General features: G+C 39.6%; 1 protein-coding gene across 1 annotated transcript; it reads right to left on the bottom strand.

The window, feature by feature from the left end:
• Positions 1-13,484: 13,484 nt before the first annotated feature.
• On the bottom strand, positions 13,485-111,516 carry LOC144523677 (uncharacterized). The gene is made up of 5 exons (XM_078259409.1): positions 111,236-111,516; positions 102,573-102,694; positions 96,439-96,486; positions 29,068-29,273; positions 13,485-16,632 (listed from the first exon to the last, which is right to left on the bottom strand). The coding sequence occupies exons 1-5, from the start codon at positions 111,291-111,293 to the stop codon at positions 16,440-16,442; spliced, it is 627 nt and encodes a 208-aa protein (XP_078115535.1). The 5' UTR covers positions 111,294-111,516; the 3' UTR covers positions 13,485-16,439.
• Positions 111,517-144,179: the final 32,663 nt, after the last annotated feature.

Below are 144,179 nucleotides of genomic sequence, written 5' to 3' on the forward strand. Positions count from 1 at the left end.
TCAATAAAGGTACTGCTAACTAACTGAAAACTGTTGTTTTTATGGTAGCTGAAGGTGAAACACATTGTAGGGGTGTTGATATCGTTTCCAGACTGCACGCATGTTGGTTGTTGTCAATTATCAGCTGCCAACTGTTGAAAAAAAGCCCATATTATCAGTGAAATTCCAAGGAATCACCAATTTGGGCAACTTTCCAAAGCACATACCTGTTTACCGGATCATTTTGGTTTATTACAACTTGAGTCTTAATTTCGTAGTTTTGGTCATCATTCCTATAGACCGAATCACTGTGTGAGTGTGAGAAATCACTTCCAGGTAGACAAATGAAGCTAAACGTAAGTTCCTTCAGGAAGACTTGTATGCTTCACAATTCTCTCTCTCTCTCTCTCTCTCTCTCTCTCTCTCTGTGTCTCTCTCCCAACCGAATCAGCTGCATTGTCATCAGCTGAATGTGGGCTTTTACTCTTTCCGTTAAACCAACCAGATTGTGCCACAATTGCATTGTTGCATTCAAACTTTAAATCTGTTCTACTCTTTGCTGCTGTCAATTGTCATTTCAGGCAAAAACGATGCGACATTCCCAACATTTGCTTAATGTTGTCAGACACTTAGAATAATAATCTGAGCCTATCAGTGGCAAAACGAGCACTTTCATAAAGGTAAATACAAGCTGGACAATTGCCCTGTTAACTTACATTGTAGCTTGTTTCGCCACTGCCGACTGCAGCGATCTTGCTTAATACTGGACCAATGTCACTTAGACACAAAAACATAGGAAAATAGGGTCCAGGTTGAAAAAAACAACTTTAAATTGTATTTACGGGACACAGGAGTTTTTTAGCCGGAAGTTACTGACACAGGTATGTGCTTTGTCACAAACAAACATTGTGATTGGGTCTATTGCCAAAAGTTAACTGATGAGATCTGGAAACATGACATCACAAAAAAGACGTCAGAAACATGAGCATTTTTCAAAATGCAACTCAAAGCTGCAGTAACAGTAAGGCAGTGGCATGTTCGCACAACATGTTGTCCGACAGTCAGTACGCCAAAGTGTGTATTGCTGTACTGAATGGCCACAAAGGCCGTCGGTCTAACACAATGCATACACAGGCTGTGTAGCAAAAGCAGCACATTAGCAGAGCAGCTGCTCATCCATAGTCCTCGTGTTCAGGCACAGTATTGAGTGTAGGTCACCAACGTTTTGCCAGGGTTTAGAGCCCAACATACAATCACTGTAATAACGCACAGAAAATGGAAAAAATAGACTCAAAAAATGTGCTTCAAGTAAACACATGTGTAGACAGCTGTTAAAATTAAAATAGACACATATCTATTCAGTCAGACGAACGACGTGTAGACTGTGCAGACATGCAGTCCACGCATGCCCAGCTGGCACAAACTGATTGAGGTAAGAGGTAACGTCAGTCTGCACAGAAGAAAAAAAAAGAAAAAAGAAAACTGGGCAGCCAAGGTTATTTTGAGTGAAAGTGAACCCAAACAGAAGGGGTCAGCTTTCTCTTGTTAGGCTCGTTCGAGATGAGCCAAGCCTGCGTAGAATCATTCACGGGCGATCGCCGCCCAATGCATGCCGGTTAGATTTGAGTCCGACTTGCTCTGACGTCATGCACACGTGGGCAACGATAACCTCACAAGATCAAGGCGGCCGCAGGTTTTAGAGCCAGCCGACGCAGTTGCTCTCCACCGACGGCTCTCAGCTGATCTACTGTAACAGCTCATTGGTTTTTGAATTGGAGGTATTTTAATTGATATTTGTCTGATTTAAAAGGCTTATTCTGTACAGAACACATGTTGTGTGGCTGATAGTGACGTTTAGAAGTCAGAGAGACTAAATCTGTTCAGATTACGGATCATCTACAGTCTGTTGTTTATTAACATCAGCAACAGATCGCATGTAGAGCATTTTAACAGCTACTCTGCCATAATAAAAATAACTGGAGATTGTGTACAAGCTGATATGTGTCTGATAACATTTTATTAAATCGGAATCGGACCAAACAGGATCTGAGTGTTTGTGTGACTTCCTGTTCTCAGACTGCAGCTCACTATTTTCAGGTGACACATGCCTGAACGCCATTGCCGCCAGATGTTCCGCCGGATGTCCTTTTCGGGCCAGATGTACGGCACTTTCCACTTTCTTTGTGTGGGCATTCTAAATTCTGGTGGATTTCTGAGGACTATGGTTAACTGCTCCTCAGATCTCTGCAGGGTAAATCCAGACAGCTAGCTAGACTATCTGTCCAATCTGAGTTTTCTGTTTCACGACTAAAACAACTTTTGAACGTACACGTTCCACAAAAACAAGTTCCTTCCCGAGGCTATTTTGCAGCGGCACCGGGGCTCTGTGCGGCGCATAGCACCACCCAAGACGATTGTGATTGGTTTAAAGAAATGCCAATAAACCAGAGCACGTTTCTCTCCCATCCAGGATTACTGTGTGGACTAGCCAGACCCTCCTCTGTAGCGCTGTGGAGGAAGGTCTGGCAATGCAAGACTTAAGTTCTGCTAGCGTCTGATTGGTTAGTTCAGCTACATGTGATTAAGTAAAATGAGGAAGTGTTGTTGTTGTGGAGCTGATGAAGTGTGAAGAACAGTAAAGTGCTGCTTAACAAAGTTATCCGTCTCCATCCAGCTGATTCATCTTATTTAGAGTGATACAACCACCACATATCGAATCCTCACGTTACATTAGCTATTAAATAGCCTATCCATCAAACTCTGTTCGACCATCTAACAAGAATTTCAGTCAAAGCATACTGGTGCTGTTATTGTAAAATATGAATCTAAAGTCAGCTTGTTACTCAGTGAGTCAGCAGAGGCACCACCAAGGAACAGAACAATGTCAGCTCTGATGTGTGTTTTACAACAGGTGATGTGGGTTGCATTGGATTGAATGCGAATAAATGACATGTTAGTTGTTCAAACTTATTTGAGAAGGTTTGTGTTTCTTGTCCGTCCGACTTCATCATGTTCCCACGTCTCAGCAATTAAATTGGTGAGTACAATTTTATCATAACTAATGAGCCAAAAGTAAGACCCATATTGTAATAAACCAGAATAATCCTTTAAGCTTTTCCCCACTGACTTTAAAAAAAAAAAACACACACACACAGGCAATTTGAAAAAACACACTTTTACAAGTGACATGGCACTTTTCCTTCACACAAAAACATGTAGAGTTCTGTAGCTGTGTTAAGAGGGATTGACCTTTTACTAAAAGGCTGTTAATCTCTCCCCCCCCTCCAACATATCTCACTGTTCGCTTAACTAAACGCTGTCTTTGTGGCAAATGGCTTCAGCTACTTTTCTGTGGCGATGTACTTCTAACATCTGACAGTCTTGGCATACTGATAAAAATAAAACATGATTACAAGGTAACATTTAATACTACTTGGACCTTTAAAGCTGGGATAAGAAGTTTATTTTTGCCGTTGTTGGGCAAGAATTCCATAATAATTTTCATCATATTGTAATTCAATTTATTACACAGCATTCTGTTTGATTCACTCATAGGAGACATCACAAAAGCCTCCAAAATGTAAAGGAGTTTTTGACACAAACAACTGCATCAGTGTAACACTTTGACAACATTGGTACACTGTTTGCTCTATTACAACAGCATCAAGGTATGCTCGGAGTGGATTCCATGTTTCAGAACCTTTTTCCCTTTTGACAGAGTACTTTGTGATGATTTTGTGTTCGGCAAGACATGGAGACAGAAAATCACTGAGATTTCACAAACAGTGATATTGGAAGTGGAATTGAGTGAGTAGTATTACAGTCTACATCCCTGCAGCGGCTTTTAACACATACTAAATTACTCTGCGTCCACGCCCATACTTGATATAAATCCATCAAAGGCGAGACGGAGGGAAAAAAAATGTGTGTGAGAATTGAACACAGCCCTATCTCTTTTCATCCAGTCATTCAAGGCATTTAATGAACTATTTGGAGTGTGTCTCTCCAGTGAGTTGGGATATGCATCCTTTAGTAAGAACAGATTTTGAAGCAGCATGTCCTTCAATCCTGTACCACTGTGGTAAAATATGATAGTACATGTGATCTTTTAAAAGGACAGGTGACCCACGTAGCTCCTAATTAAAAAAAGACTTCTGTCAATCCTAAGTGGGATGGATAAGCACATAAGAAGCTGGGTCCAGACTAGTTTGATGATAACCAGACAGATTATTTTAAGAAGATGGACGAATGAAGGGGTGCCGTCAATCCAGGAGTGGGCTTGTGGGATGGCTAGGGTGAAAAAAATGTCATATAAACGGTTTGCCAGATATACTAGAAAATGGGGGAAAGTACCTGAAGTTTCTGGAGGGCTCCTAGGAAGCTTTGTGCTGTGGAGAGATGTACATGATGGGCTTATGGTGTTGTCATTTATCCATATGTTTATTTGGTTTATTGTCTATTTTGTTATCATTTTTGTTGAATGTTGTAGTTACTGTGTCATCTTTTCTTGATTTTTGTCTGGGTGGGGATGACGGAAGGGGGTGGGGGGGATTTGTTTATGTTGCGAGTTGTATGTTTTGTATTTTGTAAAAAAAAAAAGAAAAAAAAGGTTAATCGCCAAAAAAAGAAGACTTCTAACTCATCTGAGTTTTTGCATTAGATTCTCATTAGATTCAATGAAGGAAAACCATTCCTGGCTCCTTCTGGACCATTTTCACCTATCAGGTAAGGAGGAGCATATGTTCACGCAAATGTCACCTTGTGTGAGTAGTGCTACCCCCATCGACCCTCCCAAAAACCAACAACAGCTGCATATTGTATTCAAGAGCGGGGCAACAGGGCATCCATACGAGCATAATATCACAGAGCAGGCGATTCCGTGCACAGGCCTGTCGAGCATGATGTACGTAGCGGACCGGTATCTTCCCCACCAGAGCTCAGATTGTTTTGATATTTTTATTAACATGTCCTCAATCATAAATCACCCTGGGGAAGTGAGGCCGATCCCTCCTCTCTGCGCTGCATCGGATTACAGGTAGATGACAAAGTTATCGGACACCTTGCCACGTGTCTTGCGTTTAAGCTACAACACTTCTTCCTTAAAGACTTAAATTCAGTTTACATTCAAACGTTAGAATGGAGTGGAATACAATATACATAATATTATGTAAATGGCTGTTCCCACATAGTGGCTAGGATTCAAAAGCAGCCTTCTATCCTTCATCTGTTTTTATCAAAGCTGGAGACAAAACCAGTTGGACAGGCAGTAAGCACTTATTGCAATGTCAGGATTTGATGTTGTATCGCTTTAAATAACCTCAGAGGACATCCTTTTGTTTTATTGTGCATCTTGTGATGTTATCTGCACAAACGGGATGTATTAATGCATTATCTAAGCACAATACTGTGCCAATTTGCATCACAATAAGACTCCATGCTCTTCTTTTTATTTTTTTTACTTCTCAGCAAGCCAACTACTCGGTGCCCCCATGACTTGGGCGAAGCAGCAGCCAAGCCGTTCTGCAGCCATGCACATTTTCATGTCATACTAACTTGCCAGGGTACACACAACTGTCAGACTCTCTTAAAGGCTCTGGATGCTATGTGTAATTCCTTTAACACAAGGCCATGCAGATATTCTTATCATTGTTGTAATGGCGTGCTCATGCCACCCTGCATCCTGCAAGCTCGCACAAGGCAGCTGGTAATTCATTTAATTTATTCAAGTCAACCCGCAGAGGATCAGACCGCACTCGTGCTGCGTTGACGGCCAGAATACATGGCCGGACACTCAGCAGCCTTCGTCCTTCAGAGGTGATCTCGGGGTCCTATGTGATTCTATCACAGGCCAGAAAAAACATCATTCATGACTTCCTATCTGCAGCCAGGGACTCTGGTTTCATGAGGAACACTAGGAGGAGAGAAAAGGCTTGATCAAAACAAAAGGTATGAAAATGATGAATCACAGCTAACACTTATGGAAGAAGTATTCAGATCCTTTACTTAAGTAAAAGTACTAATACCATACTGTAGAAAGTCCTGCATTGAAAATTGTACTTACGTAAAAGTATGTAAGTATCATCAGGAAAATGGACATAAAGTATTCAAAGTAAAAGTACTCAATGCCGGAAAATCCTCACATTTTAGAAACTGGCAACAATCAAAACATTTCTGTTTAATCAGATAATTATTTCACCTGGAGTTGTACCCCCGTGTATCGTTGGGTAGTGTAATTTATAATAAAAAATTGTATTTCATAAACTACATGTGTTTTGTGTGCAAAAATCTCAATTTAAAGTAAAGTAACTAAAGATGTCAGATTATTTGTAGTAAAAAGTACTATATTTCTCTCTGAAATGTAATCTACTTTTAACTACGGCCTCTCTTGACGAAAGCATTTTTTGCCATCATCAGAACAGAGATTGCCTTTGTTTATTTAATATGTAAGCACCATCTGTATTTTGTTTAATCCTCAATAGGTAGCCAACTCTAAAGCAGATCCCCTGTCACTCACAACCTAGGACATTTGACAATCGGACATGCTGATTCAAATGTGCGTGTTGGTGCTTCAAAGCAAATATCTTGTTCACATGTGGTCTGAGGCGCTGCGGGCGTGTTCAACTGGATGAGTCAGCGCAGCGCGGGAGAATTATCTCTTCTGATGGATCTGGCCAGTCATTATGAGGTGGACTCCTCTAATCAGCGCGGATTTCACAAAGGCCTTGGCTTTAGTTCAATCTAATATGAGTGTGGGGGCATTAATGAATTGAGTTTAAGGAGTGAGCTCAATGCAAAATGTTATTTCAAAATGGAATGATTTGATTTTTTTTTATTTGACACTATACTATACATTTGACTTCATCATTTCTAGATACACCTTTTTTTACTGTAACACATACTATATCAAAATGCGGGTATAGTGATGGTTTGATCATTGCTGAAATGAGTGACATGATGTCAATAATATGCAAATGTAAAAGATAGTTTATTTCTGCTTTTTAAACCTTTAAAGGCAGTGTTGGTTAGTGTAAGGGAATAGGTAGTCTATATTGACAACGGTAATTTCCGGGATTGTTCAGGTATGTGTAGGTATGTTCTAGAAGGCGCGGGAACTCTCCAGTCGCCTCTCTGTCAGCTCCGCAACTTTCCCGTCTCGTGCCGACTCTGCTAGCCTAAACGACAAAGAAAAGGCGGAGAAGATGAGCTCAAGCCAGCTAAACCGTCTCTGCGGCCATCTCATGACTATGAGTCACTCATCAGGATCGAAAATCAACTCACCAATCTTTTGCTGACTCTGCTAGCCTGGCCTGTCGAGGTCTTCGAATGTGAAAATCAGAATAAACACAGAGGAAAAGGTGAAGACCTAGCTACGACCTATGGCTACGATCGCGACTACGTGGACAGGCAAGATCATCTCAGCATCCACCTTCATCTCTACATCGGGGGGGGGGGCACCGAGACGAGCGTGGAGAAATTAAACACTGACTGTGACTTCTCTGCTAGGAATTCTGCTAGCCAGTGTGCACAGTGGCGTGTCAGAGGGGTATGCAGCGACAATTTTGGCGCCCCCCCAAAAAAATAAAAAAGTGCCGGACATCATCATGTATGGCCTTTAAATAATAAAGGTTTATTTTAAAGTATATCAGCGACCCCTGGTTGATGTGATTTAAGTGGTGAGTGGCTTTCCATCTCTGTCTACACTGTTGGTCAACAGAACTTCAAACCATACTGGACATTTAGTTTTGTGTGGTCTAATAGAACTCCTACCTGATGTCATCATTGGTCTCATCTCTACATGATGCCATCGCCGACCTCATGTCTGTCTCATTCACTCCTTGCCTGTGTTCTTCTCCACTGAGACATATTGTCAAACATTATGTAATAGATTTTTCATTAGTTTTTCCATATCAATAATATTAAGAAATTAATCTGTTGGTATCAAGTGGCTCCCCCTACACTTCCACCTAATGTTAGACCTACCTGTTGCCTTTCCCTGTCTTTCCTGATCCACCATCCTCACAACTGAATGAAATGAACTCACTATTAAATATAGCAGCCTAAATTCAATTCTTAAATCAGCCTAGTGATAGCATCAGATAAAACAACTATTATGTAGTAAGGTTGTGCTGCTGTTGAAATTACATTCACATTTTGTATTTTAAATATTTTTATATTTCTTTCATATTTATTTATTTTTCTTCTTGTCATTTATTGTGCATGCTACCTTATATTTACCAGTTGACCTTAATAAAATTGAGATATGTCATGCATGTGATTGGTACCATAAGGTTTAACCAAAATCTAAATGTAGCTATCAGCAACATTGGTTTGCATCAAGTTAGCAAACACTAGCCAGTCTGTTAACATGGATATTTTCAAGCCTCCAAGTTTGGCAAATCTATGCATGATTCCATGGTAAACCAGAGTTATAGCATTAGTTATGTTTTCCAGATTATTGTCATTTATTGTACATACTACCTTATATTTATCAGTTTTCAGCTCAGCAACCTTGGTTTTGCATATTGTAAGCTAGCCGTAAACCCCCATTTGACTGCTACATTCCCAGTGTTAGCAAACGCTAGCTAGTCTGTTAACATGAATATTATTTAACTGCTGTTGCATCCCTTGACAGGTCATCTCCTTTTCCCTCTTTCTTTTTCTATTTCTAGCCCCAACAGCTGTTTTGCTTTGCTCTTTTTCCATAGACGGCAACTTACTACTCGTACGCTTGTACCTGCTCACTCAGCGCTCACAGCGGCCCCCTCCCCTTCCCTCTTCTATGTCAACATTTTATGATGGAATCTTATGAGACAGGGCACCTACTCTAGCCTGTTAGTCCTCTAAAATGTTATATAATAACATTGAGGAAATGCAGAAATGATTTAGAAACACACTAACCATCGCTTTGGCGCCCCTCATGGTGCTGCGCCCCTATGCGCCGCATATAGCGCATACCCACTTTTTGTGCCACTGAGTGTGCAGGCGATAGGAGGGTAAGCTGGGTGGCCTCCATGTCTATGTCAGTTTCCAGTGGGATGCCGGAGCCATCCAACCAGGTGTCTTTTTGTCTGTGTGCCGATCTGACGGCCACATTTTGCTTAATGATGAATCATAAGTTTAAAGAGCTGATGGGATAAGAATTTACGATTTCAGGTGACAAATACAATTGATGAATTAATTGATTGATTGATAGGTAGGCCATTAATCATAGGAGTGGTGGCCCAATCCCTGGCTCCTCTTGTCAACATTACAGTGTTCTTTAGAAAGTCACTGTATTCCATTTTGTTCCCAAAGTGTGTATATGGGGAAAAACTTTTTTGGACAAAAGCATCTGCCAAATAAAAGATATATAAAGAACATATCTGACATCTGGAAACAGTAAGCTGTTGCTGTCAGACAGTAAGTTAAGGCCAGAAGTGGATGTTTGCCAGGATTTAGAGAAGCAGAAGTGTTTTGCAGGATCGTCTAGTAACCTTTCAGTCTGCCATTTGCAGCAATGCCCTGTCGGTGGGTATAGATGTAAGAGAGCCCACTGGAGGGGTGCCTTCCCCACAAGCCCACCTGCCTCTCTTACCGCAGTCTGCTGTACCATGTGGAGCCCCAGATGTAGCCGGCAGAATAATCCACACTCATGAAAGTGTCCATCTGGCCCCACGCGCACACATTAAGCCCCAGAACCATACAGGCATAGGGACACTGGGAAGCCTCTGCAGTCCTGTTGTTGTGGCATTAACCAGATACACAGCAGTGTGAGATACAGCTGTACTTTTTCTGTTCTGTCTGTAGAAAGGCCCGAGCTGAGGTGGTGCACAGCTGAGAGTCACTTGGCTGTGACCGAGAGGTGAAACGGAGAGGGACTGAGCAGGATAAGCCTGCAGAGCTCACTTTTAGCAGAGCAGAGCAGAGTGAGGAGGATCTTTTTACATTAGCTGTGCCTCAGGCACATGCAGATAACAGCAAAGCTCCTGCCTAGTAGGAGAGGCACCAACATTACAGCCCTGCATCACAGCTGGCAATGCTTATCCAATCTAAATAAACTACTTTCCTTATTTCAAGGTTTTCTTTGCTGATCTGGAACATATCTTATGTATGTTCCTTTGACTAAATGCAGATAGACCTGAACATTATTCAGTGTAAACATCAGAGGCCTGCCTCCATTTTTATTCATTCCATACAAAAGTATATAGTAGTTCAATAATTGTTTACAATAACACAACTTTCAATTATTTAACATCATTATTTCATGTAAAAGACAGTGTCCTACATTTATAAAGGAGTAATCATTTACAGTACATTTATAGCATGCATTAAAGTTAAAACAGTTGTATAATGTTCTCTGTGGATCTGGGGGAGCAAACAACCCAGATTATGTCATCAGGGTTATTTAGATGATGTCATCAGAGTTATCTCTGTTTGGCCCTATAGACTACAAACTAATAACATAAAGCCTGCAGTACAAACTGGGGGATATGAACATTTACCGAATGGTGTAGTTGATGTTGTCTTCGGGGGGGAAACTCATCCCATACACTGTCCTGCTGCCCCAAATACTTACTAAAGCAGTGGCTCTCAACCAGGAGGTACTTCTGCAGTTGCCACGGGGTACATGGAAATATCGTAGAGTAGTTCAACTAATTTGAAAAAAATAGAAATAATGATTTGATTGGAAAAATATATCCACATATTACCATGAAGTCAACTATAACACCTGAACACTACATGTTGCAGCACTGAAGTTTAGCTAAAAGTAATGAATAAATGTGAGAAATAACTAGCTAGAATTAATGACTAAACAGTTTGAATGATTATGAAGAAACAGTTACCTAAAAGTTAAAATAGTTAGCTAAAGGTTGAAATAGTAAGCTAAAAGTTGAAATAGTTAGCTAACGGTTGAAATAGTTAGCTGGTCAATATATATATATATATATATATATATATATATATATATATATATATATATATATATATATATATATATATATATTGTTGAAACATTCAGCTTCACTCCAAGTAGTGGTAGCCTTATAGTAGTAGGATTGTTGACCAAACCAACCTTATGACATTTCATTGTATAAAAAATTAACAATATTCACTTTTATACAATGAATAGTGTTATACATTTGGTACATACATTGGGAATCGATGACCAAAAAGGTTGGGAACCATTGCACTAGAGCAGTGGCGTTTTTTGGCACGGGCGAATTGGGCAGCCGCCCGGGGCGCATTTTTTTATGACTCATGAGGGGCGGCAGGAGCACTTAAAAAAAAAAAAAATCCTCAAAGCGGTTTTCTACTGTATTATCTATCATTTCACCGTGTGGGGAATTTGGCAAATTTGCGCCCCTGCTTGCTGAGAAGGTACCGTGCACACACTGCACAGAGAAGCGGAAAGGGGAGGGGGGAGCGGGGGACAGTTCACCTCTGGGTCGAACGTGTTGCTGGGCATAGGCGCCGATACCGTTGGTGCTCCGCTAATACTGAGCACCCACGAAGCTGATCGCGGTTATGTATCAGTTAAACTTATCATCTCCAATCCTATCCTGAGTTGAAAGAGCCTACTTTACGGCTTTATTATCGAGTTGATAGGTGTGTGTGTTCGTGTCGGCCGTCTGAAATGCAAACATTTTTTGACTACTTTTTTTTTTTTAAAGGGCGTGCGCCCGTGAGCATTCAATAGGGGAGCAGATTTCATACAATAGCATCATTGATGATTTTGCATCAAGGAAGGCCAGAAAGGTCAGGTTTTAGTTTTAGTTTGTGTTTTCTGTTCTTAGTGCAATAGTGTAACAGTTAGATTCTCTTTAGTGTGTTTTCACATTTGTGGGATGAAAGATTTGTGCTATTTAGAATAGGCCTATTTATTCTATATTTTATTTTTATATTATTCTTAATATTTTATATTATTGTTGCTCTCTGCTATTGTTACAAGTTTTATATATCTGATTGTATAAATTTTTATAAGTGAAAGAGAAAATTATATTTCTCAATTGTACAAATCCTTCATTAGAACATTTGAAAAACACACTTAAGAGAATCCAGTTATTTAACTATTGCAATTACAACAGGAAACACACTTTTTAAGTTGCACAATCTCCACCTCCAACATTTTCAAAAGACAATGAACACAATTCTGCACAAAATACGACAGTATAAGTTATCAGAACTTAAAATAAATATACACTATAATATAGTAATTTTGCTAAATTTTGTGTTTAGTTTTTTTTGGGGGGGGCGCCCAAAGGGGGTCTCACCCTGGGTGTAATTCAATGTAGAACCGCCACTGCACTAGAGCACCAAATGTGTATTAATCGAAAACTGAAAATAGGCCCAAAGAAAGAAAAACGATTTAAGGCCGTTACACACCGGGGACATGACGAATAAACAATACGAAAATGACAATTCAGCTGTGAATATTTTGCATCAAAGCTATTCATACCAGCAGCGATGCAAATTTGCGACAGTTTTCAATAAACGTTTCGAATATTTGCCCCAGCTTATCTACCATGTCAGTGGAACAGTTTTAGTTCCTTCTGGGAAGTGAGAGAGAAAGAGACGGGAGATGCGGTGTGAGAAGACGAGAGAGGGCGATCCGAGCAGTGGAGATAACGTTTTACGGTAAAGATATCAAATGAATGGACAGTAGCTAGAGTCTGCAGTTTGAGCACAAAGAAATGCGGCAGCTCCTCAAAACCATCTGTTTTGTTTCCCCGGCTGCTGAGTGGAGTGACGGGGGTTAACGTTAGCTCCGGAGAATCCAGCCCCGTCTCCCACTGTGCTGTCCAACCACGGTCGGAATGCCAAAGCAGGAAAAGCTAAACCTAAGCTACTGTAAGCTATTTATTGAGTGTCTTTTGAGCAAATTACTCTGAGTGAATTCCCTCTGGTAAACAGTATGCAGTGTAGATTATATGTTTAGGGATTTTATGGAAAATGCGTCTCGTTAAGTTTGAAAGTAGTAATAAAGTTTGCCGTCTAAACAGTCAAGGGTTCGGACAGCAGCCTCTGTTGTTGTATTGCAATCCTCATGAGTATACAATACAACATGATTGGTTGATGTTGCGGTGCGAAAGCTCAGAAAAATCAGCCTTGTTTTGAAAAAGAATTATGTCACTTTGTAATATTCGCATTCTGTGTGAAAGTACAAATGAGAAAAACAATAGCTCGAAAAAATATAATGACGTGAGAATTAATCGCATGAACAAAACATCCCCGGTGTGTAAAGACCTTCAGAGTAATGTTTGCTTTAAAACTAAAGTGCCCAGCTGTTTTGGGAAATTAGTCTTTAAAGTTGTTGTTATTTTTCTAAATACTTTGTATTTGTGACCTTTTTAAAGATGTATTTCTTTAGTATCAATGGGCTTGGTTCTGAGAGCCAGATATTAGAATACAAGTTTACTGTACACCACGGCATTAATGAATAGTGCATTTTAGAAGTCATCAACTACTCCCTAAAAGTCGAATATATATGCAATCTCGCCAATAAACATGAATGTCCACAGATTGCCTGAAGTTTATGAATGATATTTGTTTATTGAAAAACATCAATAGTGGCTGACACAGAGGAATGAGCTGACAAAGATGATTAAAACATTTTCCTCAGATAGCAAGTGTAAACAGAAAATAGGCTTCTAACAGTGCAAACAGAAATTCAAAGCAGCCTACTCACCACAATGAAAACTCTTAATGAAAGCAAAAAAATAGAAAATATACAACATCTGTGTGTGACAGTACTCGCAGTTGCTACAGTTGCCATTTATTATCCTCCTTTTGCACTCCTGGATAGCGTTAAAAAAATGGTCTACTGGGTTGTAAGGATCCGTCTTGTGTAAATATGATGCCACATTCTCGTTGTAATCAGAGCGATTTACCATTAAGGAGACCACAAATTAGACAAGAATTAGCTAGCTAGCTAGCGCACCCCGTGGTGCCCCCCGCTGCTGGCGGACTACTTCCCCGGGAGAAGAGCGGAAGGTATCTCTGATCTCCTCCTGTTGAAGTAGTCTTGTAGCGCCGGAGACACCGTTAGATCCAGCGCTGCCACTGGCCACCAGCCTGCTGTTTGGCTTATTTTCTGTAACCTCTTTATTTTCTGTAGCATCAAAGCATGGTGGAATTAGCAAGCCAGCTAGCTAACTAGCCAGCCACTAAATGAGTAAAAGTTAACTTAATGCTTCATTCACACACGTTTGTCACAGCGTTGGAAAGCAGATTGCTATGGCCAAATAAGTGACAACTTCATATTTATACACAAGATGGATGCTTTCACATAATTTGTTGTTATTCACTGATGTTCGAGCAACGATATAACAGTCACTGCAAGGCTGCTGCCAATAGAAACTCTCGCATGAACCTTTGCGAGAGTTTTACACAAATTTACCGCCTTGCACCAACTATGACTTGTTAACCCACACCGCACCTTAAGCATATCTGATGTAATTACATGCATACTGTATCTGGCATTACTTGCCACTACTTCCTTACTGCACCATGTTAAAACCAGAGATGAACGAATATTCGACAATAATGCGCCGCATCGATTAGTAGTTTTGATGGTTGAATATTCAAATAGTCGACGATTCTGTGAAACCCCTATTGTACACCAGACTGACCCAGAGACTGAACATGGGTGAGTTTTTGTGAATCCTAAAGTCCTCAAACTGACAGTCCACAAAAATGTGTTCGTGAAATGAAAATCAATACACAAAATCCAACATGGCTGACTTCCTGTTAGGAGGGGAAACATTTTTTTTTTCAATGTTTCTAAAGATGGGAGCAATGCTCCCACCAAATTTCATGGTTCTCCGGCACGTTTGGGGTCGGGCCCTAATTAAAGCTATGTCATCTTCAATTCATTTGTATACAAGGAGAACAGTACAGGAGAAAGAACACATCCTTCAGGAGCACCTGTACCAACATTTAGCGAGTCAGACATTGTTCCACAGACGGAGACTCTCCGTGGTCTGTTAGAAAGAAGTCACTATTGACCCCAAGATCAGTGAGTCTTTGTAAAAAGACGTGTTTTCATAGTTCAGAGTTAAAAAGCTGAACAAAATCAAATAAAACATATTACGTAGTGATATTTAACATAGCAGTGCATCATCTGTACCACAGAGGAAGTTAGATGACTAGCTAATACTCTTGTTGTACAAAGTAAGGAACTGATGGCGTATATGGTCATTCACCATACACGCATTTTTGGGAACAGACTTAATGATTGATAGTTTTGCACTGTGCATGTACTGGAATAGTACTGGAAGGACATGGTAAAGACTCGTTTTAATTGGGTCTTTAAGGACATGTGCCTGTAGTTCGTCTGGGCCAGTGGCCTTTTTTTGGCTTCACTCAGTCACACACTGGCACCACACAGTCATAACTACTATAATAAACATTTAGCTCATTAGAAAAGGACTGACTGTTTCTTCTTTCAGGCCACCCCCATTAGTGAATTTAAGCCTACTCACACTTATCTCGTACTACCTGTTTAACTTCAATCTTATTTTTCTCTTAGTTGTCTCCTTTTGTCAGAGAATTCCCTGTCAACACTGCAAAAAGCCAGTCACTGCAGGTGAATATACCCCCCACCCCCCAGAAAACAGTGAATTGCCTTTTTCAATGCTTTAGTTTGTTTTGTACAAAGAAGTTATAACAAGTTAATTGGTGATTTTAAGAGGTGGATTCTGTTACCATTTGACCGAGGCAGGTTAGTTTTTTCCCTGTTTCCAGTCTTTGTGCTCAGCTAAGCTAAGCTAAGCTAACCAGCTGCTGGCTGTAGCCTTACAGTATATTTAACAGACAGATATAGTTATATATAGATAGTTATAGCTAATTAAAAGCTGTTATATATAACACAATCCATAGACGATATGAAGGTAATATAACATGAGGGCTACTTGTTAGCACTTTTTCCATCTGTATGATAATTGTTTTATGTTTTAAGAACCACAGTGGTGTCTCACTGGGAAGCTTCACTCTCATTTCTGAAGCAGCAGCAGAACAGACGTTGCTCTCGCCCCCGTCCTCGTCACCACTTCACAGGCTATTCAATTAGCAGAAAAAGCATGGGAGATGGAGCCATAATGGAGCTGATGAGATGCACAAGGACAGGTGACACTAATCAGAGCGGCGCCCCATTGTCTCTGTGTGGACATCATTAAGGAAAGAGAGTGATTCCAGGCTTTCTTTTTCTCTCCCGGAGCCTGAACATGCAAGCTGCGTGCATTAGCTTCCTTATGATCAATTTGCAATATGTGAGAATATACCCACTGAATAAAGAGTGTAAGGGTTTGACACCAGAATATTTGACACTTCGGAAACAGGGTTTAAAGTGTAAGATCTCATTAATGCCACGCTGATAACTGCTGCGATATCTTGAACGGCTAATACCCATAGGATGTACTATGACCCTGTATTCTGTAAACTCATTCTGTTAGTGGTTCAGAAAAAGCTGAGACATTCACTCTTCAACATCCACTTTCCTTGCGTCCATTTGACTGAGTGAGGCCGTCGATAAAAGGGTGGCCTGCCGCCGCTGGGGCCGCAGACCGATCCCAGCGGCCCGGACTCGTTCTGTCCCCGTCGAAGCCTCTGGGCCGGACTATGAAGGAGCTCTGCGCAGCCTGCCGGTAACGACTGCAGATGTAGCTGGACAGACACCTGAGGAAACACCACCCAGTACAAACATTAGGAGAGAACAGACTCAAGGACTCAAGGTCTGATTACTTCATCCCACATATTTCTGTTATGTAAGTCAAATTAGCTACATTCATACTTTGATTCAACCCAAATAATGTTGTTAGTATAATAGTAATTATCAAGTCCCTCTCCCCCTATTAGTAAGTCCTAAGAGCAGGGGTCTTTTTTAGTCCGAGGATCCCTTAGCTGAAAGAGAGACGGAGTACGGACCCCCTACTACTGTACATATAGTGTATAAAATTAAGTTGCATGTTAAAAAACACTGTCCGCGTGTCCACATGATACAAGCCTTCTGTGATTGCGCACGCAAATCACAAATAGGCCAATTTATATTTGCTGTAATATGCTGGATTCATGTTATTGTATATTTTCAGCCATTTGAATTTAAAAAAAAAAAAAACCTTCAAAACACTTTTTTTTTAAGCATTTTTTTTAAACATATTTTGGTTGCCCCCTGCACTAACTCTGAGGACCCCCTGTTTAATATCTCTGCCTTAGCCCAGTGGTTCTCAAACTTTTTCGAGTCGCGACCAAGGTTATAATCGTTAACAAAAAGCGAGCGAAATAACGAAAACTAGGTGGGAAAAAAACATTGTCGTTAACTGAAATAAAAATAAAAACGAGGCATTACAAAAAAATGATAACTAAACTAAAACTGTAATGTCTGTTTGCAAAACTAACTAAAATAAAATAAAATTATCGAGTAAATGTCCTTAGTTTTCATCTTTGTCGATCTTTCATAGAGCAAATAACGTTATATCTCTCCGACCATGACATTTCCCGTAGACATGTATAGTTTCCGATTGGGAATCCAGAAATTCCGACATTCCACGTCAAATTGAACACATGTCCGTGGCCCCTCTCGCCTGGCATCATTGCGGTACCGAAAGTCAGAAGAAAGCGGTAGTCCTATTTGATTATGACTGTGTCAGATAAAAGTGCCTTGCAGTGGAAGGTGGTCAATATGTGGTCAATTTATTACGGTGAAAAATCCCACGAATTTGAAACAAATCTGCAGTGTGTATTTTCTTAGCCTCCCCTTTTCCAATGCAGCATTCAAATTACTAGACAAACAATTATATCCTGAGAAAAGTGGATTTTGAGGGGTGTAGCTCCATAGAGTCCCATTCATTCTGCACTCACCTGTGAGCGCCCCCTATATGGAACCAGAGTGGAACTGCAACCAGTTCAGGAGCCGGAAGTATCCCGAGAGTGGAACTTCTTCCCTTATTTTTACATGTATCTGTATGTATCAAAACCTGCAGCAGTGTAGTCAAAGTATACTTTTTTTTTGTCTTTATGCTAAGCTAAGCTAAACAGCTGCAGCTTCTTTTAAGGGAGAGACATTGTCCTATTTTCTTCAAATTTCAAACCATTCCTTTAAAATATTGGAGGAAAAAAGTCTAATGTCCCCATGTCTTATGCTTCAGTTGCTAGGAGCACCTATGGTAGGAAATAAAATATGTTTAAGGTGAACATTTAAACATTTTGCATTGCCAGTGAACAGTTTGCAGATATGTTCACTGTAATTGTTTCCTCATTACATTGAAAAAACCTACTTTTCACGTAATTACATTTGTTACAAAACATATTTACTAATGTAAATTAGTTGTATATGAATGCATGCTGAGGAGTCAGAGTTGTTACAGTATATCACTGTCTGGTGATTGACCAAGAGGTTACAATAACCTCCACCTATCGTGCTGTGGGCATACATTTTCTTCTGAAAGATCTAAAACGTCAAAGTACTTTACTCTCTCACAGTGTAATCTGCTGCTATTAGACAGGAAAAATATGCATGTTTTAGTCTCGTGGTGATGGTGGGGGAGTGGGGGGGCAAAGTGCTATTATGTTTTGTTCATCTTGGTATATAGGAACTATAACAGCAATGAATGAGTTATCATGAGGTTCATGTGACTGATGTAGGAGCTAATCATGATAGCTTGACTCTGAGTTGGCTGGGCAGCCTCGTACTGTATCATTTCCTACAATCAGTAGCCACTTAATATCAAGACACACACCTTCCAGTACTGCCTACAACCTGATGGAGGACCTGGGGAATCATGCTCATTATTTAACCCAGGCCTGCAAACTAAAGGAGTGGAAAAGGTGACACCCTACGAGACTAAAATCACGTATGTGGGCCCGGGGACATTCTCCATCGGAAGATCATTTTAGTGATTTTAATACGCAAATGGAGCCTTTTAGAGCATTTTGAAAATACAACGAGAAAATAACATATTGTTTTGATAAACAAATATTCTATTGCATTTTGATTCTTTTAATTACAACAGGCAAGATGAGCCACAGGATTCAGTAAAAGTACAAATGTATTAGCATCCTAATATACTTAAAGTACCAAAAGTAAAGGTACTCATTATGCAGAATGGCCTATTTCAGAATAATAAACTATATATTATATTATTGGTTTATAATTACTGATAATGTGTTTATCACTTTAATGTTGCAGCTGGTAAATGTGGAGCTAATTTTTATTTATTCATGTATATTTTATATATTATTTAACATACTGCTTTGTAGTGTGTACATTTCCCCTGGGGAACAATGCAGCCTTATTGATATAATAATACCATTATTTATTTATTGATTATTTTGTAACTAGTAACTAAAGCTGCCAGATGTAATGGAGTTACATCCTCTGAGGTGTAGTATAAAGTACCAGAAAATATAAATATTCAAGTTAAGTACAAGTACCTCAGATTTGTACTGTACTTATGGCGTTTTTCCATTACATGGTAACTGCTTGACTCGCCTAGACTGTATTCGCCTTTTCTGTTTTTCCATTATGAAAAAAAGTACCTGGTACTACCTAACAGGTACTTTTTTTTAGTATCATCTCCGTCGAGGTTCCAAGCGAGCTGAGCGATACCAAAAGGTGACGTGAAAACCTGCAGACTTCTGATTGGTCGGAAAGAATCGTCGCTAATCACTGCGTCATCATTGCTAGCGACAGACGGGCGTGTCCTAAACAAACCCGCCATGTTTAAATAGTTTAGCCAGCGGTGTATTTTTTGCTGCCTCTAGCTTCTTTTTGAAACAAAATTTGTCTTCTGGCTGTGGCAACAGCCACATCCCGAAAGCGTTTTTGTGTGTGTCGAGTTAGGTTACGGAAGTGTTGCTATGACGACCAGCCACACTCTCCTCATGCATGAGGCGGTACTAAATCTGCAATGGAAAATGGAGGACGGGGCACCGCGGTCGAGTCGAGCCGAGCCAAGCAGAACTGGTACTAGCAGTGGGTAAGCACCTTTAGTTACTTTCCACCACTGATAACTGAGTTGAGAAACACGTTCTCACACTCATCTCGTAAAATATGGACGCTTGGTCAGGTGCCTTTGTTGTTCTTATTGATGCTAAAAGTCTCCTTTAGCGCTTTAAGTAAACGCGCTTGGTCGGGACTATTGCCGTCCCTTTAGCGCTATAAGTAAACGCGCTTGGTCGGGACTATTGTCGTCCCTTTTGACGCAGTTATGTTAAGGAAAAGGTCGTGGGTGGGCTTACGGTTCCGTGATATGCGGGAACTACGGGACGGTTGGGTTTAGGAAAGGGTCGTGGGTGGGCGTACGGTTCTGTGACACGTGGGAGGAAAGAAAAAAGCGACTATAGCAAGCGTGACAAGCGGGGACGCGAACCCCGGTCTCCTGGGTGAAAGTCCTGTGTGGGTGGGCGTACGGTTCTGTGACACGTGGGAGGAAAGAAAAAAGCGACTAGGTGAAAGTCCTGTGTTTGACCCATCCACCAACCCAACCAACCTCCTTAAGCGGAAATTTGCCCTTACATACTACTCGCTAAATCCTATCTAACTGCTGCTCTCCCCGATGCGTTACACAAACACGCTGAAAGACGCCTTTTTCGTTGTATCAGACGCTGACAGCCGCTGTCCAAACCTCCTTAATTTACGAGTTCGGAATGAGAATGGTTTGTGTGAGCAAATGCTATCTAATTTAGCCAACATATCAGGAAGGTACAGCCAAACTCTTGCATACCATGGGCAATCATTTTCACTTTAGTGTGAGCAAATACAAGAAAAAAACATAAATTCAGTTTTTTCAAGCCAAGTATAGCTAAACTTGCACTTCCCCATAGCTGTAGAATAAAATCCATTTCATGTCTGTGTTAGCCTACAATCCAAAAGAGACACCACAGAATAAGAAAAATGAGCATAATGAGGTAGCGTTGCATGGACGTAGGAAAATTAAGACATGTTTAAAGTTATTTAAGACCTAGAACACAATACTTTTTAAGACATTTTAAGGCCCTGAAACCCTGACATAAAGTGCCGCACTGTAGCCTCCAAACATGACAAGAGTTATGCATGATTTATGCTTCTGCGATAAATCTACGCTTTCACTACGTACGTAGGTAAGTGAAGACACAGACACTTTGTTTCTTCCACTATGCCTCTAGAGTCGGTACTCACTCTGAAGCTAATCGTCGTCACTCTCTCACTTGCTCTACCACACACTCCCCACACACACACACACACACACATGCCGGCCCTGCTATTCTCTTAAAGAGATTGACGTACACACCAACGCACAAGCATAAACTTCAGGCTACTTACGTAGGCTACGGCGAATGCTCTGCGTGGAGCCTAACTAATACTACACTAGTGGACAATCCAATAAGGTTGATGCTAGCCTGGATCAACGGAATGACGAAATCATCGCAGTCATTCTCTCCTCGCTCACTCAGACACCCCCTCTCCCCACACACGTTAACTATAACAGTTTATGATGCATTTTAATTAAACCGTTTAACACTTTTAAGAACAGTCTGGTACAAAGCAATAGACTGGGCCGCAAACAAACAATCCCTATCCCAGATTGACTGGATGTATAACGTCAGTCCACATAGTAATTGTCTGCTGAAGCAAATCAATGTCTCGGATCAGAATTGAAGCATTCTGCTTGTTTACAACACCTATCATTTGTTGTTATCGAGTGTGATCAGAGCAATTTGCCCTCCCTTAATATAGGTTTGATGGGACGGAAAAAAGCTCAATTCTCGGAGAATTGGAAAACACATTTCTTTTGCTTTGTGGTAACTAAACTGTCAACAGATAAGAGAGTCCATAGTATCAACTCCGGGGTAATTCATCTTACAATTGTGCCGCTGTGTTTTCCTTTTGGAGCAGCTTGGATATTTTAATTTGCTTAAATGTCACTGCAAATGCTTCGTCTGAATGCTCACACAAAGGAAAATGTAAAGCAGAATGCAAAATGTGTAGACGCTAAGCACTGTGCTCTCTCTGTCCCCAAATTCACTTAACTTATGTAGTTGCTACTTAAAAAAAGAAGTACATTTGTACCCTTGTGAACACTTATATCTGCAAAAGGGCGATGAGCTACTCGTCCTCAGGCAGCTCTGCAAACTGCTATAGACAGTAGCGTGAGGTGAGAGAGCAGTGTAGGCCACTTTGTATCATGTCAGTGCTAGCGGTTAGACGCCATCTCCACAGTGTCCCTTGTCACCAATCACATCCTTTTAAACCACCCAGGGAGCTCGACACCCCCCTCCCTCCCCCCACACACACACACACACACACACACACAGACACTCCCTTATCTGTCAATGCTGCTTAAATAATGTAATTAATGACTTAATTAACATTTCCATAATCTATTTTAATAAATCTAACACGGCATAATGAGAGTGTCTAACCTCCAGGCAATGGCATATAAAAATTCACAGTGCAGAGCTGCGTGGTCAGGGCACTGTCTCAGCACCCTGACTCTCGCCTTGACAGTAAAGGAAGGAGAGGGCGCATATTGTCTGACAGCCTTCTGAAAGGCAGTTCAAGCCTGACAAATGTCACGTGACTTTGTGAATGTGTCCAATAACAGACCTGCAGCACAAGGAGGAGGACAAAACGGAATATTTTGGAGGTTTAAAATGTTGAAAGGATGCCAGAGTGCAGTAGATGGAAACGAGAAGCATTCATTTGAAAGAAGTTTGTAAGTAGACTGTGAGGAAGAACAAATGATGCACAATTCAGTGGGTCTCCATTTACATTCATTTGTTGCTTTTAGCACTCTAACCCAAAGCTGCTGTGCTCTTTTCTTTTCCTGCTTCTTCTGTCAAAAAAAGAATTATATCATAATACATAATAACAGGACTTTTCTTTTGAACAAAACAAAGACAGTACTAAAGAGAAACATACCAACTACCATCAATGATTAGTCTGATTTAATTCAATAGTTTTCAACAAGTAAGCCCATTGGTTCCTACGCACAATGTCAATTGTTAGAAATGGGTCAACACTTTCATTTTAAGAAAAAGGCTCAGTAATTTTCTGTAACAGGCACTGTCGTTTTTAACAAACGTCACTGAAACAGAAGGAAATAGTGCATTTGTTGTGGACTATTTTCTGAAGATTAAGATATATTTGGTCCTCTAAGAAGAAATTATAGTAGCAGGACGCTGTATGTGAGATGGAATCAGTATAAAGTGCTGTGTTCATGGTAATGAAGGAACATGTCACCTATGCAAACAATGCCTATTAGTACTTGGATCAATTCACTGTTGGTTGTGGTCTTTTCATGGAGAATATTAGCCTGACAAGCCAGACCCACATCAAGATGTTGGGTCTGGGAACTCACCATTGGCAGGGCTCAATCCGAGTGGCGGGATAAACAGTTGTTTTTCAAATTCTCTCTGCACGCAATAGGATAGCGCTACAACCAACCAGAGCAACGCTAGTTGATAGATTAAACGTATCCAGTCAGCAAAACTCCAAACACATCTTCCTTTTTAAGAATGACTTCAGTGCCGTTCTTTGTTCTTTTCTCAAAGAAAAGCTTAACTCCAAGTCGTCCAGAGTCGCGGCCAAAACCGATTCCAAAGACCGCTGTTCGCCAGCAGCAGCAGCCATCATCTTTGTTTTCAAGTAGCAGGGAATTCACGCGGAACCGTCGAACTCTGCCGTCATTATGTTAAGCCCGCCCACCGACTCTATACACGATGTGATTGGCCCGGTTAGAGTTTGGCTTTTTCAGTTCGCAAGCCAATGGAGAGTTGCTAGACCCCCTGGCTGCAAATTACATTTGCTGCCGATAGGGTGCGTCTAGATTTCTAGGCTAGGAGAATATTGGCAATCTTATCCTTTAAATGAACAGCAGATACAGATTAAACACATTGCACTAATTAACTAAATGACCATAACTTCTCATTATGGCAAAAATATACTTTCTCAACCAACATATTTTGTCAAATCTATTCATAACTAAACTATAACGACACAATTTGACAAACAAATATTTGCGTTAGTTATAGTAACGCAATAGTTGTAGCCAGGGCAACAGACAACACGTAACAGAGACACAGAGGGTTCATTCACTGGGAGGGGGAAGCAAAATGCTTTAGCCCTCCTGCCAATAGACTGGCATTATCACATGTTACCATTTCATCAAGAGTCAGTATGAAAGAACATAAGTACATAACATGGATTCAACACAATAAAAGCTCATTCTGAAGTGTTTGTCTCGTTTCTGTGTCAAAGACAACCAGGCCGCGTGGGCAGTGAGAAAAGAGGGGGTTGCTCCTCATAAGGGCTTCGGCCCTTGGGGTGAAGTCTGACTGAGATGCACCCTGACAGGGGGCAGCAGGAGGCTGGCACATCCCAGGCAGCACAAGCACCATGGGGCACGCATCAGTGAGGCCCACCAATCCTAATAAGGGCAGCCACCAACCTCCCAATTGTACCATTAATAATGTAAGCATCAGTGAACAGAAACCTGTTTAGTGCAGTGGGATACCTCCAGTGTCATAGGTTGCATGTTCAACAGACAGATACATGTACAGTACATAATGATATAACATATCTGAGGAATGGTTTTACTTTATTCGTTTAAAGGCAGGGTTGGTAAGTATTTCCAAAATGCACTTTTTATTATATGTTGTTTGAAATGGTCTTTCATCTGTAGCTGCTGTAATCCTGTAAAAACGCCAACCAATCACTGCCTCGCGGCGCCGCTGGAAGTTCCGCCGAATGTCACTCACATTCTGTTTTCTGTGTTAACTTTAAACTTCTCACATTGAGCAACACTAACTGGAACTTCTGAGCAACATTACAGGATGAAAAATGATGAAAATGGCAAGTTTTAAAGAAAATGTGGACCGTGCAACAAGGCAGGCCTGCATTTTGCACGGTCCATGCTTTGGGGAATGATTTACGAAGAATATGTTTACGGCATTTACTCTCTAACTGGGACATTTTGTGAACGATTGGCGGAGATTTGCTGTGGACAAAATACACACGGTGATACACTGGTAAGAGCAAATGACGTTTAACCATGTATCCACTTAATTTAAATAGCTCACGTTGCTGTATTGTGTGAACAGTTTTGCGGGGTTCAAATGTTCCACCAAAACAAGTTTCATCCTGAGACCATTATGAAGAGCCACCGTTGCTGCATCCCTTGGTGTGTCCGGAGCTTAGCACCGCCCAAGATGTTTGTGATTGGTTTAAAGAAATGCAAATAACTCCTGACGTTTTCTCCAATCCAGGAGTGTATGCTCCTGTTGCAAGACCTTCCTCCGCAGTGCTGTGGAGATAGGTCTGTCAATGCACAAGTCAACTGGAGAAATGAGGAAACAATTTAAGGAAAAAGTTGGCACTGCTGCCATGGTTGCCGTCTTTCTGTTGGACAGGTACGTTATTTAGGGGTAAGAGGGGGTTTTTGGGGATTTGTTGTTTTCAGGAAATGTCTTGTGCCCACCTGTGTGTGGGTGTGAGCCTCGAGGGCAGGGGGAGGGGTTAGACAAAAACCCCCGAGGAGATGCTACTCTCAAACCTTGCTAGCTTTTCAACATTACCAACCCTGCCTTTAAGGCTTTGAAGCTTCAAAATAACATAAAACTGTAATGGCAAGTTATTTTGAAGGATTCATGCACATTAACAAAGTGTTAGTATTTTAACAGTATAACGGTTAGCATGACAACATAGTTGAACCTCTTTCAACTAAAACAATGCGCAAATACCTGCAGCCGAGATCTGCCAAGAATGTAGCTTGTCTGAAGCTGCTGAATGTGTGGTAAACAAACCAATTTCCTGTCATAAAATTACAGCTCATTATGACCGCGGAATAGGGCTTCGACAACATAATGATGCAGAAGCACATAACCAGTGCAACCATATTTATTAATTACCAGTTCACTAGCCACATTCCTCGCAAAGGCACTTAATGGGGAACAAAAGTTACGAGCCTTGTTGAGTTAATTACAAACAGCCTCTCTTATTTTAGTTAAGACAAATACTGGAGGAGGGACAGATGTAGAACACAAAGTTTTAATTCAATTTTACAATGAATTTTATTAAGCAGGGGAGCTTTTTGAAATCCCAGCATTCAGTTTTTTAAGACCAGTCAATATGGCACATTATTTCAAACATACTATCAGGACTATTATTTTTCTTTTTTTTCAAACATAATTATAGTTAATCCAGTAGGTATTCTACAGAAATGTGCAGCCTGATTGGGGTACTGTTTTAGGCAATTACAGATTACATAATCCTGTATTTGTAATCTGATTACAGTAGCCGCCAAATGTTGCTTTCTAATCACAGAGTAGATATTGTTTATGCCAGGAATCTAATGCATTATTTACAAGCTAGATGTTGATAAAAACAGACTGTTCATTTACTAATGGTTTACAGTTCCGCAGGCACCATTCCAATTAACAATATCTAAATGGGAAAAAGGCAGAAGTGAAAACAAGAGAGGTGGGGGTCGGACAACAGCACGTTTTCAGAGATGATTATTTGGATGACACCGAAACTCACTGCTTCTTGCTTTAAAAATCACATAAAAAATGAAATGTTACTTAAAAAATATTGTTTGTATTTAGCAGATGAAAACCAGTGATGGGAATAACGGCGTTAGAAATAACGGCATTACTAACCATGTTACTTTTTTCAGTAAAGAGTAATCTAATTGATTACTCTTCCCATCTTAATAACGCCGTTACTATAATTGAAGCTGTTTTTTTCATCAGACCAACTAGATCTCTGAGCAGAGAGGCAAAGACTTTTTTTCACTGTTCTTCCACAGTGCATGAGACAAGCGCATAAATGCTGACGATTGGCTGGGGTTGAGTACAATTTAATGGTAAGCCTATCAGAGGTAGAGTTGGGCGGGTATTCAAAAGCACGCATAGTCAGACACACAACGAACAACACAAGCGAGTCAGTCAACGAGAGACAAGTACGGCCAAAAGTAAATATCAAAAGTTCCAAAACATCTATTGTGTTATTTGTATCGATCCACTATACAAACATAATATCTACATACATGGCATTTGATTTGAGGCTAGTCTCACTTTGTCCCACAGCAACATTAAAATAGTTTAGATTTTTGTACATTGTTTCTGTTAATAATGTATTGTATTAAGTGTCCATTTCATTATAATATTCAGATTTATCATAAATAATTGAACATGCACATGTATTTTAACCTCCGTTAAAGAGGGGTGGAGGTGGGGTCACATTTGAGCATTTAAAAATGTACTTGAAAGTAACGCAATAGTTACTTTCTGAAGTAACTAGTTACTTTTATAATTTGTAACTGAGTAACTAATTTAGTTACTTTTTGGAAGAAGTAACTAGTAACTGTAACTAATTACTTTTTAAAAGTAACTTGCCCAACACTAATGAAAACACATCACACGCCCATTTCTGCCTAAACTTTTATGCGTGAAAAATCACGATTTATCAAAAACCTACTTTTTTGAATTCCTCCTAGACCGTGCGAATGCCAATAACTCAATGCATTTAAATGGGAAATTTGCAATTGCAATATCTCTGCCACAGTAAATGCAATCAACACGAAACTTGTGATGGTAGTTCAGCACGCCGCTCGGAGGCTCTCCACCAAATCTGGTGAATATCGGCCATTAGGGTGCACTATAATCAACGTAGACGGGTTTTGGCCCTTTTACTCAATGTTAATGGGATATTTGCAATGGAAATGTACCACAGACCTTGCAGCTCACACTTCTCAATATTTACTGGTGTTTCCCTCCTACATAACGTTTTGGTTTTGGTTTTTGGTTTTGTGTGCTCCCCTGGTTTTTTTTACAATAAACAAACTTCTTAACCCACTTGACAAAGTTTCTACAACCTTCAGTGGACAAATCAACTCTTTTCTCTCACTTTTTCAATCCAAAATGAACACCATTCATAGGCGCCGATACCGTGTAATTAAACATTGCAGTTGGTGCTAAGTGGAGCGTCATAGTGTGATTGGTTATGTTGGTGTCATTGATTCTTAATTTCCCACGAAGCACCCACGGAGGAAAACATAGATCGGCGCCTGTGACGCCATTTGCAACAACTTGACCACCTCCCCTGCTCCTTCAACCACCACACCTGCCTCCCCCCCTACACCCTCTCGGTCACTCTCTCATTTCTCTCTGCTGTCCCCCGCGGTCAAGGGGGTTAAGAAGTTTGTTTATTGTAGAGCATTCTTAAATGTAGTCTATATATGCGTGGACGTGAACTGTTGACCGCTACGTTTGCAAAGGGTTCGCGCCTCTCGATATTTACCGACGTTTGCCTCCCCGCCGCCGGGCTTCGGGTTCTGCTTTCGCGCACTTCCCGGGGCGTCGGGGGTGACTGGCGTGGGTGGCTTGGGCCCCGTCATAACTGCTTGCAGTTCTAGTTATCATTGATGTTCTGACTGTTTTTGGCATTATACGAAGTTCAGACCAAGGGCACTTCAAATCTAAAAAGTGCAGATATGAGGGTCAATTCATACTAAAGATTAGTTCAGATACCATTTTTTCCTTCATTCTAGTTTGACTGCCAGCCATAGACTTACATACTTACCAATACCGATGTAGCATTTCAGGCAGTATCGGAGGCATTTCCTATACTGGTATCAGTATCGGAATAGTCTAAATCCTCGACGTTCCACTCCCGGGATTGCTCTGGTGCCGCTGTCAATTCTGCAGGATGTTCGTTACTTTCTGCTTTCTTTGTGTTGGAATTTTAAACTCCGGTGGATTTATGAGGACTATGGTTAACTGTACCTCAGATCTCTGCAGGGTAAATCCAGACAGCTATCTAGACTATCTGTCCAATCTGAGTTTTCTGTTGCATGACTAAAACAACTTTGAACTACACATGTTCCAGCAAAACAAGTTCCTTCCCAAGAATATTTTGCAGAGGCACCGTGGCTCTGTCCGGCGCTTAGCGCTCCCCATGACGATTGTGTTTAAAGAAATGCCAATAAACCAGAGCACGTTTTTCTCCCATCCCGGAATGCTGTGTGGACTAGCCAGACCTTCCTTTGCAGTGCTGCGGAGGAGGGTCTGGCAATGCGAGACTAGTATCAGAACAACTCTATTTCATATGGAGTAAGAAAAATAAATACTCACTTGATTAGGAAGATCTCTGTCAGCAGACCAAAAGAGGCTGCTGCCACTTTAAAGGTGTTGGGAGGAGGAGGATTGGTGAAGATGGTCATCATGCAGTAAACAACATAAGGTACCAGAGCCAGCAGAACACACGCAGAGATCAGCATGAGCCACGTTTGCCACTTTAAGCTCAGCGACCGCCATGGAGAACTCCTCTGGAGCTGGTACTGGACAAGAGAGAAGAAAGCAGGTCTCATGACTTCACCACACAATCACCAAATACATGTCTAATCACTGAAAAAATTATCAAAATGGTTTCAGTTTTAGATGCATAAAAACAATAAAAGATATCAAGCCACAAACACTGTAGAGGGTTTTTAGTAGTATTGCATTGCCAGACCTATCTCCACAGCACTGTGGAGTAAAGCGTGATTTATGCTTCTGCGTTAAATCTACGCCGTGGCTACGTACAGTGGGGAGAACAAGTATTTGATACACTGCCAATTTTGCAGGTTTTCCTACTTACAAAGCATGTAGAGGTCTGTAATTGTTACCATAGGTACACTTCAACTGTGAGAGACGGAATCTAAAACAAAAATCACATTGTATGATTTTTAAATAATTAATTTGCATTTTATTGCATGACATAAGTATTTGATCACCTACCAACCAGTAAGAATTCTGGCTCTCACAGACCTGTTAGTTTTTCTTTAAGAAGCCCTCCTGTTCTCCACTCATTACCTGTATTAACTGAACCTGTTTGAACTTGTTACCTGTATAAAAGACACCTGTCCACACACTCAATCAAACAGACTCCATCCACTCCACAATGTCCAACACCAGAGAGCTGTGTAAGGACATCAGGGATAAAATTGTAGACCTGCACAAGGCTGGGATGGGCTACAGGACAATAGGCAAGCAGCTTGGTGAGAAGGCAACAACTGTTGGCGCAATTATTAGAAAATGGAAGAAGTTGAAGATGACGGTCAATCTCCCTCGGTCTGGGTCACCATGCAAGATCTCACCTCGTGGGGCGTCAATGATCATGAGGAAGGTGAGGGATCAGCCCAAAACTACTCGGCAGGACCTGGTCAATGACCTGAAGAGAGCTGGGACCACAGTCTCAAAGAAAACCACTAGTAACACACTACGCCATCATGGATTAAAATCCTGCAGTGCAGTTTGCCAATGACCATCTGGATGATCCAGAGGAGGAATGGGAGAAGGTCATGTGGTCTGATGAGACAAAAATAGAGCTTTTTGGTCTAAACTCCCCTCGCCGTGTTTGGGGGAAGAAGAAGGATGAGTACAACCCCAAGAACACCATCCCAACCATGAAGCATGGAGGTGGAAACATCATTCTTTGGGGATGCTTTTCTGCAAAGGGGACAGGACAACTGCACAGTATTGAGGGGAGGATGGATGTGGCCATGTATCGCGAGATCTTGGCCAACAACCTCCTTCCCTCAGTAAGAGCATTGAAAATGGGTCGTGGCTGGGTCTTCCTGCATGACAACGACCCGAAACACACAGCCAGGGCAACTAAGGAGTGGCTCCGTAAGAAGCATCTCAAGGTCCTGGAGTGGCCTAGCCAGTCTCCAGACCTGAACCCAATAGAAAATCTTTGGAGGGAGCTGAAAGTCCGTATAGCCCAGCGACAGCCCCGAAACCTGAAGGATCTGGAGAAGGTCTGTATGGAGGAGTGGGCCAAAATCCCTGCTGCAGTGTGTGTAAACCTGGTCAAGAACTACAGGAAACGTATGATCTCTCTAATTGCAAACAAAGGTTTCTGTACCAAAATTAAACGTATGTTTTTCTGATGTATCAAATACTTATGTCAAGCAATAAAATGCAAATTAATGACTTAAAAATCATACAATGTGATTTTCTGGATTTTTGTTTTAGATTCCGTCACTCACAGTTGAAGAGTACCTATGATAAAAATTACAGACTTCTACATGCTTTGTAAGTGGGAAAACCTGCAAAATCGGCAGTGTATCAAATACTTGTTCTCCCCACTGTATGTAGGTACGTGGAGACATGGACCTACACTGGACCCTACGCCGTGGCCTGATGTGCATCTCTCGAAAAATGTAACTACACGTCATGGCGATGCACGTCACTCAGCCATGGCTTGCTAGCGTTGCATTTCTCACTACTCATTTCCTGGTTCTCCTTCTCCATAAGCAACATGAAATCAAGGATAGGGTTAACTTTTCCTGCTACGCCACAACTACATTCTGGTATAGGATGAAAAAATGCTCTGCGTTGTTTGCATTTCTTAACCAAACACAATCGTCTTGGGTGGCGCTAAGCTCCAGATGCAGCGACGGTGGCTCTGCAAAATAGTCTCAGGAAGGGACTTGATTTGATGGGACATTTGCACCCCGCAAAATAAAACGCCACATAAAATATTAAATGAAGTTAACTGTTCACACAATACAGTAACGTGAGCTATTTACCCTATCCAGAGTTTTCATAAAGCTTTGTTTACAGTGACCCAAAACACTATTTGGGTGTGGACGAAAGGCCAAAATGCATAGAAAAGCTACTTAAGTGTGGAGTAGGCCTAAGTCTTGTTAAAATCGTGTAAAAGATTTGGCCTAATTAATGTCATACTAGAAAAATACAAGCATGACACAATGTATTCTAAAGAAGTAAAGAATGGATCACATGGATCACATCCAGATTTTAGTCATTAAATCATATGTCTAAGTCTTTCACCATAAACCTACCATTACAAGAGAATGTGCCCTGACTGTTTATGGTAACACAAACTAGTGTAGTGGCCATTGGGTTTTAAATTGTGTAGTGTGTTTCCAGCTTAAAATAATCTGAGCTACAGTGACAACGAGTAAAACAGGACACAATTTTACCTAAATACAAATCCTAGTAATTGTAATGTGACCCCCATAATGGAGAATGAACAAACCCCTATTGCTGGAATAAACTCAATAATACAACCTCAAACCTGATTCATACATTCAGTCCTTTTTTACCTCTGGCTTGGCACTTCAAAAACTGTATAAAATACTTAAACAGTTAAACAGAAATTAAACATAAAACACAGACACATGCATAAAAAACACTGAAGCATGCATGCAGTCATCAAGCCGGCATGCAAACATTGCCTTAAATCCTCGCCAAATATCGCCTTGCTCTGGAGACAAACCAAACCACTTGAACAGCGTTTGATTAGTGTCTGGAATTCATCTGCAAATGCACACTTGCCTTGTCCTTTTTCATGGCTGCTATTCATTAATTAGATTCTTTGTGCAACTGAGCTATCCTCAATGTTTAAGGTTACATCAGGCCCCAGTAAGTGGTTGCCTGATAACAGAATGCATCCATCTTCATTACTCAGCTCTCTCTGTCTAGGCTTGCTCCTCCACAAGTGAGCTATGTCAGTAGGTTCTAAGGAACTGATACATTTCTTTGCATTCAGATTCTGAACTTTTGCCTCCTTTCATTTTAGTCACTCTGATTAAATTACTGGGTTGTGATTTCCACTCATATCGGGTTCTTTTGTGGTAATTTTTCCTTCTCAAGGTGGAATAGTGGTGCAGCAAAATGAAAACCAAACACCTTTTTGTGTTTTTAGATTATAAACTCTCTCTGTGATGTGCATAGTAAGGATTGTCAGATAAACATTACAGCCAAGGAATTTGTAAATACTGTGTTAATGTCACATTCCATCCTGACTCTACTGGATCCATTGGGTTTGAGCCACTGTAGCCACGCAAGTCAGTAAAGGTGATTCTTTTTCAAATATAGGCTCTATTAAACAAAACTATTTTCAACATCCTGGCTGATTTTTAAAATTGACTTTTAACATGCCAAAGTTGTTGATCAGGTTCACAGTCAGGTCATTACATTTAAAAAAAATAAAAATAAAAATAAAAAAAATAAATATATATATATATATATATATATATATATATATATATATATATATATATATATATATATATATATATTTCAGTTCACTTGGAACATGGCAACTAATAAGATTTCTATCAAATGAATAGTTAATTAATCATACATCAAAAGCTAATGTTGAATTTATAAATTTCGCTTTTGGTTCATAATGAATACCAGTTTTGTCTCTGCACAGGCTATTAGAGAGAAAAAGAAAAAAAAGTAAGCTTATTCCATCCTTTTTGCCAAAGAAAGCCCAGACATTCTGATAAATGTCTTCACAAACCAAACCACGTTTTCAATCTTAGAGGAAATATGAATAGACTCCACTCTCAAGGTAACAACAGAGCCAATGTGTTGCCACACAGAGAAGGCTTTCTTTTGTTATTAAGATATTGAACCTGATAATACAAAGCTATTAAAAAACTTAGTGTAGTGGTCAGTCCTTAAGGTTTGGTTGACACATTTTGGGGACAATCATAAGAGAAGGCACATTTTAATTAAGCTGTTAGCGTCACACCGATCAGTGGGACCTCAGCCTTTAGTCATATCAAGCCTGAGCCAGTTTGAATCCGGTTAAAGCTTTAGTTCATAACTTTTTGATATTAATGAGCGTCCGTTACATTCAAGCCATTATTAAATGAGTTGATACAAAGCTAATTAAGACTATCAGCTCCACACAACTCTCTTTTTCTCTATTTCTCAGTAGCTATGTTTAGAAGATTGTGTCGTCCGGCGACTTTCGCGTGCAGAAACTCGAGTGAAGATAATTACCTCTTCTAAAGAGTCCATCGTGTTTTTATAATCCTCCGTGTCCTCCTTGGCTACTAGCAACAGCATGGAGGAGGGGTGGGGCCGCGTGCGTGATCATGGAAGGCTTGTATCATGTGGACGTGCCGACAGTTTTGTTGTAATTACTTAGAATTCCTCATGGCGGCGACAGAAACTACGCACTATAGCTTTAAAAGCAACTCAATATGTTCATTGTATTCCCTCGGTGTTTACTATCTGTGAAGAAGATGAGTAAAGTAACTGTCAGTAATGTAACGAAGTACAAATGCTTTGTTTCTGTACTACATAAAAAACACTTTTACTTCAGTACATTTCCCCTAAGCATCTTCGTTACTTGCAAAAAATGTTTTCGTATGTTGGAGTGAAAGATTCTTCCTCACAATTTTTTTTTTTAATTCTGTTTCTGTTATTTTCTTTCTTAATGTCAGTCTTTGAATTAGATGTTTAAGTATATGTGGAAACCCTAAATATTATGCTTTATTATAAGGAAGCCACAATAAAGTTCACAATCAAAGTTTTTTTTTACTTTTACTTCTAGAAATGAAGTACATTTAATATCAGAAAATTACTTTAAATACTTAAGTACAGTAAATATCAGATACTTTAAAACTTTTACTCAAGTAATATTGTAAACGGTGACTTTAACTTCTACCAAAGTCATTTTCTGGTAAGATACTTGTACTTTTACTCAAGTATTGCTTTCAAGTACTTTATACAAGACTGGTAACCGTAAGGAGACAGACCATCACATCAGTCTTACGTGACTCTGAATTTAAGCAGTATTTTGGAGGCTAGTGGTTCAGAGTGAAAAGGAGACACAACAGTCCATCTATTCCTTGAAGGAAACTATGATTAAGGACACACTATATGAGGATATGTTTCACAGGCCTGGCAGACCTACCTGCCCCCTTTTTTGGTAATGAACACCAAATTACATTTCCTCTGCACCTAATCTTACATTCAAATAACATGCGGTAATCCACACTAGACTGTGAAACTATAACTTAAAAGTCAACACGCAATGCATTAACCCCTGGTTAAAAAAATCACAGTGTGTTAATTACATCCTGATGTTTTATGACTATGACCTTTAAACACTATACCAATCAATCAATACAGGAGGGAAGCAGCCTATTGGGAATATTTACAGTAGATCCACAGATTCTGAAAGTAGGGCACTATTTATCCAAACACAATCATTATTAATAACCGGACAGTCAACCCAAATACATTTTCTGCATATTTTCCACATTACCCCCTCTCCCTCCAGAAGTACAACCAACACATTGTCCAGCATGGAAATAATTAATTAACCAGATCTGTCACATAGCAAAGGGGACAAAGGCAAAAATACAATATTATCCTTATAAAGTCATGGTCACACATGTTTGACCTGCCATTTAAATGACTGTAACAGTCTCTCTGATATAATATTAAAACAATAATTACATACAAGTTTTAGTGTTGTCAGATGTAACGCTCGGTTGGGAACAAACACCTACAGAGGGAAACGGATGATACGGCATACCATAGTCAGATTAATAAACGATTTATAATTTGATCCCCTTTTGTTACTTTTGCTATGCCTGTCAAGCTTTGAATTAAGATGGCAAATATGCAGTGTACAGTGATAATGGAGGCAGCTTGACCACTCTAAATTCAAAGTAACTTTGGAAACAATGTGTCCTTGATGTCAGACAAAGCAGGCTACATGCTGTTGCGAGATTATATCAGCTGTAACTGGCTAGATAGGCTAATTAACGTTAGCTCTGTGAGTTGAGTAGAAATTGTATCTGTGGCAGACTTTGTATTGTTTTCAGCTGCCTGGTTTAAAAATGAAAACCCTGGAAGAGAGAAGTCTAAAATATGCTTTTGATGGTTAGGTACATTACATAATATCATGCCCACTAAGTGCTGGAATGAGGCTAAAAAAGACTGTTAGCTAAAGCTGACAGGTCCCAGCCAAAAACTCATCAGAAACATTCAACACAGAGGTAAGATGTATGCTTATAGCTTTTGTATTTTCAGACAATACTAGTGCAGTGCATGTTTGAAGCATGTGCCTGTTCGGAACAGGCCGATTGCTTGGTTCCCAGTATTAGTATATAAATAAAAATAAATAACAACTTTATTGTGTATATTCTCTAAACAATGCTCCGCCCCCGCTGCTGGACAGGGGCTTGTACAACAGCGTGCAACGTCTTTTGGACAGGCTTGAAAGACCCACACACATATGCACACATAGAGTCCTCAATTTAAAGTTACATGTAGATGTTTCACTTATACAGTAGAAAAAAAAATCTAAATCATAATAAATAATAATAATAATAATAATAATAATAATAATAATAATAATAAAGAACCAGTACTACTTTAGGCAGGCCCCCAGGAAGTGCGCATATAGCTTTGAAGCAAATTGAACACAGTGGCCAAACAATAGAATTGCAACTCCCAGCCCGTCACATGATGCCCTCACATGATTTTTTTCCAAGGACTTACATGTCTATAAATCAGTGGATATTTTATTTATTTTATTTTGTTATGTGTCACAACCCCCGCTTAATGACTCACGCGATTAAATAATTTAATCTCCATTTAAGTTAGTGGAGCGCTAAACCGGAAGTAGGCCGGCGGAGGTCTCTAGTGTGCCTGCATTATGGTCTGCTGTATCCAGTTCTTATAATACATCCATGAATTTAGCTAGTGAGCTAGGTAGCAAGGCATGCTAACGTTAGCAGCTTTCCGTAAAGCAGACAAACACATCTATTTTTTATAATTTTGCTTTTGTGTTTTGGAAAGATGAAAAAATAAAACCACCAAGACCCTAAAGCTTGGCAGGACAGTTACGGTGGCTAAGCTATGATAATTTAGACATTCATTTTTTCAGGGAGCAGGGTTAGCTAACTGTCAATTCCACCTTCAGATGTCATGTTCGGGGATGTTATGTTCGGGGAATAGTATTGTGTCCTGTGTGGTTTATTAGTTTTGGGATGATTACTGTTTATTCATTCAGCTAAATGAAGAATCATACACCTTTGCCATAAGCCTCTAACATATTTACAAAGGAACTGTACCATGTATACCTGCTGCAGGAGATATCTGGAATTGTTTTTCTGAACACAGTACTTAGTAACCTTTAACTGCCTGTTATCAGCGTATCGACAAACTTTAGTTAGATCTCCTAATTTCAGTTGCAACACAAATTAACTGGGTAATGTGGAAATGCCAAGCAGCACCAGAGACAGTCTCCTGTGTACATGCTGCCTGTTTGCTAACAACAGAGATGAAGTTCTACTTAGCAGGACCAGACAAGAAAGTCCATTAACTTATTGAGATTAAAAGCCTGATGCCTTCCCTCCCACCTGACCCTCCGTGGCCCCTTCCTCCAACCGGCATCACACCTCCAAAGGAGAAAGGTGATTGATGAGAGCCATCAGGCAGCTTGGAATCTCTTCCCTCATTAGACTCCTTATGCATCTAAGCTGTTTCAACCCACACTGGGGAGAGCAGGGCAGGGTAAGGGAGTGAGGAATTGTCCATCCTCTGACTTTTTAGAAGATAAGTACTCACACTAAAATATTTACCTTGTACATTAATCTCTGGGAAATTAATTTGCCTTTATACTTTCTCCCTGAGAAAAAAAGAGACCTTTTTTTTTAACAGAGACGTGTGGTTTTCACCCCCTACTCTTCATGCTCAGTGAGCTCTCTCTCTTTTGACTCTCTCATGGGACTGCTTGGAAATTAATGTCCCTGAGGGAGCGGTATTTGGACAGTCAGGGTGGATCCTATCATCGACCACTGAGGCTCTCTTGGGGAGGGTTAGCTTGAGTGGTGGAAAGGAAAGGAAAGGAAAGGAAAGAATGTTACATATACATATCCCTATAAGCAGACATGCTCAATCACATTAATGCAAGTGCAGCATATTATTATGTACTAATTGCCAATGGAGCGTTACTATAATAACTTCATTGTACCTAAGACAATTATTAAGATAAATAGCCCGATTTAAAGCCCTCTGTGGAAACAATTTAGTTTTTAATTTTCCTGTTCAGTTTATTTTACTCAGTTATATCTCCAACCTGGCCTGGGAACACCTCGGGATCCCCCAGTCGGAGCTGGTTAATGTGGCTCGGGAAAGGGAAGTTTGGGGTCCCCTGCTGGAGCTGCTGCCCCCTCGACCCGATACCGGATAAGCGGACGAAGATGGATGGAGTTTATTTTACACATTTTTTGAGTCAAAACAAAAACATGGGATTGTCCAAATCATAGCAATATAGTCCTTGGATTTCTCCAAATGTTGAAGAGGTGTGGATGGGGCTGTATTCTCTGTATCTAAAGAGTTTGGAATGTGATGTCTTTTTATAGCCTTTTCAAAACCAAAACACAAGAGCAAAGGTATACCCACAGTGTTACTTCCAAGGCCAAGAGTTAGCATATCATTAGCATAATCTAAGACTCCATTTACACCAAGCATTAAAATGTGTTTTTCATGTTTCTTGATCACATGAAAGTATGTGTGTATATGCACCCAAAATGCACTATGAAAGGGTTTGCAAACCAATCGGTCAAACCACCTCTTCCAGTGTCGGTTGTTATTTCTGCCTGCAGAATTGAAGGCCCCTGAGTAGTAGTAATCAGCCTGCTTTTGTATACCTCTGTTCGTTTCAAATATTAGAAGAATTCTGAGAGGTAAATCTACCCCTGTTATCTATCTGTTATTATTAATTAGTAAACTGCATTTGTGCCGTGTGAGAATGGAAAGCTTGACAAGTGCACCGACTGAAACTTGGCTGAAACCTCAAATCTGGCAGTGTGTGTCTTTGTGGGGAAGTATAAGACAGTGTGAGAGGATGTGCGCGAGTGGGAAAGACACAGAATGCATTGTGTAAAAACACTTTGTGTGTCAGAGAGAGAGAGAGAGAGAGAAAGAGAGTTTGTCTGTGAAGGGTGGGGTTTTGGTCATCTGCCATCGGATAAGATATCCTGACAAGGCAATCAGAGAGAAACAAATTCTGCAGCCACACGGGTTCAACTCCCTCGTTCTTCACCCTGATGAGCTTTTGAAAAATGGAGTGCAGTTGAAATTGGTTTTGTATGAGAGGCTTCAGATCTGTCTCTTGTCAGGATTATTGCCACCTGTCTTCATTGGCTGCAAAGGTCTGTTAATTAATCTGCCTCTCCTTCTCAGTGGCCGGAGAGGACGGGGTGAACAGAGTGATGTCTTCCCTCCTCAGCACAGTGTGTCAGAGGTACTATTCCAGATAAATACACATCCGATTTAGGATTAGCCTGCTGTGATGTTAAGCAACATCTCTAATCAGTATCATTAAAACACTACATCATGTCCTTCCTTTCTAATTTTTTAAGTGAAGCTATTTAATTGGATATTTAATCTAATTTAGTTAATGAAAGTCATGGGAAATTTAGTTTGAGGGACAGTAATATCTCTTGTGATCAATGAAGCTGCAAATGGAACTCTTCGGCGATTCTGTCCTGACTGATTGCTACACAATATTAATAAATACAGCAAAAATGCGCTAGTATAGAAATATATGCATGCGCTCTATTCTGTAGGAATGTGATCCCAGGGAAAACATGTCAGCTGATGTCAGTAAATGTAAGAGCACCAGCATGTGATTCAGCATTGATTAATTGGACATGGACAGATGAATATGCCACTGGATACCAATGCCAAGCTCATCAGAGTTAAAGCGTTATTACACAACCATCAGCTGTGATGCTGTAAATGAGCAGGAGAGTGAAAATGGGTTTTCTAAGCCAGGTTACTGCAAGACCGGAGGCAAGGAAAAAAAGCAGCTCAATGGACTTCTTTCTTTTGTTGCAGGAGGCTCAATCACAATCCAACAGGAACTTGTCATTGGCATTGGCCCTGCAAAGTGTCAAATTGATCAAGTGTTAGCTGGGATTGTCTGCTGCTGAGTGTCTGCACCTGTGCATTCCTCTAAGTGTTGAGATCCCAGTGATTCTCAAAGTGAAGTTTGAACTTGGCCTGCTGTTTGCGGCTCAGGCGTACCCAGACTTGCCTGGCTGAGAGCAGCTTGTATTGTACACACACTCCTGTCACTCTCCGCTGTTCCTTTGGAATGTAAACTACCAGTGTCACACCAGTGTGATATGCTGGGGCTGCAGGTTTCTGTTGCAGTGCAGGTGCAGTTTGGGGTGCAGCACTGAAGTACCTGCCATGTTACAGCATGAATATTATTTAAAAGAACAGTTACTTGGACTTAACTGCATGCTCAATAAAAGTTTTTTGTCTTTTGCAAGTCTGAACAAAGAAAATAATTAATGTGCATTACCTCTTTCCCCTCTGAGTGCATGCCACAGTATCCTTAATCAACAGCACTTTTACATATGTTTGATTAAAGTAAAAATGAGCTGTTGTTTCTCCAAGGACATATTTTCATGTGAAGAATACTTTTTCATTTAGCAGACACTTATATGCAGAACAGTGTTGTTGCCGCCCACAGGTATAATCAACCAGAAAATGAATAATCATTCTGCAGGACTACAATAAATCATTACGCTTTGGACAATTAATAATGGAGGCGAAGCTTGGGATGTCTGATTACAATAGTTACAATGCATATCATCAAGATTTAAATCTAACATTTCACAATGGAACTTCAGACACCAGTGCACATTACTGATGTTTAAATTTGGAATTAGGGCGGGTCACGAGGGTTGAGGGATGGTGCGTATCTCCATCTACAACTCTAACCAAACTGCTATTACAAAACTTACAGTGCAGTACTTTTTGTAGATATAAATTTACATGTAATGCACAGTAAGAACAGACTTGACTAGTGAAGGAAAAAAAATATAGAAATAAACTGCTTTATGGAGCATCTTATCTGACACTATAAACACATAATGTTTAGAGATTAGTTGAACTAGTTGAATATCATAACTGATTGTGAATCAGTAAGTCTTCCTATCAGTATTCTCCCGCTGCTTGTCAAGTTAATGAGAAGAGTGCTGTTTCAACTAAGTTCCACATTATTTTTCAATAAAATAAAAAAAATAAATTCAGACTTTTAGCATAAACCATGAGATACTCTTAACAATAATCTGTAAATTATTTTAATATTTCTTAGGTTTTTTTTTAATTGTAATTTTTCTTAATCAAGTATGGTACATTATGGTGTCCCCCAGGGAAGTCCCTTGGTGCCATTATTTTTCTGTATTTCAATTTATCAATTATATGCCAATTGTTTTCAACAAAGCCTTACAATGTTTGCTGATAACACATTAACTTATGAAATGCAATGAAAATGGATTAACATGAAACAGAATGTTGAGAAATTAATTAAATTAGATTTCAATTTAGGTCACCAAAAACTATTTTGTTTTTTAAGTGTTTCTAAAGTCTATTTCAGACCAAAGATTCATTACGAGACAAAACCATTTTTGACCTTTGCAGGGAAAAGTTGGAGTGGTGTGAACCGGCCCGTCTCAACTTGACTCAAGCCAGCTGATGGTGTCGCCTGCAACTCAGCTTGTCAAGTCACTAGTGGCTGGTTTTAGAACATAAGTCACATCACAGCCAATAAGCTCGTAGCAAAGTCAGCTGGTCAAGTTAAGTCCCCTGTTTCAACAGCCAATCAGCTCGTAGCGAAGTCAGCTGGTCCAGTCACGTCCCCTGTTTTAACAGCTAATCAGCTTGTAGTGTCAGTGTCAGCTGGTCAAGTCAGTTACAAGCTAAATGAAAGAACTGCTCCCGGGAATACACGGGAGAAATTATCAGAAGAGGGGAGATACCAACGAGAGAAAATCTCTTTCATTTTCATTTTGTCTTTCATTAACCTCTACAACACTCGTCAGTGAAGCTAAAATGTTGGGGATCACCCTTGATTAAAAACTGTCCTGTGAAAGTCACGTACACAAAATAATTGCACCTTGCAGGTTGTACATACCATGTTATTGTCACTGCAAGTCAAAACAAGAGAGCCTCTCTCCTCTCACTGAGCTCCTCTGTCTTTCCATCTGTGTGCATCCATGTGTTGCCGTGGTCCTGCTCCGCACCCTGCTATGCCCTGCTACACCATGCTACGCTCTGCAGTGCCCTGCTACGTCCTGCTACGCCCTGCTATGTCCTGCTATGCCCTGCAGTGCCCTGATACGCCCTGCTATGCCCTGCAGTGCCCTGCTACGTCTTGCTATGTCTTGCTATGCCCTGCTACACCCTGTAATGCCCTGCAGTGCCCTGCTACGCCATGAACTACTACAACTACTATTTCTAGTCATAGTTCCATTATCTATGCCCTGCAGTATCCTGCTACATCTTGCTATGCCCTGCTACACCCTGTAACGCCCTGCAGTGCCCTGCTATGCCATGAACTACTACTACTATTTCTAGTCATAGTTCCATTATCTTTATTGTGTTCATCACACCCTCAACTGGCACCGTCAGACCTACCAAGAGCCTGGGTCTGTCCGAGGTTTCTCCCTAAAAGGAAGTTTTCCTCACCACCCGAGGTTTCTCCCTAAAAGGGAGTTTTTCCTCCCCACTGTCACACTAAATGCTTCCTCTTGGGAGAATTACTGGAATTGTTGGGTCTTTGTAAATTATAGTGTGGTCTAGACTTCCTCTATCTAAGTGTCTTGAGATAACTCTTATTTTGATTTGATACTAAAAATGTAATTGAATTGAATTGAAAATTGAACAAAAGCAGATAATAAACACATTTCCTGATGATTTTAAAATTTATTTATTTTCAGTTTGACTTCAATATAGACCTCATGTAGGGTATTTCTTGCTAAGGTAACAACTGATGGGGGTCAAAATGAACAATATACAACAAACAATACCAGTTTAAGCTCAATTAATAAAAACTAAAAACTTTAGTTCCAGAGAAAGACTTTGAGGGTATTTTCTCATTTCTTCTTTGACAAAGTAATCACATAAATTATGAAAAAGGCAATATTCTTCTGTTTTCACTGACTAGTTGGCAGTATCAACTGTAAATGAACCATATGTGCACCAAAGCACGACTTCTAAATAAAACTCCCCAAATGTTTTGCCATTATTTTTACAGTGCCCTCATAACCCAGGTGTGCAGACATCTTACACGCTGTGAGGATAACTAACACTGGCTCCACTTAGTTTTGACATCCAGCCTTCAAGAGTCAAAGAAGAAACACTGCAGAGCACTGGGGGTCCAATACCTGAGCGGGGTAGTCGACTCATTGAGTGGACATAAACTTCCTCCACCTGACATGTGGTGGGAAGAGGATTAGTTAAATACACTCAGCCTTGGCTGACTCACAGTTTGTGGAATCACAAAGTAATCTCGAGGCACATTCACTTAGGAGGCAGCTTGATGATCCCAGGCTAGTGATTTATTCATCTTAGGCACGTTGCGAGGCTGTAAGAATTTGTCAAGTTAGAATCCTAATTAAAACTGTTAATCACAGATTCCTGTTTGTTCAGCACTCGAGTGAAATGAAAAATGTGATCAAATTATTCATTGCTCCCTTTCAGACAGGTAAGTCTGCATAGCTGTGAGCGTCAATGTGCCGCAAAAGTTTTTTTGAAGGCTTATGAAGACTTTAAGCCCAGACTTTTTAATTCATTTGATATACATCAAAATTTTAAGTTGACATAAACAATTAAACCACCGGGCCAGTTTGGATGTATCTATTTATGTAGATCAGCAAAATTTGAGACATCTAGAAAATGGTCTCCAGGCAATGAAAAGTATGCAGTGGACTGGATCAAAGTTCATGTTCAGAACTCAAGCAATGTGCTGCTCATATTGAGAGTGAAGCCTGGAGCGATATTACATGAAGCTAAAGCGACTGCTTTATTTTCTCAGCCCTAACATTCCATGCTGTTCACATACATTTTGAGTCTGTAGGTGTCATGCAATCTCCTCCCAGAAACTACAATACTGCCTTATTTTTGGGGGATTCTTTGTATACATTGTTATTAAATTACGCTATTGTTAAGGGTTTTTAAGAACATGCAACAGCCAGAAAAAACAATGATGATTTCAGAATAAATACATCTTAATACCAAATCCACTATCATGCAGTTAGTTCTGCTTAGCTGTGACCTAGACAGGTACGGTACCCCTGATCTAGCGAACTACCTCACATATTTATGTTAATTGTGGTGCCCTCTAGTGGCCATAGTCATTATGGCGGAAGCAAAGCAGAAAGTGATGTGAGAAAGTATAAGAGCGCAGATTGAGGCGGGTTGGGGTGGTGGGTCAATGGGTCAAACAAACAAGATTTCCGACCAGAAGACCGGTGTCTGTGTCCTGTTTGAAAATCGCAGTAAAGGGCAAGATTTTTTTAAGCTAACGTGAAGAAACGTCTGAATTTAACCCAAACCACAGTGTTTTCTAAACTTAAATAAGTCATATTAATGCCTAAACATAACTAAGTAGTTTTTGTGCTTATTAACCTAAGCAAACTGCGCCTGTTGCACAACGTTAACGTGTTAAAAACTGCAACTGTTATGTTCTCTGGTTTAGATATGAGGACAGAAAACACTGCCCGTAGGTTATATTAGAGAGTAGGAATAAACTAGATGGATAATTTGTTCAGACTGTCAAATGTAACCAGATGGCAACGCTTCCTCTGCTTATTATTAGAATGTCAAAACACGTGTTTTAACAGCCCAGTGTCCCCAACCTTAGACATAACTAAATTAGCTAAAAGAAACACGGCAAATACATAGATATTCAGCCTTTTTAGCCAACTGAAGCTTGGCAACAGTGTAGATTGTAAAATGAATTGCATAAGTGGTGTTGATATGTTTTGCTAATGTGAAACATTTAATCAGTGTAAATTCCAGGTGGGACAAAAACTGTAGTACATACTGTATATGACCAATATTCATCACAACATTCTGATGTTTAGTTAAAGTGGATTAGGTTGTATTCTGCTAAAATGGCTAAGGTTAGTTGAGGAAAGGGGTTGTTAACACCCATATCAGTTTTAGTTGTTGACAACATTCAAACTCCAGCATGCCTTAAATCACGACATCAAGATTCTCCTCCACGGAAGTGATTTTGAAACTCACTGGGAACTCTCTAGGGACTCCACTTTGGGAAACTCCTGGTTAGTGAATAATAGTAAAGAATGTGAGAGGGTGGGGAGGGTACTGTAAATTAATTGGTCTTCTTCCTCCAGTGTGACATCCTGCTTCTTTCACCAATGAAACAAAGCAACTGTAAAACTGTACAAGACAGGAAACAGTGGCTCGTCACCACCATGTGTAATGAAACTAAACACATACAGTAAGGGGCATGAGGGGCCTGAGGCTGTACCCTAAGTGCCTTTGATAAGATGGAAAGCATTACATCATGCCACAGTACATCTGTGTGCACTATCATCATATCATGAATGCTAATTTCTATAATTCAACAGCAGTTTCTGATGTCTTCCAACACGGGTAAAAGCTATTCAAGTGAAATAAAAAACTAAAGAAAAGGGCTAGATTGACATATCTAGGGGAGTCTATCTAGGCCATAGTCCTGAAGAGCATGGACATTTAAAACTAAACACACTGGGATGACATCATTATCATTGATATTACTTCCCTTCCTTTAGCTTTGTCTAAAACGATGTTCTGATCAGGACAATCAAGAGGGTTAAAAACTAAAGGCTGTGTTAAAGGGTAACTACCGTTTTTTCAATCTGGACCCTATTTTGCTATGTTTTCGTGTCTAAGTGACTGATGGGAACAACAATCTTTGACATTGGCCCAGTATTACTTGTGATCGCTGCAGTCGTCAGCGGTGAAAACAAGCTACAATGTAAGTTAAAGGTGCTGTAGGTAGGATTGTGAAGATTCAGGACATAGCCAAATAATTTTAATATCGACAACTTCTCAGTCCCTCCCCCCTTTCTGCTAAAGCCCAAACGGTCTTCTAAGCCTTTTTTTGAATTACCTGCTTCATATAGTTCTACTGGAACATAGGGTCAGTTTCAACAAATATGACAGAAAGTTAGTTTTAGTCTTACCTACTGCATCTTTAATAGGGCAATTGTGCAGCTTGTATTTACCTTCACAGGCTCAGATTAATATTCTAAGTGTCTGACAACATTATGGAAAGGATTTCTAAGGAGGTCGACCTTTCTGTTAAAGAGTAAGATCCTTATTTTTTATTTAAAAACATCTGCGAAATTGCGTAAATAAACAGTAAGTTTAGCATCGTAAAATACACTTCATTCAAAGTCGATAGAAACTAAATAAAACTATGAAAACACTTTTCCAACCCTCACAACTCTAGTTTTGGTTGAAATATACCAGTACACACATAGTTTACTGATTTATATGTGAACATATGCTGGCTCTATACACGCTAAAAGTATTGTTTTTTTAAATGGATTCTGGTGGGTGTAGCGCTTGCGACCTCAGAGCTGTTTCTGGTTAAACGGAAAGGTCTTAAATAGGTTTTTAAAAGGCCTACCTCTGTATGGATCCTTTCCATAATGTTGTCAGACACTTAGAATAATAATTTGAGCCTTTCAGTGGCAAAATTAAGCACTTTTAGTGGACCAAATTGATGATGCACATTTGCCCCATAGGATTACATTGCAGCCTGGTCTGGCCGGGTTACAGCATTCACGCAACGTAATACTGCACCAATTTAAAAGATTGTTGTTCCTGTCAGTCACTTAAAGACAAAAACATAGGAAAATAGGGTCCAGGTTGAATATTTTCATTCCTCTTAGGGTCCACTTATTAGATGATTGGATAACATGTGTTCAGTCATTCAGTACATTAACAGCAAACAGCAATAAGCAAACAAATCAGTGATTACCACAAATGATCAGGTAAATTACTATAACATTGCTTCCTTAGCTTTATTTATTGCATGCTACTGTGATAATGTGATGTTAGTGATGCATTTCGGCTTAATGAGCTGAGACAATGGTAAATTAGCAGCTAGTAAATTGATACATTACTGTTCTTTTCACTGATTTTCCCTATGGGAGGCTGCTGCAGATGGGCCCACACTGAGGGTTTATATCATCTATGTATGCCCCTTAGGCTTTTGTGTCACATCCTTGCAAAACAAATGGAGGCAGTTTTTTTTTTCTAATGGGACTTATATATATTGTATTACTAATACTATTCTGTATGTACAATTTGGGCAGTTGTTCCCCCACGTACAGTTTTGTAATGTCTATTTGTCACCCATCATCACTTGTTTAATAAGTGCAGGTCTTGGTTCTTTTTACTACGGGTCCATTACTTCCTAACAATTTCCTGGAAAGAGTTGAGTAGCCTAATTTAGTACAAATTGTATGTAAAATCAAAGTTCTATATTAGTTTAAAGCTATAGTGCGTAGTTTCTGCCCCCCCCCATGAGGAATTCTAAGTAATGACAACAAAACTGTCGGTGCATCCACATGACCCAAGCCTTCCATGACCGCGCACCTCCCCGCCCTTCTCCAAAAAACATGATGGACTCTTCAGAAGAGGTTATTATCTTCACTCGAGTTTCTGTAAAAAGTACCTGTAAAGTCGCTGGACAACACAATCTTCTGAACATATCCATACTGAGAAATAAAGAGGGAGTTTTGTGAAGCTGATAGTCTTAATTAGCTTTGTAGCAGCTTATTTGGCAATGGCTTGAATGTAACGGACGTTCATTAATATCAAAAAGATATGCACTAAAGCTTTAATTGTGTTTAAAGTTTAAAAGCAGTTGATTTCTAGAGAAATTTATTTGGAAGAACTGCTCCACTTAAACCCCAATTAAGTATTAATGTATCATTCATTTAACATTGGAAACCTTATCTCCATATATATTAAATTGTATGCTTGCATGTAGACAAATTGCCAGTTTTTAGATGTATGCTGACACTAGGTTATGTTACCTTAGCATTTCACTGGAATTAATTAATTGGAGCTGTAACAAAACAGTCAATATGTTTACTAAAAATGGAGCCAAATTACATAGTTTTTTAATTTTTTATCTAAAAAAGTAAAATAATGTTGTGTAACATAGCATGTTTTTGTTCTCCTTTTCATATTCCATGAATCACCTCGCCACCCTTCAGATTCCAAAGTTGGGAAGTGCATATTATAAGTCTAATTATATGTCTGTCACTGAGAAGTCAATGACATTTTGAAATAGTCTATGAATCTGAAAAAGTGAATCCAACTCAATCTGATATTCTGAACAAGGCATCTAATTGTCAGAATCATTTAATGGAAGGTGTAGATCAACATGGGTTACATTTATGAATTAGTCAGAGCAGCTGTCACTCAAGTCCTTTTCATCTGTGGCAAATATCCTAGCCCTCAGTCAACTTAAGGTGTTCATTCTACCATGTGACAGCCCCCGTGGGTGAGTGGGCCCCACTCTAAAAGCCCATCCATACATAGATGCGTAGCACTAGTGACCTTTAATTTCATTCAGACTGTGTACAAATGACTTCGGCATAGCCCACTTAGGAAAAAAAAAAGCCTGTGAAAGAAAGTCTTTGCAAGATTGTAGCTACTCTGAGTTTCGGCACACTGGCATTATCTACTCGCTAGCTTTAATGACTTCCAGCCGAGAGGAGCCACGGTGAGAGTCCTGGTAGTCAGTCTAAGAATAGCATTAGACACAAGGTTATCTGGGCATTACACTCACTGTAACATGCAATTAACTCCACTCCTCCATTTTCATTACACAATTATTCATTAATGTCAATTTAATTTTATGCATTGTTCTACATGACCAAAGCCTGATTACGGGGCCCTTGCACTCCAATATCCCAAGTTAACTGGTGCCAGCCTCACTTGCAGGCCGACTAATTGCAATTTAGCCCTAGACAGCACCTCCCTCTTTAGGCTGTCCTTAATGGAGCAACTGATTCACAGACAGGTAACGATTGGAAAGACAGAGTGCTTCTCTCTCTGAATGGAAAACAAATGCACTGCTGCTAAGCTGTTTTCTTTGTGATAGCACTAAGGTCTGCCCTTTGTATTCAGAGAGGGACAAGAGGTAATATGTTTCCTTAAATCCTATTTGTCTTCCAATTCTATCTCCATATAGAAATAAGAAGACCCTATTAAATCTCACAGGAATGTCTATACAGAGGGAGCAATGGAATTTAGTTTATGGACAGATAACAATTTGCATTTGCCATTTCAAGATTAAGGAACCATATGTACGTTTTTCATTATAAACTAGCAAAAACTATTCCAAAATGGTCTAAAGAAATGGGGAAGAATAAAGTTGTATACATGTATTCTCTGTTTGGGCTGTTGCTGTCCCAGCTGTTCAGTTCAGTAATTATTCTAGGTCTAGGTCATAAAAAATTCCTCCCCTATAGCTGGAGCGTCTCCTACTTCTTATAAAAGTTCCGGTTTCACCAGCTTTGAGGTAACAATAGCAATGTATTGTAAAATATGTCAGAAGAATGGTCAGGAAAATATGCCTCACAAACTGCCACTAACAAAGCAAGGTCAAATATAGATGTAGGAAACTTTCACAGGCCAAAGGAATGAGAGCTGTTGAGTTGACCATTTCTCTCACTTACAGAACTACTTGTCATGCCTTGTGTCTCTGTTACTCAGAACTAGTGATAGGGAACGTGTTAGAACCAGCACTAATACTTGTGTTTTCAAGAATACAAAGGCCTAAGAAAGCAACAGTTATGTTTATTGCTATGCTGTATTGCTTAATTTGTAGGAAGCTGCTTTTTTTGAGGGCATGGTCGATTTTAGACCCTTGTTAGGGGGGCTTTGTTTATTAGTTTTTGCAGTGTCTTCATATCAAGATGGAAGATCCAGTCCATCCATGTTGTTGGATGAACAGACCAACATGATAATCCCTAGAGCTGTGTTGGCTGCGTGGCGAAAAAAAGGCTATGACTGACCTTTCAGTTCCATCCATCTGATGGTAATTAGGTGCTGCAATCCCAGTGTTTATGAAGGTATTAACACAACAACTGTTTGGGCTTTTCCAGCCATCCTGTCTTTGTCCTCTGTAATGGCTTTCACAGCAAGCAGTAGGGTTTTGTGCAATAACTAAAGGTTCTGTACTTGACATTCAGAACGTTAATATAGCTCCAAACACATATTTGCTATATAAAGACACTCCCTCTGTGTGTGTTGTAATCTGAGCTTCCCTGATTTATGTTTTGATAGCTGCTCCGGCCGTGCATGCATGTTAAGTGCATGCACCTGTGACAAAACGTCTGTATTTTACGAATTGGGGAACGGTCTGTGAGAGCTGTGTGGAGGCAATCCCAGCCTGCTGGTTTTTTTCAGTGTACCGCCTCTTTAAGGGCAGCAAATTGTTTCACACACTTCTGTCAGGAAATTTGCCTTATGCAATAATGGTAAAAAAAAATTATGAATCACAAGGGAGCATTTTCTTTTAATACACCTGACATCGAACACATGATTAAAGAGTGCAAATTTGAGGGTCACCCCAGGCCAATTGGACCTGTGTTTCATGCACTGATTCACATCAAAGACTCTCAGGCAAGACTCCTCAAGGCATACCGTATGTGATCAAAGCCCATCTCCTCTTTGTAAATTCCATTTTATCCTTGTTGTTCATATTATGTTCCAGAGTAACCATACAAATCTCACACATAATTGGGAGGGTAAAAGACATTTTAATTCTTGCACAGCCATGTTTCATGCACAAAACAAGAAACTGTAATGTGAGATCGTGATTAATATACTTCTTTGTTGATTGACCATTGAAAAGACTACTCTTTTATTCTTCTGTTCAGCAGACTTTGTAAGCAGTAGGGCAGCAATTATTGTTCATTTTCAGACTGGGAATAATCAAGGCCTTCAAAAGAAAATTAGATAATAAGCATATCAAATATGAAAGGAAAGAAACAGCCAACTAGAGTCTTCACTCGGAATAAAAGAAGATGTGATTAGCATGGCCAAAGGTTTACAACAGTTTGTTTGAATATAATAGATATAATTACTTTCGTGTTGAATTGAATTCACTTCATAACAATATATCAGAATGAAATGAAACGTGTCTGGATTAAAAGTGTGATATTTTCTTCTTCCATGTCTTCGCTCGTACTGAGTGTGGATCAGGTTGCAGTCTGTTGTTTTTGTTATTAATTTCATAACCATGGAAAAGTCTTTTAAAAAAGTATGATAATTAGATAAAAATGATTTTTTGCTCTTGCATCAACATACATTATACGAATTGTTAGAGGAAACATGACTTGGGTTCTGCTAAATGATTCAAACTGTATGATGTGTATAACAGCTTTCACTGACCCCACAAGAGCTTCTGAGCTAATCAACAAGAGTGCTCTTCATGATGCTGGACAAATTTGCTTATACTGAATTCCTGTCATACTCACACATGTGGCACCATTTCATTTAAAGGAAACACTTCCAGTGTTTTCCCCTCGGTTTGTAGAAGACCTAGGTGCACGTATTTGGCGGGGGGTCTGGGCGTCCTTCCTTTAAGATAATCTTAAGTTTTTTGAATAAATAAAAATAAAGGCAATTTCCCTTTTCCGTCATTTGTGTTTTCTTTGGGGTTGTTTTGGGTCTCTGTGCTCGGTTTGTGTCCCAGTAAGTAAAGTTTATTTGTATACCACCTATCACAGATATAGTCACAAAGTGCTTCACAGGCAAAATAAATACATACATTAATATGTATGATCAATAGTCATGAAAAGCACAATAAATCGTAGTAAAACATGTAATGCATAAATATCAAATAATACAGTCAGCAATGTGGCTAAATGAACGCCTGACTAAAAAGATGCGTCTTTAGCTGTTTTTTAAAGATTCCAACAGATGCAGTCTTAAAACATGTAGCAAAGCGTTTCACAGTCTAGGAGCGATTGTTTCAAAAGCTCTGTTGTGGTAGTTTTAAAGCTTCAGTGCGTATCTTTTTGATATTAATGAACGTTTGTTACATTCAAGCCATTGCCAAATGAGTTGATAGAAAGCTAATTAGGACTATCAGCTCCACAAAACTTTCTCTGTATTTCTCAGAATGGCTATGTTCAGAAGATTGTGTCGTCCGGTGACTTTCCCTCGCAGAAACTCAAGTGAAGATAATTACCTCTTCTCAAGATCATGGTAGGCTTGCATCATGTGGATGCGCCGACAGTTTTGTTGTCATTACTAGAAACTATGCACCATAGCTTTAATGCATGTTCAAAGTTCTATGTCGAGTGAAGATAATTACCTCTTCTTAAGAGTCCATCATGTTTTTTAATCCTCCGTGTCCTCCTTGGCTACCAGCAACTGCATGCGCGGTTACGGAAGGCTTGTATCATGTGGACACGCCAACAGTTTTGTTGTCATTACTTAGAATTCCTCATGGGAGCGGCAGAAACTACGAACTATTGTTTTAATAATAGTAATACATTTCAATTATGGGCGCCTTTCTGGAAACTCAAGGTCACCTTACAAGACAATAAAATAGTAATAATAATAGTAAAAAGAAACAGAACTAAGTTTTGCGTCTCTTTTTCACAACATTTTGGACCATTATTAATACCATATCGTGTCTAAAAACGTTGGAAAAGCTAGAGCAGATCAAAAATAAATAACACTCAAAAAGCTTAAAGACAAAACTTGTTAAAGAAGTCCACTGAGGTCCAACTACAATCATTATATCTGAGAAAAGTATTTTAGTTACATTCATTCATTCGGCTTAGGTGCTGCCCAAAATGGCTCGGATGCTGCACCTAAACCTTATAATGGCAGGGAAAACCCAAAACATTCTCACTCCCATCGCGTAAAATACGGATGCTTGGTCAGGTGCCTTTATCTAAACGCGCTTGGTCAGCGCTATTGCCGTCACTTTTGATGCAATTAGGTTAAGGAAAAGATTGTTGGTGGGGTTATTAAAGGTACGTTTCCGTGACACACGGGACTAGAATGGGACAGTTTAGTTTAGGAAAAGACGATCGGGACAGTTGGGTTTAGGAAATGAAGGAGGGGGGAGTTGGGTTTAGGAAACGTGACACGCAGGACACAAGCCCCGGCCTCCGGGGTGAAAGTCCTGTCTTGTTTGACCCATCCACCACCCCAACCAGTCTCCCTACGTGGAATTTCGGGGTTTAATACTACTCGCTACCGTTGTCGCTCTTAATACTATGTCATCTTCAAGCACCGCGTAGCTGCTGCTCCACCCGGTGCGTTCTACACACACGCACAGAGTGGTGATGGCGCAGTGGATATGACACATGCCTTTGGTGTGGGAGACCTGGGTTCAAAGCCCACTGTGATACATCAACCAATGTCTCTCTGAGCAAGACACTTAACCCCTAGTTTCTCCAGAGGCGTGCGACCTCTGTCATATATATATATATATAGCAATTGTAAGTCACTTTGGATAAAAGCGTCAGCTAAATGACATGTAGCGCTGAAGGGTGCTTTTTGCGTCGTATCTGACGCTGAGAGGCACTGCCCAAGCGTTCATATTTTACGTGTCCGGAGTGAGAACGGGTTGGAAAACCCTGCACTTTTCCCCGAACTGGGGAGAAGTTATTGTATAACTTAACTTATTGTGTAACTCACACGTTTAAATTATATTCAGGCTTAAAGTTCTGTATAATAAAGGTAATTATGCTTTAAGTGACAGGTGGCTGCCATCACAGGCGAGCATAGACTGTAGGCTTCATTCAGCCCACCTCAGCTCCACCTCTTTGTTTTATTTTGCCACTTCAGAAAACTATGGGTTACATCATGGAGACTATGTCCATTCTTTATGCAGTCTATGGTTATATATTGTTTATTTAGTCCAACTAACTAAAACCAAAGTGTAAAAAAGTTAGCAAAATGCTTCCTTTTCAGATGGTTTAGTGACTAAAAAGCTGGCATGACTCATTAGCTTTCTCAATTATAGTGTTAGCAAAGAGAAAACAATAGCTAGTTGATCAAATAGACGATTACAGATCAAATATGAAATTGTTTTCTATGTTCGAACAGCAGTTGGAATTACAAATTTCAAGCTGTAGTGTCATTCATGATAATGAGAGGATATGTCACCCAGCAATGGTGTGTTTCCAATTATTATTTGTATTATTATTAGTTAAAATCAGAGATGTTCTGATACAGATACCAGTCGGAAAAGCCTCCGATACTGCTTAAAATGCTGGTATCGGAAAGTACTGGAGTTTATGCACCGATCTGATACCACGTAACTTAGCCCTGAAGAAAATCTACTTTAAAGTAGTTTATTCATGTTCTTTTTCCATTATGACTGACTGTCAAACTGCATAGTAAAAGAAAGTTTTATGGCATTCATTTTTTGTGTTTGTTCATGTTACACAAAATACTTTAACCTGAGCCAGGCCATACAACACAGATAGAAATCATGTCACATCCATTCAGGGATAGTAGTATACAGCTGTTTAAACACACTGGTATTGGATCAGTACTCGGTATCGGCCAGTACACAAGTTCAGCTATCGAAATTGGTATTGGGAAGCAAAAAAATGTATCGGACCATCTCTACTTATAATTGAGCTCTATTCCTTATCTGGGAATAAACTACAATATATTATAGTTTGGCTACACTTTTTGAAGAATCTATTCACTGTTGGTTTTGGTCTTTTAATGGAATTTGTTCACAAAAGAAAAATATAAAAAATATCACTTGACTTGTCCTTTAACACTTGTGTTGTCTTTCTGTCGACCATGAACTTGTCCTTCTGGGTCAAAATTGAAAAGTAACTTTTATTGGCGCTTTTTTAACGTTTTTGTCACTTTTTTCAACACTTTTTTAATTCATGGTCAATAAACCTAATTTAAATGAAATTATACTTACTTTTTGCATTTAAAAAAAGCAGAAATTATGAATTATGTTGACTAATAGTTAAGTTCAGAGGATGTTGAGTGACTCACAGTTTATGTCAAAGTTTAGTCGGGAGACTAATTTTGTTTGTTTTGTAGGATTTTTTTTTAATTCAAATGCTATAAAATTGAATAAAAACGCCCAAAATTCAATGGAAGTAATCATTGATTTTACATGCGAAGAATGTTGTATGGCTTTCACACAACGTACATCCATGCGTCCATGTTCAATTTGGTTGAAAGAAACCCATATTTCTGATATAAAAAAACTGTGAAAACGGATCAAATTTGACCCGAGGACAGCACAAGGGTTAACCACATAGCCAACCACTGAAACAATTAACTTTTTACAATAGACATGTTTCCACAGCAGACATTATGACTTATAATAGTAGGAAAATCACAGGTGTTACTATTAACATTAAAGGGTAACTACCGTTTTTTTTCAACCTGGACCCTATTTTCCTATGTTTTAGTGTCTAATTGACTCTTTGACATTGGTCCAGCATTAAGCAAGATCAATGCAGTCGGCAGTGGCGAAACAAGCTACAATGTAAGTTAATAGGGCAATTGTCCAGCTTGTATTTACCTTCACAAAAGTGCTGGATTTGCCACTGACAGGCTCAGATTAATATTCTAAGGGTCGGACAACATTATGGAAAGGATTTCTAAAGAAAGAAACAAAATAAAACAATGAAAAGCCATTTTGGGTCGTCTTTCCACTTTTCCAACCATCCCAACACTAGTGTTGATTGAACTAAACTAGGGCTGTCAAACGATTAAAATGTTTTAATCACGATTAATCGCTGAATGTCTATAGTTAATCACATCAGTTTATCACATCACACTATTATTTTGCATTTCAGAACAGTTTTTAAGTACATATTAACAATGGAAAGCAATTTTTACCAGTGTATCTTGATTGGAAATCAAATGAATGCAAAGAAAGTTACTTTATGAACTTGATTTTAAGATTTGTAATTATTTATTTATTGTAAACAAAAGAAAAATGTGTGAATCTGTCATTATTGCACAAGTACCTAACTAAAAAACAAAAAAATCCCTATCCTTACTAGAGTCAATATAGTGTTTAGTAACTCCTAAATAATGTTGATTACTCACTGACGTCCAGTGATCACCGGTTAATGAGACAGCATTTGCAGCACCTTGCAGCTGTTCCAGTGTGGCTGCTTTCTCCGTGTGGTATGTGTATGGTGAAACTACTGTCTCCCTCAACGGCAACGAGACAGGTCAACCGTAGTACGTCTTTAAGACCCGAGTCCTCTACGATGCTGACAGGTCTGCAATTAGTTGCCACCCGTTTAGCCCGCTAGCGGGTAGCATCGCGTTAACTGTACTACTATGCTTAGCTCCGTAGGTGGTAGCCCAAGCTTGACGTGCTTCGGTGATATTTTAATTCGGCTTTACACAACGTGCATATGGCTTTCGACTTGTCTACGAGCCGTCCGGTAGTTTTGGAAAATAAAAAGCTCCATTCAGATTGTGTTGCTGCTGTCTTTCTCCATCATGCCTGCAGCCTGCAACAGCAGGATGTGTTACGAGGAAGTGGCAGCTTGATTATAAGTAACAGTGCTGCAAAGGGTCAAAATAGTAGCCTGTTAGGCACACGCAAAGCTTAGTGAAGTGTAAAATAAATTAATAAATGCCAGCATGCAATTAATGCGATTAAAAAAAATGAATCGTGTCACGTCGGCCCTTAATCGCATCGCGTTTAACGTGTTAACGCTGACAGCCCTAAAATAAACACATAGTTTACCGATTTCCATGGGAAAATATGTTGGATCTTTACACGCTAAAAGTATTGCTTTTTTTAAATTGAGTCTGGTGGGTTTAGCGCTAGCAACTTCAGAGCTGTTTCTGGTTAAACCGAAAGGTCTCAAAGAGGTTTTAAAGGTCTATCTCTGAAGGGATCCTGTCCATAATATTGTCAGTTAGAATATTAATCTGAGCCTGTCAGTGGCAAAACGAGCACTTTCGTGAAGGTAAATACAAGCTACAAAGGACAAGCTTCTCAGTCCCTCCCCCCTTTCTGCTAAAGCCCAAAACGGTCTCCTAAGCCCCTCACCCCACAAGGGAGAATGAATGCGTGGGCATGAGCAGTGATTGACACGCAGTTAGATAACCCCCCCCATCCCCCATCAGAACAGGGACACACACTACAGGCTGTAGGTGGTGCCAGAGCAGCCGGATTATTTTTTAAATGACCTGCTTCATGTAGTTCTACTCGAATATAGGGTCAGTTTCAGCAAATATGACAGAAAGTTAGTTATATAAGTCTTACCTACTGCACCTTTAATACTAGACCAATGTCAAAAATTGTTGTTCCCATCAGTCACTTAGACACAAAAACATAGGAAAATAGGTTGAAAAAAGGGTAGTTACCCTTTAATAATGGCTCTGTTCTATTCAAGTGTCCCACTTAGCCATAACAGAGTGGAAGTGAGCCAGCATGCACAATACCAGGACTTGAAACTTAGCAGCTAAATGGAATTCAGCCACCATTCATTTTATTATTCACACCTGTGCTTTCCTACCCTCTGACGTGTCAAAATGACCTCCATGAAAAACGCAAACGTTTGACTGTGACCTCAAAGATATCTAATGCAATATGATGAAATGAGTAATAACAAATATAGAGACAGGAGTAATGAAATCACAGATACATTCAAATGTAGCCAGATTGTTAACAGACATCACTTTCCATATTTCTAATTTGTTTTCTTGGGTTAATATTAGTTACAACCAGGGAAACAAATAAGTAGAATGTGATGTGTGGGAGTGAAGTTGGTGTTGGATAACCTACAAAATAGTGAGAATTTAGCAGCCATTCATCCATTCATTCAGCCATTTCATCATGACTGCAAATGTTTATTTAGATCCGTGAGAAAGAAAGAAAGAAAAACCTATCAATCTGTCTTCTCTCTATTCACTTCATTCTATTGACGGTTATTTTGCCGTTATTACCCTGGCTGATTGGTGGGGATTGCTTAACAGCTTTTGCATCCCCCAATTTCTAATTTCTTTTAATTAAAACCCAGTTCACTTCACCTCTGGCTGTATTGTGCAGCAGTATAACAAAACTGAATTAAGTGCAGCTAGCCTAGAGGGGAAGAGCACTCCTCATATGATTATAATTGTCAAAATGAAACTACTAAACAAGCTTCAGCTGTAAGTATCTTGGAGAATGAGACATTTGTAACAGATTGTTTTCCCCCTTCTTTTTCCATAATTCACAAGTGTTTGGACGAGGCAAAACTTTTTTTTTTTTAAATATAGTGTTTGAGAGATGCAACGCTCTTGCAATGCACAGTAGAGTGATTTTCTGGGTAATCAAGACAATAGGATAATTACATCTAGATGAAAACATGCAGCACTTAAAATGCAACATTAGACAGCTCATATGCTGCATATCGGTGGGTCTGTACAATTAAAAGACATATGGGAAAACATCAGCATGAGCACAGGAGGCCCTGAATGTTAATGGAAGACTGAACTCTCTTTGTATTCCGTTCTCCAGTTGGAGTGTTGAGATGGCTCCTCTGATTGTCCACTGAGAGTTGTTTACATTTCTTCAAAAGCTCCATTTAGTTTCCCCTGACAAGTTGGAATAAGTGACTTGGCCATGATGGATGGAGGCACCTGTCCTAATGGTGGCTCAAACTGTGCCCACTAGTGCACGATACATTGATAAATTGACAACAGTTGGGACATGCTCTGCTAGCAGGGAGAATGAGGCTACTAGGACATCCGACTGCTCACCATGTTTCCATGTCAGCGTTATGGAACCTCACAATGGTGGAATGTGGAAGTCCCCAAACAGCTGCGATAGCGGAATGTGCGCTCAGAGGGGTATGTGACGATTAATGTTTGGTCTTTGTCATTGCCAAAGAATAGTACGGAGGAGGACTAGTCAGAATTCTGAGGATAAAGTCAGAATTCTGAGATTAAAGTCAGAATTCTGTCTTTTTTCTCAGAATTCAGACTTTAAACTCAGAACTTAATAAATTTTTTTCAAATGTGGCCCTAATCATCTTCCGTAGAATAGAGACTACGTTTGCAACATTAAAAGTTTAGGTCTACAAATCAGCCATGTAGGTTAACATTTCTAGGTGTTGTTGAATCATTTTTCTGCAAAGGAAAACCAAATTTAAATTTTATATTTAACAAAATTAGATTTGAGAAATTTAGATTAGCTGTTACCTTAGCTGATTTAGCTTTTTTATTTGTGTCTTTGTGGTGACTTTAAAAATGTCTTGTTTAACTCAGAGCCATATATAGAGAGAGTTTGGCCAACTAGGGAATCAAATGTTTTGAGCTATCCTGTTATGCGATTGGTTCCAAGGTGGTCACGTGTTTCGTGGACTCCATGTTGGATATCAACATTCATCTGATTCCCATTGACATAGTGCAGGGAATAGTGGAAACATTTTATAAATGATTAAAAAAAAATGGCATGAATCACTGAAAAATTGCCCTACTGTTGTGCGTTTGGCTGCAATGAAAGACAGAGAAGCGGCAAAAGATTTCACAAGTTCCCCCGTGAACCAAAAAGGCGAAAAGTATGGGAGCTGAAGGTGAAAAGAGCAAACTGGAGGGCAAGTGACTACTCATTATTGTGTGAGGTAAATGTCAATTTTTCTCTTTGACTTATAATAACAAATTACATAGGACAAATATAGTAATACCATTGTTAATGTGTACCATGCTGTCAAAAAAGTTCTGTTAATGAAGTTTGAAGTTAGCCAAGCCTTATGCTAGCGTTAGTTTTTTTCGCTAGCACTCCATGTACCTAAATGCTTAGAAATGCTTGTGATCTTGCCATAGTCATGACTTGAATTTAAGCTAGTCTGACTTCAATTGTCATCTGTAACTCAAATGTAATATACTGTGACCACGCAGGCATGTCATTTATGCTGATTTAGATCACCAAATATTATTAATACATAACTTTGTCTCGGTTACTGCTAAGTTATTATTGCTAGCGTGATAACGTTATGGTCCTGTCCTACTGCGATTTACATCTGACCAAAACACACTTTTTACCCATATGCTGTCAGTCGCATTGTCATTGTACATTGTCTTATTGTTTATTTTGTCAAAAGACTGTGAGTAACTTTGTTAAGAGTTCAGTTGCTAGTCATGACATTTTTCGAAGTACAGAAATCATGTGTTTGTAGCGCAAGTAAGTTATGAATCACATAACGTCTTACGGTAGAGATCCATTTGACCGTGCAACGCTTCTGTCGCGCCGCGCTCCACTCTATTCCTATGGGTGACGTCAAGCGACTTCAACGTGCACGCAAAGCATTCCGGGAAGGCGGCGCGTCCAAAAGCTGGCCGATGCCCATCTTTATGCAAATGAATCCGTTGAACGCGACGCGACTATCCAGTAGAAGTAGACGAAAATCTTTTTAACTGACCTATGTCGATCTGAAATAAAGACAGATTCAGCAACTGTAAGGCCTAGTTCTCGCTTAAAATGTTTTCAGAAACACATTTCGGTGAACTATTTTCGTAAATACTAGATCGTATTCTCAACGAGCCGCCATGACACTCTGTTGAAATTCTCGAGAAGCCAAACCCACGTCAGGCGTTCGTCCAATCAGCTGCCGGTCAAGGTCGTGGAGCATCAACCATGGATGTATGACGTTGCGACACCACGCTTCAGTCGTGTTGGACAAATGAATCTCTACCGTTTAGCTATGATATGGGAAGGGTTTATCAATGTCTGTTAATACTAATAATAATAATAATAATAATAATAATAATAGCCTAACAATGCAGTACATTACAATGCAGCATTAGTTACAGTTACAATTTTCGCCATTGAGTAAGTTTAACCTGTCCTCGGTGATGGATGAACTAGGAAAGGTTACGTCAGGACTTGGGAGACTGAAGAGAAAAAGAAAGGTACTTACTACATCAAGTAAGAAGACATCTGTGTTGCACCAGCTATTTTTTGTTACTTTATACCGTTTTTGTCCTGCCTTGGTTGCACCGCATTGTTGTGGTCTGCAGAAGCGCAGAGAACTTTCTCTTTTTTAAAGGTAAATACTGGTCAGAGACTTATTAGGCGACGTGGTCACTCACTACAATGGGCATTTTTTAGAGGCCCATTTAAGATATAGAAGGTAAATATACACTGGAATATTTCCGTAAGGGCCTTTTACATATTGACAAACGTTGATAATAACATGGAAAAAGCTCTGTACATTTTGTACCTACTATTGTAGCACCAAATGGCAAGCAAAGCTTGTGAACACAGTAGCGCTCTGAGCAGCTAAAAAAACATATATATAAACAATTATTTAATGCATATTTAAAGGATCTTTTCCGAAAACTGTGTGTGATATCACAGGTGCAATGTACATTTATCTGTGTCTACAGTCAGCATCTACAATAACGGCAAAGCTAACTTAAGTAGGAAAAGTTATAATCCAGAATGTTAACAATTCATATTTCATACCTAAACCTCAAACTTGTCATTGCCTTCCAAAAATACTGATGGGAGCAGTTTCTGATCTGGCATTCCTATCAGCAGGAAGACCAGATAATTTGTCAGTGACTACGTTTACATGCACATAATATTCCAGTTTTGCCCTTATTCTGAAAAAGATGATATTCCAAGTAAGCCGTTTACGTGGCTAATGAAAGTGAATATTCCAATAATATTCCCGTTTACGTGTAGCCGTGCAAAATACGATTTTTTCTAAGTTTACCAGCAGTGGCGGACTTGTTGGACCGTGCGAACACACCCTCCCTCTTTCATTCCTTCAACCGGCTTCTTGAAATGGTCAGCGTAGCAATGTGTGCGCATATCCAAAAACCTGTTGATATCCAAGTCTTTGATAATGTTTAAAAGTAGCTGTGTTTCTCATTCTTATGGGATTTGCAGCCTTGCAAACTGTTGGCTGGTTTGTGTACAGCAACCATAGCAACACACAGAGCTGACCATATGCCGGCTGTAAAAACCCAGATTGAGACGCATATTCCGAATGAGCTGTATACATGTCCTGAATAATACCGGAATAGCCCACATGTCTTGATCGGAAAATGCTATATTTGGAAAAAGGCCTTATTCGGTATATTCAACCGGAATATGCTGTTTACATGACCTGTATCAAATTCAGAATATTGTCATATTTGGAATAATAGTGGATTGGTGTGCATGTAAAAATACTCACTGACTTCCAAAAAAAACAAACATATGAGTATTCTCTGTTCTGTCAACTCCATGGTTAAGTTTTGTTTAAGCTTCGACAAATTTCAGGACTTGGTTAACGCTACAAGTTAGTAGTGTTTTGGTGTCGTGTCGGCCTACTTTGGTTTTCCGGCCCGCAACTTTACAGTTTGGTTCACTCTCACCGTTCTAATAAAATCCAAAAGAAAATCCAGCATGTCGCTGTCCACTGCGAAAAAGCTCTGATAAACCATGCACTACCTGCCCAGCGCCAAACAGCAGCTAGTTGTTGAAAGGTAGATATTTCCTTCAGTAAGCGGTGGAGGCTAAAACAGAGCCAAAAGGAGAGTGAATATTTGGAATACATGGTTGGGTGGCCTGCAACAACACTAAAAATGAATCCTGCTGCATGTCCTGCTGCTTACACGTTTCCCACAACAACTTTATAAGTTGATGTGTCAGTGTTGTGTTTACAGCTTGTTTCACTACCCCAAAGTTGCCTCCCCCTAACAAAATAAACAAACAATTATTGCTGCTTTAAGCATTTGAACAAATGACCAATGGTGTGAGTTTTTGGGTGAGGACAGTCTCTTGATTATAGTTTCAGGCCTCCTCGTGGCTTGCGTGATCATGCATTTAAAAGTGTCTCCATACAGAAATTAAATTCCACGAATAATGACTATACAAACTGCAAATGGTTGTTTTAAAGGCTCCAGATAGTTATGTAATCTGTATTGCTATCTCTCACACAACTCATACAGTTTATAATGAGCATCAGTTCAGCTTACCTCAAATGAGACTCTTAAAGCTTCCCTTGGCATCCTCCCTGCTGTCTGTTTTGCCTTTGTGTGATATGGGTTCCATAACAATCAGCACCTCCCTAATTATTTTTGGCACTCAAAACTTGCTCTGAAGGAGAAAAGACCAATTTGAGGCCTTTAAAACACCTTAACCTTCTTTTAAAGAGCCAATTAGCCAGCATATCTACCCATGAAGCCCAGCATTACACCATTTATGTCACTTCTTTGGAGAGAAACCTATTTTACACAATTAATGAGCATGCTTTGCAGCATTTCAAAGTCCAAGCTCTATTGTTGTCTGCGCAAGTTTGTCTTTCAAAATATCCTGTCTGTGTGTCAACGCATATTCTCTACCTCAGTGGTTCTCAACCTTTTTTCCTTGGAGCCCCCCCTACTTATGTCTAAGAAAAGCTGAGCCCCCCCCTCCGAAACCGAAGTTGAGGTAACTCTCGAGATAGAGCCTTACTTTCTTTTTTGATACAGAGGAGTAATCAGCACTTTTACGTTTCTCCGCTATGTTTCATTCATAAAATAGTGATGCCGTGGAGGCAGGAAAAATGAGGATGATAGCAGCTAGCAGCTGACCTGATGACAGCAAGGGTCACAGGTTAAGATGGTTAAGGAGGTTTGGCCTACTAAGTAGCCTGCCTACAATTTTAAGCAAGAACATAAATATATAGTTTTTATACAGACTTGTGTATACATTATATATTCTAGGGTATTATCATAATTTGTTTAACACATTTTTTTTTACCTCAACCTCAAACCAGATAAAGACTTGCGCACCCCCTGTAATCTTTGCCGCCCCCCTGAGGGGTCCCCGGACCCCAGGTTGGGAACCACTGCTCTACCTAACAACCCAGACCCAGTTTTAAAGTGTGTTAAATTAAATTAGAACATGGACATAGAACATTGAACATGCATTAAAGCTATAGTGCGTAGTTTCTAGTAATGACAACAAAACTGTTGGCGCAGCCACATGACGCAAGCCTTCCGTGATCTTAAGAAGAGGTAATTATCTTCACTCAATTTTAAGTTGCCAGACGACACCGGTTTCTGAACATAGCCATACTGAGAAATACAGAGAGAGTTTTGTGGAGCTGATAGTCTTATTTAGCTTTGTATGGCTTGAAGTTAACAGACATTCATTAATATAAAAAAGTTACGCACTAAAGCTTTAATGGTATTTGATAAGTTTTGAATAACATATCCCTTTACAGACTGTGGCAGATCGTGTTGCACTGAGGAGAGGTAGGGAAAAGAGATGACCCATCACCCCTCATATTGACAGAGTAACTTCTGCAAATTTAAATGAAGTTATTTGGTGAGCCAGTCCCTGCAAGTATCTCACATCTGCAATAGTTTACTTGGGTTACTCTTGTGATTAGTCAGACTCCTCAGGCCTTGTGAGATCAAATCCAGATGTTGCCGTTCGTTCACAGCTTTGAGAGCTTAATAGAAAATAACATCTGTGTATTTATCTATGTAACAGAATCTAAAAGATCCCCAAAATTAAGAATAATTTTACACAACAAATTGTGCTAAAATGTACTTGTATAGTGGAAACCATAGCTGGTAAGTGATCTTTTAATATCTGACATCCTCTAGGCTACGATTTATATACACATTTGGAGGCTAAAGTCTATCTATACCACAGTGACTCATGTTTGTTAGTCATTTGTCTCATGGACATAAATGTCATAAATGCTCTCGTTCCATTTTAAGCTGTTGTCTATTGGCTCTGTGCAGGCATGCGCTCAACTTTGTCACACATGCGTCACTGCAACCTGCTGCGTCTTGGAACACTTCAGTTTATACACACTGCATAGTTTACTACCCAGTTTTGGTTTATTATTTCTACATATTATTTAACAGGCTGTGATCTTAAGTAAATTAAATACATTTGTTTTTATTAATTCTATAAACATGTTTCCAACCGAATGTCTCTTATCCTCTTCCTTTGCTCAATATTGAAGGCAGATGATTTTATTTTCATTAATCAAGTGAGCGCCAATGAAACTCACTGGAAATTAATTTCACATCGGTTCCCAAAACAAATGTGATTTACATTTCCAAACTGACCTATAAATAGACATCTAATCTTAAATAGTCTGATTGTATACCCTCTAGTGCTCAGTGAAATAATTACACTGGCAAACATAGCTACAGGTAGGTTAGTCAGAATAAAGACATATCGGTTAAAGTGCTCGTCCACGTCGAGCGACTTCTTCAAGGGTTAGCTCCCTCCTGAGAATTCCACTCGCTGATACAATGTTTAGAGAAGCTGGCACTCATTTCGGTGACTGCATGAAAATGATTAGAAAATGAAATTTTTTGAATAAATGGTTAAAAAGAATTAATCCCTTATTCAGAGGGACACCATACCTACTATCAGTAGTAGGCCGATTAAGGATGCACCTGCTGGTGACATGCGTGTGTGTGTGCGTGAGGGGGATACCTCGACAACAGCAGTGCAATGAGTTTGCAGACATCTTAGTAACAGGTCTCCAACACATCTCAAGATAAAAGATGTGACCTTTACCATTACCTCTTCAGTTTGTTGCAATGGTGAAAATGTGATAAATGGAGAACTGGGTGACACTTTTCACAGGGCTTGATAACTGTAGGCTACTGTATGTTACTAATGCCTACCATACACTAAACGATTCTGAAAAGATTTTAAGACTAAAGTCTGACACCATCTCACATCTATAGAAAATCTGTCATATAATCACTGAGTTTATAGTCACAGACTATAAGATTTTGCAAAGACTGGGGATCTTGCAGGGTCACACTTTGCAAGACTACGACTAGATTTGTTGTGAAAATGTTTAATCAAGCTAGCTAGCTATCACTTGCGTTAGCTGGTAACTTAAGGGAAAGTTTGCAGATGTTCTGTTCTGCCGTACATGCAGATGAATGTCAAAATCTGCAACTTCCCCTTTTTAGCTTACCACGTTGTCATTGCAACCATACACAACACTGGCTCTAGCCCGTTTGTGGATTCCTGTTTGATGCTGGGTGGAGTGCACCCATTGGTTATTGACAAGGTTCAGGGGATTTAACTTTTAAATTTAACTACCAAGACTTACGATAAATCAAACACGTTTGATTTTGTCGGAACATCAAGACGGGAAGAAGACTTACTCGGACTGAGTTTTATGACCACCTTACACCAAATGATTGAGACGAAGGGATTGCGTCCTAACTCTAGCAAGACTCTCATGATTTCATTCATATATTGGAATAGCTTGACAAGAAATTTGGTAAAAGGTCGGCATAAGTCCACTCAGTTACATACAGAAAAGCTGAGAATTTTTGTGGAATGGAAATAGTAGTTGCATACAGGGCTTAATTTGAGCCGGAACACGGTGGAACATGTTCCGGCACCTCCGACGTTGGATTTTTTTTATTGGATCCGGCACCTTGAGTGACAATATGAAAAATGAATCGCCTAAATGAAAAAAATAAATTTGTGTTTGTGTAGTGTTCAATGTTGTTATCTGTCTTGTTAGTCTTTATTCCCCATTGAAGTTCCACCAAAATCTTGTGTTTGCATTTTCGATGCGTTTTGAGGTGAATTTTCAGGGGGGAGAGGGACGGAGGGAGGGTAGGCACTTCAAGTGACACATGTGCTTGTGCTGGTTGAGTTTGCTGTTAGCCTCGTTTCACTCAGGGGAAAAATGTCAAAAAGAGAACAAAATTTGCTTAACTTGTTCAAATCATAGATGTATTAAGAGAACGGTTCAAATACGCTGGCCAGTCAGATCCCAAACAAGCAAAAATCGTTTCCGGGGATCAAGAATGTGGAGACATTATATTTTGTACCCATGCAATGCATGTTCTGAAATTAAAATAAACATTACCCTGATGTACACACAGCGTTGTTTAGTTTTTTTTAGTCAGAGAAGCTACGTAGGCAGTGTAATTAGTTTTTGTTCCGTTACCTCCAACCCCCGTTTTGAGTTGTCGGATCCACCCCCACTCTGCGCTCTGGGACCTCCCACTTTACAAATTAAGCACTGGTTGACCAGCCCAGTCACATCAGACAGTGGAACAGAATCCATCTGCGTGTCGTTGAGGTGCTAGAAGCTTGGCGACGTAGTGAGCATTCACAGGGCTAGTTGGTGAACTACTGCTTGCAGGGTTAACACTAATATGCTAGCTAGCTGGGAACATGCTAGCGCTGTCAGTCACAATGGCTTGAGCTAGCTAGCTTGATAACAGGAAAATATACAATGTATTCAAGAGACATTTGTACCAGTGTCTCTTTTACTCTGGCAGCGGAGGTGAAATAAAAGTGAATGTGCAACACAGCAAATCAGCTATGATAGCCTCCTCTGTTTTTGGACTCTCTGGCTTTCCGTCCTCTCAAAAGCTCAGCACTGTCAAAATGGTTTTCTAGTAGTCCTGCACGTGAATCCACTGATCGCGATGATTCAATTGAAATTACTTGACTTTTAAAAATAAAAAATAAAAATTAAGTTAATTTAATTAAGAGTTATGACTTTCCTATTTACATTTTTTTTACTTCACTTTGGACGTTCTGCTTACCATCCATTTTTCATTTTTTTTAAATGTAATTAATAAACCTGCAATGGTAAATGTAATAATGTAATAATGGTAAAGCAAATTATTGTTATTCTGTTTCAATGAGTGGCTCAGATTACTGGAAGGATGTTCTAATGAGAAACATTTATTGCATTACCTGACAGCAATTTACCACTTACAGCATAATTATTACATTGTCACTTCCACTGTATGTGTTTGTCATGGACGTTTTTAAGTATTATATGTTTAGTATATATATACTTTTACTGTAATCAAAATATGGTGTCAGTTAGGCTTAACATAACTGCATAAGAGTCATCCAATGGAAACTATGTGGTTGTGTATTTCAGGTGTGTGAAATCGAGACTGACAGAGACAAGACATAGAGAGACAGAGTCGAGAGAGACAGAGAGACTGTTGGTGCATTTTGAGGGGGAGGTGTGTGTGTAATGTCAATGTCACACATTTCAGGATTCACCTCCTGTGAGCCTTAAATCATTCATAGACCTATAAGCAGTTTGCTTTGCTTCTACTTGACTTTTGTCATTTTTGTGATGTTGTCATCAGCTTAGCCTTGATGTGGGAATTATTGGAAATTTTTAAAAATGTGACAAGCTTAAAGTAGCACTAATTCATCCTCTGAGCTTATCATACCTTTCACTTTGGTAAAGCCACATAACCTATACGATTATTCAGTGCGTCAAACTCTTTAAGCTTTTGCAATCAAACAGCAAATGCAGAGAGTATCTGACAATAAAACAAACAAAAATGCAGAAATAAGAAACAGCATATGCATGAGCGAGGTGTCTCAGCTTGGTAAACCTGCATTGAATCAATCAAACCAAGAGTAGAGGCGATTGCCTATCTCACTGATAGCTGCAGGCCAAAAGTTGTGTAGCACAGGGCCAGACAAAAACAACACCTAAAGGCTGATCTATTTTCTTGTTTGGAAGTAATATGAGTTCCTACATACCGTCTTGTGATTTAAATCAAGGTCATTAACTGTGATGTGTTGGAGGATGCTGAAACTGGGACATTAATCCTGAGGAAATAGTTATCTGCCTGAAGAGGTGTGATCAGAATGCAAAGGGACTGGATAGTAGTGGATGAAAAATGTGACAACCAGTCTATGTCACCAGACATTATCTTCCACAACTTTTGTACATAACTCCTGAACTATTCAAGATGTCACTGAGGGAGGAAAATCTAGGACCAAACCTCTAGTTCCCATGAGCCTAATATTCACAGCTATTTATTGTGCATTGCTGAAATTCTCCCTCTGTTCTGGGCCTATTTTTCAAGAGGAAAGACATATTAATAACTGGCTTTACTTGCATTTTAGACAAGATTAATGGTAGAATCACAGAAGGATGAAAGCCTTGAAACAGTATTTCTAATTTTCCCTGTTTTATTGTATCATAATTTAGTAAGAAACTTGCTTGCATTTTAATTTGTTGTTGTTGTTAGCTGTTGATGCAAACTTCCACTATGTGTACCTGTTTTCTGAATAAATTCAGCATAGTGTACATTTCCACAGCAATAATTCCATCAGTACAACAACAAAGTCATGTCACACTCATCGTGTTTGTCTTCTCTTTAGCAACAGTCACAGTATGGCTCTAGTGACAAAAGTGTCAGTATGTCAGTCGGTGGGCCCACCACTTTTTTTTTCCGGATGTAACTATCTTAATAACTATTGGATGGATTGCCATCAAATGTTGTACAGATATTCATGTCCCTAGAGCAGTGGTATGTGGTAAGAGGTCCAGTTACTAAAATGTTCTCCCAACAAAGGTCCGCAACTCAAAAGGTCTGAATTGCAATCAATAGCCTACCCCCCTACCGGCCAGGGAGGGTGTGTTTCTTCAGACACGGAACCCCCTCCTTAACTCTGCTTCTCTTCATAGTTGTCAGATTCATCTACCAATATTTGTAGCCTGGCTCAGGTCTGCCTTGGACCAGCTCTTATTTATGCTGCAATAGTTTTAGACTGCCGGGGAACTTCCTTTGACACCCTGAGCTCCTCTCTCTTTCCATCTGTGTGCATTCATGTCCCAGTGATACTTGTTACTAATTTAGCTCCGGGGAGCTTATTCCCCAGAGTCCTTATGTTTTCTCACCTTACAGATTTCCTTGGATTGGGGTGGCACCTAATTCGTGGTTGCAGCTGCTGCTGTGGTCCTGCTCAACGCCCTGCTACACCCTGCACTGCTACTACTATTATTTATAGTCATAGTTCTATTATCTTTATTTTTACTAATTGCCACTGTTCATCATAGCAACTGCTATAATTATTATGAATAATATTTTTGTATATATGTATATCTGCATCACTCTATGTCCCAAACAGCAGCAGCAGATGGCCACCCACCAAGAGTCAGGGTCTGTCCGAGGTTTCTGCCTGTTAAAGGAAGTTTTTTCCTCGCCATTGTCACACCAAATGCTTGCTTTTGGCAGCGGGGGGGATTGTTGGGTCTTATAGAGTGTGGGCTAGACCTTCTCTATCTGTAAAGTGTGCTGAGATAACTCCTGTTATGATTTGACACTATAAATAAAATTGAATTGAACGCCTGTTTCTATCAAATAAAATCAGGACCAAACATTTCTTATCATTTCAACAATATTTATTATCAAAGTAGGATATTTTAGCATAGAAAAAAGAAGGTGTCACATAGCTGCTAGAACAATAACTTGAGGCTTACACTGTAAGTAAAAGAAAACAGGACAAGATTTCTCATTCATTGATCAGAAATTGGTCACAGGTCCGGACAGAACCATCATTTGGTCCGTGGCTGGATCGCGGTCCGCCATTTGGTGATGCCTGCCCTAGAGGATAATTCTAATGACTAACGTAATCCTCTGAATTTACATCTAGTGCCATCAGAAGCTCAACGTTTTAACATATATTCATGGTTCCCAGACAATGAATTTTAAACTTTGGTGATCTTTTGACGTTCCCTTTAGTGCCGCCATGCGGTTGACTTTAGGTATTTATTGAAATATCTCAACAACTATTAAATATCTGTCTGTAGAGCGAGGGAGACATGACCGGAGCGCAGCAGCGTCTACCTACGCGCAGAGAAAAACAAGCAAATACATTTATTGAGCACAGAATAGGTTTTTGTTTACTCAAACTAAATTATTTTTTGCGAGTGTTAATTTTCAAATGCAATGTAATGTGCTTGCAAAATATAGTTCTCTGTGCTCAAAACATACAATTACTCGCTCAGGAATGAGGCACATATATAACGCCATAAAATACTAAATTAAGATGGTGAACATTAAACCTGCTAAGCATGCAAGCATTGTCATTGTGAGCATGTTAGCATGTTAATGTGAACATTAGCTCAACCCACCGCTGTGCTCAGCCACAATCTCACAAAACCGTCAGCATGGCTGTAGACACTAACGCCGGGAACACACCGCAGGCGTAAGTGTCGCGTAGTGTAGATACGTGCCTGATCGTGCGCCTGGCCATTCATACCAGATGCGTATCTCTACGCGCCGGTCACAAAGCGATCCTTCTCCTCTCGGCTCTCTCTCTCTCTCTCTCTCTGTCTCTCTCTCTCTCTCTGTGTTTGGTAGTCATCCAACAACCTACCACCTCCAGCTAGGCCACTCCCACCTGTCTATCCCCCTGTCTGTCTCTCTCTTTGCATGCCTGATCGCCTGTCTCGCTGTAGACACATCTGAGAAGTCAACCAAGACAACCAAAATCACCGTAAACCTGGCTGTTTTATTTTGAAATGTGTTTATTTTGGTAAAACATCCGGCTGCACTGTGGTCTTCCTCTATGTGATTACCTACCTGGCTTGACACATACGCACGCGTATCACGTAAAAAATAGAGGAGATGCTGAAACTATCGCTGCAGCGTGCGGGCATATGCAAACGCTATGCGCCTGGTGTGGCCGGACAGATTGGATAACATGGGCGCCAAAATAAAAATAGCTGCTATACGCGATGCTTACGCCTGCGGTACTTGAGCCCTATACATAAGTAATCCCAATGACCAATTCCTGACAAAAATATGATTAGTCAAATTAAATATGATTAGTCAAATTAAATCCATTTTCTTTTTCTCGAGCTGCTTTTTAAATCACATTGTTCCATGTGTTGACCAGCCGAGATATTCTGTGCATGTATTAATTAGACCAGTGGACCTGCAGCTTGTGGCAGACGTAAATACCTTTGTTGGGACTTGGCAGGTATATAACATGTCTCAGGGCTCATTGTATTTTGTGTAGCTGTCCATGTCATCTTCCTTTGCATATTTTATGGACATTACATTGCATTACATACCATTTTATCCTACCAGTGAAATCTGTCCTGTAGAGTAGAAAACCAGATTAAATCTGTGTAAAAAATTGAATTTCTTTCAACATCAAACTTAAATTGTGACCAAAGGAGATTAGTTGAGCTAAACCCAATCAAATTTCAGCTTTGCTGTCCAATTTGCATATTCTGTAGCTCTAAGATAGGATGATTCACCTTTTACAATTTCACAGATGGGATCATCAAGGATCAACTGATGCATCAATGTATTTTGATTTTCCTTTTTTTCTGGCATTAAGTAGCTTTTGATAAAGTCTTAATTTCCTTACTACATCATTATTAGCTTTTGATACCGACGTGCCATCTGGCAAATGTTAAAGCACAAGCAGATAAGAATTCATAATGAATATGGTTGACTCTGTGACAGATTGTAATGAAAGAGAGGGGCTGTGACAATTATCGCAGAGACAGAGCGTGAGGGCATTTGACAATGTGGCAGGCCTGCATTTGCTAATTGCAAAGCTGCTTGTACATTTCCACTATCTCACCGACCATCACAATTCCTTTATGTGCAATCACATCTTTTTTTTGTTCATGTTTCAGTCTGTATATCTAAATGGATTTTATTTAGCAGTTAAATTGAGTTCAGTGATATAACAGAAGACCTATAACACTCTCCCACCTACACATGGTGAGAATGAATCCAAATTGTTCTATTTCGCAGCCGTGTCAACTCCTCCCCAGCACCACCTGTCATCAGGATATTTTGCAGCAATATCAGAGGAAACACTTTGGAGATTGTGCGAGCTGTGTGCTTTCATCAATGCCCCTTAATTAAATCTACCTTTCCCCCAGGCTCTTCCATGATCTCTGCAAATAAAATACAGAGTAAACACATCTAATTAAAGAAGTTAAAACACAACCCAACCAGGTTGTGCCTCAATGTCAGTGGCTGGCATATCTGCAGAGGCTCTGCAGTGCACTGTAATTCCTTCCCGGGGTTTGCAGTCAGTGCAGGCTAAAATCATGTGACATTAGTAAATTACACAGGTGCCAGAATGAGTTATCATCTTGAGTATGAAAAGCTTCATAATAACCTAAGGAGGTGCTTCTAAAAAGGTCCTATCTTTTAAGCTAAATGAACACGCCACACTGATATGAGATTATCCAGCTTTAGAGCAGACACTGTTGCCCCGAGGCCTGCAGCCAGTTTATGATGCACTATTTCCCCCTAATCTTTTTCAACCTCAACAATCACAAGTACGGGGCAAGAGGAAGAAGAAGGGAGAAAAATGTAGGTAAAAACATTTTGGGATAAAAAAAATAAAAATAAAATGCTTTTAATACTTTTAATGTTATTTCCAGAAATCTCTTGGAGATTGTTTGACAGTGGTGGGAGGGCTTACTGTTATGAAATTCCAGTAGGGCTGCAAGATATGAGGAAAATATGCGATAATGTTGAATATCGCTAACGATATTACTTTAATTACATATTAAAGTGTACTCAGTTCTGGGTTTCTGCTGCTTTCAGTATACTGCTAAAATACAACAAATTACTTGTTGAATTAAAAGAAAACTGAAAGATTGAATATTGAACTGAACAAAAAAGGCACCATTAAAAAAAGAGATTGATAATTACACTGAAAGTGCAGTTTTCTACTTATAATAATAATAACAATATGTGTTGTGTCAACACCTACATTACAAAAGCTAATTTAGGGATTCATATTCATATTTAAAAATATCTCATTTGAAATAAACTAAACTGTTCTAACTTTGGCAGAATATGGCATGTTCATATGGGTTAGTGAAAAAGCTGACTGAAAAAACCTAGGTCCAATAAACATGTAAAGGAAAAGGAAAAGTCCTTTAACAGTATATACATCACTAACCAAACAAATATAAATATAACATGAATAAATAACAGTTCTTCTGCACCCGTCAGAACATAAGGCTTTAATGTGGCGGCAAGATCAACATTTTTCATACAGAAGAAACTAGGAACAATTCTTTGTATTTTTAAATGAATGAATGTGTATGATGTGAGTCAGCTGTAAGGTGAATAAATGGATGAGTAGATTAACAAAGTGACTCTAAAGTGACCTCTATCTGAGACTGTGTCTTATGAAAACATGTTGGCTTAGCAGTCTATAATTTACTCTACAGTTCTTTAGGCCTCCGTGCATATTTTACTGAGCGACGGTCCAGCAGCTCAAACATTGTCAAACAAAGAGATTGCCATGTTTAATCAAGATTAAAGGAGAAACAGTGGAACAGGTGACTGTGAGAGTACCCAGGACGTTTACAGGTCCAATGTATAATTCAGAAGAATTTGTGTATCTCCAAAAAGTTGGTGTAACTTTTTTTTATTTTTTATTTTTATTCAATTATACTTTTAGTCTTTTAAGTATCTATGTGCACATCACTGAGAGCTGTATGTGTTCAAGTAGAAAGTAGTAAAAAATACAATTTGTCTGCAACATACACCAAACTTCATTAAGGCTGCCACACGTGAAAATTCCCGAAATATGTCTTTTTATTCTTTAGGGCTGGGACGATATGCCTTTGTCCCGGATCGATTCGCAACACATTATCACTCTCATCGCTTAAAATATGGACGCTTCGCCATGTGCCTTTTGCGTTGTTATTGATGCTAAAAGTCTCCTTTAGCGTCACATCTAAACACGCTTTATCTAAAGGCACTTGGTTGGGACTTTTCATGTCACTTTGGACGCTCTGGGTCGGGCCATTCTTTAACTGACATGCGGCACAAGAACGGGACAGTTGGGTTTAGGAAAGGATTGTGGGCGGGGTTATTAAATGAATGTTTCAGTGACACACAACGGGAACCCCGGTCTCCTGGGTCAAAGGAGTTGCTGTGTTGTTTGACCCATCTATCACCCCAAACAACCTTCCTATGCAGAATTTAGGGCTTTCATCCTACTCGCTACCGTTGTCGCTCTTAATACTACGTCATCTTAAAGCGCCGCGGAGCTGCTGCTCTGTCCGGTGCTTTCTATACACACGCTAAAGGGGGCTTTTTGCGTCGTATCTGACGCTGAGAGCCACTGCTCAAGCGTCCGTATTTTACGAGTTGGGAGTGAGAACGGGTTGTGATTCGATAGTATTGAGTATTCCATCCATCCATCCATCTTCATCCGCTTGTCTGGGGTCGGGTCGCGGGGGTAGCAGCTCCAGCAGGGGGTATTGAGTATTGCGATTTTCTTTTCCTTGAATAATACACTTCTAGAGACAATATATCATGAGACATTCCTAAAAACTAATTGTTTTCTAAATAGAATGCACATCACGCCAGTCAGTCATTTGTAAAGAAGTACATAACATATGTATTTAATGCATTTTATGCTTTCGGTCAGAAAATGGATATGATGTATTTGCCATCAGCGGTACTGTATAAACAGAAAATATATTAGGTGAATCATTGTTAAAAAAAATATATATATATATAAATTCTAGGGATAAGAATCGATTTTAAAACACCCCGATGCATACAATAATTCTTATATAATCTGCCCTGTGATAGGGATAACTTGAGTGATAAAACTGAACATTTTAGCATTCTGTATGTTTTTTATCCCCCTGTTCTGAGACACATTTTCTGCGCATTGATTCAAAATGCCAGATTTGAAATTGACAAAAAAGTCTTTATGTTTGGCTGTGGTGGAAAGTTGGCATATTAATAAAAAATAAAATAAAATGCAACAAAGGTTGGTGGGACAGATTTTTTGGATAGCAACTTAATGTCACAGTACTTTACAGTGCAGTACTTTTGCACACATTTCAGAAATTCAAGCAGTCTACTTAAGTATAATTTGAGGTAATTGAGGTACTGCACTACAATTCAGAGGGTCATTCAGAATGCAGCAGCTTGACTGGTCTTCAAACTCCCCAAGTTCTCTCACACTACACCGCTCCTCCGCTCTCTTCACTGGTTACCACTTGCTGCCCGCATTCGCTTCAAGACACTAGTACTTGCTTACAGGTCCTGATCAGCCCCAGCTTACATCCAGGACATGGTAAACCATACACCCCACCCTGCCCACTCCGCTCCTGCTTGTTGCTCCCTCACAGCCAGGGACATCTAATCACTTAACGAAATCCCGACATGTTTGGTGTTCTGGCTCCAAAATGGTGGAATGAACTCCCCATTCACATCAGGACGGCCGAAAGCCTACGCATCTTCTGCCGAAGGCTAAAAACACATCTCTTCCGACTGCACCTTGGATAAATAAATAATAAAAAAAAAGCTGCACTTTCATATGGCTCTTTGTAGTTTGGCTTATTTGAAGCTAATGTACTTGCACTTACTTATTGTTGTCTGGAGTTTGTACCTTCAAGGTTGAAAGCACTTAATTGGAAGTCACTTTGGATAAAAGCATCAGCTAAATGACATATAATTTAATGTAATGTGATGTGATGTACTTTTTACTTGCCTACATTTATCTGACTCCATAGTAGTAACTTCAAAGATCAAGATTTTACACATACTGTCAAACATGATCAGTTTGTAAAATATGATGCAATATTATGGATTAAACTACCTAAAAGTATAAAGCAGTTACAATTATATACACATAATACATTGATAATAATAACTAGATATACTATTTTATTATATTGATTAAAAGAGCTCATTTTCTAAGTACTTTTTTTAAATTTTAAGTAATATATTTAGATGACAATGTATTGTTACACTGTTGTATTGCTGCTTTTATTGAAGTACTTCTACCACTACTATGTGGAACATAGATTTAAAGCACAGAACTAATTCAAATCAACAACTGTATATTATACAGGGCATAAAAACACTACAAACTGGCCTTTTGAATAGCAATTTATGTGTAAAAAGTTGTTTCCAAACTAAAATAATACTATAATTTGACTGTGTACTTTTGCCTGTAAATGTGTTTGTCAGTCTATTGCACTTCCATGTGTAAGGCTTCCAGTATGTGACTGTCTAACGCTTATCTCTCCAGGAGTTATAGGAGTTAATGAGAGCAGCTTGACAATGTGAGACTACCTGGAGCCTGAGGGCCTTTTCGGGGAGTGAGTAAACCATTAGCCCTAGCCCCGGGGCAAACGACTCCTAAAAAGTGAGGAGTTCTGCAAAATTGTTTTATTACTTAGACTCCATGCAAAGCCGGAAACTGTGCTGGCGTATACAGGAGACAGGGAGAAGCTGCTTTGTCCTGTTCCTGCCATTGCAGATATCTAATGCTGTGTACTGTGAGAAACCTGAAGCCCACGCTGGTCACAACAAGCCAGAGATATAATACTGACATACAGTAATCCCTGCAACCAACACACATGCACTGGCTTTTTTAGAAAGGCAGTGTGAGTTGATACAGACAAGGGTAATGGGTCTCTTGCCTGTAACATGATTCTGTCTTTAGAAGGAGGCCTGAGGATGGGTGGGTGTGCACACCCTCAGTCCTCCCTGTTGGACATCACTATTCTTCAGCTCATTGTCTTTGTGTGATGGGTCAAGAAGATAAATCCTCTTAGCTCTCTGGTTTTGCAAACAGCCACAGAAAAATGATAGCCCTGGGAGCATATTTTTGGCATCATATAAATAAGAAATGAAAAAAAAAAGGAAATTATGCCCCTGAAAGAATTATCTGGTTTTCAATCCTCGTATGGGATCCACAATCATGGGCATGCGAGACACTTTTACATACCAAACCATGTCGGTAACACTTCGTTATGTCACAAACACATATCTGCAGTATAAAATGATTATTCAGGCTTCCTCTGATCAAACTTTACAGACATTAATCAACACTAGGATCGTAAACACATACATTATTTGGGTACTAACATACAACGCGCGCTTAACAAATATGAAAACGATTTTAATTTTGGCAGTATTTTTATTTGACAGTATCATTTCTGCCCGAACCTTAATAGTTGTAGCTTTTATTTAGGCTCATTATAGGCACCTTTTTTTAATATTTTACTAGTGATTATCTAGGTTTTTTTGACATATCACAAATAAGTTTCTAATCAAAGTCCGCATAGGGAGGAGGAGGCAGGGGTGGAAGGATGGGTCAAACAAACACAGGAATTTCACCCAGGAGACCGCTGTACTGACTATCATCACCCAAACCCAATCATGTCGTTTTGTTTCAATACACCACATTTACCACGTGTTTAAAACAGCAACCGTTACACATTGTTCACCAGTCACTGGTATATGTGTTTCTACCGAAACATAAATGACGCAATGTCACCCTGTCTTTCTTAGAAGACAGGGTTGGTATGAGGCGTATAAATGGAAGAAAAACTATTTATTGCAGAAAATGAAGTACACTAGCATAGACTGTAAACAAATGGACATAGCATCAGTGACGTCACCCATTGGTTAGTGGACTGCAGGTTAGAGTTTGCATTTCGGTATTCGCCATCTTGGTAATTTAGAGCCAGAAGTGACCATATATGGACAAAAGGGTGGAGTGGGTAGGATGACGCGGCTAAGCTAGTGTCCCAGTGGTTTCAATGCTAAACTAAACGCTAAAAAAAACACTCCAAAATGTCATCATATCTGCTTACATGATAGTGTGTTATGATCCATTTGTTACTATTTTATAAACTGCTTAAAAATACTAAATAGGGGCATAGGCAGAAATCGCTGTGGGATCACTAAAAATATCATTAAAACCATGCTGTGTATTGTATATAATAGATATACTTGAAATAATTGTGGAAGTAGTAAAACAATACAAATGCAAACGGGGCAAAAAAACTGCATTTTAAGTTTAGAAACATTTTGAGTCCCCCCTCCTTTGCCTCATAGTGGTTTGGTCCACTGCTTGGTTTTCTCCCTTTACTTAAAGGTACACAGAAGTCCAGTGGGACTCGTGGTAGTGAACGAATCACGTCAGTAAGTAGGCTGGCAAGGCTATTTTATTCACTTTAAACATCGGATGAAGTGATTATTTCCTTTAATACATACAATGCCAAGTCATTAATAAATTAGTCATGACAAAAAAATTATGTATTTTTCCACGAGTCCGCTATGTTAGCAGATATAAAGTTACTTAGCTTGTTTGGTAGCTTGTTGGATAGTTTTTAGCCAGTTTGCAAATTCCACCCACTGTGCTTTCATGCTACACACTGGTTATAGAAAATGAGCCAAACAAAGTGTCACTCATCTGGCGAGAGCGTTGTGCTTTTCTACGCTGTGACAAGAGTGTGTGAATGAAACATTAAGCTTTTATATTTTACTAATTTAGTGGTCGGCTGGCTGGCTAGTTAGCTTGTTTACTAGGAGGCTCAGTTCAGCATCATCTGTATTAGAGAAAAGAGTCACTTCATCCAAATTTTGAAGTGAATAAAACAGCTTTACCAGCCTACTTACTGGAGTTCCACAACTAAATATATTCTATACAAGTACAATTTTGTATGTAATATTTGTGTCACCTTCAATAATTCCTCTTTAGAAATTTTATGTTTATTGTCCCCTCCATTTGTTAGGAGAAATGTATGCCCATGAATAGGGGAGTTAAAATGAACCACCATGTCTAAAAATAAATAATATTATAGTGCCGTACAATCCTGCCCACCATGCATTGATAGAGCAAGAGCCATTTTTATGGTAACACGGCAAAAGTTTGATGTAGGTGGAAGTTTGAGTTAAACTTTCCAAATCTTGAATCTACAAAGGTTAAGAACACTGGCTGATCACCACACTTCGGGTCTTTTGAGTACATTACAATTACTTTAAAACACATGAAACATTTCCAAACATGGAGGTGATTTATTACATTAGCGGTGAGCTATAGAGACCAGCACAAAGGGAGATTGTATGAAGATTACAGCGATGAAATAGTCAAATTTATTATCTTGACAGCTGGATATTCCAATTTCTTTGCCGCTGAGCCATGTAGATTTTCCAGAGTGCAAACACGTTTAAGTACTTCTTCAGAGCCAATTAAATCAGATACTAGTTAAATTACCATTTTTATTAACCTACAGGTTCACATTTTTGTAATTTTAATCACTATTGGAAAGACTGTTAGAACAGCTTTCCTATGAAGACAGAAACGAAGGGTCATTTATAGAGCAGCAGAATTAATCACACAATGTCACTTCAAATCTACCTTTCAATTCACTTTAAAGCGCGCTTTATGATTTACAGTACATGTGCAGAGAGTTATCTGTGGTTAGTTAAAGGAGAGATTAGGAATGGTGATGGGCTGCACCCACCTAAAGCTCCAGGAAACTTGAGCATCACACCTGAGCCAAAGTAAGATTATTAAAATGAAGGTTGTACAGTATTTCAGAAGGCTTAGAGCGGGGGCCGTTAAATATCCAAAGTTCAACTACTGTCAATATTACGCTATAAATCATTTTCCACAGCCCCCCCCCCACCTGTGGATTCTCCTGTACCTCCTCCACTGTGTGTGTGTGTGGGGGGAGGGGGGTGGGGGGAGACGGGGGGGGAGGCTAGCCTCTGGAGTGTGGACAGTAAATAATATACCAAGAGAACATTAACCTTTAATTGTGGTGTTAAGATGGAGCCTCAATTAACAAGAATAAATAATCCTTGTGATTACTTTTGGCTGGCCTTTATCCCGTACATAACCTAATTAAATGGACCATCCAAACATAAAAACCACAGCTAATCAAGAGCTTTGCTGAGGCATTGCAATATGACCGTGTGGGACTTTAAACACACACACACACACACACACACACACACACACACAATACCTCCTCACAATTCAGATAATTGAATCTACAAGGCATTTATTTTAAACATAAAATATTTTTTTTAATTTAGAGAACATTTTGTAACATAAAAAATGTAGGTAGAGGTAACCTTTTCCGAAGTTAATAAAATCCAATTATTAAGATAATAACTAATATAATAACCAATGTACATACTCCCCATCGCTGAAGGTTTTTCCTATTAATTTATGAACAATCAGAGTGGCCTTACATGATCAGTGGGGGAGTTGTTCATAGCAGAACCAATGACTTTAGTCTTCAAAATATATTTAAAAAAAAATCCATTAAAGGGATAGACAATGACCAATAATGTCTTTATGAGTCACAGACCAACCTAATTTTGTTCACGTCAATATAAGCTCGATCCACGTGCTTTCAAGAGCTTTCAACACCCAGTGTAAATCCAGTCACATGCTTCTGCCACGTCTGCAGCTTCATTCCAAACAAAGCAGTGTGCAACACCATGAGTGCTTATGTAAATGCTTTACATGATGTTTAGAGTAAAACATGATCTCTCAGGAGATCTGATGGTAGATAAACTCATTTTTCAATCCCTTAAAGTGAGACTTTTGACAGAAATAAGAAATAACCAGTGTTTCCTCGTACAAATGAAAAGCTGAATTCATAAGCAATAAAAGACACCCTTGCTCAGTTTAAAATAGAGATTTTCCGATCAGTATCGGAAAGTACTGGAGTTTATGCACCGATCCGATACCACGTAATTTAGCCATGAAGAAAATCTACTTTATAGTAGATTATTTTTGTTCTTTTTCCATTTTGACTGACTGTCAAACTGGATAGTAAAAGAAAGTTCTGTGGCATTCAATGTTTGTTTCCCAAAATAGTTTAACCTGAGCCAGGCCATACAACAAAGATAGAAATTATATCCCATCCATACAGGGATAGTAGTATACAGCTGTTAATATAATAAAATATATAACACATTGTTATTGGATCGGTACTGGGTATTGGCCGATACGTAAGTTCAGGTATCGGAACTGGTATTGGGAAGCTAAAAATGGAATCGTACCATCTCTAGTTTATTACACTCGAGGGTTTTGCTGCTACAACTTTGTTTAGTCTAGTATGACAAGTAGCTAATGGTGGCTGATGATAGCAAATGTCTTTTGGACTCTAGTTGTGCTACTGTACATACTGTATAATGATCTTTCTCCACTCTGTCTGACAGTAGCTATTCTGTTTCGGTGTGTTTCTGTGATTCAGCTTTTCATGCTAGCCACGTGTTTACTAAAGCTGAAACAATTAGTTGATTAATAGAGGGGATGATCTATAGAAAATAGAATAGATCGTCAATCGATTATTTAATCAACTATTTAATCGCGATTTATTGCACGATTTTCCATAGTTATTTTTGATCTGTTCTAAATGTACTTTCAAAGAGATATTTTTTTTAAAGTTTTTAATGCTCTCATCAACATGGGACCGGACAAATATTCTCGCTTTATGCAAATGTTTATTAATATTGCAACAATCCAAAACAATGACAAATACTGTCTAGAATATTCTCCAGAATAACCTCAAAGGTACTGTACGCTCAAATAATATGCTGAAAGCTAAACATCCTATGTTCTTAAACAGCTTAACACAAAACAACGACAGCAACAGACACATTGTACAAGTACATTGGTCAGCTAAATGAAACAATGTGATTGTCTTTAACCTTCTGAGGTCTAAGGGTATTGTGGCAGCCGTATCTGCTGCTGGCCCCCAGTGCCTGAAGCCTGGGAGAGAGGGCCTTTTAAGGAAGTGGAAGGAGCCAACAGGGAGATGAAAGGAGGGGGGACTGGAACTTAGAGTTTGCAACAATAATCCTTTTTGTGTAAATTTCTTAAAGCTAATTCATTCTTTGCCAATCATTTCTTTTAATAGGTTGTTTAGTTTGGGTATCTCCTAAGTGGGTTAGATATTTAATGTTATTTATCAGTTAAGCTCCCCTTGGCGTATGGGTAGGGTAGTCCATGTGGGTATATAAGTCCTGGTGCTTTACTTAGAAGGAAGGTCCGCTTGGTTAGGTTGAAACATAGTTTATTTATTACTTAGTTGAACTTGTTTAAGTTTGGGCCCTTTCTTTTGTAGTTTCTTAGGTTATATTAAGATTCATTCTTTTTGTTTTTTGTAACCAAGATTGAAAACTTTATTAAAGAAACGCCTTTGTTCGGCCTTTCTTGCTAGGTATTTTCACACATCTTCTTAAATTTACCTTTTTAGGGTATTTGCATAGAACAGATCCAATTCAGAACAAACTATGCTGTCCGAAAAGTGAGGCCCACATTTTTTTCTAGAGTAATGTGTAAATAGATAATTTGGCGCTAAAGCTGAAACGTGGATGCTCGCTTTTTGAAATTCCTCAAATCTCCTTTGAAAACAAACCTTAACTTACTGTATGATGTGTTGTGCGAATTGTTTCAATGCTTGAAATGAGTTTACCAAAACCTTAGGTTCACAAGGTACTGTAATATATGGAATATTGCTTTTTGAGTAGGAGGGTTGTCAAACATCATTTGGACGCGCCAGGGCGTCTTTCATCCTCAGAGGGTTAACCTCGAATGTGGGAAAATCAAACATCCCCTTCTATTAAGTGGGATCAAAACAGGGTGATACAAAACATAAATTCAAACAAACAGTAACTAAAGAGTGAGAAAAACTGTGATGGCTCGGTGGAGGTATATGCTCCAACAGGAGTTGTCTGGACACTGCAATCCTGTTGCGTGCACTAGGATGTGGTAACGATTGAGCCCATGATCATTTTATTGATACAAACTTGCACATTTTATTATTGTAAATTAGGTGTGAATGTGTTTCTGAAATTGTATATTCTGATGTTATGTACATAAATTGCATTGAATATTTATTGTTTTACCTACTTGCCCAGAGACTACGGGCAGAAAATAGCAATTGTGCTACAACCTGGTACAATGCATCTATCCTTGTTATACAAAGTTAATGTTTAATTGTGCATTGTCCCTGTTTAAATAAAATTACATTACTATCAGTGGACAGTGTGCCGACTTTATGGTTAAGGCCCCGCTGTCTGGCTACTTGCAGAATGTGCTCGGCGCACGCGTTGGTGAGAGGCCTCTCCTCTATCTTCATAACAGTCAAAGCATGCGACCGAAGTTCCCACTGTGGGTCAAAATAATGTGCTGTGACCCCGAGCTAACGGTGTCTTGGGGTGAGTGCAGCGCTGGTGCAGCGGTGTTGCATCGCTTCCTGATATCCAAAACCAATGCATGTGCGTTAGTAAAGCACATCAAAAAAAAATGAGTGCCGTTAAATGGAATTTGCATTATTGCGTCTATTTTGAATTGAACATAACAAATATATATTTCGATAACTGATTAATTGGGGCTTTGTAAACTATAGAGTGTGGTCTAGACCTACTCTTTCTGTAACGTGTCTCGAGATAACTCTTGTTATGATTTGATACTATAAATAAAATTGAATTGAATTTAACCCTCTGAGGTCTAAAAGCATTTTTACATAGCTTTTTAAATTCACCTTTTAAGGGTATTTGTATTTAAACTGATCCCCACGTGTTTCATATTTTAATGTTCAGAACCAACTCAGCCCTTTGCTGCATGTCATTCCCCCTCTCTCTCTCCCCTTTCACGTCGTCAGCTGTCCTATATAATAAAGGCCTAACAAAAAAAAAGCCCAAAAAATAGTTAAAAAAAATAAATAAAGAACTCAATTGTTTTGGTGCTTGAAATGAATTTACAAAAGTGTTGGGTTCACAAAAGTAGCGTAACATGTGAATAAAATAGTAAATAAATGTCTAAAATGAAATTTTGTAATATCGCTTTTTTGAATACGAGTGTTGTCAAACATCGCTTGGAATCGCCGGTGCATCTTTTTTCCTCAGAGGGTTAAGCAGGGTTTGGTCTTTCAAATGTGAATAGTGACTATTTGCTGTTTTCCTTTGGGTGCGTCTGCAAATCCAATGTGACACTCTACACTAAAATGAGAGTGTTCTATTTCTATATGAATTACCAGTTAAAGTTAAAATGAATTAAAGAAAAACTTTCCTATCGATTCAGCTGTTCATCTCCCATTCACTGCGCTTGGCGCTCTGCATCTCCTCAGACAGAGTGCCCAGAGTACGCTCTGCTACTCCCAGTGTGAGCTGCTGCTCTGAATAACCCAACAGCATATACCAACAGCGCTCCAAAGTGACCAATGGTACAGTATGTGCCAGAGTGCTCGGAGTGTCTATTTACGAACTTTGTCTTCTAGTAAAGTGAATGTTTTTACTGTTGGTCAGACCAAACAAGCAATATGAAAATTGAACTTTTGTAGTTGTATAATTGATTTTATTTGTTTGTTCACATTGCTTTGAATGTATTTCTTTGTTACAGAGTTGACAGTAGACCGACCAGATTTGAACTGAGGATGTTCCCTTTCATTGTTTTAGGCCACCAGAGCACCCTGGGGTTTTGAAAGTTGTGATTAATCGTGAAACTAATTAGCAGATAAATTAATAATGTAAATGATCTGCAGTTGCAGCTTTAAACCAATCCAGGACTTGTTTTCAATTTTTCGAGTTGTATGTTATCTTACCATAAGTCACTCTATAAAAGAGTGCCAGCTAGATAAATGCATTGTAAACTATATTTGCAGCCATTTTACTTGAAGTCTGTGTGTGTGAGTGTGTGGGATAATGATGTAATAATAATGATGTAAGGAAAGTGACAATATAATAATAATAATTATAATAATAATACAGTGTCTGCAACACAGTTATTTACTGTCATAAAGTAAAACATTGTTAGGAAATGGTGTTTAAGGAAGACATAGTACCTTGTTTAGACACATTATATTTCCGTTTTAGTGAACAAGTCAAGAACAGCATTCTCATTTTGGCTTGCAGTTACACAAGTGTTATATTACTTAATTGCACCAGTGTTAAAACAATTACAAAACTGAGCACATCTTTAACTTCCAGAAACTGTTTCAAAACAGTTTCTCAGTGGACAGTTTAACTTATTTGAGTTTTTTTAGTGCAGTAATATCAGATGTGGCTTCATTGTTATTTTGCAGGTTGGAATTGGTTTTAAATAGGCCATAGGAAAGTGACTCCATTTAATCTGAGCATTGAAATGTAGACCGTGTAATCAGTTCTCGTTCACATGTGGGCCAAGATAAGACTGGTTTTATTTGTGTGTAAATCTATCCTGAGAGGCCTCATTCTTGGCTGTGGCAATAGTAAGCCATGCCTCCAAGCTATAGCAGTGTTTGTATGTGTGTGTGTGTGTGTGTGTGTGTGTGTGTGTGTGTGTGTGTGTGTGTGTGTGTGTGTGTGTGTGTGTGTGTGTGTGTGGACATAACTGGTCCTTCACTTCGAGTCCCCACCCTCTGCCTCAGGATCCTTGTGTAATTATGAGATGATCTGGGCATTGTACACAAAGCATGGTCACACAGCCTAAGGAAGTGAGCACAATAATCTTTGTAACAAGGAGAGGAAGCCTCTCTCATGGTGGAAATAAGGAAATGTAACTCAAGGGGTGATAAGATAATATGATTCGTTTTCTGTATTGTATAAGAGAAGAAGGTAACCTTTAAGCAAACAAAACATCTTGACATGTATTGTGGTACGACCACTGTACTCTTTGTTTCAGCAGAAGTTGCAGTGTAATACAGTACGTGTGTGTATTCTTAATCGTTTGCATCTATATCTGTTACTTTAGCCCCGCAGTGGCACCATGCATTATGAAGAAAACTTGATTGCGAGCTGTCACCTGAGCCTCGATCCACTTTAATTACATCTGCCGTGTGGACGTATATGCATAGAAATGGCTTATTTGAAGAGCGCATGAAAAGGAGTTAATTTGAAAAACTACAACAAAACCATTTGTTCCCACCAAAAACAGCACTAGCTTGTATGACAAACGATGCTTTAGTCTTATGAATAATTCTTAAATTCTAAGCAATCAAGTTTGAAAGATATCGTAAATCCTGTTTAAATGGCCTCATTCATTACACCGGGGATATGGGGGGGATACGAATAAAGTGTTGCGTCTGAAATTGTCACTGACTTCATGCGTCGCTGGGAGATGTTCAGTGCGGAGCTGATGTATGGTACGACTGACTGTATGGTGATGGAAATGTCGCCGTGGCCTCGTTAGCATTCTGCTGTAACCCTCGGGCAGGGGTGTCAGATTCTCTCAGAATTTACAGCTCAGTTTGAAACCGAAAGAGTCATGTGCATAATGGCTATGAGGGGCCCTAATAATCAAAATACTGATACAGTCTAGCAATGTGAAAATAGCTGTGTATTAACAGTCATAGGTCTGTATATTTTAACAGAAATTGTCCACAGAACGTGATTAAGGGCCCTATCTTGCAGCGCAGCGCAAAGCCCGACGCAAGTGTCTTTGCTAGTTTAGGACCGACGCAGTTGTCAATTTCCCTTCCAGCGCCCACGTCGTTTAAATAGAAAATTTGTTCAGGTGCATTGGCGTATTGCTATCTTGGCAGCGGAAAGTGATCGCCCCGTGGACCAACGAAAACCTGGTCTAATGAAGACACTAAGTGCAACCCTTTGGAACCTTTTTTTCCGCCATTAAACTAGCAAAAGTGGATTCGTACAGGCCATAAACGCACCTGCGCCAGGCCCTTCACGCCGTGCACTTAGAGCGTTAAAATAGGGCCCTTAAAGTTGTTTTACAGGTTTTTTTTACATTTGGAACTGTATAATAACAACTTTTGGCTGGCCACAGAGGTTGGGTATAGGAAATTAAAGAAGTCCACTTTGTTGTTGTTGTTGTGAACGTTTTTTTTTTAGCTTTTTAAAAAACATTTTGGGAATTTTTTTTACGATGTTCTTGTCGCTTTTTCCTGACCTTTGTGACACTGTTTTTCCAGTGTTTTTTCAAAGGTTCTGTATTTTAAACTGTACACTGTAAACAAAGAAATCCGTAAAAAAAACGGAAAATATCCTGGCAGACAATGACCACCTTTTCTCTTATTCTCTATAGCAAATTCTCTTAATTTACAGTATATCCTCTGTACAATTAACGGATATTTCTGTTAATCCAAAAATCTAAATAAGGAAAAACACCTGCTCATTACAGAAAATTCCTTCGTATTAACACGGAATATTAGCCCATATTTCCATGGACTTCTCTAACAGTGTAGTATGAGTCAAAAGCAGCAAAAACATGAAGCTGAAATAGCTGTCATTGAATGCAGTTTATGTTATGCTTTCTTTCTTTCTTTCCTTTCTTTCTTTCTAGGTTTGTCCAAGTAGGCTTTGGGCCTTCTGCCTATGTATCAACCTCAGGCAGGTTTTTAATGCCAACAAATCATCATAATGAGGCCACCACCATATCGCCGTACTATGATATAAACTAGACACTAGAAAATAGTGTTTGAGGACAAATCTATGTAATAATAACTATGTTATCAATTATTAATACAATACTAATAATATAATCTTCCTTTTTTTTCTTTTTCTTTGATGATTAGGTTTTTCAGCACGTGTCGGCGCATGTCATAATTTTCCCAACTCAAAACTGAAGATTATTTATAAGTGTGGTTTTAACTGGCCAACGTTAGAGTCAAATCGGCATGCTGATCTATTTTGATTCTGATATTATGGGATGGAATTTATCCTGTGCATATGGATTTGCTGCTTCTTTCAGTGGATCAGAGTACTGTCTACTTGGCTGCCTGTTCTGCCAATTTTCAGCCCTCGTCACATGGCTAATTAATGTTTCCATGACGACTATATACAATTTTGATACCATGGAACCAGCACTGGAATTGTTTATTGGCAGACTGAGCTTAAAAAAATGTGTATTGTATTCGGGTATACCATTTTTTTTTAAATTGTATAATAATTAATTAATAATAAATGTGATATTTTATGACCAATTATTAAGCAGAATTACATTGTGCCCTTCTATCCTATACTATATATATTCCTATTTTTCCCACACACACACACACACACACACACACACACTTAAAAAATCCTGGAATCGCCCCTGACTATGAGTGAAAAGACTACAGAGTGACTCCAGTATTCCAGACAGTATTTAAATAAATTTCCCTGCATGCATTGCTCTCCTGTCCTGCTTTATACGTCTCATTCCATGAGCACTGTGCTAAGAAGGGTAGCAAATGTGAATTACAACTAAGCTACTTAACTACGATGAATTAATGCCTAACATTTGAAAATTTGATTCTGAAATGACTGTCATTATGGTGCATTATGTGTGAGCATAATGATTGCTTTGGCGCTGTTTGAAGACAAAAGCATATTCTAGAGGGAAAGTACAGTCAGAGGAGAAGTTGATTTCATGGCTGTTAATGATTTGTGAACTTCAAACCTTAATTTAAGCAGCCGTCGTATCCTGCCATTTCACAACTCGTCTTTTGTTAGCTACCTAAGTAGTAATGCATCTGCAAATGATTTATCTCTCTCTGGACACAAAGTGAGCCATATTATCCACAGAAAACTACTTGTCAGACAGAAAAATTTGTTTTTTTTGGGCTTATATTTGCTTTGTACAACATGTGCTTCAGTTAGGAACAAATATAAGAAAACATACTGTAAAGGCTTAAGATGAATAGTGTTTAATTTTCACTTAATGGATGCAATGGCTTTGGAGAACAGAACTACACATTTTGAAATCATATGCATCTTTTAGCAAATGTAGCAATAGTTAGATATGCTGTACTTATGCAGAGTTTTCTTTGGCATCTGTTATGCTTTTGTGGGTACAAGATTTGCACCAAACTTCCAGGGTGTACAAAGAGATGAATTGCATACCAAGATCGGGGACCACACAGTAACTGTGACCACATTTTCTTCACAGCTGTATTATCAAACTACCAAAACTGGAAAATGGGACTGACTTAGCCTCCAGTTTTTTTAGGATGTGTCCAAGGTTGCAAACATTGCAGAGACCAACTGGACCTTTTATTAATTCTCCATCAGTTTTAGTTTGGATGCCTGAAAGCCAATTAAAGGAAACTTAATTGAATCAGCCTCAGGACCCTCCCGAAACAGGAACTGAAATGAATTGTGCTCGAGGACGGATGGCAGGAAAGAGAGGGAGGGCATGGAGGTTAAATAAAAAGGGTGAACTTACCCAGAGTCCAAGTCTTTTCTTGGAATAATGGCTACAGACTGACCCTGCTATGATGTAAATTACATTTTGTGTGCAACCTTATCCAACCAAACCAGATGCTGTAGTTATTTCTTATTTTTTTTCAAAGTCTGGTGACATTGTGACATTGTGACTCTTCAGTTTCAGCCCAAATTTTTTGTGGAATTTGCTCCAAATACAGATGCTACATTTACATTTGTGAAGACCAGGGGTCGGATGCATAAAACTCAGAACAGATTTACAACTAAAATTAAACTCTGCATAAGGACAAAGACAGACATGTGTACATTGTTTTTGTACAAAAAAACTATTTTAAGTAAAAGACACATCTCTCTCCTTATATGTATGCTCCTCTGTTGTATTCGTTACTCACCGCACATATAAACAACAGTTTATGTATGGGAAATAACGTATGCATTTTTTTGTGCGTACGCATTGTTTATAGTCTGGCTCCAAGACTACTTGAAGTAGATAAAAAAAAAAATTATGCTAGGATGGCTGTGTTCCCATGGAAATCGCGCTCACGCAGGTCCTGCAAAATTTCGGCAGTTAAGTTTAGGCAAGAAAAAAGTGAGTGTTATGCGCCGATGAAAGTTTAGTTTAGGAACCAAAATGACCATGGTTTGGATTAAAAACACTCTGGGTGAAAGTCTTTTGTTTTCCCTGAGATGTGAACTCCACTCCCTGGCTTGATAGTCCTGCGTTTTAATGCCCGCCCATCCACCCCAAGAGAGAGAGAGGGAAAAAGGGCTCATAGAAAAGAGAGGGAGCGTGCAATGGACTAAAGTGTATACATACGTATATAGTGATACAAAAACTTTATTTGACCATAAAGCCCATTGTTATGGGTTATGTAACGCAACATTAAACCATATCGATATAAACTGTTTTGTCTAATCCCATATCTTGTTTGAAAATATATTGATATAATGTTGGGTTGCACATTAGGTGCTTTGGGGGCCTTCTGTAAGTTATTTTGGGGTTACAATGGGTCTGGAGAAAGCTGCAATTCCGGAGGCCAAGCAATCGACCCTTTCCAAACTGTACAAACTGTAAACGGGCACTCCACTAACTTAGAAAACAAATTTAAATGTTATAAATATTAAAATAAAAAGAAAGACACACACACACACACACACACACACACACACACACACACACACCCTCAAGGCCGTGTTCCATTGTCCTGTGAAAACCATGAGGAGGAATTCCTTTCATGTGTCATCTCCTGTCACATTACTGTCCTGACAGAGGCTTAGTGACATATGAGAGGCCTTGGCAGAATGTCCTGCTTTTAGTCAAATGAAGAGTCTGGCAGCTGCTGCATTCATCAAAATCAAAGGATAATCTGCTTTCCATATAGAATCAAGTGATGATTAACATTTTTTTAAAAGAGGGGATGGAAGTGTAAATGCTAGCACCTTTAAGGAGACACTTGAGATATACGGGGAAGGGAAAAGGTGCAGAATTGTGTCAGAAGATATGGAAGTTATACGAACGAAGTGTATCAACTAAGCTTTCATGTTAGACTGTCACTCTGTCTGGACTGATTTCTATATTATGATTTTAATTGCCCACTGCCTTTTAAAACCAATTCATTTGAAATACTTCCTTCAAATAGAAATAAATCACAGAAGTGGCACTCATGCTGTAAAATACTAACACTATACAAAATGTAGTGTAATAAATTCTATTTTAAAGTTTGCAATAGAAGGTTTTAAAAATTTCAGAAGGTTTTTCCTTTTGATAAATCATACTAATTTACGTTTACATTTATTTATTTGGCAATTTTGTCCAAAGGGACAAACAAATGAGGTACAATCCAAGCCACAGTAGATCAACAATCAGTAATATATCCATGTGTGTGATGGAGCAAATTGTAAACTACCACATTTACCATGGCTGGAGAAGCACTAGGTAATTTGCTATTAAGAAAAGTAAACGGTCATAGCTTTCCAGGTTGCAGTCGCCCTGGTCACCAATCAAGTCTGCCCAAAACATTGGGACAGTCGGATTTTACAACACCTTCAAAGATACAGTTTTAGGCTATGTTCACACTTAGTGTCTTTTTTAACAAGAAAAAGTTGATTAATGCGCTTTTGTAGTGAAAAAAAAAGCTGGCAGCGTTTTTATTCCAAAAAGTTTCCGAGAGCGTCTTTTGTTGCTATAACAACAGCTACTGCTACAGTATCGTAGCTAGAGCGCTATATGGAGCAGTGCTAACGTTAGATAAAACAAAGTGGTGGAGCGAGCTAGAGAAAGAACAGAGAGAGAGAGAGTGGTGCTTCTAAAGTTAAATAAAACAAAGCGAGTTCCCTGTACAGGGAGCACCCGGTCATACCGTATAACTCGCTGTGTTCCGACTCTTCCGATTTTTTCTTGTTGTTTCCTGTGTGAAAACGACAGGTCTGGCTCATCCGTCTGGCTACTCCGCTTGTCATTGGCCGGCTGTCAAAAAAAAAAACGCCCTACTTCTAGCGTTTTTTTCTTCAGAAAAGTTGAACTTTTTTCAACTTCAAAAAGACGCTCCGAGCTGCAAAAAATAAGTCAGCGCTGGCGTTTAAAAAAGCGCTCAGGACTTTTTTGAAAACACAGTTTACTTCATAGGAGTATAATCTAAAACAGATGCTGTGTCAACATAGCTTTAGGTGGGTGTTCTCAGGAAATAAAAGTCTGGAAAATGGATCCAATGGAACAACTGGATTTAAAAAATAAATAAATAAACTAATAAACAACCAATCCTTGCCTACACGTATTTTGAAGTGGTTGCAATGGGAAATGAAAAACAATCTGAGAAGTCCTTACAGATATTAAACCTAAAAATGGTTGACATTACGTTCAAGGGTATTCATATCTTTAAGCAACTTAGAATTTGCCAACAAAACCAGACATTTCAAACTTACATTCACATTTTCAAGCAATCAACAAGATTAAAATGCTCTTTTGACATATATTGTTTTCATGCCAGCTAATCAAACAGGTTTTCTGACTTGCAACATTATTTACTGTTATAAGGCCTTGTGTCCTGTCATGAAAATTAACACTGAATTCCCAACGAGACAATTGAAGCAGCAGCACACTGATGAAATTAAATGCCCTGACAGGAAATAAAAGCAACCCAGTTCTCTATTACACCAATATGGCTCTGACAGTTATACGTGAGGAACCCCTCATGGTACCAAGAATTAAAAATGTTTATTACGAATGCATCATTAGACACACAGTCTGTCCTCCTGACCCCAGCTCTGTTTCGGATAAGGGCTAATCAGAGCCAAGGAAGGGAGCTGTGAATGTGCTTTCTCCTTCAAAATCTCAAACCAATGTCTTCTCCACCGGACTCCAATCAAAGGGAGCGGAGGCCATTAGGTGGCTCTGGACCTCCTTTTCTTTATAATTAGACCCTCCTGGATAGACCGAGCACCAGCTAGCCCTCTGCTATTTGTGGTAGGTCTAATTAGTCCAGAATGTGAGCTGTCAACATGCAAAAATTGTGCCAGTAGGTCCACAATGCCCAGCCACCCCCACTGTGTTCAACAACAAGCACCTAGCCTCGGCCACTGGAATGCATTAACTTTCTCCTCTCTTTTTTTTTTCCCTCGGCGACTCGTGTCAAATCCAGGTCCCTCGGAACAAAATCTTAATAATTAACTGGCAAATTTGAACATGATTGCTTGTGACACACCTACTCTGGTAATTATTGCTTTGAGGCCATGTGCTAATGAAATTAATGCATTCATTGCCCCAACACATTAACATAACTCATACAAATGGCCCACATTTGAGACCACGTTGCAAAAGGGGAAAAACAACATACAAGAAAAAGCAGCATCGACAAGAAAAAAAAGCTCGAAAATGAAATGGCTGGCACATTGAGTTGCATATTGTATGATGATCACTGCTTCCTTAAAGTCTTAATAGCTAAAGCCTCTTAATGTTAACCAAGGATGATTGCAGTTATGCATTTCAGAGTGATAGCAGCGCAGGACCAAATGATTATCACTATCATCATTACAGTCATTGCTGATGTACATATACATCTCTCTGTGGACAAATATTAAATGGCCGTGCCACTGCAGACATTAAAATGTTATTATACTGATGCATTAACTTACTGTGGCAGAGTTCATATCAATATACAGCAGAAGCTTCCCAACAATCATTCTCTAAATGGCACTGCTGCATTCACCAGTTCTGCCACTAAACCCTGTTCATGGCTGTTTGGACTCTCAGTGGGATGTCTCTGCTCGGCATTAATAATTGATGACGATTCCATCGGTACAATGGACTAAGACAACTGCAACGGTCAGTTAGAGATGCTGCAAAAGTGCAAGAAATGTCCCCTCATAGGTAAAGAGCAGAGATGGTTGTAACGCCTAAAAAAATGTGTTTGCCTGCAGCAGAATACTGTCAGGGAAACAGGGGAAAAATGAAAATGACTTCCATTTAAACAACACTGAGTTACATTATTACAGTCAGGTAGGGGTCTGCAGGTTAACATGACAGGTCATGGTAGTAGTTCAACCTCTGTTGATATATCATGGGGACCTTATTTATTTATTTATTTTTAACAGCAAATCAGTACAGTACAGCACAGACTCATTTAAGGTTAGGTCCAATGAATAATATTTGATAAAGTATAATAGTGCAGCATGTTGAACAGATTTTTGGTAAGAAGCAATTTGTTTTGACTTGACTTTGTTGCAAAATTGAAGTTATTAAAAAGAAGAAATGTAAGTTTTATTACAGCGCCAATAGAACTGTTTGGAGCAGTATGTGAACAGTGTTTTCTGTTGGAGATGGTAAGTCCCTTTGGGGTGGACTTTGGGCTTTTTCACTTTGTAAACCTACAAGATGCACAAAAAAGATATATAACACAATAAAGGAAAGGGAAAAAGCCTAAGGCATACTATGAGCACTTTAACAAATGACTTAATAAATAAAAAGTAATGTCTGGTGGAAACCAGTCTTTATATTGGCAACGAAGTTAGGCTAACTAGCTTCTACTTTATGAGTGAAAGCTAGTAACTTGTTAGTCTCGCATTGCCAGACCTATCTCCACAGCACTGCGGAGTAAGGTCTGGCCCCTCCACATATAGATTCCTGGATAGGAGGAAAAAACCCTCTGTGTTGTTTCACATTTCTTTAAACCAATCACAATTGCTTGGGCAGCACTAAGCGACGGTGGCTCTTGTTTTGGTGGAACATTTGCACATCGCAAATAGCTTTGAGCTATTGTAGCTGGATCCATGGTTAAATGTAATTTGCTCTTACCAGTGTATCGCCGTGTGTACTTCAGCCATAGTAATCCCACCAATCGATCCCAAAATGTCCCAGTTAGAGAGTAACTGCCGTAAACATATTTTTTGTCAATCTTTACAATAATTATCCGAAAGAACCAAAAAAGCCTGTCTTATTGCACGATCCAAAGTTTCTTTAAAACTTTTTACGAGCCTTTTTGAGCTTGAAACGTGCTAGCTCGAAGTTTATAATTTCCCGGAAGCGAAGGGATAACACACAGAGATCGGAAGGTGAGGGAAATCCGGGGTGTGGCTTTATCCTGGAAATGTACTTCAGCTGATTAAGACTAGTAATTTGCTAACTTCCACTTTTTAAGTGGAATACTTTGTGAGTTTCGAGAGTCTGGTCATTTACTCAGCAGGTGTTAAAATAATATGAACAGAAATTTACTTCTAATGGTAATCATTTTGAGTGCAATACAAACTAAAGAGAGAGGTGTCTTACATCGCTAATGGTTGATAACAAACGCTATGTGGGCTTGTGTTATCATTTGTCTGATATACGATTATGAGGATTATGACTCCAGTCAGTAGCACGCCACGAAAGTTAACAGCATATCTCCCAGCATACCTGGCTCTCAAATATCAGTCAACCACTGCCAAGGGAAACACCTAGCCCGGGGCTTCAAGTTTAAATGCTTTAAATGTTTCTACAAATAGGTTTTATCCTCTTTAGAAAAATATACACAATACCCACTGTATTATTATAGTTTATATTAAAATACAAAAATTGAGAACAATTCCAAGTTCCGTTTGACTTTTAAATGTCCTGAAAACATACTCATCACCCTTTTCGTAAAAAACTCCAGCTGTATGTAACAGAGACATGTTGACTTTGATAAAAGAAAGCATCAGACTCCGGACCAATTGGTCTTTGACCCCAAATGGAGACAAAGACAAATTCCTAGATGAATAACAACAATCAGTGAGACTTCCCCACGGACTAGACGTTTCATTTAACTTTCATGATTGTGTGAATCTGTATATGTGTGTGTGTGTGTGTGTGTGTGTGTGTGTGTGTGTGTGTGTGTGTGTGCATAATTTCATGTTTAAAAAATATCTCCGAAATCCTGAAAGGTCGTTGTCAGAGTAACTGTGACATTTTCTTCCACCGAGTGGATCCCTCCTATACATACACACAAGAACAGACAGCAAAGATCACACTGTCAACCCGCCGCTGTGGAGCAAACAATGAATAAAACACTCAGTAGCCAGCACTTGATGCTTTAACCCACGGCACAAGCATGAATACATACAACACATCAACAGCACACTTCCTAATCTGAGATGGTTAGTAATGTAGCCACCTTATCCAGCATGCAACCCCATCTGTGATGACACATCAGCTCCAACATTTCACACAAATAAACTCACAAACACAAGACACAATGTGTTGACGGAACATTTGCATTAGCAATGTACCACAGGAAAGCGTGATTAATTTCTGCTCATGAAATGAATACAGATTTGGTCATTACATGGCTTGTATCCTTTGCCAAATATTGTAATGTTTCTCCCTCCTTTTTTCACAGCGAGTGTTCTGCTGCAATAATAAGGAATATAAGACAGCTTACAGCTCATAAGCAACACAACTGGTGGAAAATCAGCTAAATCACAGAGCAAAACAAAGACCTGATTGCTCATTAGTATTATGGATCAGCTCTGTTTAAATCTGTTTTGTGAGATGCAGTCACTGTTTAATGACTTAAACGGTGTTTGCTTAAATGCTTGCTACCTACATTTCACACAGGAAGATTAAAAGAATGAGACATCATCAGATCTCTCATTACATTTTTATAATACCCTCCCTCACACACACACACACACACACACACACACACACACACACACACACACACACACACACACACACACACCTATTAATGTACTTGCCTTGGCTTTGCAGATAATGCAGCGCAGCCTGTCTTCACTCCCAAATCCCTGTAAGGAAACAATATTTAAAAGTAATTTAGTGACAGTGAACCATCTAAAGTTCTAAAGCATGGACTGTAGAATGACATGCATGAGGGAGAAATCATTTGTTTGTGTTTTGATCAATAAACTAATTATAATTGTTTGGAAAATGTAATTGCATCTCTAACCCAAAGCTGTTAAAGACGCCAACACAATAACAAAATAGGAAACACAACCATATTTCAGAAACATAATGTCAGAAAACACATTTCACATTGTTGTACTTTCACAAGAGTTCTATTTTAGTTGTGTGTGTGTGTGTTTTATCCAATGTTGTTGAGTTTTGCACCTCAGGGCCACCGTAGTTATCGTAATTATTAGATGGACATGCATAACTAGATGTTTTAATGTACACACTTAATGTACCACTTCACACGACAGAACTGCACATTAAACAAAAATAACGTTGGCAATAATCTTCGAGCTGGTGCTAACTATCCGAATATGCTAATAACAAGAAAAGCAGTTGTACAAACACAAACTGCCAAATCCACTGCTAATATGCGTTGCATGTAGGAGCACATTTTGATAGATGTTAATGGCATATAATTGTAGAACACTGTCATTAGGCAATGTGATTTTTATAAAGAGAACCATTGCCCCTGGCACTATGGCCTGATTGCTGTGAGTGTTTGGCTAATGAATGTAAACCAAGTCTGTTTGCAGTGATGAGAATTATGAACCCATGAGTGGGCTGGTGGTGGGGGTGGGGGGGGGGTTACATGTCAGTATTTAAACTTATCTTCTCACGCTTTACTCTCCAGAAAGTTGTTGCCCTCTTCTCACTTATTCCCCCCCCCCCCCCCTAACTACAATGTATTTTATTTCAGATAGATGTTTTTTTTTTCCTATTAACTTCAATAGAATAAAAATTAAAATACATAGTATATACTGTATATCCGTCGGGATAGCAAGCGTGGTATACCATTACTTTCCAAAAGCCTGCGTCCTTGCTCTGTATTTTCTCAAACCGTCGTTGGGCAGTGAGACACACCAGGCCACACTCGGCTGGTGTGGTGCAAGCCATACAGTCCCCCCGTGCCCTTGTACTTTGTGCTGCGAGGGGTTTCACCCCTCTAGGAATGCACTCCCTATAATGAGGGTCGGAGGTCAAAGTGCTGCCGCGCCTGGAGGCCGGGATCTCCTAGGCACACTCAGTCACTGACTCTGTCCCTATATTTAAATTTTGCCTCAGGACGTGTTTTTCAAAGGGCATCTCCTAACTAGTTCCTGGTTACTAATTAGTTTTGTGCCATGCTATTTGTCTTTGGGAACCTGAAATGGGGAAGGAGAGGGGGGGGCACAAATGAGGAAGTCTAAAAAAAGATAGCGTATGGTTTGGCTCAGTGCAGATGATAGTCATTCAGATAGTCCTCGGCTGCAAACATGCTGAAGTACGTATCAACAGTTGTGGGAATTAATGCCAGCGCTGTTTTATTGTTTGAATGCAGCCTGTTTTAGTGACAACATCTGTGTGATACTGTTGTGGGTGAAATTAAATAAGGACATGGAATTTGCCCTTTTTTTCTTCAAGCTGCTTTTAGGAGTGCTAACGGTGCATGCTATCACTCCCAGCTGGCTAGCTCTGTCTCTCTCTCGCAAGTCAAATCATTATTGGATTACATTTTCTGGCTTCATAAAATGCGGTTAAGAGGCACTTTAGACATATGTGCATGACCTGCTTTCCAGAGATGGCTATCAGAGCAAAAGTGACAGGTCAATTGCTGATTTCTGTTCTGTAAAAGGGAAAGGGGCTCCCTACCCTGAGCACTCTAAAAGGTTGCACGCTCTCTCTCTCTGTCTCTCTGTTTCTCTCTCTCTCTCTCTGTTTCTCTCTGTCTGCTTCTCTCACACACAAAAAACTAAAGTAGCATCAGCACACACTCTCAGCAGAGAGTGGTGTTCTGTGCGTGCATGTGTGTGTGTGTGCGTGTGTGTGCCTGCTTCATGAGCCTGACCGTGTGTGTGTCTGTATATAATTGTATAGTGGGAAGACACACACTTAATGGAAGTGGCTCTTCACTCTGACAGCTGGGTGGTGCAGATGAAAGGTCTGCTGTAGCATGATGTCTACCACTTGTGGAGTATCCAAAGAGACCCAAAGCTCACAGGAGTGGACGGCACAACAGCAAACCATTCAACAGCAGACACACATTTTATACTTAATTAATATACAATGATTGTATGTGATAATAACTAATTCATATATTATGTACAGATACAGTATTCTGATACAGAGTTAGAGCTGGATGTTGTTATTTAGAGTTGCATTCTGTGCGTACCACACATGGAAATAGAGATATTGTACAGTCCAAAAGTGCATAAGTGACACAGATTGAATTCATTTTCACTGTATCTGCTCTTAGGCTCTCTAGTCAAAGTTGTACTCGAGCAATGTAGTATTGCACTTCCATATAGCTGGGTGACTTGCGAGATACAGATTTAAAACATATTGATCAATATTGGTATAGTCTATATCCACGACGTTCCACTTCCAGGATTGCTCCGTTGCTGCCGAAAATTCCGCCGGATTTCACTCTTTCCAGCCTGATGTGCGGTACCTTTCTTTCTTTCTTTGGATAGCCTTGCATGTTGAAGTTGGACATGGTGATCTACTTAAAGGAACACGCCGACTTATTGGGACTTTAGCTTATTCACCGTAACCCCCAGAGTTAGATAAGTCCATACATACCCTTCTTATCTCCGTGCGTGTTGTAACTCTGTCCGACGGTTCCACCGGTAGCTTAGCCTAGCATGGATCCTGAAGGTAATCGGTTCCAACTAGCCTACTGCTCCGAATAAGTGACAAAATGACGCCATAAATAAACTGGGAACTATATTCTCAGAAAGGCGAAGCAGTGCTACTTCTGCTACTTGAGTGGAGTGATATGCTTTGCAGCACCTGAGAAGCCCCGAGCAGATCAGCAATGCTTCGCCTTTCTGAGAATATAGTTCCCAGTTTATATACGGTTAGAAGATGGCTGTGTCTCATGTGACCTTTTTTACACACTGTGACTATACAAATCACAACATGTAAATAGGAACATGTTGGCGTTATTTTGTCACTTATTCGGAGCAGTAGGCTAGTTGGAACCGATTACCTTCAGGATCCATGCTAGGCTAAGCTACCGGTGGAACCGTCGGACAGAGTTACAACACGCACAGAGATGAGACGGGTATGTATGGACTTATCTAACTCTGGGGGTTACGGTGAATAAGCTAAAGTCCCAATAAGTCGGCGTGTTTCTTTAAGTCAGAACACTTTACATCCTGCAATCAGTGGCGAGGAAGCTATATATTATTTTATTTTTTGGGGCATTTTTAGGCCTTTATTTGACAGGACAGCTGAAGACATGAAAGGGGAGAGAGAGGAGTCGGAGGTCGGAGTCAAACCCGGGCTGGCTGTGTCAAGGAGTAAACCTCTGTATTTGGGCGCCCACTCTACCAACTGAGCTATCAAGTTGCCACTACACTTTGTGTTGGAATTTTAAACTCTGGTGGATTGATGAGGACTACGGTTAACTGCTCCTCAGATCTGTGCAGGGTAAAACCAGACAGCTAGCTAGACTATCTGTTCAATCTGAGTTTTCTGTTGCATGACTAAAACAAATTTTGAACGTACACGTTCCACAAAAAACAAGTTCCTTCCCGAGGCTATTTTGCAGTGGCACCGTGAAGATTGTGATTGGTTTAAAGAAATGCCAATAAACCAGAGCACGTTTTTCCTCCCATCTCGGAATGCTGTGTGGACTAGCCAGACCCTCCTCTGTGGAGGAAGGTCTGGCAAAGCGAGACTAATATTGGCACAGCAGATTCCTAGATATCCTGATTATAAGTCGCTAGCATGGATCAAGCTCCATAAATACTGGATACTACACTAACCATATGGCGTGGCAATAGCATCTCGTCATCAGATACTCCCTGCCTGTTAAATGCCCACACAACTCTTTTGTGTAAAAGACTGTGATCTCAAAGCCCAAGCCTAGATAACTCTGATGACCTCATCAGGGTATTTTCTCAGACTTGACAAAGGTCCCCCACAGTGACGTAAAAGTACAGAATATACAACTATTTTTACAGGCTTAGTAGTACTCCCCATGACTACTAAACTAATCTTGTGAAATTGGTGGACCTCCCCTTAACCTGGCTTGCCATTTTATTTTAACAGCTACACATACTGCTGTATCAATCTGTTCAAGCTGTGTTTTTTTTGCAACTTGGGAGCATAATTCCACAACAAGCTAAAACTCACGTTTGACTTATTATGGATTTGTAAAGTTAATATGGCAAACGTGTTTATAAAAACGCATGCCTGTTTACGCAGACAAAGATCAATATTAGCATTCAATTGAAGTGATGTTTCTGGTAAGTACAATATTCACTCTCCTTTTAGCTCTGTTTTGGTCTCCACCAACTCCTGGGAAAAACATCTGGCTCTTTAGCTGCTAAATGTTCCGCTATGTTTACCAGCTAGTTGCTAACTTGGTCAGTCTGGTGTTTGGTGTTCATAGTTTACAATATGTTTATTTTTGCTGATAACAGTGGTTACTACTGAAACATGGTTGATAAAAGTTGTAAATTAAAACAGTAAAGTTGCATAAAACTAAAACGATTAGCTAAATAAGGCTAAAAAATCTCTGTAGAGCTGTGGGGAACAATAGAGATGGGTGATAGTTCTCTGTGGATTTATGAATACAAATGACACTTTTCATATTACACATTTGATCCATATACAAAAATGGATTAGTGCAGCTTTAAGTTACAGAATATTGTATATCATAGTATGCCCAGTGTTTTCAACCAGTGCTGGTCGTACCATAATGGGATTATTATGATGCCCTTTAGGTAGTTATGTAATGATTATAAAAACATCTATCCATGCAAACTAACAAGCTCCGAAAGTGCATTTTCATCTTTATGTGACATAAAAAACATTTTTTTAGTTTTGTGAAAAATTGCAGCTGAGGGGTAAAAACTCTACAGTTAAAATGTTTACATCAATCAAAATGTTTTTAATGTTAACTTTTAATTTCTGGGGAAAATACTTATACATAGCTAATTATACATTTTTACAATTCTGGCAGCAGCAGTTTGCTGGGAATTAATGGAGGAAGAGTAATTAGCATGAGCAGCAATAAGCACTATGACTGACCAGAAAGAGAAACGTATGCCACCTACAGAAACTTACATTTCATTAACTGAGAAGAGTGTAAAGTGATCTTTTGGAAGGTGCAGTGCAAAAAACAACACATCAGTGACCGCAGTATCAATACAACTACTGGGTTAAGGAGTGCTACACATGTTAATAAGCCATTTTGCGGTATAGGTGACAGGTGTCAGGTGCATGATAGTTTCCTGGATTCCTACCAGTCCATTATGAGGCTCTTCTCACTGTTTCAGCTGTGCTTCAACAATATAACAGTGACGTGTTATCATTATTTGCAACCCTCATTAAAACTAATTGGTATTGCTATTTGAAGGCCAGCTCATTACCTTGAGGAAAACAGAAACATTTTGTCTCAATACAGAATGCTAACATGACAAACTAATTTATTCACTTTTAGAAGACCAACAAACATAGGCGTATATTTCAGGGGGGATGCAGGGGATATGTCCCCCCCCCCCCCATTTAGTAGAGGAAGATGTGTCCCCCTCAAAAATATGATGGGGGCTCAAAACATGTATGGAAAACAATAACTGTTTACTTGTGCTACATTGGGGGGTTAAAGAACACAACAGGAGAAATAAAGATAGATTTATGTTGATTTGCAATGCAGGAGAATAATAATTTCCTTTTACATAAATAAAGACATTTGCACCATAAAATGTTGCAGAAAAGTTCACCAGAATGCAGGAAATGAAGTGTTTGAAGCGCAAAATTATATCTGGGAGAACCTCCAGACCCCCCAGATATAATGTGACACTCCCCCCCCCCATGTTGAAACAAAACCTACGCCAAAGACATTTTAGCCTACAAATTCTGACAAATGGCTGATGAGGAATACCAGCCAGACTAAAATATCAAAGTTTCCTACATGTAAAGTCTTTCTTACCTTCTGGATCCACGTGGACAGGCACACGTGATGGGCAAGTAAATTCTTGCAGTTACAGAAATTCCTCAGTGGGTCACTGGCTTGAAGTTCAACATCCCTGCATATAAAGCACTCTGATGTCTCTGTAGCAGAAGAGGAAAAGATAGGTTATGAATGGTTTAGCACTGATTTCACAGTGCATCAAAGGCTATTTGCAGAATCACGTGAAGATGCATTGCTGGTCAGGAAATGGTTAATTGACTCAGGATTTATTCTAGTATCATTGTATTTTCGTATTATGAGTTTTGCAAATATTCCCACTTATACTGCAACTTATTTGCTAATACAGCATTCAACAACAATGTACAGCTCCCTCGAGCATTAGACCTTTATTTTGTTCCCAGTGGGAGTGCCGTAATTGTTGCAGGTTGACATTTCTGACAAGACAATGAACACGACTATGCAGACGTGAGAGTGACAATGCGGAACAAAATTCCGTTTTCTATTTAGTGATTATCTTCAACTGCTAGAATCTTGTTCGTAATTCGTTTGTTTTCGTTGTTTTATTTAATTTGTTTACGTGCAAAATGTAGTTACTTTAACCAAAATTAGAAATTAAAATAAATGTACTTTTATTCTGCAGAAAAAAACATCCAGGGGAAAACTGCAGGGGAAAATGTTCCTATTTAGTCAAAAAACTGCTTTAAAACCCCACAACATAATTTTACAAGTTGGCTCTGCCGGATGCCTGAGTGAGTCGTCAGACAGAATTTTCAAAACACTAATACCCAGTAACTGCACATTTTCTGTGGACAACCTTTGTTAAGTTTGCACTAGTTTGCCATTCGCAAGCATTCAGGAGCTGGAAAGACTAAATTGACAGGCCTGTACCTAGTCTATATCCCCGACATTCCACTTTCGGGATTGCTCGGTTGCTGCCGGAAATTTCGCCGGATATCCTTTTTGGCCGGATGTCCTTTTCGGCCGGATGTCCGTTACCTAATGCTTTCTTTGTGTTGAAATTTTAAACTCCGGTGGATTTATGAGGACTATGGTGAGCTCCTCAGATCTCTGCAGGGTAAATCCAGACAGCTAGCTAGACTATCTGTCCAATCTGAGATATCTGTTGCACGACTAAAACAATCTTTGAACGTACACGTTCCACCAAAACAAGTTCCTTCCCGAGGCTATTTTGCTGAGGCACCGGGGCTCCGTGCGGCGCATAGCGCCACCCAAGACGATTGTGATTGGTTTAAAGAAATTAATTTTGAATTTTTTTTGGGGGTCGGTGGGGGTGCACGATCAAGATAGGCTTTTATCATGTGGACAGTTTTGTTGTCATTCCTTAGAATTCTTCATGGGGGAGACAGAAACTACGCACTATAGCTTTAAATATACACTTACACGAACATAACTTTCAAATTTCAATAATTTTACCCCATTTGTTTTAGTGGATATTTCATAATTTCTCAAATCTAATCTTTCTGAAACCTAAACAAGGATTTACAAAATGTGTTAAAGCCTGGTCTGATGTAATAATGTGTTCGGCAACAGGGTAAAAAGAAGGATCAGGATTTTTTAACTGTTAACAACAACACATTTTTTGCTGCCTTCAAAACTGATTTGAACAAACTGCTGAAATAATGCCTAATATCTTGCAGTAAAATCATTTGTCCCGGTTCAATTAGGAGTGGACTTAAAAGGTGAGCGGTGGAATACATCATGCGCTAGCTACCAGACATGCTGTCCTAGCCCAGGGCTGGGGTTACCCACAGAAACCAGCATCTCTGATTTAACAGAAAACTTTACCAATATCTCTGTTAGTGTTGATTCCCAAACAGGAGCTTTTGAAGCTAAATATTGGCCAGTAGCTAGAAGCCAGGCGTGTTGGTTTCATCTCATAAAAACATTGGGAGACAGCAGTGAAGGCTAGCTGTCATCTGTGCGCTCGCCTGAATGGGGGATAAACTGCTGCCTCAGAGGCTCCTGTCTCCTTTGGGGCCTCTTGTTGAACTAGATTGCTTCAGGTGAAAATCTATCTTTGGATGAAAAATCTTTTAATCAAAGGGTGTTTTTTTTAATGTACCCCATCACATTCTGTGTAAGCAGATTTTATTACTGACCAGGCAGATATCTCACCTCGCATTAATGTCTGTGAGACAAGCTGTGAAATAAATAGAAAAAACCCTGATGAACCCATTTTGGTTAAAAGTCAGAAATCTGGCATTTGTTAGACACGTGTTGTAGTCTCGCTTTGCCAGACCTTCTTCCACTGCGCTGCATAAGAGGGTCTGGCTAGTCCACACAGCATTCCCGGGATGGGAAAAAAATGTGTTCTAGTTTATTGGCATTTCTTTAAACCAATCACAATCGTGACCGGCCTGTCAAATTTTATCTTTCCAGCTCCCAAATGCTTGCTCATGGCAAACCAGTGCAAACTTAACAAAGGTTATCCACAGAGAATGTGCAGTTTACTGAGTATTGAAAATTCTGTCTGATGACCAGTGGCGATTTTAGACCTAGAAAAAAATAAATAACGAATTTCCTTTTCATTATTATAATTTTTAGGGGGGCTGAGATGAAATTTAGGCTTCAGCCCCCCTAAAAATTATAATAATGAAAAGGAAATTCATTTATTTTTTTTTTAATTCATTTTAGTGTTTCAAGTTAGAGTTTGCAAAACTTGTCTGTTAGCGTCAGAGGGCAAAAAATTGCAGGTTCAAAGAAACAGGTTTAAAGGGATGATAGAATGCAAAACCGATTTTACCTTGTCATAGTTGAATAACGACAGTTCGGTGGGTAAATAGGACATACATAGAAGCTCAAAATCCCATTGATACCCCTTTACTATGCAAATCTCACATTTTGAAACTGCCACTAAAAACAGACGAATCTGAACAAAGCTAAAAGTTGATGTAAGCATCTCAACTCCTAGTCTTTGTCATGCCCCAACATTTGCATAGGCTACACCACTGACCTGAGGTCAGCTTAGTCTTCTGAATCTAGCTAGGTCATGCAGATCTCCAGAGGTCCGCTATTTAATTACAAAATTCACTTCTGAGACTTTTTTATGCGAGAAATCAACTATGTAGAGGTCAAATATGAGCCGCTTTACGAAAATTGATGGCTAATTGCAAATTTTGTCCGACTGTGTGTCACAGTTCAGCAGGAGCTCAGCAGGCTACGTGACAGCGGCCGGTGGTGCCTCGCCGCCTGGCGTGTCCTACTTCATAGACTCACTGTGAGCTAGCTGGATCTCCGTCATGAAGGGAAGCCCGTGGCGCTCCATACCCGCGCAAAGTCACCGGTTCTGGGTTACTGGACTACAAAATGCCTAATGGAGCTCCAGGGCCTGCAGCTAGCTGTGATTCATAGGATTGAAGGGACAGTAGCAGCTAACGAAATCCCTAATGTTCACAAAAATGCATTAAATTGAAATTGGACACCATAGTTAGCTTTATAAGACCTTGGGGTAGATGTTATATAAGTGGCGTGACGAAATTCAAACTGTAAATATACTCTAATTATGCCAAAAGTGAAGCTAACTAGCCGCGATCTGTACACATAGGATTGAAGGGACAGTAGCAGCTAACGAAATCCCTAGCTAATGTTCACAAAAATGCATTAAATTGAAATCGGACACCATTGTTAGCTTTATAAGACCTTGGGGTATATGTTATATAAGTGGCGTGACGAAATTCAAACTGTAAATATACTGTAGTTATGCCGGCAGCCAGCAGCTGGCAGCCCCGAGCCAGTAACCGAGAAACGGTGACTTTCACTGGGTATGGAGGTTGCCGTTTTCTCGTCAGACTGTGTGGAGCTCCTAAAGTCCGACACGTCTTACCAAATTTGCAATTAGCCATAAATTTTCGTAAAACAGCCCATATTTGAGCTTTATATAGTTGATTTCTCGCTTAAAAAAGTCTCAGAAGTGAATTTAATAATGAAGTAGCAGACAAACAATGTATAACTTTGCAGTGTCTGAAATATGTGACCTGCTGTCTAGTCTACAATGGATGTGTATGTGGTTCGCTCAAACCAATCAGCGCGCAGCTCATCTAAATATTCATGAGCATACCATATTTGGAAGAAAAGCTCTTGTTACAAATAGGGCATTTGGCAGAGACAACTTGTAAAATTACCTTGTGGGGCTTTAATTATTCTTTTTAAAGCAGTGTTTGCCTAAATAGGACAATTTTCCCCTGTAGTTTTGCCATTTAGTAATCACTAAATAGAAAACAGAATTTTGTTCCCCATTGTCACTCTCACGTCTGCACCGTCGCGTTCATTGTATTGTCTGGAATGTAAACCTGCAACAATGACCTTTTAAAGCCCAGGTTCACTTTAGCAGACAGAACAGAAAACTCAGATTGGACAGTCTAGCTAGCTGTCTGGATTTACCCTGCAGAGATCTGAGGAGCAGTTAACCATAGTCCTCATACATCCAGCAGAGTTTCAAATTCCAACTCAAAGAAAGCGGAAGGTAACGGACATACGGCAGAATTTCCGGCAGCAACGGTACAATCCCGGATATAGAAGGTCGTGGCTATTGACTAAATGTGTGGTGTCTGGGTGCCACTAGCTTTACCTCCTTGTTACTGACACCAGCCACCTGGCCTAATAATGAAAATCATTCTAGTGAGGCACTTTCCAAACACTACTGTGTGTCAAAATTCATGTTTGCTTCCTTTTCGTCTGCCTGTCTTAACAATATATCAAGTTTAGTTGTTTTTCACTCATTGTCAAATGTGTATGTGTAGAAGAGTTTGCAGAAAAGAATGGAGCTGTGCAGAGACATACATATAGATTATGACAGTCTAGCTAACAGGCAGTCTGTGTGTTTCAGCAGTCTGACCAAAAACATTTCGAAAAGGTACTGTGATGGCAGGTTCACAAATTATACCCAAAAGTTTTTTTTAAATTTCATTCCCCTGAATCTGTATTGCTTTTACGATCATTATGGCATGCCTTCAGGCACTTCTGGAGCTAAATAACAGATGCACTGCTGCCGAGAAAAGAACTAGAAAACAACATTACAACAGAGATGTAAACATGCGGTGCGTCAATCGTAGCCGAGCTGACACGTCTGCGACATCTGTGACACCCATAATTAACTGTCAGCGGTGTCAGTGTTCGGCAGCGTTTCACATGAAGGTGAGTGCTCTACTAACTGGCTGAAGCAACCCTCAATGCACGATTTAACAGCTAACAAAACTTCCTCTGTGCATCAGCAACAACAGCAGCTCCAGGCTGTGTTGCCTCCATACATGGTGATGATGTACTAAAACAAAGTTTGTCAGTTAAAGACGCTGATCTCCCACTATCACAGAGGACAATGTACCAACACAAACTCTATCAACAGCTCAGTTTATTCTACTTGACTGTCAGAAAAATGGCTTTCTTAGCAGTGGGCATCTGTCAGTGATGTTTTAATTCCCTGCTTCACAGTGTCACAGACGTGAATCATAAGAAAGGAAATGATAGAAGGATAATAGGAGCCGTACTCTCAACAGAAGTAGTCAAACTGTGCGTTGGTATTGGATGAGTAACAAACACCGTACGGTACACAATACAGTAAACAAATGGGGAAAATGCCAGATTGAGATCATTTAATTGTCCGCTGCATTGCTAACGACCTCATTAACAAAAGAATGATGGGAAATCAGCATGGTCTGGGCAAGGAACCGCCTGTGTGACAGCCATCTGGCTACAATGGGGGGTGGGGTTAAGTGGGGGTTGGGGGGTTGGTAAGTTAACACCACGGCTGTCACGACTTCCAAGCGTAGGCCGAGAGCCCCTCTAGATGGAAGCAGTTATTAGTGTTTTACTAACCAATGTGAATTCAAATATTTTTCTGTTCATTTGAGCTATAATGTGATTCAAGTCACAAAATGCAAGTATTGAGTAGATTTATCCACTGAAAATCTCTGGATGTTTTAACCAATATAATTAAAACTGAGATAATTGCTCGAAGGTGGATTTACTTAATGTTTTCTCTATAATTATTATATGTATGGCAGGTTACTTTAAATACAAGCCTAAAGTACATTCATAATATAAGTATGAAGATATATTATTAAATGCAGCTTATCCAAATTGATGATTTAGATCGGCAATGACAGCAGCAGTGAATTGAACTTTGCTAGCTCATATAAGGCATCAGATAATAGATTAATTCATTCCCACAAGCTGCATTCATGCCAATTGTGAGTTAATGATGATATGAGTAAATAATCGGTGATGGGCCTTTAATGTTTAAAAGATATGTTCATATTGTTACAGTGTACTGTATTTCCCAAGACATGGTGACAGTACGAAATAACTAATATTTCTCTAGACTGTAAGGGCTCCTAAGTTAAAGGGGCACTCCGGCAACTTTTCATTTGCCAATATGCAACTTAATACCATCTTAAGCCCGAGATTGTCATATACGACAAAAAACTGCATCTCTATTTATTTCTAATCATTTTAAAAGCGAACACTCACGCTGTTCCACTGATGTCTTTGGTGTCTTCATAGCCCTTACAGGAGGTTTTTTTAAGTGTTTTTTGGGGTCTGAGCAAAAAAATCCAAACTCTTACATACAGATTGATAAACTTGATGTCCATAATTTATGGATTTTAGGTCTTTTATCGCCGCTAGCTTTGATGCTAACCACTATTTTAGTTTCCCATGCTCTGGGAGAGCATTCCGACCAATCAAAAGCTTGTTTACGTCTGGTCAACCAATGGAAGGCTGGTTTGACTATCCATGTGTGTGTGCATCATTGCAGATGAAACAAAGACTGTATATAGTCAAGAGCAGAGATCTTCAACAGGGGGTCCGGGACCCCCATGGGATCCTCAGAGTGACTAGAGGGGGGCCACCAAATTGTTGTTAAATTATTATTTTTTTTTTTTAAGTTTTTAAAAAAATTAAAATTGCTTAACATGAGTCCAACATATTATTAGCAAATATAAATCTGCCTATTTGTGAAAAACAACAAAAAAAACATTGATGCTTACTGGCCTATAGATAAGGTAGTCACTAAGGTAGTCATCCACAAATACAGTTCATCTTAAGGATTTAATATTAAAACATGATTTATAAAATCATGCCAACAATCATTTTTTAGTAGCTTAGTATTATGCACTAAAAAGTTATGTATAAAGGCTTTAGGCTTTCCATGTTATTGTAAACACAGTTTAGCTTAATTTTCTGCATGTAGAAGGGGGTCCCTGCTCCGTCTCTCTTTCAGTTCTGGGGTCCTTGGCTTAAAAAACGTTGAAGACTCCTGGTCAAGAGGAATGACCAGAGGGCAGAATAGTTCGATGTGACTGACCCTGACAGAGAGAAAAATGGCATTACTGTTTTGAGTATTGGCATAACCCCTATTTTCCACCAGGCGCATCTGCACTGTGTTCTGGATGCAAGGTGGCCCCCGCGAGCAATCGCTGCCATTCATGTCAGTGCTTGATATTCCACCAGCCGCACCACGGCGCATCAAAGAAGCATGCGTGAAGCGGCTTTCCCCTCAGATCCGCTAAAGATAAGCGCCAGGTCTATTTTTATTGCAAGCCGTGGGCCGTTCAGACAGCCGGGCAGGAAGTGAAACAGTAAGAGCATCCAGTCAATTTATCAAATGACACCCCCTAATATCGTTTGTGTCTCCTCTACAACACCATGGACAACGAGAGATCCGTCTTGGAGGTGGAAAAACGTAATATGACATCACATATCTTTTTTAAGGACAACGATAAGAGAAGGCATGGAGTTTAATAACAGGAGTGCTTGAAGAGGAAGGTAGATACTATAGCTAATAAACACGTGATTGTTCTGTAAAGTACGTAGAGACAATATAATCTGCAAGTCGGGCAGCAAGACGCTCCGCTTCTTGAGACGCTCCTGGTGTGGTAAGCCGGAACGCAGCAAAGACGCGCCCAGTGGATGCCATGAGGGCAAAAGCGGCTGGACTTTTTTGGAAGAAATGTAGATATTTTGTCCACTGTATAAGTGGACAAAATATCCCTCATGTCATCATCAGGGCTATTTTTCCGACCACGGAAAGCTCCTTTCTGAGCCACAGCAGATATTATGCAGATTATGCAAGTCTGTGATAAGTAAACTGAACCTGATGTGCAAAAATCAGTTGGGTGCCCCTTTAATGGTGAGAGGGGGATTATTGCTGCACGTGCAATACGGCACATTTACAGGCTATATATCAGCATTGTAAAACAATTAATTAAGATATTTAAAATAGCTACTTATTCATTTTGGCATAATCTTTTGCACATATAACCTAATTAACTTAGCGACTAATAACACATGTCAAAATGGTTCTTATTTGAGCACTTTCTAAAATTTCAAACTAAAACTTTCAGAAAACTACAATACATGATCAGAATTTCTACTCTGCAGATGAGTGTCATCCCATTCTCCTAGGAGAAGGACTTGCAGAAAGTAAGTGCAGGAAGAATCATAAGTGACCCTGGAGTTCTGCTCTGAGGTAAGAATGGGTTTAGTCCTAGTTAAACTTTCAACATAATTCCTCGGAGGGATTCTGAGATGCTTGATAGATACAGGCCCTGGCCTCACTGTGGTCAGAAAATAGTTACCAGATTAAGAAACAAAACTGATAATAATCAGATTACTATTAATGTATAAAAGTGTAATATATGTTCCTCATGAAACAACATACATACCTATGAATAAACTTCTGTATGACTCTGCTGAAGTCAGTGGTTGGTATTCAGTGCCCATATTTCACTTTTTTGTTGTTGCTGGAGACGACTTCTTCCATTCACTTCTGAGCACTTCCAGATGCCACTTCCTGTTAACTTTCCTCAGTTTTCTCTCGCTGTGGTTATATAGACATTAAGAGACAAATTAACATGTCAACATCTAAAATTTACTACTGTATATCTGCACTTTCTACTACTGCACTCACTGTCAGCTGATCGCTCTGTGTTTTTGTTTTTGAGGAAGTTAGGGTTACGGTGAAAACGGGTTAGCCAATCACACAGCTGCACACTGGAGCACGTCAGGACAGGAAGCCAAATAAAAAAAAAAAAAAAGAACAAAGAAAAGCTATTGTGTAACTCTGGTGCCTTCACTGCAAAGACTTAAGTCTTAAAACAGATGTAGTGAATGAGAAAGTGATGATTACAAAACACCACAAAGGTAGATTATTTGTTTGCCACATGCATTGTTTTGTTTAAGGGAAAATAAGGTATAAGGTTGACAATATCTCATAATGGAGGAGCATGTAATGGAAGAGATTGCTTTCTTATAAACAACACTGTTGCAACAAACCGTCTGCTCACTGCTGGGAAATGATGACTAACAGATCTTGGAGTTTCCCCCACACATATTTCTGCATGTTGACGAAGTGAAAATATTAATGGAAAGTTCAAAAGTAACAGTTATGGCATTTATTTTTCCCTTTGGCAGCCTACATTTCCAGGTCTCCTACAACATTCTCTTTTAGGACTCTATATATATATATGCCTTGGTGATATGGAAAAGAATTAGGTCACAATTTATTTGTTATTTTGTTGTACATTTATGTTATTTATTCTCCTAAGCTTAACATGATCTTGTAGTAGGTTCATATTATCTGCTTATACATAACAGTAGAAAAATGCTACCTCAGGACCGGAACTTCCTTCGAGCGGGAGCCAAAATGCTGTTTAATAAAATAAACTTATAATAAATTTAGAGCAACGCTAGCAGATTTGTTTTGTCAAAGCTTCTCTTAAAAGTGACAACATTCTCCATCAAAATAATGGATAGATTGCTTTATTTTAATTTTCTATCTCAATCTTTTAAATGTGTTTATTTTAATTTAATTATATTTGCCTTTTAACTGTATTTTTGCTTGTTTTAACTGGTGTCCTTGAGTGCTATGAAAGGAACAAGGAACAGGAACAATGCTGGTTCTTTATTTCCATTTCTTCTAGATGAGTCATCAGCATAGTGAGAATGTTGCCTTTTTGCCTGGGTCATGCAGCTTTTGCTTCAACCTTTTAACACCATATCATGTACATAAATGTGCATAGTTTAAGAGTTCACAGTTTCACAGTTTTATAGTTAAAACACATGCAAAATGTGAAAAGTTCCATACCTTCTTTAATAAAGCACTCAGCTCCCAAAAAAAAAAAAAAAACCTTGAAGAAGTTGTTGGTATGGGACAGGTCTACACTCTGCCTAATTAAATGGCACGTCTCCTACTATTCATGAAGAGCACTTATTAAAACAAGCATTCACATCCAATCCACTAGATAAATGACTTAACACCAAGTGCCATGAAGCCCATTAAATTGCTTCTTTAGAGATGGATCACGTCCAAACACACAATCAAAGGATTTGACTGGGATTATCTCAGATTAGAAACACTCAGGGACAAATGAGGAGATGACAGGATATCATACATTGAAAGGATAAATTAGCAGTCACATACCAGACCAAATTTGTGATGGGTGTTAGGGAATAAAGAGCGGGAGGGGAAAGATTGAGTGCTAAAAAGCAAGGAACAGCTCTTCACTTTTTAGTAAGCCCAATGATACATGGCCAATGTAAACCACAGTAAAAGCTTTTCCCTCTCCCTCTAAAACCTCCTGCCATCTAAATAAAGTCCACATCAGGGAGAGAATCAACCACTAAAGACGGAGAAATGGACACAAAGTAACTGGTGAGAGATTCATCTGTTAGTTTATGACCTTATGGTGTTACTGTGAAAAACATTTTGTTTAAGAACCTCTCAGACACTATCATACCGTGCTCTTAGTACATTTTTTAAGTTCTCTCTCAAGTTAAAAAAAACCATTTTGAAGTGGATTTGAAGTCATTGCTCAAAGTAGAACTAAATCCAATACTTGCATCAAATAGTAATCTGGGAAACATTTCTTTCATTTATATAGGTTTGTCACTGAAATCAGCTTGAGCTTTCCTTCAGTCAAAACTGTATTTTAGTGTCATAGAAAAAAAATATTGATTACTATTAGGCCTTTGGCAATTCCTTTGAAAAATGCACCTCTACAGAATTTACAATAAACCAAACCATTTTTAACCAAACATGAGATTTGTGAGCTTGATTTAAAAATCAAATGTAGAAGAGCCCTTTTCTTGCCTGGTAGATATTTTAGTTCCGCTCTAATTTGAATATTTAAAAGTAAAGTGAAGCAGGCCTAGTGCTGATAAAACACTTTTCAGGAGGATAAATAATGTAGGCAGTGGTTAATGTTAGCATGTACTTCTTTGCATATTTTAAAACCAACGAGGACCTTCAATCAATCGCATTAAAGTAAGGCTTTCGCATTCTCACAGACAGCAGTAAAATGTATTTCGGAGGGTTTTGCGCATTAAAGAAATGTGACCTATGAACTCAACATAATCTTCTCTGTCATAATGCTCACTTGTCAGGCTCTTTCCCCTTTGTGCTATGACTAGGTGGAATGGATAGTGGGAAGCAATACCGTATCTGCAGCGCCTGTTGAAAGCTGAAAAGCTCAATTCATCTACTCTTTGATCTGTTCCATCGTCTTTAATGATGCATGATGTTACTTACAGGTTGTCTTTGTGTAGGATTTCGTTTGAATTTCTCCACTATAGACTGAAGGTTCATAAGTTCACTGGCTACAGTATCTATTAAACTGTGGCTCTCGGCCCTAGAGTCTAGGATATTGTATCCTTCTTGAATTACGACTGGAGACTACAGAGTGATTGGTGCTGCTAATACAGAATAAGGCCTACTACATTTTGAAAACAAACATCTTAATGTTTATCATGGAGTCATAAAATACCAGAAATCTCCCATTTAATTGGTAAATAAATTCCATAGGTGCTGCTGACACACCAAGCAGAAGGCAAAGAACGTGGCAAAGAATGCCGACTGTGTCATCGCGTCACGTCTCCTCACGCTATCAAACATTGATTTAAGCTAGGCTACTTGTCCTTCACAACACTAAACATTTGGGAGGACACATGCTGCTGGTAGTTTGTATTACATAAGGTAAGTGGAAGTTAGCAAGATAGGCAATCCAGCTTCACTCGAAAAATGGGAGCTAGCAAGGTAGGCTAGTTGGTTAGCATATTAAACTTAAAAAAAAAAATTGTATAGCTTAGCTTCCACAAGGAAAGGGGAACCTAGGAAACTAGGGTAACTAGTATCCCACAAGATGTAACTTTTTGTACATGTTATATCAACATGTGCTGAGTCATCAGCAGCTCCTGCACACTCTTTGGTTGTCCTGCCTTATACAAAAGAGGGGGTCTAGCTAGTGTTAGCGCTCTCTCTTTCATGGGTTCAGATGTGGTGAAAGCAAATGACCAGACTGTCAAAACTCAACAGGAACAGGTAGTCCTGTAACCTCAGCATACCGTATGTTACACCGTGACTCAAATCACAACACAGAGTAGTATATGGAGTGTTCAAATCACTGATGGGGCTAAGGGATACGGCTTCACAATTAATCGTGATTTTATCGAAATCGCAATATGGACTATTGCAATATTCAAATGTCAGGGTGGCACAACATTTAAATATGTGTTAAACCATTCTGAATTCAGTATTATGGTGCTGCAGAGACATACAAATCTACAAATTGTATACTTACAGACTAAAGAAAAAAAAGTCTTTGTTTTGGACAGATCCTCGCAAAAATCACACTATAATCATTTTAATTGGTTTTATTTTAATATTTTTCAATTAAAATGAGAATAATGATACAAAAATCATTCCCTCCAGTATCGTGAATCATATCGCAATATCAGTCAAAATAATCGCAATTAGATATTTTCCTCATATCGTGCAGCCCTACTATGTGCGTACTCACACTAGGCCCAGTTGTTGTCACACTAGTCCCCCCTCCCCACTTCCCCCGCTGGTCTGCACTCACACTGCAATAAAAAATGTAGGGCCAGAGCATACTTGTACGCCATCACATTGCGGGACTCGCCGATTACAATTCCCCTTCATCTATAAGGTAAGAACCTAACAAAGCCCACCTCTTTCAAGCGGGCCAGGGCACGGATTAGCAGAGCGATCACACTAGTTAAACGAACCGGACTTGCTCGGGCACGGTTTAACTAGTCAAAGGTAGAGTATGACATCAGTAATGACAGGTAAGTAAGGTCAGCTTCTAAGCTGGTTAACTTCCTGTGAAATTAGCCATTGGAACGGAAGTAATATTACCAACCATTTCTTGTGCCTGCCCACACAGATATTAAATCAATACAATTTAAATTACTGTCATTGCTAGTCTGTATCAAAAATGTACAGTACCTGAAAAACACTTATGTAGGGCGCTGCTGAAAAAATTTATGAAACTGAAATGTTTTACTTTTGGTAATTACAGGTTTGGCCAAATAAATACACAGTTGAACAAACACTTTGTTTTATTGAATTTACTGTTTCTTATCAAAAGTAAAATTTTAATCAAATTCGCACCCACACTGACACCCACGCCCACACACACACACACACACACACACACACACCTCAGTGGAGTACTGAATGCCTTTGATCATTCCACTTGATCACAGCTTGAAGATGTCAGCTGCGTTTGAGATAGGGAAAATTTGTCATTGGCTGCTGCCAACTTTCTCTCTGTCATCCAATTTTACTGCCTTGATTTACAGCCGAAGCTGACAATTTCAGTGTGAATGAGGGAATCTCACAGACACATAACTCCATATCTAACACCTTCTCATAAACAATAAACTGCCTAAGTTATTTTGTTCTTGTCTCATCCTCCACTATTAACAACTTGTTAATAAGGATCTATTAACAAGCACTGCAGGGAACAAATTCTGATCTTTTGGATTATTCACTGAAGCTTTGCTTGCGACCAAAAAATAAAAAAAACCTTACAACGTTATTCTCAACGAAGTTCTAAAGCAAGGTTAGATGTTCAAGGTTGCAACACAGTTTAAATATAAACTGACTTATATATGACTTGACCATGTAAAGCTGCGGAAATTAGAGCATGTTTTTACTCCATAGAGAAGGGACAAGCATAATTATGAAAATGAGATAAGGGAGAATAAAAATGACCTGATTGAAAAAAAGAGAAAAAGTCCTCCAGTGCAGAACTTAGTTTGATTGATTCGGGGCAGATGAGCCTAGGGCTCCACTGTTGGCAGCCCAGGGTTCATGCTGTAATGATAGCTTTATAATTAAGATTAAATACCATGGAGCACAGACAAGACACTCAAGTGGTGTTGCAGGCTTCTCCAATGACACTGGGAATAATTGGAGAGAAGTATCTACAATCCCTACCTCCCAAAAGAGTAGGAGAATGGGTATCACTATATGCAAACACTAGATGAGACTGACAATTGGAATGAGGTTGAAACATCAAGATCGCTCAATTCTTTTAGAATGCATGATAACTCACAATCTCTGTGTCGCTTGCGGGTCTTAAAAAGAAAGAGCTTGATTTATGTATTACTGTAGTGTATAATTTTTAAAAATTGAAGCAAAAGGCATGTGTTAAACAGCAGATTATGTGTGATTATGATGATTCACTCTTTACACGGGGCAGATTGGAGAGCCATCTGGGCAGCAGTTATGACTGAGACAGACTGACTTCTGTTGCTAATGAGTTGGACAGCATGAAAAGAACAACCGCATTCTCAACAACTTTCTTTTTTTATATTCGAGGAGACGGTGAGACTTTTTGTCCAACATATCATGTGAGTAAGTCAGAGTAAGAAAAATATCGCCTCATAGACATCCTTTGTTAAATAAAATTTTTCAGTCAGTCGTCTGCTTTTCAGTGTTTCAGAGGAGCTTGTCAAGGTTCATGTTCAAAGTGGCCATCATTTCTCACCCCTTCGCTGACATCTCCTATCTGATGAGGGTGAAGTCGAGTTGCTTAGATGACTAATAATCATATCAAAGGTGCCATGTCATCTAGCAGATTTAAATAAGAGGGTTTGGGGGAGCATTTGCATGCATCTATATGCCTGGGCTAAGAGGCTAATGTCATAAAGCACGGCGCAGACATGATTTAATGTAATCTGTCATGTCATATGCTAATCTTCAGTCCTTTCAGTAACATACAGCATGTTAGCACGGGGAGATTTCAAGGAGCACTACAGTAAGTAAAAGGTGTAGTACTGAACAGATTAACTACAGTATGTGTTTGTGCTGAACCTTTCATTGAGTTGCTACAGTCAGTCAGTCTGTATTAGTTACTGTAAGATGTATTGCTGTAAAAATGGATAGATATGAGACTGAGTAAAGTAAACTGTCAGTACTACTTGAATTTGTAGGGCCTTACCGAATACCGATGAGTTATTTCAAAGCTCACTAAGGCCCTGTTCTGACCTGGTTAAAATATACTTCCTGACTGTTCCGATCACAGGAAATAGGATATAGGTAGGCTGTACAGCAAACCGAGCTAACTAGCTAACGGCAGCCAACTACAGTTATTAATAGTCAACTCTTACTTTAGCAACAAATAAAGCTATCTGTCCAAAACTCCATAAATCACTGTCATCAAACTGGCCTTATCTTCGCCGGGAACCATCACCTTATCATGGTGAAGAGGTTTGTGTGTCCCTATGAACCTGAGGGCTGTGTTGTCTGGAGCTTGGTCCTCCTGGTAGGGTCTCCCATGGCAGAGTGGTCACAGGTGAGGGGCCAGACAAAGAATGGTTCAAAAACCCTATGATTCAACGGGGAAGAGGTAGAGTTACCCTGCCCGGAGGAAGCCTGAGGCCTCCATCTGGAGCCAGGCCCAGATGGAGGGCTCATCAGCGAGCGCCTGGTGGCTGGGTTTGCCACGGAGCCCAGCTGGGCACAGCCCAAAGAAGCAATGTGGCACCTTCCTCTCCATCCCAAGGGCCCACCACCTGTGGGAGGGACTGCTGGGGTCGGGTGGCAGTGAAGGTCAGGGGCCTCAACGGACCAGACCCGGGCAGCAGAGGCTGGCTCTGGGGATGTGGAATGTTACCTCTCTGTCGGGGAAGGAGACAGAACTTGTGTGGTAGGTGGAGCGCTACCAATTAGATCTGGTGGGGCTTACCTCGACACACAGTCTCGGTTGTGGAAACATACTCCTGGATAGGGGTTAGACTCTTTTGTTCTCCGGTGTTGCCCAGGGTGTGAGCCGCCGGGCGGGTGTGGGCATACTGAGAGCTGCTACGTTGGAGTTCACCCCGGTGGACGAGAGGGTCGCCTCCCTACACCTGCGGGTTGTGGGGGGGAAAACTCTGACTGTTGTTTGTGCATATGCACCAAACAAAAGCTTGGAGTATTCTGCCTTCTTGGAGACCTTGAATGGAGTCCTGCATGGGGCTGTTATGGGCAGCTCTCTCTCTCCGCCCTGTTTTGGGTGTTTTATTCTCTGTTTGTCTGTGTGTATCTGTGTTTTTCCACCTCAAGGGGCGTGGCCGAATCAACACTGCACAGCCATTCCTCACAGCTGCAGTTCATCTACAAGATTCATTCCAGCAATACTTAAACCCGGGCTGATTACCTCTTCGGCGCCAGTTCGTTATCTACACCCATGTAGTAACTTGGCTCTGAGTTCTCAGTTTACTCAAGTTGTGTCCGTGTTGTCTTGTGCACCCTAGCTTTTGTCTTTGTTCTCCTGAGCTCATACTTACCCTCTGTTTCTGTCCAGTGACCGCTCAGACCTGCTGTCTCCTCCGCTGTGCCTACAAGCTTCCAGCCTCACCGTCCAGCCTTATCCTCCACCTGTGGAACCTACTGTGAACTCTTCCCTGCCTGTCCGCTTCGAGTCTCGTACGACCTGGATCCTTCCCCCTTGGCTCGCCTCGGTACTCGGACCAGCCAGGAGATTCCCCGCTCAGACAAAACCCACACTGTATCTCTGAGTACTATTGTTCTTTAAAACCGTTACAAACTGCTTTCATTGTCTGTGTGTGAAATCTCTGCGTTCTGGGTCAGAACAAGCCCCCAACAGGGGCTCTTTTGGGGGACTCCATAATTCTGCTGGGGGACTTCAATGCGCACGTATGATGGAGACACATGGAGAGGCGTGATTGGGAGGAACGGCCTCCCTGATCTAAACCCGTGTGGTTGTTTGTTGTTGGACTTCTGTGCTAGTCATGGATTGTCTATAACGAACACCATGTTCGAACATAGTGCTGCTCGTAAGTGTACTTGGTACCAGAGCACCCTAGACCGAAGGTCAATGATCAATTTTATTATCGTATCATCTGATCTGAGGCTGTATGTTTTGGACACTTGGGTGAAGAGAGGGGCGGAGCTGTCAACTGATCACAATCTGGTGGTTAGTTGGGTAAGGGGGTGGAGGAAGACTCTGGACAGACCTGGTAAGCCCAAACGGGTAGTGCGGGTAAATTGGGAGCATCTGGAGGAGGCCCCTGTCCAACAGACTTTCAACTCACACCTCCGGCGGAGTTTTTCGTGCATCCCTGTGGAGGCTGGGGGCATTGAACCCGAGCGGACAATATTAAAAGTTTCCATTGCTGAAGCTGCGGCGGGGAGCTGTGGTTTTAGGGTCTTAGGTGCCTCAAGGGGTGGTAACCCATGAACACTGTGGTGGACACCGGTGGTCAGGGAAGCCGTCCGACTGAAGAAGGAGTCTTTCCGGGATATGTTATCCCAGAGGACTCCAGAGGCAGTTGCAGGTTACCGAAGGGCCCGAAGGGCTGCAGCCTCTGCCGTGAAAGAGGCAAAGCAGCGGGTGTGGGAGAAGTTCCAAGAAGACATAGAGAAGGACTTTCAGTCGGAACCAAGGTGCTTCTGGAAAACCGTTTGCCACCTCAGGAGGGGGAAGCGGGGAACGATCCAAGCTGTGTACAGTAAGGATGGGACGCTGTTGACCTCAACTGAGGATCAACTGGATCCGTTCGCAATCGAGTGGGAAGCGACTGGGATGAGGATCAGCTCCTCTAAATCTGAGGCCATGGTTCTCAGCAGGAAACCGATGGAGTTCCTACTCCAGGTAAGGAATGAGTTATTACCCCAAATGAAGGAGTTCAAATACCTTGGGGTCTTGTTCGCGAGTGAGGGGACAATGGAGCGGGAGATTGGTCGGAGAATCGCACCGTTGTGACGAAAAGAGAGCTGAGCCAGAAGACAAAGCTCTCGATCTACCGATCAATTTTTGCTCCTACCCTCACCTATGGTCAAGAAGGCTGGGTCATGACTGAAAGAACGAGGGTGACTGGTGTCTCCCTTAGAGATAGGGTGAGAAGCTCAGTCATCTGCAAGGAACTCGGGTCGCTGCTGTCCCTGCGACCCGACCTCAGATAAGCGGACGAAGATGGAAGGATGGACAAACTGATATATAACATGTTATGACATCTTACCGAAAAGTCCAAATGGTTCCACTTTAGTTATGATCAAGATAATTATACATGACACTATTATAAAAGCATTTGGTAATGTAATCAAACTGTATGACAAGTCCAAATGGATAAATTAGTCATTTATTTTCATATAACCAGCTTTGGTCTTCTGGTTTTCCATAATGACCTTTGTGTATTGTGAACATAGAAATAGTTGTATGGTTATGAAGCTATTTAAGGCAAAGAATTCTTGAATAAACCTATAATATGTTAAACTTCAATGTGACATAGGGTTCTTGCTATTATTGTTATTGCTTTTCTTTGATTGTTTTTTGCCACGTGTGGTCCCATAGTCCTATTGAAGGCCCAGGGTCCAGGACCACGGTTCGCCACTGGTCAAAACCAACGACTTATGACAGCATGATTCTGCCTTTTTTGTAAAGTGCTGTGGTGTTGTCAGTCCAGTCCAATTTATTGTTCAGGTGAACACCCAGGTACTTATATGATTTAACCATATCGATCTCCGTACCCAGGATGTTCACTGGCAGAGGTGGAGAGTGTTTGCTCCTGTGGAAATCCACCACCAGCTCCTTGGTTTTCCCAGCATTGATCTGGGAGGTGGTTCCGCTGACACGAGTCCACAAAGTCTTTGTTAAGTTCTCTGTACTTCCTGTCGTCCCCATCTGTGATGAGGCCAACAACTGCAGAGTCATCAGAGAACTTTTGTAGGTTGCAGTTTCCTGAGCGATAGTAGTAGTAGTGATAAGTCTGCAGTGTAGAGGGTGAACAGGAACGGGGACAGGACTGTTCCTTGTGGGGCCCCTGTGCTGCAGACAACTTTGTCAGACACAGCCCTGTGTCCTTACAAACTGAGGTCGTTTGGTGAGGTAGTTCAATATCCATCCAGTGAGGTGGAGGTCCACCCCCGTCTGCTCTAACTTTCCCTCAGAAGCGTTGGCTGGATGGTGTTGAAAGCACTGGAGAAATCATAGAACATGATTCTCACAGTGCTTCTAGCCTTTTCCAGGTGGGAGAGAGATTTGTGGAGAAGGTATATGATAGCATCATCCACCCCAGTGCCAGGTTGATAGGCAAACTGAAGTGTGTCCATGGATTGGCTCACCAGGGTGCAGAGATGGACCAGGACCAGCCTTTCCAGAGTCTTCATCAGGTGGGATGTCAGTGCCACCGGTTTGTAGCTGTTGAGATCCTTGGGATGCGGGGTCTTTGGCACAGGCACCACGCAGGATGTCTTCCAGAGCTGTTATGTACCTCTCTGAAAAATGGCAATGCATTATGGTGGTTAGAGCTCAGAATCTTTGTACATTATATACAGTAGTTGTGTCAAATCTTATGGAATTTGAGCAGTAGTGACTTTTGCTGTAAAATGCCACACATATATCCTTTTGGTTCTGTTTGATCACACACATGGTATGTTTGTTTCTGAAGATGGATCATGTATATGGCTTTTCTCTTGTGTGGTGTTCAGAATTCAGTGGCAATTTCTATTCTTGCTAAATGGTGTACAGTGAGGCACATATAAGCCAATGAATCATAAACTGATACATCACTGGTGCATTTGCCCATTCTTCAGTTTTGCTTGATGTGACCTTTTCTTGATGGGGGTAACGTTCTCTTTTCATACAAAGTGCAATTTCCACACACTTGTATCATTGGCTCGCAGTACACATGGTGAGAGGAAAGAGCTAAATTTGGTCACAAGTGGCACCGCTGCCAAAATACCAAAGAATGAAAAATAAATTCATTGGAGGAAAATGTCAGGTACGAAGCTGTGAGAGTGACTTTGGAGGTCTGACAAGACACAATTACAGACTGGCCCCCCACTGAGGACTGGGATGTGTATATGTATTTTCATGTTGGTAGTCTCTCAAGTAAGCCCACAGCAGCGTGGCACACCCCTCTTTGATCTGTGTGGAGGGGGCATCTGGTGCATCCCTCTTTCGCTACTGTGGGAATGAATGTCAGGACAAAGTCAGCAAAGGGCCAGCCCCTCCCAAACACACTCCCGATGCACACAAGCATTAAAATGTGTAAACCGCAAGCCTTCTGTCTTTTGCTGATGATCTCTGTAAGGGAGGACAGGCACTGAATGACTATAAAATGGTTACATCTAACACATTGTACTTTAATATGATGGGCTGTAAAACTAGTAGTAGGTAGTACAAACTCACATACCATATTTCCTTCAGTCTCCTCAAAAATTATACCAGATATTCTTACTGTATATCCTGTTACAGTTTGTACTCTCATCTAATAATCTTTGCAATTATTCATATCCTGAAGACAGCCTGATGCATTGCCTGTGGTAATTAAAATGATTAAGTGAGAAGTGCAAAATGGTAATTCATCCTTGCATGACAGAGTTAAGTAAACCTGGTTATAAAACCTGCCTAATTAGCTGCCGTAAAATAGAGCAGGATGGTAAACCAGTGAACAGGTAGTTACAGAAAATTAGGTATTTGATTTTAGGTTTTCCAGATGGTCATCTTGTTTATTTTTCACCATCACAGAACTTAAGCTCTTCATATGTTATATTTGTTCAATATAACGTTTAACACTGTCACAAACAGGTAATCTTTTTTTTGTATACTTCTGGCACAGTAGAGGTATGAATAATTTAAATGGCATTGAATTTACAGCACTTTCATATTTTACTTTAAAAACATCTAACTTAATTCATGTCATTCTTCTATTTGTTATGTTTAATAGTCTATAGGGTTCACAAATAAAAGTACTCCATTATTTAAAAAATGATATTCAAATTACGCAAATACAATCAGCAGCAATCAAGCCTGAATGGAATCAATGAGATCTCTGGCCTAACAGATTACATTCTGTTATATATGGCCTGCCTTTCTAAAACCAGAAATAGATGAGCAAAAGTGTAAGGAATGGATAAAGGTGTGTTTGTCTGCTCTTAAAGACTAATACATTTACACAAAATACATTTCCATGTTCTAATCCTGTGTCCCTGTGTAAATTGTCCATTTATCTCGTATTACATGCTAAATATTCATCAAAAACAATTTACCAAATAATCATTTTTATATCACAATCAATCTCTAAAACATAAAAATAGCAAAATATTTCTAATTATTCATCTTCTTTTTCAATTTGCCTCTGCTCAGTTAAGGTTAGCCTCTCTTATCCTGTCCTGTCTTTGATATGAAGTTACATTGTAATGCCAACAAACAAGATGTCGCAGCCAATGAACAGCCCACTGAGACATGTACGATAACCTTTCCCAACATTGCCCATCTCAGCACGAGTCTGTCACATGCTCAATAGCATTGCATGTGACACTACACTCTGGGGCAAATTTCTCCCAAATATGATTTGAGATGATTGAAAGCTTTTTGATTTAAAAGTGTATTCTCTTAAGCTAAGTGCTCTCAGAGACCATCAAGGAAATTTAATTGCCTCACTTAGAGAAAAAAAAAAAGCAGGTTTTCTGACCCAAACGATATCAGATCTTAACATCTCAATAGAAACACATGGAATTGGATGGTCAACTGGGCGCCTAATGTCATTGGGAAATGCAATTTTCTGATGGCATTTCCTAAGTCTGTCTCACCGAAAGAACAAGATTGATCAAAATCTCAATGAGCCATTTTCAGAAGTGGACTTTGGCTTTGGCTTTATGGTAGATTATGGAGCCAAACAACCATGAATGTTGACCTTATAAATGGAAAGTTTCTCTATTTGAAAAATAGAGAAACTTGACGTGACTGTGCACTGAACGGCCTGATGTGACTGTGCACTGATACAAAGGCAAAAAGGATTTAAAAAATCAAGTTTATAAAGAGTGGACTAAACAACCTGCATGTGCATACACATTGTGCATGATACACACATAGTGTACACATGAATGCACTGATATCCAAACAAATGTTTTATTTTGTAGATGTCATAAGCTTAGACACTAATCTGAGTTAATTTGCCTCCACCATGCAGGGGCGGGTCTAGAGAGGAGTGAGTGGCACCCCCCACTGCCTCCGCAATCCACTGGGCTAGAGTGCTTTCAATCTGACAAATTTTATTTTCCATTGGATCAGAGTACTGTCACTTTGCTGCCTGTTCTGCCAATCGCTGCCTTTTCATTTGGTAAATGGATATATCCTTTAAACACACATTTTATGGCAACTGTGTACTTTGTTGACATTTTGAGGCCAGTTTAGAAGTAGAAACATATTGAACTCACTGTAGAGAACTTGTTGCTTTAAGAAATAAATTGTGCATTGCACTTTATTTCTGTTCTGTTTCCTATTATCTGAAAATTGTGTACAGAAAGGTTTTCTTTGTTGAAGTTTGATGCAAGTTTATTGTAAGTGTGTTGCACTTTATTTTATACGGTTCTGTGAAAAAAAATCTTCCCAGCCCTTGTTACGTGACCAATTAATGTTTCCATGATGACAATCCAAATGTTTGCCTTAAGAGCCCATAGAAAATGTGTATTGTATTTGGATACACAATTTATTGAAAATAAAAATTAGCTAAATGACATTGTGCTGTTCTATCCTATCCAATATTTCCTATATTTCTAAGCAGATGCCACCTCAGTTAAAGAAATCCTGGAATCGCCCCTGCCACCATGCTCAATTACATCTATCTGAACTGAGAACACAAATTTCCCACATGCTACCCAGCATGGTGTGAGGTCCAGACTGGCCAACAGCCTGCTGCTGGACAGTCATGGTCATAGGTAATGCCAAGCTGAGGTGGATCATCCCCAACCTCTTCAAACAAGATGGAGATATCATCTGAGTTGAGAGTCCAACACATTGCTGAAATAAACCAGACAGTCCATAAAAAAAATCTGTGAGGAACATAAAAGATTCTAGTATATACAGGGAAAATAAATGTTCAAGCAGACAGAGTATTATTATGCTGAATATGGGGCAAGGGCACAGCTCTTTCCATCAGGGCATACATTCATGTTGTTGATATTCAACTAAAAGCAAAGAATGTAGTTCATTCCAACAAACCACTCAACATTCTCAGTGCTATTACATTATATTCAACCTGGCTTAGCTCCAGAAAACAGGGAATAATATCAGTATGGCAATGTAAGCTAATGCTGTCATCAAAGACATGCTCATTACAAAGCCTCTGTCACATTTATTGTTGATCATATTCATTTATTATGTTGTGCATGTCACTATCCTTTTAAGATTAGCTGATGGTGAAAAGGTAAATTGTGCTAAATGCTTGCCCTTCTGCTTGTTCCACTGCCTTTAATGTGCACTATGAAATAGATTTAATGAACTATAAAAAGCTGTAGTCTACCTTTATACACACATTTTATGTATTTTCCATTTTCCCTTACATAGTCGTCCTACCATGACGACCATGAAATGTCAAGGCACTATGGTTCAGACCCGTACTTCACACTGGTTTCTTGTAATGTTCATGGTCTAAATTAAGGTAACAGCTAAACACCTAAATGTAAAATGTCGATCAAAGACAAAGCCCAAATGTAGCAACTCTGAAAGAAAGAGCAAAGGCGTTGTGTTAGACTTTGGACACACATTATGTGAGGGATTGTTATTGCTAATTGTATAGCCACTAGTAAAGGTAGGCAGTGAGGTGAGGAAGAAGTAGGCTTTTAGCTAGATATTATGGTAATCTGTAGGAGTGATTATCCACTCTACACTCGGAGTCCACTGGCTTTTTTTTATTTCATCCCTCGCATTGAGTGAACACTGTTATACAGTAAGAGGGCAATGAGAATGGCCAATGCAAACAACATTTTGGTGATTGTAAGCCTGGCTGATGAGGGTCAAAGGCAGTGATGGGAGTAACGCGTTACAAAAGTAACGCAATTACAGTAATGTATTCCTTTTTGCTGTAATGCAGTAATATAATGCATTACTAATAAAATTTCACAATCTCAGTAACGCATTTTAACCCGACATTTAGTGGCATTTGTTTTTTTAAGAATTCACCAACACCGCAAAACATTTAGTTACAGAAAAAAAAGCCTGCGAGTGTTATTTCCTGTTGCTGGATTCGGTGGTTGAAATGACTGCAGAGATGGATACATTTGCGACACGGACATTATTTTCAGGAGTTTTTTACGCTGCGTTGAAGCGAGCTGTTCACTGTTCCCGTGGTCAGAGCCAGAACTAGAGTTGGTAGGCTAGGGACATCTGTGTCCTGTCACTGCCGACAGCAATGTGCCAGAGCAACTGACAGATAACAACATGTCGGGAATTAATGTTTAGTCTTGCTACACGTAATATCATTACATTTTATCAGCGGTAGAAAGTAACTATACCGTAGACTACTTTGATTCATTTGTTAGGTGCTTTATTGAGTATTTTCATTTTCTCCTACTTATTAGGCTACTTCTAGTCCACCCCAATTCAGAGTCAAGTAGGCTATTGTAAATTTTACTTAACTATTTATTTTAAAGCTTTAGTTAATTTGCGGATTCAGGTTAATTATACAAAATATTATGAATAAATTATGATGTATATAGTGGATAAAGATGAGACTTTGTTGATCCCGTGGTGAAATTCACAAGCTACCTGCCAAGTCATACTTCCACTTTTATTTTGGTTAAAGGAACACAAAAGTAATGCAAAGGTAGTGTAAAGCATTACAATTCAGAGACAGTAATATTGTAATATAACTAATTACTCTCAAATGACAGTAACTAGTAATCAATAATGTATTACATTTTGGAAGTAACTTGCCCAACACTGGTCTAAGGCAAGAATGCAGCCTTACATACAGTATGGTCTACCTTGGCTCTAAACTTTTGTGTATTGGCACAAATCTGCATGCACTTCAGACGACACCCTTGCCAACATACTGTATAATTCAGCAACGTTGCCTCATTGTTAGCTCACAACAACAACAACACTTTAAAATCTTTCCTGTATGGACTCTTCAAACACTGCCAGAAATTACTACATACTGCACATTGTGGTCCCTATTCATGCAACACAACAGTAACAGCACTGGGCTGCGTAATGTCTGTACTTAAGCCATTTGATTTTATTTCTAATATACTAGGTCTGTGACCCTTATTACCTAATGGCTCCTAGCCACACCCTTATTCTTAGTCTAAGTCCATGTTTTTATTCAGTATTAAAGTTTAGTGCGTAAGTTTTTGATATTAATGAACGTCCGTTACATTAAAGCCATTTCCAAATGAGTTGCTACCTCTTCTGAAGAGTCCTTAATGGTTTTTTTAATCCTCTGTGTCCTCCTTGGCTACTAGCAACTGTATGGGGTGGGGCGGTGCGTGGTCCTGGAAGGCTTGTATCATGTAGACGCGCCGACAGTTTTGTTGTCATTACTTACAATTCCTCATGGGGGCGGCAGAAACTACGCACTATAGCTTTAACAAAGCATTATAAATCTAAAGTCATTATTTGTCAGATTTACATTGAGAGACCTTGAGACATTGGCCCCTTTAAAACATTAAATGTCCCAACAGTACAACCTCCCTGCACCCCATAACATCAAGGGCAGGATCCATGCAGCAGCAGACCTCTCAGTTTTTCAGCTGTATCAACATTCTTTTTGTGAGTTAGCCAAGCTTTAAAATCAGTTATCTGGCAACCCTGCACTGCGGGCTGGGTCTGTATGCTTGGCTAATGATGGTTTCTTAGAGAGAGAAACACAACTTTCTGCCATTTTGATATTTAAAAAGTGTTCTAGCCCCATAAGTTCTATCTAGTAAGCATTGGAATACTAACCGACAGCTAACATTAGTGGATAGAAGACATTTGCAAGAGCCCTTCATTCATTCCCTATCATGGTCCAAACTCACCTGACTTCACTCACTGCTAATCATGGCCTACGCTATAAGTCCCACCCATTTCCTTTGTCCTGGCTGGCAGCAACATGAGGCAGCATGTGAGGGTCCGCTGTCCTCACGATTCAAAGCCTATGGTTTTGTGTGAAAAAGTGAGTTTGCTGCCTACGTCATATGTTGTGTTACTCTAATAGTTATTTGCAAGTTGATGTGATTTAATGCTTGACCAGTATATATGTTGGTAAATGCTGAATTGTTGTCTTGCCTGTTTGCCTTGAGACTACAGGAAATTTATTATAAGTGCGCAGTGCACATGATTTGTTAATTGTAGCCTTTAGGAAATACCAGTATCCTTATAACCTGATTTAGTTCAATTGCTTATGTAATTGTCAAATTAATGATTGTTATTTAGTACTCTATAATTTATGCAGTGGTAGACCTACCCCCTCACTCCCTCTGGTAAGAGTACTTATACGTATTGTTTGTTTAGGTATCTAATCGTTGTTTTTTGATGTTATGTTGATTAACTGTATTGTAATTTGTGTCTTTTTGTTTATCATTTATAGAAAAAAACATAACCATCAAGCCTCATCTGCTTCTCGCCCTGAATGTGTGCAGAGTAAATAAATGGCTTAAACGGAAACACCTGTTGTCCTTCATACATTCTTGCCGATGTACCATGGCGATGCTGAACTCCTAAAACCCAATCCAAAGAGACTCTACAACTTGTATGCATTTGTACCAGAGGGTACGTTTGCAGTTGCCAGGGGTTACATGGAAATATTGTGGTGTAGTCGAGAGAAAAAATATAATTTGGTAATTTCAACACAATCAATTGCCTTCCAGCTATAATGGGAAGACTGCACAGGACTCGCTTCCCAACAACCTGAGTCAGTTGTAACAACTGAACACCACATGCTGTAATTGAGAGTGCGTGAAAACGTGTTAGCATGCAAGCAAATATGTCAATATGGATAGCTAAAATGGTTGAAACACCCAGCTTATTTCATCCCTAGTGGTAGTTGTATAAAAGCAAACAACCGAAAAGAGACCGAGCCTCAACATAATTCCAGGAGTACTATATGAAAAACTATTTAATGCGTTTATTTTATATAATTAGTGTTAAAGTGATAATATCCTTAAACTAATTTCTTTATTGTAGCCGAAAACAAAATTATCTAGACTACTATAACATAGTATGCCATATTCTAATATTTTGTAGCATTCAATGACTGGACAGTTTTTACAGTTTAGTATATTATCACCATTAGTAGTGACCCCCTGGAAAACGGCCCAGACAATCCTGGCCCTAACACTGTCTATTGCTTTGGTGCTTTTCGCAGCATCAATTATTAGTCAGTCCACAGTATTTGTCACTGAGTGGCAGTTCTGATAACCCCAAATTAACAAGGCTGCTCTAAAGCCATCTTTTGACTGCGAACTAAAACATCGGCTGGGTGAGTCAGTTTAACACAGCACAACCCCTCATAGGTGGGAAAGTTCAAGTCTTATTCTCACGTTAAATGCAAACACGCAGGGAGAGGAGACAATATACAGTAACTAGAAAATGCATTTCCTGCAGAAAATGCATGGGAATGCTGAATAGCTGAATTGCTAAAGCTAAACTGGATGAACAGCTTAAATCCGTAAGAAGTTGAAGTAGTGAAAAAGTGGAAATTGGTTTAAGTATGAATTTCATTAAAAAAATTAAATAACACCACTAATGTGTAAAATAATTTTTCTAACTGAAATTATGAATAAGTATGGAAGACTTACAAATGCTGTGAGAAACATTGATGAAAATGCAGAAATATGGAACAAATTGTTTGAAAAATCTCAAATGCATTGCACTACACTGCTGAAGAAGTTGGAAGCTGAACTGCACATAAGTTAAGAGCTGAAATGCATTTGTAGTAAAGCTGGAAGCTAAACTGTAATACTGTCAAAAGTGGAAGTTTCAATAAATTGACTAAAAAGACTTATCAGCCATATCCATTGCATAGAACAAACAAGCAGAAAGAGGAAAGAATAGAGAGGAAGGAGAGGAAAAAGAGAGGGGAGAAAAAGGAAGCAACTTTCAATTGCTATATGTCAGTGGTAAGTGGGTTAAGTGTCTTCCTTAAGGACACATCGATTGATGTATCAAAATGGAATTCAAACCCAGCTCTCCCACACCGAAGGCATGTGTCATATCCACTACACCATCGCCGTGTGTGTGTGTGTGTGTGTGTGTGTGTGTTTCAGTCTGTTAAGGTTACTAATGCCATAGTTACAATGTTTGTAAACACAGTATGGAACACTTTGATCTATGTATTAAGATTCCTTTGATCTTTAATCAGCTAACGATCGTAGCACCTGCTGTTAAACTGCCACCTGCGCCACACAGCAGCTATTCAGAGACACTGAGAGCAAGCTCTCAAAGGCTCAGACTGCGAAAACGATAAGTGGTATCAGTCAAATGACATCATCCTGAGCACCAGAAGGCTTTTGCGAACATATTGGTATAAAATGTATGTGGATAAACTTAAAAATGTGGGTATATCAGCGATTTAAAAAAATAAAAAATAAAAAAAAAAGTGGTTCGCTCTGCATTTTGCTCGGAAATGTGGCGAATGTTTAACAGGGCAGCGAATGGAGAAAGATTTGGAACTCTTGACATTTGGAAGCTTACTGAGCCAAAAGTATAAGTCCTAAATATTGTGGGTGTGAGAGCAATTTATAAAGAAGGGACAAAGACATTTTTAAGGGTCTGCACTCTAATTGATGACATCACCCACTGTAAGTCACACAATACACACCCATTTGAAACGCAAAACAATCCTGAAATGATCACTAAACTTAAACAGCTTTTTCACCAACTGTAAAATATGTCAAACTGAAAAGCCAAAGCCTAATACCTGAAGCTTTCATGAATCGTTTAAAGTTTGAATCACGTCTGTAGGTGAAAGAATGTAGGAGATACATTTTAAAGCAGAAGAGGATTTGAAGGATTTGAAGCATGCTCTCATTGACTTCAATGTTAGTGTTAAAAAGCTTAATATTTAAAAAAGTATAAATAGTATTTAAGAAGTCCCATCATTAGCTGAAAGAGCTGAACATTTTAAAAGTTGAATGGTTTTAATAGATGAACATATGCAGACGTTACGAAGAGCCAAAAAACGTACGGAATAATAAAGACCCGAATAACAATAGTTGGAATGCTGCTGAATCAGCATTCCCACTAATTAATGTTATAAGCTAGGTTAGCCTTTAGAAGCTGTGCTCCTTTGTTCTTCGAGCCCAGTTTAGCTTAGCCGTGTAAGACAGTGGGGACACTACAATTATAATAAAATAACATAAATCCTTTATTTGCCACGTACATTATTACACATACAGTACATTGAATGTATCCTCTGCATTTAACCCATCCTAATTAGGAACAGTGGCCAGCCATAGTCAGGCAGCCAGGGACCAACTCCAGTTGAGCGCATGCCAGAGCGCACGCAAATGGGGAGAACATGCAAACTTCACACAGAAAGGCCTGGACCGGGGATCGAACCCAGTACTCATTGAGAAGTGACTTTCTCCATAGCAACACATTCTCACTCCCATCACGCTTGGTTAGGTGCCTTTGGTGTTGTTATTGACGTTAAAAGTATCCTTTATTGTCATCTACATGCGCTTTATCCAAACGCCCTTGGTCGGGACTATTGGTCTCACTTTTGACACAGTTAAGGAAAAGATCGTGGGTGGGGTTATAAAAGGTAAGTTTCCATGACACGCAGGACAAGAACGGGACAGTTGGGTTTTGGAAAAGAAGAAAGTGACAGTTGGGTTTAGGAAATGAGACGTGGGACACGAACCCTGGTCTACTGGGTGAAAGTCCTGTATTTCTTGACCCATCCACCACTCAGCCACCCTCCCTACGTGGAATTTTGGGCTTTCATACTACTCTCTACCGTTGTCGCTCTTAATACTACGTCATCTTAAAGCACCAGGCAGAGCTGCTGCTCTGCCTGGTGCGTTCTACACACACACTGAAGGGTGTTTTTTGCATCATATCCGAAGCTGACAGCCACTGCCCAAGCGTCCATATTTTGAGTTCGGATTGAGAATGGGTTGTCCGGAGACAAAGTAAACCTGAAATATCTACAACTGCACTCAACAAAATTATAAACTCAATACTTTTGTTTTTGCCCTCATTTTTTATGAGCTGAACTCAAAGATCTAAGACTTTTTCTACGTACACAAAACGATTATTTCTCTCAAACATTGTTCACAAATCTGTCTAAATCTGTGTTAGTGAGCACTTCTCCTTTGCCGAGAAAATCCGTCCACCTCACAGGTGTGGCATATCAAGATGCTGATTAGACAGCATGATTATTGCACAGGTGTGCCTTAGGCTGGCCACAATAAAAGGCCACTCTAAAATGTGCAGTTTTACTGTATTGGGAGGGTCCAGAGGGGTCCGATTTTATATATATAAAAAAAAAAAAAAAAAAAGTTGCTGGATATTGGCAGGACCTGGAACACGCTGTCGTATACGCCGATCCAGAGCATCACAAACATGCTCAATGGGTGACATGTCCGGTGAGTATGCTGGCCATGCAAGAACTGGGACGTTTTTAGCTTCCAGGAATTGTGTACAGATCCTTGCAACATGGGGCCGTGCATTATCATGCTGCAACATGAGGTGATAGTCGTGGATGAATGGCAAAACAATGGGCCTGAGGATCTCGTCACAGTATCTCTGCTTTTAAAATGCCATCAATAAAATGCACCTGTGTTCGTTGTCCATAACATACGCCTGCCCATACCATAACCCCACCGCCACCATGGGCCACTCGATCCACAACGTTGACATCAGCAAACCTCTCACCCACATGAAGCCATACACGCTGTCTGCCATCTGCCCTGTACAGTGTAAACCGGGATTCATCCGTGAAGAGAACACCTCTCCAAAGTGCCAGACACCATTGAATGTGAGCATTTGCCCACTGAAGTCGGTTACGACGACGAACTGCGGTCAGGTCGAGACCCCGATGAGGAGGACGAGCATGCAGATGAGCTTCCCTGAGATGTTTTTTTTACAGTTCGTGCAGAAATTCTTTGGTTATGCAAACCGATTGTTGCAGCAGCTGTCCAGGTTGCTGGTCTCAGACGATCTTGGAGGTGATGATGCTGGATATTGAGGTCCTGGGCTGGTGTGGTTACAATTGGTCTGCGGTTGTTAGGCCAGTTGGATGTACTGCCAAATTCTCTGAAACGCCTTTGGAGACGGCTTATAGTTCATTCAATTCACGAGCAACAGCTCTGGTGGACATTCCTGCAGTCAGCATGCCAATTGCACACTCCCTCAAAACTTCACTGTGGCATTGTGCTGTGTGATAAAACTGCACATTTTAGAGAGGCTTGCAACTTTTTCAGATTAGTTTTTGGACTCTCCCGGACCCCCCCCCAATACAGTAAAACTGCACATTTTAGAGTGGCCTTTTATTGTGGCCAGCCTAAGGCACACCTGTGCAATAATCATGCTGTCTAATCAGCATCTTGATATGCCACACCTGTGAGGTGGATGGATTTTCTCGGCAAAAGGAGAAGTGCTCACTAACACAGACTTAGACAGATTTGTGAACAATATTTGAGAGAAAGTTCTTTTGTGTACGTAGAGAAAGTCTTAGATCTTTGAGTTCAGCTCATAAAAAACTGGAGGCAAAAACAAAAGTGTTGCGTTTATAATTTTGTTGAGTATAGATGTCTCATGCACTGGTTTTGAGGACCGTTTGGCAGTTTTGCTACAATCATGAATTATAATATTTAGAAATTCTTTGGTATGAAGTTTTATTACATAAATATTGTAATGTAATTTTTTTTTTAAACAAAACGTACTGATCTGTGCATTATGTTTACAGACATTTCTGTAGATGAAGATAAGCACGAAAGTGCAATCTAGTCAAGCTGATCACAGACTGTCCTCGAGGCTTTGAAACAAGATCCATTTAGATTGTACGTCAGAGCAAAGAAATATGGCTTATATCTACCACAGCTTTGTAGATTATGATCAAATGAAGAGGTCTTAAGAAAGTAGCTTGAACCCTAATGCTGATTAGGATCCAATTATAGGGTGAGAAAAATATTCTAATTAACTTACTAGGATGGTGGATTTCAGGCTCAATCCAACTTACCGTTATTTTGTAATTACATTTGATTCTGACGAGAAATGCTGTTTGCATGACAATCATTCAGAACAAAAATAATTCCATGATACTGTAATATGTACAGTATATCTCATGTAGGATTTGATTCCATTGTGCATTGTTCATCATATTGTTTTTTTGTTTTGATTTTAGTGTTTCAATGTTTCTGTATTCATACATACTACTTGACTTTATTTATTTGACTTTATTTATTTATTTACAAAAGAGTTAAGTCATTTTCCACAGTATTGCTGAACTGTATTGATTCCTTGTCAGTCAGTTGGTAAAATATGTAAAGCTGCAGCACCATTTCCAAAATGTAATACTTTTTTTTTACCTATCCACATATAAGGGGCAGAGGCAGTTATGTGGCTTTTGCTATGGTCTGGAATTATCATTAAAGAAGGTAAATGTCAATGAAAAAGCCTTTGTAAAAAAGACATTTAGAAATAAAAACTGATGTCCTTGAAAACAAGTTGAATTAAATAATGAGCTGGGTTTTAAAAAATGTAAGTATAAGTTAACATTGTTTTAGTTGTATTACATTTTATAGATAGGTAGGTGTGTGTGTGTGTGTGTGTGTGTGTGTGTGTGTGTGTGTCTATATATATATATATATAGAGAGAGAGAGGTGTGTGTATATATATGTGTGTGTATGTATGTGTTGAAATTAGGTCCACTGGAAGGGGAGGGACTTCACCTCTCTTTAGACCTTTTCAATGGAATTCCATTGGTAGGCAACATCCTGGACCCTTGTTAACTTTCTGTCAGTTGATGGGCCATTTGGAATGTTAGTGTTTACACCTGTGAAATTATCTATATATAGATGTATCTGTTACTAGCCTCATACTAGTTATGTTGTCTCACCTGTTCGATAGCATCCAACTACCTAGCAGATTGAAATGTAATCAAATGAATTATAGAACTATAGAATACTTGCTTTGTCGCTGTAGACTGGTATAAACTGACAGCCTCCTTAACATTCTCAATAACAGACTGAAGAGCACCATTCCAACCATGCAAACGTGGCAGTTTAAGGATTACTTCACTATATAATGTACATAGATGGAAAATGAAAATGTGTATTATTCACTCAAATAATTGCTCACATTAAGAGAGAAATGTACAGTTGGCATGATTAAAATATCTCTGAAAAGCAGTGTAAGAGGACTGATAGCAAAATCACAAAGATTCTACATGGATAATATCAAATCGAGGTGGAAGAAATAGGACTGCGTGAACACCATCATGTTCCTTTAAAGTCATCCCAGGACTGTAAGACCTACTACGGCGTTTGTTTGCCATGTAGTAATGAACTAGCTTGATTCACTAAAACCATGCTGCCGCCATCACACTGTGACAGCGGAGCTCACAGCTGCCTGGGAAATAAGGACAACTATTAGCAGATGAAACAGAGCTATCGGTTCCATCTCACTTGAATCAGGAACTTGTTTGCCTCCGCACAACCTTCAGGAAATGCACAGGGTCTCGGCTGATACCACAAAATGACGCCCAGACACCGAGCACAATTAAGCCCTGCGTGGCATGGGCAGCCATTATGTATGAAATCAAATTACCTTCATTAACCTGCCAAGTTGGCTGAAGGCGTCACTACCCACTGGTTATTTCCCCCGCCCTCGCACAGGAAGATGAATGACAAACCAAAAGAGGTGTAGCATGCTGATATCCCTGTGGAGTTCTAATACAACATCCCGTCCCAAAATGTTCTAATGCATTCATACTCATGGAAACCATTTCTGCTGCCTCCACCACGTATGTTTTAATGTTGCAAAATGAAATGCATGGCTTGAAAACAATATCGCATGGTATGAGATAATTAGTTCTCCTGCCTTGACAAATGGGCCAATACCTATGTGCATACATGCTTTTGAGCACCGCATATTTTGCCTTCATGAATAGGCATTGTGCTGCATCCCCTGTTGTAATACATATATTTATTGCCATAACTCTTAATGCCTGAACAATGGTGGCACAGAATTACACCATACTGACAAACAAGGTGTGAATGGAATTGGATATGGGATCATGAAGGAGGCGTATGGCCACATCACAGTCATGGAACTATGAGGAGGCATTGCTCTTTCTCTGTTTTTAAAAAGTGCACTGACTTTTTACCACTGACCTCCTTTCCACCATGGGGGATGTCAAACTGTGTTGAATCTACACTCTTAAGGGAAAAAAACCCACAAATGGTTATTTCTCATAGTAAAACACAGATCAAGTTAACAACAAAATGCAATCCTGTCTGGTTGCGCGCATAATCATCTGGCCTTATGTAAAATTGCTGGCAGAGGCACCAGGGGGAACTGATATTTGTGGTAACTGGATATCAGAGCCAGCATCAGAGGTAAGTGATTTTATTTAGATAGATAATAAATATGCGGTCATGGGGAACCTATATCCAAAACCCACATAATGACTTTCTGCTGTGGCTGGAGGAGGAGGTTGCCGATCAGTCATTACAATATTTACAACAATTTGCTCCCCTTGGTCCTTCTCAGTGCTAATTCTATTTCCTCTTCATTACGAACACCATATTTTTAATGAGGGAGGCCTTTTTTCCCAGTCTAAATGTCTCCTCAATTCTTATATTTATAAATCACACAGAGGCTTTTAGGCTGCAGGCACACAATATCACATGGGCCAAATCAGTCTTGAATTCCACTTAGCCGATTCACTGACTGATTGGGGAATTAGCTTGAATGCTATTTTGAGTGATGGTCATGAATCAGTTCTGAGACAACTACAGAACAAAAGCATTAAATGCCCTAAAACGTCTGTGCTATATATACAGTATATGTCTTTTTCAATTGAAGAGGTCACAATGTTAAGTTATAGACTCACGTTAAATCTGGACCTCCATGCTTTTTGTACATTACCTCAAACAGTGTGGACCCTTAATAACTAATACATTATGTATGAAAGCCGATGATGCTTTGTCTGAATTGATTTATTGCTCCTAACAAATTTGATGCTCGTGCCACCTGGAGCAGGGCGATGCATCGATAGAATATAATGTCCTCAAATGAGAGTAGATATTATCTATCTATTGTGATGTAGCCTAAATGTTTTCTTTTCCTGGTCCTAAAGGCAGCATTACAGTCAATGGAACATTTTTTCCCTATTAGACTCTTTTAGCTGAGTGAAATGAAACATGAATCCCTATACCTGCTTGGTCATTATATTTGTGTTCCTAATGATAATTTCAAAAAACTTCTGAAAGCACCAATATCCATTTCCTAAATATCAACCCATTACTGATATCAAGATAGACAGTATTAGGCTATTTCAGTGGTGAAATGTATAATCAGAAAGCCTCGGTCTGGATATTTCTGTGATCAAAACATGATTCTACAGGCATAACTACACAATATTTCTGCGGGGGCTTTTGCGAAGATCGGCAGTAAGCCTGCAGATGTGCCACTGCGCCTATCTATGGAATTTTGTATTTTTCTGCGTGAGTAGCATACCCTTTGACTGGCTACAGATAGCATAAGAATAAATATTATAAGAATAATATAAATAAAATTAGAGAACAATTCTTAGTACAGTACAGTATGTAGATATATCAGCATGTACCTAAGACATCCTTGGACACACAAGCAGTTTTTACGTCAAGTCAAGTTAATTTGTAAAGCCCAATTGGACATCTCAAACTGAGGGTTTTACAATTTGAGCCATTTGATGCTGGGGTTTTAGAGCTAGACACTGGCAGCTGGCTGCTGCTTCTGGGATATATATATATATATATATATATATATATATATATATATATATATATATATATATATATATATTGAATGTGGTAATAATGTAGTCAATCCAACTTTACATTTTTTCTTTAAACAGCCGGGCTGTGAGGTGACTTTGGAGTAACGGCAACACTGCAGGATCACATGATATCACATGATGCACACTGGCCCACACTGGGATGTGTGGGATTTCCCCCTTTCTGGTCTACATATCACTGCCTCTGCTGAATTATTTTTATCACCGGTGGGGACACAATGCATCCTCCCTCAAAGTGATCAATGCTACTTCACCAATAGACCATATTATATATCTAAAATATAAGTATTTTAAACTAAAGTGCTGTAACGTGAACACATAGGGCGATAGGACGAGAAAATCAGAGGGGCAGTTGCTAGTTGTATTTGGCCACTGCTCCGGGACGCTGGCTACCAGCAGCTGTTTAGCCACCAATAGGTGACTGTGAGTCGGCTACAGGCACCGCCAGATTTCAGGAGCTGTGGTAGTGGAGTTTAGCCAGAAAAAGCAAGCATAATGTGGCGATGACAGTTAAGTTTAGGCACGAAAACGACTAAGTAAGGGAAAGTTTAGGGAAAAGATTGTGGTTTGGATTAAAACTTAAAAAAAAACTAAAATTGGTTTCCTGGGTGAAAGTATTTCATTTTGGGATTATTTTCCATTAAATATTGAAGTTCATAAATAAGTGTTTTTGCATGGCTGGCTGAGTGGCACTATATCCATGGTATTGAAAGGGGGATTTAATTCTTGCATGTTTTGTTTTTTTGGGCATGATCAAAAAACATCCCCCCCTTTGATTTTTTTCACAAATCGCACCCTGAATACAGCCGTGTTTTCTATGTGTAGACACTGTGTAGAGAAGATAAGGCTTGCCCGACTTTGACTACCTAAAGTCCCGCTAAAAACGTTTATATTCACCGCCTTTGACTCGACCTCAAGCACTCATTATCCACCTTGCACTTGCGTCTTTATCTATCTATTTGTTTCTGTTTTTGGTGTCTTTTACAATTATTTCTAACATATTGACTTGCATTTTACTGTTTCAGCTGCATGTCCTTTTGAATGTCTTAAATATATTATGTAAAGCACTTCGAATTGCCTTTGTGTATGAAATGTGCTCTACAAAAAAACATGCCTGGCCCTTTAAGAGGTCCTTGTAAATGCCAACCCGTTCTCACTACTAAGATGACGTAGTATTAAGCGCGACAACGGAAGTGAGTATGAAAGACCAAAATCCTGCGTAAGGAGGGTAGTTGGGGTGGTGGATGGGTGGGTCAAACAACGTAGGACTTTCACCCAGGACTTTCACCCAGGAGACCGGGGTTTGTGTCCCCTTTCTTGTCCTGTGTGTCACTGAAACATACATTTTATAACCCCACCGACGATCTTTTTCTAAACTTAACTCTCCCGTTCTTGTAACGCATGTCACTCAAACACTGTTTTCCTAACTGTCCCGCTCTTGTCAGTAGCCTATGTCCCGACCCAGAGCGTCAAAAGTGAATTCAAGTGTTCCGGACGCTAAAGGAGACTTTTACCATGAATAACAAACCCCAAAGTGCACAAAGAGTCCTGAAGCTAACAGAGACTTTTAGCATGAATAACGAACGCCAAAGGCACATGACCAAATGTCCGTATTTTACTCGATGAGAGAGTGACAATAAATGCAATCAGTATTCTACAGTGCTGTTACATTGAGGTTACACTTTTCTATGCATTTGTTCCCGACTTAAAAAATTATCTGTCGTTTAAAATGAGTTTGTGTGTGTGAGCAGGTGTTTGCGTGTGACAAGATATTGAATACAGTACTTTTACCATCTCCTCACATCTCATGAGTACTTTTCAAATGGACATCTTCAGAATCATGGCAGACACGCATTACGGTAACTAAAGGAATCCTGGGTAGTATGTCATTGATTGACTCTAATAGGTTACGGTAAATCACTTTTTTTTCTTTTTCTCATCACTTACTCTCATTTATTTAGTGGACCATAACTCTATTTGTGAATGAAAACCTTATTCAAAAGACAAGAACAATTAGCTTGTGGGTACTGGATTGTTGGAAAAAGGAAGAAAATGAGGTGTCTAACCCAAAGTGACATTTACAAATTACCTGTTAATTTCAACTGGGTTGAGGGATGATAGGACTGAATTACACTGACAGCAGGGTAACCGGGTAATGAAAGCCGAGTCTGTAGTGGCTAAATGGGTAACTTACGCGTAGAGACAAAGTGTGTTTATTCCATGAGAGCACCTGAAGTGCTTTCAGCGTCTTATATGAACTGTATTCTGTCCACACCCACCTGAGAGTCTTGTGCCACCCTACAATCTAGGAGAGACCGGGGATAGTTGTAACATTTCTGGCAATTCTGTCTGCATCTTGGAGCTCTTCTGAGCCAGTGCATTGAAAATGTGATACAAACTAGTTACATGTGTCTGCTATTAAATTATGTAGTTGTTATCTCTGCAACCCAAACAGAAAATGCATGGATTACTCTCAAACACAAGGAGTAAGATGTTACAATTTACCCTATAGTCCGGGTTAGTCGTACCATGCCCTGGGGTGGAATGTAACATTATGATACACAATGGCAGCCTATTCTCATGAACCATTCAGTCAAAAAGCTACGAAAAATTAAGCACTGTAATTTGTAAGCATTCCACATTTTTTTATGCTGTTTGCTCTATGAACCGGCATAGGGAGGTGGTCGGGGCGAATGGGCAAGCGTTAACACACAGGACTTTCAAGCCAAATTCGCTTCCTAGGGGAAACTAAAGCCTTTCACCCAGGAAACGCGTGTTCCTTGGGAGTCTTTTAATCCAAAACCTTAATATTCCTAATCTTAACTAGTCATTTTGGTGCCTAATCTTAACTTTCGTTGCGGCAAAATGCTCATATTTTGTGGACTAATTTAACTGTAATCACTGCCGAAACAAGTAGTTTTGCAGTGCTCTGTACCCGGCTAAAATTCACTCATTTCCGGCCGAACACATCTACTAACTGCCACTGACACGAGCTGACGGAGGTCCGTAGCCTGCGTCGCGAAGCTCTGTAGCGGCTCAAACAACTAGAAACTACGGACCCGTTCATAAGTATGCGTTGACACTGGGGTGAAATGTAACATCATGAAATTCAGATTATGAAAAAAACTTGACAAAGAAACTTTTATTCAACACTGTGTGTGTGTGTGTGTGTGTGTGTGTGTGTGTGTGTGTGTGTGTGTGTTTTGAGAAGCACCCCTCGGTTTGTCTCTTTTCCAAGACAAAACATAAATATATACAAAATTTTGCTTGGGGTAGGTTGTAACATTTTGTAACCCGGACTCTTGTTACAACTAACCGAGACTATTGTCGCCATGAACTAGTTTAATTTACAGCTAACAGCTAAAAGATTTGCACTAACAACCTACATGAAAGATATCCATATAGACAAGCAATAAAAAAGATGAAGGTATGTTGAGTTTAACTACAAAGCTGGCAATGCTATCACAAAAATAAATTGGGTTAAAAAAAAATACTTTCCTTCTTGAGTTTGTTTTTTCTTTCTAAAATGTGCAGTGTCTGTCACAGGGGGCTGCTTCTTCACATGTGTATTAATGACTAAACAGAGAATGTTTAGAGTGAATCAGGTGATTTGAAACTTGTTCCTGATTGGAGAAATTGGATGTGTTACAACTACCCCCAGTCTCTCTTACCTTTGGTCCAATTAAGTGGAGGCTGGATGATGAATAGTTACAATCAGCCTTGTTTTAGAGGCCTGTGCTCAGGAGGATACTAACCATGCGGAGAGAGTGTGGGGAGAACGTCCAGGTGTCAGAGCGCAAAGTGAAGTGGCGAGACTTGCAACGGTGTCACCTTGCATCCGTCCTTGCTAATGTCTGCCGGAAAAAAGTCCTCTTGGTGCTGAGACAACAAGACACAAAAACTGCTGTCCCTCCCCACACGCCCTGAGCAAACATTAGGGAAGAGAAAACAGTGCCAAGTGGAAACGGGTGACATTTGAATTGAATACCTCGATAATGGATGCAATCTCCCTGTAACCCCGAAGCAGCACAAAATCAAGACAGGATCCCTCAGGTCAATGGAAACAGAGGGCGTTGGTTAATGATGCCTGTACTGCTCTGAAAGCATCACGCTAGATGCAAGAAGGAAGATAAAAGCCCCCGTACCTATTAGCAGTGGTGGAAGAAGTATTCAGATCCTTTTCTTAAGTAAAAGTACTAATACCACACTGTAAAAATACTCTGTTACAAGTAAAAGTACTGCATTGAAAATGGTGCTTAAGTAAAAGTATGTAAGTATCATGAGGAAATTGACTTAAAGTATTACAAGTAAAAGTACTCATGAAAAATCATTTTAGAAACTGGAAACGATCAAAACAGTTCTGTCAATCAACTAAGTGTTCAATCGGCTAATTATTTCAGCTGGACTTGTAGTCTGTTATATTGTTGGGTAATTTAATTTATTAAGAAAACATTGTATTTTATTAACTACATTTGTTTTGTGTGCAAAAATCCTAATTGTAAAGTAACTAGTAACTAAAGCGTTCAGATTAATGTAGTAGAGTAAAAAGTAAAATTTTTCCCTCTGAAACGTAGCGGAGTAGAAGTAGAAAGTGGCTAGAAAAGATCAAGTAGAAGTATTTCAAATTTGCACTTAATTACAGTACTTGAGTGTACTTAGTTCATCCCACCACTGCCTATTAGCAGTAAAGAGAATGTACAATTCCAATAGTTTTCCAGGAATCTGGATTTTGAACAAAACCATAATCCTTAGTTTTGTCATGTTTAGCAGCTTCTCTCATAGGTCAGTAGTTTCCTCCGCATGTGGGAGAAAGGAGGAAAGACAGAGAAGGAAAAAGAGATAAGGTCAATTAGGAGTGTGTGCTGATTTGCCTTACAAAAGGTCACACAAATCTTCACAGCAATGTTACTATTGTGGGATCCTGCCTGAAAACTCCTTAACAATCTCTGCTGTGGCTGTACAGAGCACTAGACTCCACCCTGACCTCTTTAGAAAAGGCCGGCCCCAGCTTCTCCCTCACTCTCGTCTGACCGGAGAAAACTAATGAGTGTGAGGCTGTGGGTAAAACCTAATGGGGCTCAGTAGTTTTTTGCTCCGGGCTGACTGCTGAAAATGAACATTTAACCACAGCTCGAGTAATTGAAAAAATGACAAGCAGTACATACAGGCCATCGCCCCACACAATCACACACACAGCAGGCCAAATTATTCTGATTATTTGCCACCTCCGGATTAGAAGCGCCTCTCCACACTGTCACTTACAGCACCAACCAGCAGTAGCGTCAGAATGCACAGGAAGAAGCAGAGATGTGGAAGTAACATCAATTAAAATGAGACTGTTAGCCTCTAGTTGTGCCTGATATGGAGTAAGTGCAGAGAGGCAAGGTCTTGATGTTACATAGACTTAACTGTGTGGAAGCAGGCGGCACTGTAATAAACTCTATGAGAAGGAACCGACTCAGGAATAAAGCATCAACACATGGCTCTCTCTTTGGAGAAAGAAATCCCAAAATGTAATGTTACTGGGATTTTTTTCTGAGCTTAACTTTGCTCACAGCTCCACCTGCTTGTCATTTATTGACA

This window comes from Sander vitreus, chromosome 9, assembly GCF_031162955.1.
Source record: "Sander vitreus isolate 19-12246 chromosome 9, sanVit1, whole genome shotgun sequence".
NCBI classification, from domain to species: Eukaryota; Metazoa; Chordata; class Actinopteri; order Perciformes; family Percidae; genus Sander; species Sander vitreus.

What these genes read in the sequence shown, in the direction of transcription:
- LOC144523677 (XM_078259409.1), bottom strand. Translation starts at nt 111,293, where the DNA reads ATGGGCACTGAATACCAACCACTGACTTCAGCAGAGTCATACAGAAGT. An exon ending in TGTCCACGTGGATCCAGAAG is followed by an intron (nt 96,487 to 102,572) that starts GTAAGAAAGACT and finishes GTTTCCTTACAG; the next exon opens with GGATTTGGGAGTGAAGACAG. An exon ending in GCATTATCTGCAAAGCCAAG is followed by an intron (nt 29,274 to 96,438) that starts GCAAGTACATTA and finishes TCTCTTGTCCAG; the next exon opens with TACCAGCTCCAGAGGAGTTC.